Genomic DNA, 133,253 nt, shown 5'->3' on the forward strand with positions numbered 1-133,253 from the left:
CGGCTGTAGCCGTTCTGTAGACGCCCAGTGTCCTACCGCCGTTTGAAACGGCGGTAGGTATTCCCACATTGTTTTAATTATTTTATATGCTCTCAATGCTGTAATTAATTATTTAATTATTTTATAGGCTGTCTGAACTGTAATTATTTTCTTTACGTTTAGAGATATTTCAGAAAATAATAGAGATAGCGGAGGTTAGGGAAATATTTTTTAAAAAATTAATACAAATTTAAACAACGACACGACGTCTCACTGCTCATGACTTCAGCACTTGCACGCTCCACAGCGCTCACAGGTATCGCATCGAGCGTATTATCGCACCAACCTAATCGTCGTACTATCACTGCATCGACCTACTCGTGATTATTGCACTGCCCCGACACATCGCATCGCCCGGAACCCTGCACGGCACCGGCATAATCGTCATAATTTCACTGCACGGACACATACCATCGCCCGAAACACTGCACCGGCATACTCATCATAATGGTACGAAATGGACACATCCAATAATAGTCTGCACAGGCCTACATAACATAGTATGACGGAACAAAGTAATTAACAAGCTACAACTTGTAAACTAGATGCGTCCGCGCTTGCCCCCTCTCCTCCTGCCACGTCGCTCTGCAGCCTGGCCCACCCTAGTGTGGTGCTGCGAGTACGTCAGTGGATCCGGCGGGATGATCTCGCAAGTGGACCGACGACCCTGCTCAGGAATAGGCGTCTGCTCCACCTGACTGTAGTCCTGCGTCGCGAATGGGGCACCCCCCAGCTGTGAAGTGCCGACGACCTCCTGCGTCGGTGCAGAAGAGAATAACGTGTTCACCCACTCCATCTGCGCGATGTCGTCCACCTCCTGAATCTCCTCATCGTCGTCTGTCCCTCCCACCTGCCGGTACTCTGATTCACAAACCTCCATCCATCAATGTTCCATTAAGTATGTACTTGTTATCGCAAATTAACAACTCGTCTTAGATGTACCTAAATCGTGTATTGGACGACGAAGAGACGAAGATCCGGCGCCGTACGGATCTATCGACAGAAACAACGACGAGCCGGGCGTTACATGAATAAGAAGTACAAGTTAATGAATAAAGTTTTACATGATACGGTATTGTAAGTGACACGAGGTTAGAGTACGATTTACCTGCCGAGTACAAATGTGCTGGTCGCGGCACGTACGTGGGCTGAACTGCAGAACCCGAAGGTGTCGCCATCGTGTCAGGTGGCGGTGGCGGTGGAGCTGACTGTGCCGCGGGTGCAGACCGTCGTGACGATGGGCCGGGCACAGGCACCGGCCCCGAACTGCGAGGTGGGAGGAAGGTGTCGTCCTCACGACAGGTCACGGCTCGTCGAACATTTATGTACTCACACTGAACTGTAGGAGCCACCTCTTTGTCGGTCCGTGTGCGTGGTTCGCACGTAAGGGCCGGTACGGCAACGCTAGCTCGTTGCGCTGAACCCCGGCGAACCGAGCCAAAAGGTCGTCGCGCCACGAGAGTCCCACGTCCTCTGCACCCACGGCTCATCCATCACACGGCAAGCCTAGAAGCATCGCCACGTCCTGAAGAGTAGTGGTCATCTCACCGACCGGGAGGTGAAACGTGTGCGTCTCCGGACGCCAACGGTCGAGAAGTGCCGCGAGGAGGGACATGTCGAACTGAAACCGTGGAGCCCTGTCCCTAGGTCGACGTGCAGGGTCGGCCATATCTCCCTTCACAAGTCGCGCAATCGGGAAGAGTTGCATACCATTAGATGCATTGCTATTAGATTGTGCTTAATGTGTATCATGCATGTCATTCCCCTCCCGTAGGGCGAGGTGGAGCTTGCTGAGTACTTTTGTACTCACCCTTGTTGATTTTTCTCCAGAGGATCCTGACTTTATGCCAAAAGACTACGAGTAGATCGTGTCCGCACCCAAGCTGATCGAGTAGAGCCGTGATGGATGAAGAGCTAGTCCTCCATGCCGTCATGCTAGTCGTTATCCTATGGTTGATCTGTGTAGCTCTGTGTTGTCGCTTTATCCCTTGTGTACATGTTGAATAAAGCTATGTATGACTCTGGACTCCACTTGATGTAACATGTATTACACTGGAGACTTTATTCGGTAATTAATATATGGTTTAGCCTTGATCTTTGGGTCGGGGCGCTTCAGCCTGCCGTGGCCCCCGCGCACCTTGACGAGGAGCCGCACGCTCGTGCACCCGTCAAGCTCGACAAGCTCCGTGCCGCGCATGCGGGGGCACGCCAGCTCCTCCAGCGCCGGCGCCCGGATGGTCGCCAGCGAGCCGGCGTGCGCGGTCTCCTCCGTCCAGATGAAGCAGCCCCTGATGTGGAGGACCCGAAGCCTGCCGGGGTCCACGTGGAGCCACCTCAGGTCGAGGAAGAACGCCAGGTCGAGGAAGAACGCCAGCTCGAGGGACTCGAGCGCGCCAGCCTCCAGGCGCAGCTCCGGCAGCCCGGACAGGACCTCCAGGGAGAGCCTCCGCAGCCGTGAGCAGCACGCCGAAGACAGCAGCCCGCCGAGCCGGCCGCCCTGGCCGCGCGCGAACGCGACGTTGGCGAATGACAGCTCGGCCAGCTTGCAGAACGCCGCCGCGGTGGGGAGGGGGAGCTGGAGCATGGCGTGGCCCACACTGAGCATGATGGCCACGGCGCTCGCCCAGCTCGGCAGCTCACCGAGGAGCTGCGGCCCCGCCGGACCAGGGGGCGGCGCCACGACGAGCACCAAGGACCCTGCGACGAGGTGGCGCATGAAGAAGATGCTCTCCCAGTCTAGGTTCCCCGCCTTCATGCCACGCGCCGTGTCCCTCGCGTGGCGACGTGCCGCCGGGGTGCTGGAGGCAGGGGTGGGGTGGGGGTGGGGAGAATTAGGGTTGGGGATGGGGTGGATGGGTTTATATACATCCAGATCTGGGTTGGGCCCAATGGGCCTGTCGTGGCTGGTGGGGGGGAGGGGGCGTGGATCCAATATATCTTCCGAAATTTTTTTTCTTATCCATCTTCCAGTGTTTGAGATTCGTGCAATCATCTACCACCGTTGGATCAACACATTGGAACCCTAATCCCCACACCCTCTCTCACCCCCGTGCGCCCGCCGCCACCCTACGGGGGCTGCGCCGCCGCCGTGCGCCCCTCCCCTGGCACGCCCGCCGCGGCTGCCCCCGCGGCTCTGCCATCGCGGGCGCCGCCTCTGCTTCGCCGGCGTGCGCCGCCATGGCTCCCCGTCGCGCCCGCGGCCCTACGCGGCCGCCACTCCACCGCCGACCACCGCTCCGCGCTCCGCGCGCGAGACTGCCATGGCTCGCTGGTGCCACGCGGAGCCGCTCCACCGTGCTGCAGGGCGCTCCCCCGCCCCGGCGCCCTCCCGCTTCGCGCCGGCGCTCCCCCACCCCGCCCTGCGATCCCCTGTGTCGTACCGCCGCCCCCGCGGCCTGCCGGCGCATCGCCACAGCCTGCGCGTCGCCGCCTCTTCTGCAGCAAGCCGGCCGCCGTGCCCCGCAGCACCGCCGCCCGTGCCGGCCGCCGGCGCCGGAGAAGATGGTCGAGGTTCAACATTTTCAAAACATTGTTCAACATTTTCATAGTACTGGTTCAACATTTGTAAATTATTGGTTCAACATTTTCGAAATGTTGATTCAACATTTTTAAAATGTTAGTTCAACATTTTTCTATAAACTGTTGAATTGACTATTAACTGGGTCTTAATGAGCTTTATAGATGATTTGCTTAACCATCTTCCACAAAATGCATAGGGTCCCCCGGAGGGGGGGGGGGGGGGGGTTGGCTGGTTGAGGAGCTGGTTCGGCCCAGGTAGCAAGTTGGGTTGGCCGGGACTTCCATTTTTATTAAAAGCCCTAGACTCCTGATATATATACTATATATATATTATCTTAAACGAAAGTCTTATATTTTATGAGTGCATTTTTATAATGAATCTATTAGTGGCAATCTCGTGTTATCAGTCTATAGAAAACTTAAGATATTGACAAGTCAATTTTTTAAAGAATATTACCTAAAAGATAAGTCCTGATGAACTTATATTCGTGATCAGAGAAAGCACTATTATGATCAGATGTGAGGTATTTTATTTTTCCGACTATTTTTGTATAACCAGAGTAGAGATGACTGAAAAGAAGATTGATAATGACAGAATGCATCAATTATCGCCAGCTTAAGCTTTTTTTTTTAACTACCACTGTCTGCTTCTTTTAGGATATTGGAGTATGGGTTCCAACTTCCAACGAGCCTTTCTCTCATGCCTTGCCTAGACCACTACGGGAAACTGAATATCTGCCGTGTGCCCAATTGTTTGCCGTGAGCCAAAACTCGGGCACACAGCAAAGGAAACTTTAGCCGTGTGGCTCAAATGAAGCTCACGGCAAACAAAAGGCACAAGGCAAACGACTTTTTTGCCGTGTGCAGAAGAACGAGACACACGGCAAACAATAACCACACGGCAAAAATTTTCAAACTGTAACGGGTTCACGTCTTTGCCGTGTGCTAACGAACAAAACACACGGCAAACATTTAGCACACGGCAAATTTTTTGAAACCGTAACGGGTCGCCAGTTTTGCCGTGTGCCGTGGGCTGGCACACGGCAAATTCAAAATTTTGCCGTGGGTTTTTTCTGTTTGCCGAGTGCTAGAGCCTAAGCACACAACAAAGTATTGGAGAAAAAAATAAATTATCACTCCCAAAATTTTCAAAAATACATATATTTTATATGGGACTTGATATAAACATCTGGTATTTTTTTAAAATCTATTCGCTATATTTTGTCATTTAATTTCATTAAACACATTTCTTAGAATTAAGTCCAATTTGAACTGGAACTGATTTGAAAAATGTAGTAAAATTCATCCAAAAATCAAATTAATGTCGTTGAGTCCATTCCGAGGTCGTATCCATGAAATCAGATGCAATATCGAGAACCCTTTTTCTCGAACCATGCCCGGTAACATGAGGCTGAACCATTTTAAAATTTTATAAATAGCATATGAGGTCTAAAAATTCTAAAAATTTTCAAGATTCAATAATTTCCTGTGATTATGCTATGGTAAAAAATTGAGTAGGTTTCGCAAATGTTAGACGTATGGTTCTTAGTAATAGAAGCATATCCGAAGAAGATCCGTGAACTCGAGAAGAAATCTTTCATATTTTGAGCCAGACTGATGGTCCAATCCATTTTTCAATTCCAAAAATTTTATATATGTAATATCATACTTAGATTCTTGATTGAAAAAATTTGGGATTTTTTCAGATCCATTTATTAATTTTCTTTTTTCAGTTAAATCATATCATGTCAACATACATTGAAATTGAGCTATAACCACATGAAATAATGTTTTTTCTCAAAGAATCATCAAAATCGTAATGTTTATGCACTTTGGGAGACAAAAACATTAAATTTTGTTAAATCAAATTTGTTTAAACACGATATGGATATGGAAACGGAAACGATTTGTTTGATACAATTTGAAATGCATGAAATAATAGTTTTTTTTGTTACAATCATAAAACATGAGTTGTTTACTGTATTTGGCAATGCTTTTTGATTGGTCATTCAATTTAATTTCATAAAACAATTTTTTAAATCGAATTAGTTGGGTGTAATTTAAATTTAACATAAACTTGTTTGCCGTGTGCCTTGGATTGTGGCACACGGCAAACGGTCTCTTTGCCGTGTGCCTTGGATCGGGGCACACGGCAAAGACGTTGTTTGCCGTGTGCCCTGGATCTAGGCACATGGCAAATGGCCGGCCCACACTTAGCCGTAACGGCTCTCGCCCCGGCCCCTTGCACACACACTTTTCTCGACGAGCCGCCTCCTCGCCTTGCCGCCGCCTCGCCTCGTCGTGCCGCCGCCTCGCCGAGCGGCCGCCTAGCCGTGCCGCCTCGCCCAGCCCCCGCATCGCCGTGCCGCCGCCTCGCCGAGCCTCCTCGCCGTGCCGCCTCGCCAAGCCGCCACGCTCACCCTGCCGCCACCTCGCTGAGCCGCCACCACGCCAAGCCGCCTCGCCGTGGTGCCGCGAGCACCGTGTCGCCGCCTCGCCGTGCCGCCTCGCCGAGCCGCCGCCTTGCCGTGCCGCCGCACGCGCCATGCCTCCGCCTAGCCGTGCCGCCAGGCTCGCAGAGCCGCCCGCGCGGCCCGTCCACGGCGCTGGGCTCCTCCCCGCCATTGCGCCGCACACCGTCGCCCTGCCGCCGTGCAACAGCCCCACGCCACGCTCGGGCAGCCTTGAGCCGGCTGCCTGAACAAGCAGCCCCGCCCTGGTGTCTCGGAGCCCGACTGGCCGTCGTAGGTTTGCATTTGTAGGATCTCTAGTGTAGAGCATGATTTTTCTTGCAGGGTTTGGAAACTTAAATTGACACCACTTTATTTGTTTTGATTTTGGCAGGGGAGGTTATTGCACACCGTCGTCAAGGCGTCGGCACCGACACGTGCGACATCGACTCGCCCGCCTTCGAGCCCTAGGTGAGGACGTGCAAACTGCCCCTCATTCCATCTCATGTTCGTATAGGAGTAACCGAGTTAGGCGTCACCCGTTCGAAGGAGATACGGTTGGATATATGAAGATCTTTGCATATGTATGACCGTATCTGTTTCGAATTGTCTACGTTTTTTGGACAGCCTGATAGGGTGCGTAGATGGGGTTAGTTCTCATGGTCTACGCCGATTCGAGACAGAGTCTCAGCATCATCTCCTCGTTGTTCTCCGGATACACAATCTCCTTTTTCGGGGCGTGTATTTGGAGAACAGCAGGGAGGTGCTGTCAAAATTCTGCCTCGGATCGGTGTAGAGCATGAGAACCAACCCTAGCTACGCATCCTCTTGGGTGGGATTAGGACCTATCTTAACCTATTAGAATTGGTAGACATCGTGTAGATGCAAGGATGATCTTTTATATTATATTACTCATTGATATGATAGAGGATGGATGGCTGTGCGTGGATGTATACTGGATGGAAATGTGGGGGTCAGTTGTCCGGGGAGTGGATTGACAAGACCAAGGCTTTCTTGGACGGAGCATTTGCAAAGCTCAAAGGAGGCAATACCACCTGGTGTCCGTGCAACAAATGTGCAAACACGCGTCGACAAACACGCGAAGTCATGACGAATCATCTTTGCAATTATAGATTTACGAGAAATTATACCCGGTGGGCCTACCATGGCGAAGCCAATCGTATGAGAGACGAAGTTGTTAGGCAATGCATCGAAGAACATGACGCTGATGCCGGGGTTGCAGACATGTTAGATGACTTTCTTGAAGCACATTTTGATGAAGGACGTAGGGAGGAGGAGGAGCCAGAGGCAACCGCGAAGGCGTACTATGACATGTTGGCTGCAGCCCAGCAACCGCTTCATGGTCATACCAAGGTTTCACAATTGGATGCCATTGGCCGTCTAATGGCCGTGAAGTCCCAATTTACCTTGAATCGAGACGCCTTTGATGTTATGTTACAAGTTATTGGCAGCATGCTTCCAGAAGGGCACATTCTTCCAAAGAGCATGTATGAGGCACAGAAACTCCTTCGTGCACTGAAGATGCCATATGAACAGATACATGCTTGTCCCAAGGGATGCATCTTATTTAGGAAAGAACACGCTGAAGCAAAGTACTGTCCAAAGTGTGAATCCTCTCGGTTCGTGGAGGTAGACTCTGGTGATGGTCAGAAGAGGCAGCTTGCGGTACCCGTGAAAGTCCTACGGTACCTGCCGCCCATACCAAGAATCCAACGTCTGTTCATGACCGAGGAATCCGCGAAGCAGATGACATGGCACAAAATGGGAACTCGTTACAATCCTGATAAGCTTGTGCATCCATCCGATGCTCAATCATGGACCCATTTCGACGGGATTCATCATCACAAAGCTTTGGAGGCTCGTAATGTACGTGTTGCGCTGGCGACAGATGGCTTCAATCCCTATGGAATGTCGGCTGCCCCTTACACTTGTTGGCCCGTGTTCGTTATCCCACTGAATCTCCCACCTGGCGTTATTTTTCAACGACAGAACATATTCTTGTCGTTGATAATTCCTGGACACCCTGGAAATAATATGAGTGTGTACATGGAGCCTCTAATTGACAATTTGCTCCGTGCTTGGGACGATGGGGTTTGGACATACGATCGAGCTACAAAGACAAACAGGCTGGCAAACTCAGCAGCAGGCGTGGGCGGCCGAGCGGGAGAGGATGCAGCAAGACCTTCGGCAGACATAGGAAGCCTCCCAGCAGAATTAGATGCAGCTGGCCCTGGCTTTTCAGTTCATGCAGACTCTGGGCTCGCAAATGGGTATTTCGCCACCGCAATTCACTCAGACTAATATCCCTGCGCGTGCAGCTACCCCTACTCCTGTGAGCGATTTCACAACCTTCTAATTTCATTTATCGTTATTTGACTAATAGACAATTCTATCATGACTTAGAAACAATGCCTTAGAAACAAAGACTTCAAATTAATGACTTTGAATTTGCAGCCTCAATCGGCGGCATCAAATGATGGGCCAACAGAAATGTCCCCTTCGCCGATGCCTCAGAATGTGTGGCTGTCTCCTCATTGGGTGACTTACATGCAGCAGTTCCAGCACCCGCCGCCGCCGCCGCCGTAGTCGTGGGTTATGGTTGTATGGACATGCACTCTTCTTTTGTATAGACTATCGTTTGAACTTGTGCTTGTATGGACATGTATGAACTACCAGTGCTTGTATGGACATGTATCGACTACATTTGGGCTTGTATGCATTGCGATATTTGCATTTGGACTTCTATGGATTGAATGTGATGCAAATTGTGATATATGAAATGATCGTGACATTTGATGCGATATATATGAATTGTCTGTGATGTTAATTTGATTGGAATCTGAAATATTTATGATTAAACAAAAAAATGAATCTGAAAAATTAATTTTGTCGTGTGCCTCCGTTTTTTGCCGTGTGCCTGTCCACGTGGCACACGGCAAAGATGGCATTGTTTGCCGTGTGCCTAGGACAGGGCACACGGTAAAGGGGCTGTGTTTGCCGTGTGCAAAGCCGTTACGGCACACGGCAAACAGGCTGGTCAACGGGGTTACGCCAGTGTACTTTATTTTGTCGTGGGTCTAATAATGCACACAGCAAAATGTTTGCGTGTGCCCGAGATGTAACACACGGCAAACTAGCTCTTTGCCGGCCGTTGTTTGCCGTGAGATGTTTGCCGTGTGTTACACTCGACAAACACTTTGCCGAGTGCTCTTGGCACACGGCAAATAGGCACAGCCCCGTAGTGGACGTGGACGTGGACGTGGACGTGGACGTGGACGTGGACGGAGACTAGTCGATGGTGGAGGCGCTGCTGGTGCGTGGGTGGGAGGGATGGAGAGGAGGTGGCGGGCAACAAGCCAACTAGCCAAGGAAGGAAAACAAGCTCGCAAGAACCTACAAACCCCAAGCACTTCATTTATCATCAACAAAAAAAAAACTTCAAGCATTCGAGCCCTGACAGCTGGACGGTTAGTTGTCGTTGTGGAGGGCCCTGTAGAGCTGAGCTCCCAGCGCCGGCAGCGTGATGGGCTTGGGGATGACGCCGTTGACCCCCGTGCGCTGGCACGCGTCGCGGACGTCGATGCAGCTCGCCCTCGGCGGCAGCGGCAGGGCGACGAGGATGATCAGCCAGCTGAAGCTGTCGCTGGTGAGCTCCCGGATCGTGAGGGCCACATCAAACCCATCGTCCGTCGTCGCACCGCCGGCGTCGGCGCCAGCAGCGGCAGGCGTGTGGAGGTCAAGTAGCACCACCTGGAGCTGCAGGTATGAGAACTGAAGAGGTGGCTGATCGGCGGCGGCGGCGCCGTCGCTCCCCAGAAGGAGGCTGAGGCAGCGCGCGGCCGACGGCACCGGCAGCACCTGGCAGCCGAGCCGCTCCAGGAGCTTCCGCGTCACCTCCCGGCTGGTGTCGTCGCTGTCCGCGAGCAGGATCCGTAGGCCGTTGAAGTGGTACTGAGGCGGCGCCGTAGCGGACGACGGCGACGGCGAGGTTGCGCCGAACACCCCACCGCCGCGGTAGAAGCCCGCGCCTGATGGGGAGGAGGCGGAGGGCGATGGCAGCCCGTACCCGAGCTGGAAGTGCAGCACGAGGCTCATGGATTCTCCTTGCCGACCTCCGAAATCTGAAGGGGATTCCCGCCACATCTTGCCGTTCATCATCTGACGAGATCAGTCAATCAATCAGTAGCCAAAATTTGTTCACGCGTCGTGTCGTGCGCAGAACAGAGCTCACCTGCACGATCTTGCTGCTCAGCCGCGTCACGGAGCTGGTGCTGATGCTTTTCCTGATTCTGTCATGGGGTCGTGGGCTAGATGAACGCAGCAAGCTGTCCCTCAAGATCCTTGTGATCCCGAACCGGAACTGGACGCATACCATGTTGCAACCGGAGAAGTTGGGGGTGATCCAGTCCCGGTGCCCAGACATGGCCGGATCTTGTTCCCCCGCCACTGTTTCCGCCGAGAAGCAGAGGTCATGGCAGTGGCATTCGCACCGGTCCAGCACGGCGCCAAGCATGTGCAGCAGGAGATGGAACACTCGCCTTGTCAGCCGGACTTCTCACCGGCGGCCGGAATTGTTACTCCGGCGAACTCTCTATCTCTCAAACTCTCAAGAACAGAGAAGAACACAAGTGGATTTTTTGGTGCCGTGCACAACCGTGACAGCTTTTTCTGCATATATATTTCCTATTTATACACATACTACAAACTGTAAAAGGAAACGAGAAAGAAGGAGCGGCGGAGCTAGCCTCACGCCCTCCGGCATGCACGCCATGCACGCCACGACCCTGGAAACATGCGCCATCCCACACGCCAGACCATGCCGCGCACCAAGCGGCTGCACTCGCCACGACACGAACAAGAGGCACGCCGTGGCCACATTACAACGACGCGCTCGGGAGGATATGATCGTCCAAGCCGAGCCCAACACTATGCTACCAGAACTTGAGTTTGAGCGGGAACACAGGGTTAAGATGATTACATTTCACCCCCTAAGCCTGATGTTCCTTGCTGAAGCGATCACGTGCCAACGGCTTCGTCAGGATGTCAGCCAGCTGCTCCTCAGTGCGGACGTGCTCAATGTCCATTGTCCCGTCGCCAATGCACTCTCGAATGAAATGATATTTCACATCTATATGCTTGCTTTGATCGTGAAAAACAGGATTCTTACTGAGAGCGATTGCTGATTGGCTGTCCATTTTTAGCAGGAAGGCGGCACGCTGCTTGCTCTGCAGGTCAGCCAAGAGTTGCGCCAGCCAGATGCCTTGGCACGCCGCCGCCGTCCCTGCAATGTACTCCGCCTCGCAGGAAGAGAGAGCGACGACCTTCTGCTTTTGGGACTGCCAGGTCACCGGGCTTGAGCCGAGGAAAAACAGCACACCAGTGGTGCTCTTCCTGGTATCAGTGTCGCCTCCCATGTCAGCGTCACTGAAACCAAGCAGCTTCAGCTCCGCCCCGGTGCGTCTGAAGTGGCAGCCGTAGTCGATCGTTCCGGCGATGTAGCGCAGGATCCGCTTCACCGCGTTGAGGTGCTCGGAGGTGGGGCGCTCCATGAATCGGCTGACGTAGCCGACGGCGAAGGCGATGTCCGGCCTTGTGTGCACCAGGTACCGGAGGCAGCCGACAAGGCCCCGATACTCAGTTGTGTCCACCGGTGCCACAGTACTTGCCTTCGACAGCTTCAGGCGGGGTTCCATCGGAGTATGGCACGGGTTGCAGGTACCCATGCCCGCACGCTCCAGGATCTTGCGTGCGTACGCCGCCTGGGAGAGCTTGATGCCATCGCCTCCCTGTTGCACCTCAATGCCCAGTTAGAAACAGAGTAAACCGAGGTCACTCATCTTGAACCTGGAGCTCATCTGCTGCTTGAACTTGGCGATCTCGGTTGCGTCGCTCCCGGTGATGATGAGGTCGTCGACGTAGACTCCCATCAGCAGCCGAGCAGCGCCCTCCCCGCGAGCATAGACCGCGTGCTCTGACTCGCTGTGGCTGAACCCGAGTTCCACCAGCGTCTCGTCGAGCTTCATGTTCCACGCGCGCGGCGCCTGACGGAGGCCGTAGAGTGCCTTGTCGAGCCGCAACACCTTTTCTTCATGCCCGGCGACGATGAAGCCGGGAGGCTGGTGAACGTACACCTCCTCGACCAGCTCCCCGTTCAAGAACGCGGACTTCACGTCCATGTGATGCACCTGCCACCCCTCCTAGGCGGCGAGGGCGAGCAGCAGGCGCACTGAGTCGATGCGAGCCACAGGCGCGAAGCCGCGAACACCTTGTCGAAGTCCACGCCTGGCTGCTGGACATAGCCTTTTGCCACGAGGCGCGCCTTGTGCTTGATTACGTTCCCGGCGGCGTTCTTCTTCACCTTGTAAACCCACTTCAGCCCAATCGGTCGGTGGCCGGGCGGAAGGGGCACTAGACGCCAGGTCTGATTGCTCTCGATGGAGTTCATCTCCTCCAACATGGCATGGCGCTAGGATTGATGTTGCTCGGCTTCAGCAAAGGTGGCAGGCTCCTCCTCGATCTGCAAGTGGAGCTTAGCGGCCACCTAGCATGCAGCGTAGCCCGGCAGTGTCGCGGCCCCGAGAATGTTGTCGACGGTGCGGTAGCGTGGCTTGACGTCGTCGTTGTCGGCGTCCCAGTACTCCTTCGCGTTTGGAGGTGGTGAAACGAACTCGGGTTGGGGCAGCGGGGACGCCGGCGGGCTGGAGTCGCTGCAGCAGGTGTCGAGGTCGCGGGCGACGTCGCAGGCGTGCCCGCTGCTGGTGTCGCAGGGGGTTCTGGTGAGTCAGCGACAATGTCGGCGCTGAAGTGCCCGTTCCCCAGCTCCATTGTGTGGTACTTGATGACAAGGTCTGCAGCCGCGCCCATGTCTTCATCCTCCCATGTCCAGGACGCTGGCTCGTTGAAGACCGCGTCCCTGGACACGACGGCGCGCCATGACGTCGGATCGTAGAAGCGCCACGCCTTGGCGCCGGGTTCGTAGCCGATGAAGACTGCTGGTGTACCGCGATCATCGAGCTTCTTCAGATGTGGCTTCGTCGCTTTGATGTACGCGACGCAGCCGAAGGTGAGCAGGTAGTGGATGTCGGGCCTGCGACCATGCCAGGCCTCATACGGGGTCATCCCGTCGACAGCCTTGGTGGGCGCCCGGTTCAGCAGGTATACGGCGGTGGCGACCGCCTCTCCCCAGAAGAATGCAGGCATGTTCCGGCTCTTCAACAGGCTGTGCGCCATCGTGACGATTGTTTGGTTCCTCCGCTCGACGACGCCGTTCTGCTGCGGCGTTTAGGGCGCAGTATGCTGCCGCTCCACACCGCGCTCGGCGCAGTATGTCTCGAACTCGACGGAGGTGAACTCATCCCCATTGTCGGTGCGCAGGACGCGCAGACGCCGACCCGTCTCCACCTCGACACGCGCCTGGAACTTCTTCACCGCGGTGAGGGTGTCGCTTTTGGCGGCGAGAAGTGCCACCCACATGTACCTGCTCTGGTCATCAACCAGGAGGAGGAAGTACTGCTTACCGCCGGGGGTCGCCGGCATAATGGGGCCGCACAGGTCGCCATGGACCAAGTCCAGCAGCCCCTCTGCCCGTCGCTTCACCTGCGTTGGGAACGGGCTCCTCTTCAGCTTGGTGGTGACGCAGTCGGCGCAGAGCTGGTGGACGTGCTCAACGTGGGGCAGCCCGTGCACCATGCCTCGATGCTCGAGCTTGCGAAGGGCGTCGAAGTGGAGGTGGCCGTAGCGCTCGTGCCAGAGCCACGCGCTGTCGCTCGCGCGCGCGGCCAAACAGAGCGGCCGCCCGATCTTGGCCCGCAGCAGGTACAGTCGATTCGCCGAGCGACGGACTCACACGATCAGCCGGTCGTTGTCGTCGCGGATCCTGAGGATGCCGTGCCGCGCGTGGACATCGCAGCCACCTTCGTCGAGCTGTCCGAGGCTGATGATGTTGGTGGTCAGACTCGGGATGTAGTACACCCCCATGAGCGGGATGTGCTCGCCAGTCTTTCCCTCGAACAGCACGGTGCCGGAGCCCTCGATCGCCACCTCCGAGCCATCTCCAAATTTGATGGAGCCGCGGATCGCTGTGTCGACGTCGATGAAGGCGTCGCGGCACCCGGACATGTGGTTGGTCGCCTCGGTATCAAGGTACCAGAGGGTGTCGTCGCGGTTGGAGTCGCCATCGAGTTGCGCAAACACCTTGGCTTCCACAACGCGGAGGGGACGGTGTTCGGACGGCGGTTGATCTGTGGCGGCGGCGAATGGTGGAGAGGACGCGTTGAGGAAGAGAGTTGCTCAAGCCATCAGCAGCGTGGGCTCCCTCTCCTCATCAGCCTGAGCCACATGGGCCTCGGCTTTGGGCTTGCTGCGGCAGTCTTTGGCCCAGTGGCCATACTTGCCGCACCGCTTGCATTGGTCGTGATTGGTGGCCGGCCCAGCGCCCGACTCGCCCTTGCTGGCTTCGCGCGATGAAGAGCGGGGGCCATCGCCCCGGCCGCGTCCACGGCTTCACGCCCGCGTCCGCGGCCGCCGCGCTTCTTGCTGCTGGCGCCACCAGAGCTGGAGCTGCTCCCGCCGCCCTTGCCTTCGAACTCGCGGAGCTTCAACTTGGTGAGCCATTCCTCCTCACAGAGAAGCAGACGCCCTTGGTTGTCAAGGACGGTGCCGGCTTGCGCCGCTGCTCGACGGCACGAAGTCTTCCGGTCACCTCCTCGACGGAGATGGTGCTGATGTCCAACAGCGTCTCGATGGAGATAGCTACCTGAGCAAGGTGCTCAGGAACGACCTGCAACATCTTGCGCACGATCTCTGCATCGGTGATGTTGTCACTGAGGATGCGAAGGTCAGCGGCGAGCCCGGTGATGCGGTTCGCGAAATCCTCCGCGTTCTCCGACTCCTTCCCGGCTCGTACGGCTCTGATGCCAGTTGTCAGCCGGACTTCTCACCGGCGACCGGAATTGTTACTCCGGCGAACTCTCTATCTCTCAAACTCTCAAGAACAGAGAACACAAGTGGATTTTTTGGTGCCGTGCACAACCGTGACAGCTTTTTCTGCATATATATTTCCTATTTATACACATACTACAAACTGTAAAAGGAAACGGGAAAGAAGGAGCGGCGGAGCTAGCCTCACGCCCTCCGGCATGCATGCCATGCGCGCCACGACCCTGGAAACATGCGCCATCCCACACGCCAGGCCATGCCGCGCAGCCAGCGGCTGCACTCGCCACGACGCGAACAAGACGCACGCCGTGGCCACATTACAACGACGCGCTCGGGAGGATATGATCGTCCAAGCCAAGCCCAACACTATGCTACCAGAACTTGAGTTTGAGCGGCAACACAGGGTTAAGATGATTACACGCCTGTCGTCGCCGACCACCCAGCAGTCGCTGGGCAGAGAGCTCGTCTCTGCCCGGTGCGAGAAGCCGATCCCCCTGCAGCGGGCGAGGCACCCGGACACGGCGGCCGCGTCCCTCACCAGCGCGCGGAGGTCGAACGGCCTCCTCGCCAGGCTGACACCGGCAGCAACAGCAGCCGCCGACGCCGTCTCGCCGTGGGGCGTCGTCTGTGTCAGCACCGCCGCCATGACGTCGTCGGTCAGCGTGGACGAGAGGGCGCTGATCCTGGCCATGGCGCCGTGAGCCTCCGCTCGGCGCAGGGTACGGCTTGGTCGTCCTGCTCCTGCGCCTGCATCAGGGAGAGCAGCCCCGCGACGGGGTGCATCGGCCTGAGCACGCCGTCGCGCATCGCGCCCTGCGCGGCGTCCCTGGCCCTGGTGGCCACCGCGGCGTCGTGCCGGGCCTGCGCCAGGACCCTCTGAGCTTGCACCGCGTCAGCTGCCACTCCTCCAGCACCGCCGCGTGCGACAGCGCCACGGCCAACTGGTCCGCCACCACCTCCGCGATCTCCAGCTCCTGCTTGATCCACTCCCGTGCTCCTCCTCCTCTATGCCTTCTAGATCTGTGATTCTTAGGAGTAGGGGGAGGAGCCGCAAGAACCAAGACCATGATAGCGTAGCTCACGGGAGCTCCCTGCTCATGTGATCCTGATGATGAGGCGTCGACAAAGTTGGACACCCTCAGCAACGGCATCCGTACGGCAGCCGCAGCTCCGCTACCTCTACCTGTCGTCGTCCCGAGCGCCGAGCCCTGCCTCAGCACCTTGGCGTCCTTGCTGGCCATGACGGCGGCCACGTCGGGGTCAGAGACACGAATGTCCTGCCTCGTCCGGTCGTCTTCCGGCAGCTGATACACCAGGTGGAGCACGCTGGAGCCATCCGCGGGCATCCAGACGGCGCAGCTACGGAGGCCGAGGGCCTCGGAGAGGTGGAGCACGGCGGTGCGCAGGACGGCGTGCGCGTCGTGCGGGAGCGCGCCGCCGCCGCGGCGGACGTGCTGCGTGATGGCGCGGACGACGCGCGCGGCGGTCTCCTGGCGGCGACGTCGCGGTCGAGCTGGCGGGCCTTGTCCCGGAGGAGCGCCTCGCGGATCTTGAGGCGGAGCAGGTGCGGGATGAAGGCCGGGAGGGAGACGGCGGCGACGGAGGCGGCCAGGGCTGCGAGCGCCTTGGCGGCGGTGAACGCGAGGAGGCGGCGCGAGTCCGGGCGCGCGTAGGTGAGGACAGCGGCGAGGTGGACGACGCCGCAGAGGACGGTGAAGGCGCCGAACTGGAGGAGCACCCAGCGGAGCGGCGCGAGGTCGGCGCAGGTGGCGAAGTGCAGCAGCTCGAGCGGGATGGACAGGTAGGAGGCGCCGATGAGGAAGTCGCTCACCTTCTGCCACTGCAGCAGCGCCGTCCTCGCGCCCGTCGCAGCCGCCGCCGCACCGCGCCGCCATTGGCCTCTCTCCGATCGAACTAGCTGCTGCTGCTGCTGCTGAAAACTTAGAAACGCACAGATTAATCGCATCGCAGGTGGCATCAGCTCTTTTTCACTACTGATTATGTGGAACAAGAAAGAAAGATGGATGGAATCAGTGTGGTAACATTTAGCCATTCAAGGTAAAATGTGCTGAAAATCAAGATAAAAGAGATGCGAACATTGCTCAGAACTCATTCATTTCGAACTAACTTGAGGATTGGATACATGCATGTCAAACATTGCGCATGCATCTCTACTCTCTAGTAAACGGAACAATATCATCTCGCGATTCATGCATGCATACGAATCGAACAGCAAGAGGGATTGCCTGAGCAGCTAGTCTGATCAACCATCAGATAACTCACCGTCACCAGTGGATATGTAGCAGATCAAGAGGGCTTGCTTGGCTTCTGTTCGAGTCTATCACTCAAGCGTAGGGGGGAGGGGAAGAAGAAGAGATGCAGAGGAGCCGCATGCTGCAAGGAGAAGGAAGAGAGGCGAGGACCAACAAGTAGAGTAATGGAGGAGGGGAAGGGCGAGACAAGTGTAGGCAGGCAGCCTAGGGATCGAGCCGAACAACCGGTCCCTGGCTGGCGGCCTGCCGCAGTGTCGCTGCACGGCGTGCAGAGCTGGCCATCCGATTAGCTTGGGCGCAGGCCATGGCTCATGGCTGTAGCGCGCTCGGGATTCCACGAGGATTCAGACTGAGAGAATAGTTCAGGCACGGCCATACCCGCATGCATGCCGGCCCGGCGGTGCGCCGCCCTTGGTAGCCAACGGACGACGACGGCGCCCGTCTCCCCGGAGGAAGAGACAAGGAGGCCGCAAAGGGAAAGGGGCTGAAGCGGTTTGCCCGCTCCCAGGACGCTGCAGAGCGCAGCGCGACGCGACGCGACACGGAGCGGTCTGGGGTCGGGGCCAGGTTCCGGCGTCTCCACTCCATGCGGCCGCCGCGGTGGCGCTGTCGGCCAGCCGTGGGCACGCCGCCGCGACACGTCGTCGGTGGTGCATGCGTGGGCTGCTATCTAGGAGCTCTTTATAAAAGAAGAAGAAAAGGGTCTTTTTGGCCCGACTGCGCTTGGGTAAGAGGCCGCCTTTACCTGGCCCATATTCGCACGTTAACGGCCTAGGACCCACGGCCCAGGCACGCGTAACCTCAAAAAAAAAAAAGGAGGAGGATGGGTCTCTCTACTTTTTTTTTCACGCAACGGGACAAATTTGTGGGACACGCATCATGACGTCGAAAAATCTGTTCCTTGCTCGAAAAAAAAACTACTCCTTAAGTCTCAAAATATAAGTATTTTTTAATTTTGTCAAAATTAAATGGACACAGCTAATTTACGGTCGACAGTAAAATAGACTAGCCGTACGGCCGTCCCCACAATAGATATATGCATGCATGTGAGAGACAATGAGAGAAGAAAAAAATATATGCATACACATAATTTCGAAGATAAAAATATCATAATTTCAAAATCGGGCATCGAAATCAAAATCCGATTGCACAGTTGTGTTTGTTTTAATAAAAACTTCAAAACAAGATCTCACACCACTATATTTTAATAATATATTCTTTTTTGAGATAAAATACTTTTTCATATATTCTAATTTGTTTATGATGTTTGCAAAAATTGCTTATGGATTTACATAATATTGCTTCGCATGCTTGAGTTCAGTTAAGTGGGTATTGGTGTTATAATGTTGTAAAGATAAATTGTTTGGTGTTATTAGTGGATAAAAGTAAACAACTTTGTTAGGTAGGTGAATGTTGATTGCGATCAATACTAGGCAATTTTAGCAAATTGGTTTAGCATTTTAACTAATTTATTTTGGCATTTTTTCATTGTACATAAAGCAATTTATGTGTCTTCAAAAATATTGTCGAAACATATTCAAGTGGGGTCTTGTTTTGAAGGTCTCATCGAAAAGGATATAGCTGTGCGATCGAAATTTGAATTTGATGTATAGTTTAGGAACTATAATTTTTTTAAGTTTCAAAATCGTTTGCACGTGCCACTGTCCCTGAATTGGAGTGTCAATTTAGGCTGCCGTGGAGTAGAATAAATGTACGACCGGCTTTAATAAAGTAGTTACTAAGTTAAATTTATTCAACTTTAACATCAGGAAGGAAAAACAGAGCAACCAAAATCTCTCTGTCCCATAACCGTGAGCGCTGGTTTTCTTCCATGGTCATCACCTCTCTCAGTCCCGTCGCTATCGTTTACTACTCGTTTGACTGGGCGTGGTGATTAGTCATGCTTGTGGCATTGATTACAAAATCTTAGACTCCTCCAGTCCTGTCACAACCAGCCGTCCCTCGTTAATCAGCGTAAACGACACGGTTAGAAGTCCACGCCTGACCGGTCGGTCACTGATAAGTTGGAAATTTCTTAATCGGTGCGTGCAGTGAGAAAACACACAGAGCCACAAAACTCGCTGTAGGTTCAGGTGTTTCCTGTGCCCTTTTTCATGGCGTTGCTTGTTTGTTTTACCCTCTGCTGGCTCTCATATGCTTGAAGAGCCAGAGGAAGAAGGCTGCCAAGATCCAAAAGAGTGAGAATCATACTGTTTTGATAGTTTGAGTGTTAGTCAGGTTGCAAGTGCCAAAGAAGATTGAGAGGGGGGGATTTGATTTACCAATAGCTTGCCTGAAGATCCAAAGGTGCCCTGCCTCTCTATTTTCCTGCTTTCCAGAAAAGTTTGGGAAATCTGATCAAAAGAGAACTACGAAGTCTCCGTTGGTCCGGCGACTGATGAAGCCCCTTGGAGACACGGCACCAAGAACTTTCCTCCCTGTGTCCAGTGCCGTGTTTTTTTTCCTGTGTCTCAGATCACAGGTCACAGCGTTCTCCCAGCTCCAGCGCACCACTGCACCAGCAAGTGCGGGCCCCACACGTCATACACTGCCCCTCGGGGCCCACCGAATGCGTCGCTGGTCAAACCTGCGGGCTCCTTGATCTGGACGGACACCTGCCATTGCCATGGGGTATTTCCGTTCCACGTTCTAAAAGCCCCTGCAACACAACTACACAAGCTTGGCCGCCCTCCTCGTCGTTCGCCGCGGCAACATGGACACGGCCGCGCCTGGCCGCGGCGCCTCCCCGCACCTCCTCCTCCTCCTCACCCTCGCCTCCCTCCTCCTCCTCCTCCTCGCTCCGCGGGCCGCAGCGCAGCCGTGGCCGGCCTGCGGGAGCACCGGCAGATACACGGCCAACAGCTCGTACCAGTCCAACCTCGCGAGCCTCGCCACGGCGCTCCCCGCGAACGCGTCCCGGCCGGGGGCCCTCTTCGCGACGGGGAGCGCCGGCGCCGTCCCGGACATCGCCTACGCGCTCGCGCTCTGCCGCGGGGACACCAACGCCACGGACTGCGGGTCGTGCGTCGCCACCGCGTTCCAGGACGCGCAGCAGCTCTGCCCCTACGACATGGACGCCGCCGTGTTCTACGACCCCTGCTACCTTCGCTTCTCCAACCAGAACCTCCTCGCCTCCACCACCAACAACGGCAATCCCATCATCCTCATGAATACGCAGAACGTGACCTCGCCCTTTCGGGCGTTCGACGCCGCCGTCACCGCGCTCCTCAACGCCACCGGGGACTACGCGGCGGCGAACTCGTCCCGGCGGTTCGCCACGGGGGAAGAAGGCTTCGACGCAAGCTACCCCACCATCTACGGGCTCACGCAGTGCACGCCGGACATGTCTCCGGCGGACTGCCGGACCTGCCTTGGCGGCATAATTTCGGCCATGCCTCGGTACCTCAGCGGGAGGCTGGGCGGGAGGATTATCGGGCTTCGCTGCAATTTCAGGTACGAGGTAGATTCTTTCTTCTCCGGGGGCCCGTCGCTGCGGCTACCAGCGCCGTCCACGCCGGCGCCGGCGCCAGCTCCTACGCCAGTTAACGTGACACCGACGGCGGCCACACCAGGTGAGACGCCAGACACAAATCTACCTTTTTGGTTTGGTTTTAGTTCTAGATTTTATCGTTGAAATCAGATTCTAGAACAGGGATGTATCTCAAGAACACCGAGAAAACACGGGCACGCCCAGACAACCCAAATCCTCTCCAATTATTTGTGGACTGTAATTTGTCAACAGATTTCGGTACAGGACATGTAACCGCGTACGCCGGTTTATTCGATGATCTCGACCCATCTGCAGTCCCGTCGCTATCATTTACAGTATGCTGAAGGGTTCCTAGTTTTCAGTTCTACAGAAACATATGCATCTTGGTGACCAAGGGATGAAATTTCTTTTTTTCCTTTTTTTCTTTTGTAAAATTACGAAATAGGAAGCCTCCACAACCGCAACCTTGTTCTGCAGAAAAGTATAAAATAAAACAATAACCTTGAATACCTGTGGACATAATTAGGCAGTAGGCACTACGTGCTCAAAGTGGTGCTTTAAACTCTCTATAATGGCCCACTCGATCATCTGCTAATTAGAAAAGGGTCAGCAAAAGATGGAACTGTGTCATAAAGTTATCTTTGTCTTTTATCTGTTGGATCTTATCCCAGATAACATATTGCAAAGTGCCACAATGCTATTCTGCTGTAGTTGATTTCCTTAGTGCTAGAACTAGAACCCCAAAGTTTCCTACAAGTGCTCCCGTCTATGTATCTTTTGAAAAGAAGGTCGATTGTAGTAAAATATGTTTTGTACTAAGTGGTTCAGAATTCAGACTGTGGTTGAATCGTCAGTAAGATTTGAAGCATGCTGTTTGCTGAAGTTCGAGGCACTTGTTTATTACAGGAAGAAGCAAAAACAAAACGGGAATTGCAGTAGCAATCGCATTGCCAATAGTTGCTGCAGTGCTAGGTATCAGTACGGTTTGTCTTTGTTTCCTATGGAAGAGAAGACCATCAAGAGAGCAGACACCATGCTGTAAGTTTTGTCTTCACAATTTAGAATTAGATAAAAATATATGTGAACAATTGCACTACTTGGCTTATAAAAAAATAAACAAGCAGTAGTACTATATATTTGAATATTTTAGGTTTTATAATGAATTAAAAGGCGGTTATTTGTGATAGATACTAGTCGACATTTATCATTGTGTTGTCACTATATTCTGACAGATTCAACTAATGCTGAGGACATTGAAAGCATCGATTCACTTTTTCTTGATATATCAACTTTACGTTCCGCGACTGATAACTTTGCTGAGAGCAATAGGCTTGGTGAAGGAGGTTTTGGTGCTGTCTATAAGGTGGGACATATACGAGTTCAATTCATAAAGCGTTTTCAGTTTCGTCAACTGAAGGTTCACACTCATGCAGGGTGTCCTTCCTGATGGCCAAGAAATTGCAGTGAAGAGGCTCTCACAGAGTTCAGGCCAAGGAATACAAGAGCTGAAAAATGAGCTTGTTCTGGTTGCCAAACTGCAACACAAGAATCTTGTTAGGCTTGTTGGTGTTTGCTTGCAAGAACATGAGAAACTGCTTGTGTATGAATACATGCCCAATAGAAGCATCGACACCATTCTTTTCGGTACTACTACTTTGTAATAATCTGTTTTCAGTAGCATAACCAACTAAAAAAATAACGTTGCTGACATGACATTTCTTGTTCAACCTCCAGATCCTGAGAAAAGCAATGAGCTAGATTGGGGAAAGAGAGTCAAGATAATAGATGGAATTGCTCGAGGATTACAGTATCTCCATGAAGATTCTCAGTTGAAGATTATTCATCGGGATCTCAAAGCAAGCAATGTCCTTCTTGACTCTGACTATACTCCTAAGATTTCAGATTTTGGCTTGGCTAGATTATTTGGAGGGGATCGATCACGGGAGATCACAAGTCGAGTTGTCGGAACATAGTAAGCCTCCCCACCCCACACCTCTCTCTAAACTTGCTTGAAAAGAAGAGAACTTTGGCCCTATTTAGCACCATTTATTCTTTAACACTATTTAGCACCATTTATTCTTTAGCTTTGGAACTTTGGCCCCCTTGGTAGATATTCCTAGCTCTGTCTTTGACTAGAAAAAAGTTCTCTTCATGTTGCAGTGGATATATGTCACCCGAGTATGCCATGCGTGGCCACTACTCTATAAAGTCAGATGTGTTTAGTTTTGGCGTCTTGATTCTAGAAATCTTAACCGGAAGAAGAAGCAGCGGCTCCATTAACATCGAGCAATCTGTTGATCTCTTAAGTCTTGTAAGCCATTCTACTATCCCCAAACTCTATACACAAGTAATTTGCTTCAAAAACGCTAATGGAATTAACATTTGACACAGGTTTGGGAGCACTGGACCATGGGAACAATTGTGGAGATTATGGATCCATCTCTGAGTGGCAAAGCTCCTGCAGAACAGATGCTGAAGTGTGTCCACATCGGGCTACTATGTGTTCAGGATAACCCGGTTGACAGACCGATGATGTCGACAGTAAACGTCATGCTCAGCAGCGGCAGTGTCTCTCTCCAGACTCCATTGAAGCCAGTATTTTTCATTCCCAAGAGCGGTTACTACTCAACTATTCATTCAGAATCATATCCGACAGCTTCCCAGACCACCGGTAATGGTAAATCAGGGGCGATGTCACCGAATGAAGTGTCAATCACAGAACTGGAACCAAGATAATTCCTCAAGCAATTCTTATGTTGCCAGGGAAATTGGATTGTTGTTTTGGCAGTAAACTTGGTGGGCTACAGGGCAAGGCTCTGGCGTTTTACTGAATTTTGAGTTAAATAGGTGCAATGGCCTCATCCTATTGTATATCTTGTTTTGTAGAACTCTCTTCAACAAGGAAATCTGAATCAATAAGAACACCTTGATGTATAAAAAGCCATCAAATCATGTACCTACCAAGCTATATGCATAAGTTAGGTTCCTTGTGATGGAATTTGCCCATCAGATTCGAGACTTTGACTCAACCCGACTGTTGCATTTTCACCTAAATATGATTTTAGTGGTAAGTGGTGTGCAAGTTGATTGTGAAGCATCTCAAGATCCATCAGTGTAGTCAACCAGAGGTGTTTATAGGAGTAACATGTCCGTGATGGTTGGTGCACGTGTGTGTATGTGAGCTTATATCGATCAATAATTACCCAAAAAAATTATTGATAAATACAGGGATAAGTTATGGTGCTACCAAATGACTGCATGGAAAATGTACCAGTAGAATTGCATGAAAAAAATTCAACCAAAATATAAATGGGATAGTTCATGCAATTTTATATGTGCCTGTAAAATTTGAGTTTGAACAAAAAAATTATTTTACAAGGGGAATAAAAAATAACATGTGAATAATAGCAGGTTGTGGATAAAAGTGAACAGTCCAACCCACAATTCACATGTTATTTTTTTTTTGTTTCTAGCAAATTTCATTTGAACTCAAATTTTGCATATCAGCAGATGGTAACATGTTTTAGTTGAAATCTTTTTTGTTTGCGTTTTAAGGGTGTCACCGCACATGGCACCTTAATGGCGTGGGAGCAGCTGAACTTATCCATGTCAACATAGATAAAAATTTAGAGCTCTAACTCCCATTTCATGAATTGTGTGCGCTAAAAAATCGTGAATTATGACATTTTTTCCATGTATATTGTGATCTGATAAGGAAGGAAAATTGTTGAAACTAGAAACTGTGGCACAGCAAGGTATTCCCAACAATGTTACCAGTTATGAAGAACTTCTATTTCTAAAGTACCTGGATGATTAAAAAGGCAGCATTGATGACTAACTGAATGGGTAATTTTGTTAGCATTGCACAGTAAAGCATGAAAAGTATATCTATGAATCACACCTTTGGTGATCAGAGTGAACAAATTAAAGTATAGTACTGAGTATTAGTAAAAGTTTTTGACACACTGTGCTGGAACTGTAGTGATCCAAGTTAGTGATTGAGGTCAACTATGTATGCAAATGGCAAATATAGACCATATTTATCCATGGAATGACTATGCAGTTGCATTCTTGGACCAACTTCAGCATGCTTATAGTTATAGCCACCCTCTGATTCATCTTGGAAACATAACTTAGTATAATCAGTGCATTTGTTATTATCACTAATCAGGAAGAAATAATGACTCGAATATGTTTCATGTGCCGCACAAAGTTTTTCTTTGCTACCTATTTTTTTTTTGTTTCCACCGGCTTAAAAGCAAATGCATTCCAAGGAGAGAGCACCTATTAAGCAAGGGAGGTGAAAACCATATCAATCGCTTCTCCTTTTTACTTTTTAGTCTCCCTCTTAGGCATACGAGGGCACCTTGTTAGCAGAGACAAGCGAGATGGACGTGATGCAGAAGCAGAAGTCAACCTTGAACAAACGAATTAGCAGGTGATCACCAGCGACCTTATTGGCCATGATCTTGAGGAAGGGAGCAGAACGCCCAACAGCTTTGCTTGAACCTGGTGGCAATCAAGTTGGGTTTTGATATAGCACACAATCAGTCTCGTTTGCACTTGTTGCTATACCTGCTACACTTTACACTGCAAGGGACATGGGGGAGGAGAATCAGTAGCGTCATCTCTCATAGGCAAATCATCGAGCACATCGTGTGCATCTCCCATGATTCAACCTGTCATTTCCGGGCTTGCTGTCTTGGATGCACCAGCTCCACTGCATTGGTGACTTCTCCACTCTTTCTTTGCCTCGTCCCCCCGCCGCCATCTCCTTGCCCGTCGCCTTATGAGGCTGCAAGGGCGGTAACATTGGCAGGGCGGCCGCGGCCGCCATGCGTAACTGTCTTGTGCCCGCTTCTCCGATGATCACCGCCGCCGGGGATCCCTCAAATCCTATCCACATCCACCTGATTGGCCGACAGCGCGAGGGCTTGCTTCCTTTCTTGCTGCTCCTCATATCCTTATAGTTACGTTGATGCAGCAGCACCTCGGCGGGAGACGGCGGGGCGAGGATTACTATTTGGGCTGCAGTGCAAGGCACGAACACAGACTAAACTAGGAGAATGGGTATCAGGGTATGATCATGGGATCATGGACGTAATGACTGAATACAGATCGAAAGGGAACTAACCAGTTTTATCCTCTTAAATAAGTATGGTAGCTCTTTTTATTAGCCCCCAGACTGCATTGGGAAGTACATTGGCTAGGCAAATACAATAACGATGCGCCACAAAAGTTCTAACATGTATTCATATATATGCATAGTTACAGCTTGCAAAATATCTGCCCAAGTTATGTAGGGTTTGTTGATCACCATATGAATATACAATATATGTAGTACTAGCATGTCTCTATCTCAGTACCAAATTAACCTTAGGCAATGCTAGTTAACATTTTGCAACAGTTCCTTGGGACGACCTATCTTGCCTCAAGTTCAGTAATTGTAACTTCGTTCGCTGACACTTCCGACCTGCTTGTGCACTGCGAAGTTCCACTCTTTTGGAAGCAAAATGCTGGCCTGGATGGAGCTTGGCGTGGCACAGTGCTGCTGTTAAGCATGGTATTCACAGTTGACATCATGGGCCTATCCGCGGGGTTGTGTTGAACACATAGAAGCCCTATATGGATGCACTTCAACATCTGGTCCACACTAGGATGGTCGCTCAAGGATGAATCCATTATCTCCAGAACTGTTCCCATGGTCCAGTGTCCCCACACCTGCATTAGACAGCAGATTCAGAATCTCGCACCAAAATCATCGCTGCAACTTGCAAGGAACTGCAACATGGAGTTTGTCATCATGACCTACGCACTCACCAAACTTAGGAGATGATCATGTTGCTCAGAGCCATATGAGCCGCCGTTCCTTCTTCCTGCGACGATCTCTAACATCAAAACACCAAAGCTAAACACATCTGATTTGATAGAGTAATGCCCACGCATAGCATACTCAGGTGCCATGTAACCACTGCAAAGATAACATTGTATTATGGAACCAGTACTCTCGTATATAAGGGCAGAGTTACCAGCACTTACTAGGTTCCAACGACACGATTTGTAACATATTGTGATTGGTCACTTCCAAATAGTCTTGCTAAGCCAAAGTCTGATATCTTCGGATTGAAGTCAGAGTCCAGCAGAACGTTGCTCGCTTTTAGGTCCCGATGAACTATCTTCAGTTGAGACTCTTCATGAAGATACTGCAAGCCTTGAGCAATCCCATTGATTATCATGAATCTCTTATCCAAATCTAACTCATTGCTTTTATCAGGATCTGCATGTCAGCCAGAAAAGAGAAGTTTCAAAGATGCACACTAGAATTCACTTGTTTCACTGTTGCTAAATGATGACGAGTTACAATACCAAAAAGAAAGGTGTCGAGACTATTGTTGGGCATGTATTCGTACACAAGTAACTTCTCGGGTTCTTCCAAGCATATGCCAACAAGCCTGACCAAATTCTTGTGTTGAAGCTTGGCAACCAAAACAAGCTCAGTTTTCAACTCCTTCATTCCCTGCCGAGAACTCTGTGAAAGCCTTTTAACTGCAATTTCTCGACCATTAGGGAGGACCCCCTACACAATGAAGACATTTATTAATCACCAAAACGATACAGCGTTAATTTATACTCCTTCAGCTATTGGCCAGTTTCACTCTTGTACATGTACACGTACACAGTAACATGACCTTCACCCAAGTCCAACGTCTGGAATAGAATGGTATTTTAAAATTCCCTGATAATACTTGAGCATTGCAAGCACGTTTATTTCAAAAACCCGTGCTCTTGCACGGGCTAGCAATTTTGAGTGATACAGGTATTAGAAATTCATAAAACAATTAGGTGCCATAACTAATAATCAAAATTGCTTACCTTGCACGTCCTTTCTGGTTTGTTAAATATTCTAACACAATACTCCTATAAACTTTTTGCGAGGACAAGACTCGTATAAATACATCCAGTTGTGATCGACTTTAGTTAGCAATGGCATGAGTGGGCAATTTAGATGGAGTTTAGAGGGTTGCTTTACGTTATTTTCATAATAACAGGGTAGGCAATTTAGATATAGATTTGTATGGTTACTTTAGACTATTCTCATATGATAGAGGTGGATAATTTTTTAAGGAACACCATAGATTTGATGACTATTATTATCAATGATGATTAGAGCCTACCGATTGATTCTCCGATGTTTCTTTGAGAATTTTGAGGATTTATATTTTTTTAGCACGTATGATAAGAACGACATAATAGTAAAGATAAATATATTCAGCACCTTATAAACTGCACCAAACCCTCCTTCACCGAGTTTCTTGCCTTCATCGAAGTTTTCTGTTGTGGCTCGTAGAGTTGGTAGATCAATCATGAGTGAATCAATACTTCGTATATCCTCTGGATTTACTGAATATATCACAATAAAATAAGCGCACTAAATGATGCCAATGCCATGATACTTTACTTTTCTTCCGTACAAATGTACAATATTAAAAGATGACACTATTTCAGCTTTGTTCTATTGGCGAACTATGGAATCACTTACCAATCAGTAATAATTTTCCTGCTGGTTTCTTCCTCCTCCTCCAGAGACGATAGAAAACTACTACAGTACCCAGCATCATGATGACTATTAGCAGTATAATAGCTAAAACTCTAGCAGTCCGGTTTCCTGTAAATTGAAGATGCCGCTTAATTTCATACATTACTGAAAAGTACAACAAGAATATGAAGGTGCACATGCCATTCGAAGTACATATTTGGCTTTATTCAAGTCGTTTTATCTGAGAGCCTCTTAAATAACACAAGGAGAAAATTCTTAGCAGCTTTGATGTTTACAATGTCACAAGCCCTATATTGTTGCTTTGGTATCAGACATCAACAAGATCCTAGAATAGTTGAGCTTCAACGCATACTAGGAGCAGCCAAGCAACCAAAACGTCTCCATACGTTATTTTCATTAGGTTTAGAACTTCAAGTTATACTGAATAAAGAACTTCAGTATGTAAATTTGTCTTTTGCTATCTTGAAATCTAAATTTCCGTCTAAAAGACAGATAAACAAATGATGAACATCGAGAACAGAGGTAGTACCGACTTCTAATCTCCACACGCAATCGTTCAATGCATAAATGGTTACCCTGGAAGCAGAAAAATATTTTCATGTCTGGGACTGCAAAGAAACATCTTCAACTATAAAGGCACGAAGGGTTTTTCTAGTGACAGGATACTTTTGATCTGGACCATCCACAAACTAATTGAACGTCCCACGTGCTTCTAATGTTTAGTGGTTAACCACATGCTATATTTGTAAACCATGTGCTTGATTTGGAAGACAATTAATATATGCAAGGCGATTAATTAGGCCTCACTTGTGGTTCAATTTTTAAGATTGCACTATTTGCGTGTAATTTTCAAATGTTAGGATTACAGTTTTCATGGGATGCATTATTTAGAAAGCTTTATGAGATTCTTTTCTATTTCTAAATGGCAATTAAATTCATTTGTCTAAAATCTAATTAAATAATTATGATCTAAAAGGAAATTAATAGTTCTATAACTAAACACATGATGTAAACTTTCCTATTTCTAAATAACGTGTTACCTTATACTAGTAAATTGTAGCAACCTAACGGCTTTTATTCCTTATACATTTTCTATTGTTTGCTTATATGATTTATTACTAGTCAAGTTGTCGGTACCCTGTAGCAGGGATACCCACTCTTACTGCGGTAAGGCAGGACCCGCATAGTTATCCGTAACTGCGCGGAAAGGACGGAGTAGCCAGGCCCCACGGGCCAGGCTCTTCCCTCACCAGGCCAACGGCCCCGGACCCGTTCCCCGCCTGGGGATGGGTCCGGAGACGCCACGTGCCTCTAAGGAAGGGAAGATCCGAGCTGACAGCCGAGGCCTCGGACCCCCATAGGGGTCCGGGACCTCCTGCGCCCGCCCGGACCCCCTTACCGCGTAGGGGTCCGGAGCCGCCACGTGTCCCGGAGGCGCGGGCTCGTGCCACCCACCGCATTTAATGCGGATGGTTGAGTCGTGCTCTGTCGCCGCGGCACGCGGGACAACCTTTGTCAGGTCTCACTGTGCACCGCGTATTACCAAGGTGCACAGTGTAGCCGCCTGTGCCGCACCCGCGCAGAGCCCGTCTGCAGCATTAAATGGATACGACGGCACGGCACTTTTCCATCATGCCGCCTACGTCGCAAGCTACACAGTCCGCTTAAGCTACATGGCAGGCGACGCCACTAGCTGCATCTGGCATCATCCCGACAAGACAGCGCCTGGGCATGATGAGCGAGGGACTCCAGGAACAGGCAAGGGGATCCAGGAGAGAGATCTCCTTTGCCTGTGACGCCATAATGTATGAACAATACGTTATTTTATACTACATCGTTGGGCCCACCTGTCGGGGACCCAACAGCTGTGTACGCGCCTCCCTTGAGATATAAAAGGGAGGCACTCGCTGTGCACGGGGATCCACTCCGGACACAAGCTCTCGCATTCTCTCACTCTCTCTCTCGTGGGAAGGCAATACAACACACAGTGGACGTAGGGTATTACGCTCCGGCGGCCCGAACCACTCTAAATCTTGCTGTGTTCATCGTGTTCTTGAGTGAGATCGAACTAGGACTAGCTAACCCCCGAGTACACACCCTCTGGGCTAGGGCGGGTGCCTTCCGCCACCCGGCTGTGGTTTGCAGCACCACGACATTTGGCGCGCTAGGTAGGGGCAGTTAGCTGGTCGCAGTTCATCTCTTCCTCGTCTCGATGGTTCGCGTGGACGACGTGGAGATGACAGAGGGTGTGGCGTCCTCCACGCCACATGCCCCTCGTGTTCCTGCTCCAGGGGCAACTGTGCCTGTGGAGCAGCCACCGTCGGCGGCGGCGCGCGCTGCTCGCCGGCAAGAGTCAAGGCGTCCATCAAGGGCCCCCTCACAAGCCGCGAGCGGCGGAGCGCTGGCAGCGGCTAGGGAGTTGCTGCGCAACTCCCCGGCAGAGGCAGCCTCGCCAGACGTCTTGAAGCAGTGGCGGGACGACGTTGACCGTCTCCTCCACCTGGCTTAGGCCTCCCCCAGTTCTGCAAGGACTGGGCAACGACCACCGCCCGGCAACGCGGTGGTACCTTACCACCAGCGTCAGGGCGGTGCGTCGGCGTCCGTGCGCTCCCCTACCGTAAGTGGTGCACGAACAGAAGACCTGCGGGCGGAGCTCAACCGCCGGCGCGCGGGAGAGGATGTCCGCATCTCCGTCGAGAGGGCGCGAGAGCACCGTCTCAACATTGAGGGTCGCAACCTCAACGCTGATCTGGACGCGGTGGCACCCAGGCCTCCGGTGAATGCCCGGATACAGTCAGGCGCACCAGTGGCTAGGGTGGGCTGTGCTGCACTTGCGGAGCACCTCCGCGCCGTGGCATGGCCACCCAAGTTCCGCCCCCACCTGCCGGAAAAGTACGACGGTACTACTAACCCGTCGGAATTCCTGCAGGTGTACGTTACCGCCATCACAGCGGCTGGTGGTAACGGCGCCGTCATGGCAAGCTACTTTCATGTAGCCTTGTCTGGGCCAGCCCGGACCTGGCTCATGAACCTCACACCCGGGACGATCCAGTCCTGGGAAGAGCTCTGTGCGAGGTTCACAGCGAACTTCGCCAGTGCATACCAGCAGCATGGTGTGGAGGCACACCTTCACGCCGTGAGGCAAAAACCCGGAGAAACGCTCCGGGCCTTCATCTCGCGCATCACCAAGGTACGGGGGACCATTCCTCGTATCTCAGATGCATCTATTATCACTGCTTTCCGCCAGGGGGTACGTGATGAGAAGATGCTCGAGAAGCTGGCGACGCACGAGGTGGAAAGCGTCACTACGCTTTTCTCCCTGGCAGACAAGTGTGCCAGGGCCGCTGAGGGCCGTGCATGGCACTCAGCCCCCCAAAACGGAGATGCCAAGGCTGGTGGCTCCGGTGCTACCGCTCAGTGCGGTGGCAAGAAGAAGAAGAACAAGAACCGGAGTCGCGGGGAACCGCATTCTGGCGGACCAGTCATTGCAGCAACAGCGCCGGCGGCGGCGCCGGCAGCGGCTGGGGGTCAGAATGCACATGGCAAATGCCCTCGCCCGCAAGGTGGGAGCGGAGGTTCATGCCCAGTGCATCCCACCGCTCCCCACAGCGCCGCTGACTGCCGCGAGATCCAGAAGCTCGCGAAGCGGGTCAGTGGGCGGCGTGAGCAGTCCTCCAAAGACGGTTCACCCCCTCCTCGCCAGCGGGCCGGCAAGGAGAAGGCCTCCGACAGCGGGGCCGCGGCCGGGGAGAAGGAGCTGGGGTACCAATCCCCCGCTCGAGAGCTGAAGGGCGTCTATCACGACGACGACTCCGATTCCGACAACGGCGACCGCCGCAAGAAGCTGTACGTAATGTATGGCGGAAGCTGGGAGCTTGTCTCCCGGCGGGACGTGAAGACCCTTCGCCGGGAGGTCCTTTCGGTGAAGCCGGGGGTCCCGAAGGTGGCACCGCACCAAAGGTGGATGAACACCACCATCTCTTTCGGGCCATCCGACTGCCCGGAGAATATGGCCGGAGCTGGTGTACTACCTCTAGTCACCGCTCCTGTCATATCCAACGTAAGGCTCTATCACGTGCTAATTGACGGTGGGGCTGGCCTCAACGTCATCAGCTATGCAGCGTTCAAACAGCTGCAGATCCCGGAGTCCAAGCTGACTCCCTCTCGCCCATTCTCCGGAGTGGGCCCACACCCGGTGTTCCCTCTGGGGAGCATCACATTGCCGGTTACGTTCGGGACCGAGGAGAACTTCCGCACAGAGAACGTTCTGTTCGATGTTGCGGAGGTGAACCTCCCGTTCAACGCCATCATTGGCCGACCGGCACTCTATCGCTTCATGGCCATTGCTCATTATGGGTATTTGGTCCTGAAGATGCCTTCCCCTGCCGGAGTTCTCACCGTGCAGGGCGACCGCACCGCTGCCGTCGCTGCAGTTGAGAGACTACATGCTCTGGCGGCAGAGACTGCACGTTCCGAGGAGGATCCATCCACCTCGCAACCCAATGCGCCTGCAAAGGCTCCCAAGGTCCGACCGATCCGGACCATGTTCCCGTGAAGACGGTGCAAATTGGAGCGGACTCCACCAGGACCACCCGCATCGCGGGGAACCCGGAGGAGAAATAGGAAGACGCGCTCATCGCTTTCCTCCGGGCAAATGTCGACGTGTTCGCCTGGGAACCGTCACAGATGCCCGGGATCCCCAGGGAAGTGATCGAGCACAATCTAAGGATCTACCCCGACGCCACGCCGGTGCGCCAAAAGCCTCGGAAGCAGTCCGTGGAGTGGCAGAACTTCATCCGCGAGAAAGTCCACAAGCTCCTACACACCGGCTTCATCGAGGAGGTCCACCACCCCGAGTGGTTGGCCAATCCGGTCGTCGTCCCAAAAGCCAACGGGAAGCTTCGGATGTGCATCGACTACACCAGCCTCAACAAGGCATGTCCAAGAGACCCCTATCCTCTTCCGCGTATCGATCAGATCGTGGACTCCACCTCCAGGTGTGACCTTTTGTCTTTCCTAGATGCATACTCTGGTTTCCACCAGATTCAGATGTCTAGAGAGGATAGTAAGCATACTGCCTTTGTAACAGTAGATGAGCTTTATTGCTACATTGTCATGCCGTATGGTCTAAGGAATGCCTTACCCACGTTTGTACGAGCTATGAACAAAACTTTCTGTAATCTAATTAGAGATATTGTTGAGGTTTATGTCGATGACATTGTGGTCAAGACTAAGGTAGGGTCAACACTAGTGGAGGACATGTCCCTCGTCTTCGACCGGCTCCGCACCACGCGCACGAAGAGAGAAAAAAAAAGAGAAAGAGAGAAGTATCTCCTTTACTTCTGTTACAACTAAGCATTTAGGAATTATCCAACTTCCAACTAGACCTTTTAATTCAGCAACGATTGCTAAATTCCCCTGTTGCAGAAAGTGAACGATGTGGATGAATGCAAAATAAAACATCTTTGACCTCAAAACTCACCTCGTCCTCTTGTCGTCGTCGCCGGCGTCGGCGTCGCGTTCACCGGCGCCGGCGCCCCCACGGGTGGCTCCGGCAGCTGGAGTAGCGGGCCGCCTGAGAAGAAGGGGTACTGCTCATACCTGTAGTTGCAGCGCAGACCGAGAATCCTGCCTCCCTGCTTCCCGCTGAAATACTGGGGACCCATCTGAGTCATGCCCGCAAGGCAGGTCCGGCAGTCCGCCGCGGTCATGTCCGGCGTGCACTGCGCCAGGCCGTATATCCTCGGGTTCTGGCTGTCGAAGGTCTGGAACGCCTCGACCGCCGTGCCGAACCTCCTGGACGCGTCGGCGGCCGCGTAGCGGGCGGTGGCGTTGACGAGCACGGCCACGGCGGCGTCGAAGACCCTGAAGGGCGAGGTGACGTTCTGCGTGTTGAGGAGGATGAGGATGGGGTCGCCGGTGTCGAGGACGCTCGTGACGGCGACATACTGAATGCCCGACGTGGTCACGTTTCGGGAGGGCATTAGTACGAACAATACGTTGCCGCCGCTATTGATGGAGTCGAGGAAGTTCTGGTTGGAGTAGCGGAGGAGGCAGGGGTCGTAGAAGACGGTGGCGTCCCTGTTGTAGGCGCAGAGCTGCTGCGCGTCCGAGAATGCCGTCGCGACGCAGGAGGCGCACGCGGAGGCGTTGACGTCGCCGCGGCAGAGCGCGAGCGCGTAGACGACGTCTGGCACGACGCCGAGGCTGGCCTTCGCGAAGAGCGCCTGGGAGGCGTTCTTGGGCAGCGTGGCGGCGAGGCGCTGGATGTTGGCCTGGTAGGTGTCGTTCAGGGTGTAGTTGCCGCTCGCGCCGCAGACCTGGCCGAAGGGGTCCCCGGCGGCGGGCGGCGCGAGGGCGGACGCGAGGAAGAGGGCGGCAGCCGCAGCGAGGTAGGGGGGCAGGCGGGGGTGGACAATCATGGCCGGACCGGCGGCGTGGTGCTGGTCCGGGTCTGCCGCCGGAGGCGTGAAAAAGCGGTGGAGGAAGCCGCCGATGCGGAAAGAGGGAACGGGTGGGGGCAGCGAGGGTTGACTGTTGGTGGGGCCCATTTGACTTGACTGAGTTGACGGCACTGACTCAGTGGGGCCAGGCATCAAGGCTTGCGGGCGCGTGTCACCTCGGGTGACGTGTCACCGAATAGGAGGCTTTCTCGACATTGTCATTTAGCCTGCCCCAACAAGCCCGTTTTCTAACGAATTTCAGTCAAACAAACCACCACTAAGAGCAAGTATAGCGGTGAGTGCGGAGCGGACTGAAGAGAGAAAAGAAGAGAGAATGCCGCGTGAGCATCTCGTTAAACGCCGGTCAGAAGCGGGCGAATTCATTTACTCTGCAGGAGCACTGGGCTCCAATTAGTTAGTTTTGCTCTGATTGCACGGAAAGTAATAAGGATAGGGGTCCCACCTCCACTGCCTCACTCGTTCGAGCTGACCTGGCTCCCCTTCTCGTCCGGCGCGACCATAAGCGTTGTTGTAAGATCCAGCTATCCAAGATCCAACCAGTCCTCCCCCACCCAGCTGGAACAACGGAGTACATGGCTACCGGGGCGGGGGCGAAGCACCGGCACCGCGTCTCCTTCCGCCTCGCGGCCGGCCTCCTCCTCGCCTCCCTCCTCGCGCCACTCGCTGCCGCCCAGCCGCCGTGGTGGGTCTGCGGGAACAGCGGCAGCTACACGAAGAACAGCGCATACCAGTCCAACCTCAGCCAGCTCTCTGCCACCCTCCCGACCAACGCCTCTCGGGACCTCTTCGCCACGGCCGCCGTCGGCGCCGCCCCGGCGACGGTCTACGCCCTTGCGCTCTGCCGTGGCGACTCCAACGCATCCACCTGCGAGTCCTGTGTCTCCATGGCCTTCCCGGAAGCACAGCAGCTGTGCGGCTTCGACGAGGACGTGGCCGTCTTCTACGACGACTGCAGTCTCCGCTTCTCCAAACACAACTTCCTCGTCGTCGATGGCAGCAAAGCCAACCTCACCGTGATCGCCAACCAGCAGACGGTGAGTTCGCCAGTGGAGGTGTTCGACGCCGCCGTCGGCAAACTGCTTAACGCCACCACCAGCTACGCGGCTATGAACTCGTCTCGGCGGTTCGCCACGGGGGTGGAGGAGGGCTTCGGTAGCAGCTACCCCACCATCTACGGGCTGGTGCAGTGCACGCCGGACATGTCGCCGGCGGACTGCCGAAGCTGCCTTGACGACATAATTGCCTTGACGCCGCAGCATCTCGGAGGGAGGCGGGGCGGCAGAATTATTGGGGTGAGGTGCAATTTTAGGTACGAGCTGAATAAATTCTTCACCGGAGAACCCACGCTGCGGCTGCAAACGCCATTAGCGCCGGCGCCGGCGCCAAACGTGATGCCGACGGTGACCACAGGAGGTGAGTTACAACTTGGCAGACACGAATCACTTGATTTACAGTTTTGCATCCCATTCTTATCTCGTGGTTGTTGTTCCGAACAGCCATCCGAACCCCAAAAAAAAATGACCACAAAAGATTGATTTGGTGAATATAAACATTTGGGGAACACAAAATTGGTGAACATATATATTTTGATACAAGGTCACATTGCCGTGTAGGCTAGTTCGCTTTGATCATTCAAGATTATATTATGGCAGCTCTATGTGTTTTTTTTTCCGAATGATTGTGACAGCTCTGTAGTCCCGTAGCTATCGATCACTACTTTTTTTGGCAGATATTGAATAAATAGCTAGTACGCACATGCAGAAGAGTAGTATTTCAAACGGAAGACTCTTTGAGGCCATGGTGGGGTGCTTGTGTTTTCCATTTCAGTAGATATGGTCAAGTAAGACAGACTAGTCAGTGAAGCATTTTATAGAATTCCGCGTTCCAATCGACATAGAAGCCAGTCAACAAAAAAGTACTTTATATTTCAGTAGATATTTCAAATGTGTATCCTCCCTCTATTTTTCTTATAGCGTGTATATATTACATTTGAAAAAAGGGGGGCAAACTTCATAAACATTAATTAACAAATAGTCAAAGCATATGCATGCTTAGTGTATAAAAGTTATATCAATAAGCCGCCCTGAAAAAAGAACTGCAGAAATTGAGATTGTGTCACAAAATCGTCATGGTTTTGTTGAATCTATCCCAAATAGCAGATTATTGCGAAGTGCAATGTTGCTAGTTCCCATCTATATTTATAGGTGCACTAAGCTTCCTAAGTGTTTTGTACTAAAAGTGCTTGAATCTATTTATCTTTGAAATGAACCTTGAGTCCTTGACAGTACGTAGTATAATATATTTTCTGCCAAATGGTTGTTGAAATAACGGCTGAATTGTTAGAAATGCTGCATAAATCATCCTGTCATCTGAAGTCTGTGCCATATATTTACAGGAAGGACGAGAAATAAAATGAAGGTTGCTCTAGCAATTACATTACCTGTAGTTGCTCTACTGCTTGCTATCACTATATTATGTCTCTGCTTTTTGAGGAGAAGACTAGCAAGAGAGGATGCACCATCTTGTAAGTTGCCTTCACAATTTGGAACAATGAACGTTGAACTAGCTGCATGCAAGAGATGGGATGAACCTCAGAACCTGTAGCCTTTTTGAGTTATTAGCAGGGACAAACAGTTATATGGTCTAATTTTCAAATATCTTTATTTATTGTCGCTTTCCACTCAAAAAAATTGACGTCTAAACTAAAAGGAGTTTATAAATTGAAATGACTTTCCAATTTCCATTATATGCCTATTTTTAACATTTGATTAACAGATCCAACTAAACCTGAGGACATTGAAGGCATTGGTTCACTTCTTCTCAATCTATCGACAATACGTGCTGCAACTGATAACTTTGCTGACAGCAACTGGGTTGGCGAAGGAGGTTTTGGAGCAGTTTATAAGGTGCCACACGTATAATATCACTTCATAAAGTGTTTCAGTTCCAAGTTTCAACAACTGAAGGCTTACCCTTATGCAGGGTGTACTTCCTGGTGGTCAAGAAATAGCTGTGAAGAGATTCTCACAGAGTTCAGGGCAAGGAATACAAGAGCTGAAAAATGAGCTTGTTTTGATCGCCAAGCTTCAACACAAGAATCTTGTTAGGCTTGTTGGTGTTTGCTTGCAAGAACATGAGAAACTGCTGGTGTATGAATACATGCCCAATAGAAGCATCGACACCATTCTTTTTGGTATTAGTTTGTAATAATCTGTTTTCAGTACCATAGATACTATGGAAATTTAACATTATAGCCTACTACTGACATGTGGTTCCTTGTTCAACGGCCAGATCCTGAGAAAAGTAAGGAGCTAGATTGGGGAAGGAGATTCAGCATAATAAATGGAATCGCTCGAGGCTTAAACTATCTTCATGAAGATTCCCAGTTGAAGATTATTCATCGAGACCTAAAAGCGAGCAATGTCCTTCTACACTCTGATTATACTCCTAAAATTTCAGACTTTGGCTTGGCTAGGCTATTTGGAGGGGATCAATCGCGGGAGGCTACAAATTCTGTAGTCGGAACTTAGTAAGTGTAGTAAACTAATTAAACCTAGCTTATTAGTACTTGGAGGGATGCATGGGCTATCATCTCGGTTCGAGTTTTTTCCAGCTGAATTTGGATAGTTGAAGAACCCCTCTTTCTTCTTAATTAAAAAGTCATGTAGTTTGTCCTAGATTGGTCGAGTTTTTAGAAAGTACAGTAGTAAGCAAATAAATAACCTAATTGATATGCTAACTACATGGGCTTTCTCTTCGAACTGCAGTGGATATATGGCACCAGAATATGCCATGCGTGGCCACTATTCAATAAAGTCAGATGTCTTCAGCTTTGGCGTCTTGATTTTAGAAATATTAACCGGAAGAAGAAGCAGTGGCTCCTATAGTTTTGATGAATCTGTTGATCTCATAAGTCTTGTAAGTCTTTCTATTGCTCCCAAACTCGTCACAAATATAACTTAGTCCGAAAAATGATCAGATAATTTGCATTTGATGAAGGTATGGGAGCACTGGAACACGGGAACAATTATGGAGATCATGGATTCATCTATAAGAGGCAATGCTCCTGGAGACCATATGCTGAAGTGTATTCATATTGGGTTATTGTGTGTTCAGGATAACCCAGTGGATAGACCAGCGATGTCAAAAGTAAATGTCATGCTCAGCAGCAGCACTGTCTCTCTCCAGGCTCCATTGAAGCCAGAATTTTTCATTCCAAAGAGCGGCACCTACTCAACTCTTTATTCGGAATCGTATCCTAGAGCGTCCAAATCCACCAGTGACTCAGTAAGTCAGAAGTAATGTCATCAAAATGAAGTGTCCGTTACAAAGCTGGAACCGACATGAGTCCTGAAGCTGGCCTGTTTCCATGGCAATTTGATTGTCAACTAGCCTATCAATAATACATGAACAAAATAAAGTTTATAGCTAATAATTATAATTCATCTATTAAATATTCTAACATATACTTTAAAATACATATTTATCATTATTGAGTTGCAATAGATTTTATTTTACATTGCACCTCCAAGTGTGTTTGATATATATTTAATTGAAAATTTTATTTATGAATTGGTATTCTTATCTCTTTCATCATACATACTGGCATATATCGTAGGTAGTATTTTTATATAAACAATAACATAAATAATATAATATAATATAGAAATAATAATTTAGAATTTTATATTGTTGCACTTTAATATTTTGTTACAATTATATGATTTAGATTCGGATTTAGGGGTTACTTTAACTTTTAATAATGATATAATTGGATAATTTATATGCAAATTTATGGTATTTGCATTATGTTTATAATGGTACAAGTGAGTAATTTACACGAAGATTAGGGGTTACTTTAGATTTTTTATAATGATAGAGGTGGGTAATTTAGATACATGTTTAGATGTTATTTTAGTCTATTTTCATAATGACATCGGTGGTAATTTATTAGAAAAGATAATAATTCTAATGACTATTATAATTAGAGTTTCAGACTAATGGTCGGATCTTTCTGATTTTTTTTTGAGAATTTCTAGATTTTCTCTATTTTTTAGAGTATCCACATAGGGTCCTAGATGGTTTTACGTGAAAAGGAGCCTCCAATTACTACTAATAATAAGTTTGTCATTGCTGGAAAAAAAACGTGGCATCGCCCCAGCAATTGTCTTTCTGAGTTTTGCGTCATGTTTTCACTGGCCTATCCGTTATGTATCTTCTGTGTAACTCCTTTTAATTGAGAAATCAGAGCTAATTACGACATGTACTCTCTGTCCTCTAACAATTGTTTTTGATGTTTTAGAATGTGTAAGTACTTACAATTTAGCTACCAATTATTTATTATGCACTGAGAGTCTGAGACATTGAGGGAAATATGAAAAATGATCAAAGTCATGAGAAAAACTGAAAAAATATTGATTACTGATACTGGTGTGTTAGGTCTCTCAAGAATTGGATCAAAGTGTCAGTAGTTGTTTTTTTTTTGATGGAGAGGGGAAAGGATCAGTAGTTGGTAACAGATCTGGTTGTGCTTTTGGTGCAGCTCTCATGTCGGGCCTGGTTGCGGACCAAAAACACGTCATACTGCTCTGTTGCGGGCCTTGCGGCCCGAAACAGAAGAGAGTCGTTCTGACTTCGGAGGAGGACAGGGCGGGCCATGGGCGCAAACACAATAATCCATTAATCCCACGCGTACACGGCCCAGATTTTTTTGTCTTTTCTTTTCCCGAGTACAAATGTCACTTGGAAATTGCTTCCGGTATTTTTTGCATTTGGGAATGACCCCCTAGCAATGGAGTAAAAACACATAAGTCAATTTTTGGAGCCAACAGAATGAGGCCACGTGCCCACGGAGCAGTGATGAAAAGACAAAAATCTATCAATCTTGCTCCGCTAGACCGCAGGGAGGAAATCGGATGAAAACCTTAGGCAATCACTCAGAAATGAGGACGACCAAAATATTTGTACGAATTCTCCTGCCTTCCAAAAAAGAAAATACTACCAGTTTTACTGCCTTTCTAAAGTACGAACTTTTCGTGGATCCAAGGACTCCACAATTCGACAAATCCTGAGACCCTGTGCGAAACTATGAATTGGGCCCCTAGTAGCCTAGTAATAAGTACTATAAAAATATATATATATTGTAACATAGTGCATGTAAACAAGATATTTCAAGAATTATCATACCTATTCACTAGTATTTGGTGCAATGCCCTGGTCAAGTGTCTGATTAAGAGGAGGACAAACTTATGGTTCCTTTCTAATAAATCTTTTCATTGCCCCTTTCTGAGATTGAATTAGTTCATCTATCTTTTGTTTCTTTTGACGCTTTTAATAACCAGATGGATATTTTCTAGAAGACATGGCTAATAATAGAAACAATAAAATTGATAGACGCATTTGGAACTAGTAATTAAAAAGCAACATTGTGTCATAGATGCTGGGCGGAACCTAGTCCAGACGTGCAGACCTGCAGACGCGAGATGTTTGGCCGTCTGGGCACGGGGCGCCAGGCCACGCGATCGCCGATCGCCGAGCGGGACGCGTGGGCGCAGGGCGCTGCGTCGCTCGACGCCTGCAATGTCGCTTGGGTGCAGACGTAGTGACAGGCCTGCGTCGCCACTCATGTCGGTCCCCGATGAGCGGTGACGGCGGGGACGCGGAAAGGACCGCGGCGTGCGGATGGGATCGACGTTTTCTCTTCAGTGGTATATTTGAGCCACCGCGTTCCAGGACGCTCCCCAGGAGCCTCCGCGTCGCCGGCGCTCTTCGCCAAGGGCAGCGTGGGGGCCGTCCCGGACATCGCCTACGCGCTCGCGCTCTGCCGCGGGGACGCCGCCAACGCCACGGCCTGCGGGGCCTGCGTCGCCACCGCGTTCCAGGACGCGCAGCAGCTCTGCGCCTTCGCCAAGGACGCGGCCGTCTACTACGACGCCTGCTACCTCCGCTTCTCCAACAGGAACTTCCTCGGCGACACCGCCAGCAACGGCGGCGAGCTCATCCTCATGAACGAGCAGAACGTGAGCTCGCCGGTCGGGGCGTTCGACGCCGCCGTCCGCGGGCTCCTCAACGCCGCCGGCGGCTACGCGGCGAACTCGTCCCGGCGGTTCGCCACGGGGGAGGGGGCGTTCGATGCCGCCAACCCCACCATCTACGTCCTCGCGCAGTGCACGCCGGACATGTCGCCGGCCGACTACCGGAGCTGCCTTGGGGATGTTTTTGGACTTATACCGCAGTACCTCAGCGGGAGGCAGGGCGGCAGAGTTCTCGGGGTCCGCTGCAATTTCAGGTACGAGGTTTACCCGTTCTTCACCGGCGGCCCGTCGCTGCGGCTGCCAGCACCGTCGTCGCCGCCGCCGCCGGCGCTGCCTCCTGCGCCAGTTAACGTGACGCCGACGGCAACCCCTCCAGGTGATGTGCCAGACACAAATTAATAAGTTTGCAGTTTCTAGTTTGGTTTTAGAGCTATATATATTGTGTCCTTCAAATCAGATTCTAGAACAGGGATGCGCGTCCTAAGAACACAAAAAGGAAACACATGTGCACGGCCAGACAAGCCGAATTCTCTCCAATGATACGTGCCTGCAATTTGTCAACAGATTTTGGTACAGCACACCTCTCTGCAGACCCGTCGCTATCGTTTACTACTAGTACTTGGCTGACTGGAAATAGCGATTACAGTATGCTGAAGAGTTCCTATAGACTATAGTTGATTAGTTCTGAAGAAACACACTTGTGCATCTTGGTGTCCAAGGAATGGGATCTGTATTTTTTTTTAAAAAAAAAGAAAAATTAGGGACAATGAAGCCTCAACAACCGCAGCCTTGTCCTCCACAAAAAGAACAAAGTAAAAAAAAAAACTTGTGTACCACAATCCACAAGGCCCCCCCAACTCTTGTATGAATCATATGTAGGAAAAAGATTGCCTTCTTGCCTTCTCCCATTACATTTCAAGCGTTCTCTGTTCCATTTAGCATGGTGATAAGTCAGAAGGACTAGTCATAAAGTTAAGTTTTCCAAACCTTCTAATGGTCCACTCAATGCTAATTAGGAAGGAGTCAGCAAATGATGAAACTGTGTCGTAAAGTTATCTTTGTTTTTCTTTTTATATCTCTGTTTGATCTTATCCCAAATAAAATATTGCGAAGTGCCACACTGCTACTCTTAGTAGTTGATTTCCTCAATGTATGGGCCTAGCTGCACTAAGGTTCTTAGTGCTTGGACCCCAAAGTTTTCTTCCAGTGCTTGAGTCTATGTATCTTTTGGAAAGAAGCTCCATCGTAGTAAAATATGTTTATGTACTAACTGCTTCAGATTGTGGTTGAATCGTCAGTAACATTTGAAGCATGCTATTTGCTGAAGTTCGTGGCACTTGTTTACAGGAAGGAGCAAAAACAAAACGGGAATTGCAGTAGCAATCGCATTGCCAATAGTTGCTGCAGTGCTAGTTATCAGTACGGTTTGTCTCTGTTTTTTTTTTTTGAGAAAGGTTTGTCTCTGTTTCCTGTGGAGGAGGAGAAGACCATCAAGAGAGCAGACACCATCCTGTAAGTTTTGTCTTCACAATTTTAAAATATATGTGAACCGATACACTACTTGGCTTATAAAAAAAGAAAGAAACAGTAGTACTATATATTTGAATATTTTAGGTTTTATAATGAATTAAAAGGCGGTTATTTGTGATAGATACTAGTCGACGTTTATCATTCTGTTGTCACTATATTCTGACAGATTCAACCAATGCTGAGGACATTGAAAGCTTCGATTCACTTCTTATTGACATATCAACTTTACGCTCTGCGACTGATAACTTTGCTGAGAGCAATAGGCTTGGTGAAGGAGGTTTTGGTGCTGTCTATAAGGTGGGACATATACCAGCTCAATTCATAAAGCATTTTCAGTTTTGGCAACTGAAGGTTCACACTCATGCAGGGTGTCCTTCCCGATGACCAAGAAATAGCAGTGAAGAGGCTCTCACAGAGTTCAGTCCAAGGAATACAAGAGCTGAAAAATGAGCTTGTTCTGGTTGCCAAGCTTCAACACAAGAATCTTGTAAGACTTGTTGGTGTTTGCCTGCAAGAACATGAGAAACTGCTTGTGTATGAATACATGCCCAATAGAAGCATCGGCACCATTCTTTTCGGTACTACTACTTTGTAATAATCATTTTTCAGTAGCATAACCAACTAAAAAAATAACATTGCTGGCATGGCATTTCTTGTTCAACCTCCAGATCCTGAGAAAAGCAAGGAGCTAGATTGGGGAAAGAGAGTCAAGATAATAAATGGAATTGCTCGAGGATTACAGTATCTCCATGAAGATTCTCAGTTGAAGATTATTCATCGGGATCTGAAAGTGAGCAATGTCCTTCTAGACTCTGATTATACTCCTAAGATTTCAGATTTTGGCTTGGCTAGATTATTTGGAGGGGATCGATCACAGGAGATCATAAGTCGAGTTGTCGGAACATAGTAAGTATAGTAAAAAATACCTTGAAGACAATGTAGTGGCAGTGTGGCACATTAACAATAGCTTTTTTTTTCCTTTTCTATTGCAGTGGGTATATGGCACCAGAATATGCCATGCGTGGACACTATTCTATAAAGTCAGATGTCTTCAGCTTCGGTGTCTTGATTTTAGAAATTTTAACCGGAATGAGAAGCAGCGGCTCCTTCAACATCGAACAATCTGTTGATCTCTTAAGTCTTGTAAGCCATTATATTATTCCCAAACTCTCCACACAAGTAATTTGCTTAAAAAATGCTAACGGAATTCCCATTTTGACACAGGTTTGGGAGCATTGGACCACGGGAATAATAGTAGAGATCATGGATCCATCCCTGAGAGGCAAAGCTCCTGCAGAACAGATGCTGAAATGTGTCCATATCGGGCTACTATGTGTTCAGGATAACCCAGTTGATAGACCGATGATGTCGACAGTAACGTCATGCTCAGCAGCGGCACTGCCTCTCTCCAGGCTCCATTGAAGCCAGTATTTTTCATTCCCAAGAGTGGTTACTACTCAACTGTTTATTCAGAATCATATCCTACAGCCTCCCAGTCCACCGGCAACGTTAAATCAGGGGCGATGTCACCGAATGAAGTGTCAATTACAGAACTGGAACCAAGATGAACAATGAGGCAACATGTTGCCAGAATGATTGGATATTAGTGTATGAATGAACTTAACATAGGGTAATGTTGTAGTGTCTGTATTACTAAGTTTTCAGTTGTATGGCTCTACTGGCTCCTCCCATAATAGATCTTCTTTCAATGGGCAAATCTGAGTTGTTGCTAGTTGCTACATATTTATCTGTAGATGGCTGTTTGAATTATCGTTACTGTCTGAGTCAACTTTTTTCTTGTATGTTTTATAGATTGTGTAGTCAAAGTATTTATATTTTGGCTATCATTTACTCTTTACAAATACTGAGATTGAGCTTGTACTATAAATCCTCACAAGATTAGATTTAGAGAGCAGCGTCCACTTTGAATAGAACTGAACACTTGTTTGCTAGTTACACTTGTAACGGTTGGACCATCTTTCGTCTCTTCTCCCTTTCATAAAAAAGGACCATCAGGCAGAACCCCTCGGCAAATGCTTCTTGCAGATCGCCCAATATGACTGTTCATACTTGCAGATATCCCACTCTCTATGTCCTACTCAAGTACATATCAACGGAATAGTTCTCAACTCGTGTGGCTAACTCTAAACCGACGCATCAGTCGACATGGTCGTGTTGATGCCGCTTTTCCTGGCGAAGAACGCTGGCTTGGATGGTGCTTCGAGGGTGACGGTGTCCGTTCCGAGCATCATCACGACCGACGACATCACCGGCCGGGCAGCCGGGTCTCCCTGGACGCACAGCAGCCCAATGTGGATGCACCTCAGCACGTCACCTTCCCGGAAGCTGCCGCTCATGCTCGGGTCTACCAGCTCCGTCGCCGTCCCGGCCTCCCAGTGCTCCCATACCTGCACGGTGGTTTGCAACAATGCAACCCTGAGCTTAGCTTCACCAGAACTTGCAGAGACAATGGTGATCAATAATCATATTGCACTCACGGTGTTCAAGAGGTCCCCGGACTTCTGGGAGTCGTAGCCATCGTTGTTCTTCCTCCCCGTGACGATCTCTAGCACCATGACGCCGAAACTGAACGCGTCTGATTTCACGGAGTAGTTCCCCCGCATCAGGTACTCTGGTGCCATGTACCCACTGAAACCAGAGATCGAACAGAATTCCTGTCACTTAGCTGCCTAGAGGCAAGCTGAACCTGAACTTTTTTTTTTGAAACGAAATGCTGAACCTGATCTGAACACAGTTGACAATGGAATGGGAATTGAGTACTCACTAGGTGCCAACGACACGGTTGGTGACGGCCTGAGTCTGGTCTCGGCCGAAGATCCTCGCGAGGCCGAAGTCCGAGATCTTGGGGTTCATGTTCGCGTCCAGCAGGATGTTGCTGGCCTTAAGGTCACGGTGGACAACTTTGAGCTGGGAGTCTTCGTGGAGGTACTGCAGACCCCGAGCGATGCCGTTTATGATCCTGTACCTCTGGTCCCAATTAAGCTGCTCACGTCTCTCATTCTCAGAGTCTGAAATTATCATAAAGAGAGTAGAGAGTGATCAATGCCGATGATACAAAATTTGCAGAAGAAATGCAGGGGCAATCGCGTTGAGCACGGTCATCAGTACCGAAGAGGATGAGGTCGAGGCTCCGGTTGGGGACGAACTCGTAGACGAGCAGCCGCTCCTGCTGCTCCAGGCAGACGCCGACGAGCCTGACGAGGTTCTTGTGCTTGAGCTTGGCCACCAGGGCGAGCTCGTTCTTCAGCTCCTCCACTCCCTGCGTTGAGCTCCTCGACAGCCGCTTCACAGCTATTTCGTCGCCGTCGGGGAGGACACCCTGATCAAACCAAACCAAACGTACTCTGTTAGTCACTAAGCATTTGTCAGTTGAGGAATTCCACGGAACATGCTTGATTGCTCCTTCAGTACCTTGTACACCGCTCCGAAGCCGCCTTCTCCGAGCTTGTTGCTCTCGTCGAAATCCCCTGTCGCGGCTCGCAGCGTGGAGGCGTCGATCATCATCGAGTCCACCGTTTCCATGTCCTCTGCTTCGCCTGAATACACGGGGTCTGTTCAAGTATGAAGTGGACAGGTCATTTGTTTTCAGATTCCTTGGAAGAGTTTCACGGCTGTGAAAAATTAGATTTTTGCAAGGACGTACATGACTGCTTTGTCCGTGCAACTGGCCGCCGCCACCTCCAGAAACAGAAGCAGAACACAAGGTTCAGGGCTGCTAGAGTCGGCAGAACAACTGCAAGAACCACAGCGAACACTCTGTACTTTCTCCTCCCTGTGAATTAAATTAACGAATGTGTGAGTAAACACGACAATAATTGAGTGCCACAAACATGAGTTTTATCAGAAAACAGTGTGTCAAGAAAGCAGTATGAAGGACAATGAAATTTGGATTGGTCTCATTGTAGTAGACTGGAGCTAGCAATTAAACCATCTCATGTAGCTGGAGTTTAGAACCCTTTTTTTTTAAAAAAAAAAGGACTTTCTCAATACTGTATTTTTCTAAAGTTCTACTGGGGTTTTTGCATATGGTGACAGGAAAAAAATGGGGCACTGCTAGATAACCCCTTTCTATGCTAGTGCGAGGTCTGTCCTTAAGAAAATATGGAGTTTAGTCAGCTTTTTGAAACTTGTGGCCACAAATATTAATATAAGATCAATTCTATACTTATATGAAAGTGATGCACGTGTATTTTCTCTTTTTGGCGTATCATATCATATCCTGGTGCTTCCATTTCCATGGGTATTGGGTGGGCTACCTGAGCTGTCAGTCCAAATCCAATGAACAAAAATCCATGAGAGCAACTGACTTATGCGATGCAGAGACACTCTCCTTCCCATCAAGAGTGGTTGGAGAATGTCAAATTTTCAAGCGGCTAATCATTAATCCTCGGCTCGCGCACCGCACCAATCAAGTTTCCACCCACGACCAAACACGCACAAATAATTTTCAGTCAGAATATGTACGCGGGGCCCACCATCACGGACCATCAGTGCCAGCATGTTCGTCGTGGTGTCAAACAAAAGTAAACAAAAATTGACGCTTTTCCCTCACCTCCTCCGGCCGCCGCCGGCGTTCCGGAGCCCGGTGTCGTCAGGCGCACCGTCGCCGGCCCGTTGAAGAAGGGCGCGGTCTCGTAGCGGTAGGTGCAGTTGATCCCCAGCACCCTGCCTCCGATGTTGCTCTGGAACCCCGGCAGGTCCCTCGCCACGATCCCGGCGAGGCACTTCCGGCACTGCGCCGCCGTGAGCTCCGGCACGCACTGCGCCAGCGCGTACACCTTGGGGAACTCCCGGTCGAAGTCGGCCTCCCCGGTGGCGAACCGCCGCGCGGAGTCGCTGGCGGCGCGCTCGGCGGTGGCGTTGACGAGGGCGGCCAGGAGGCTGACGAACCGGGCGGGGTCCGACGTGACGTTGGCGTTGTTGTTGACGGCGTAGGTGTTGAGCGCCGGGCCGGTGTCGTCGCCGGGGAGCGTGTGGACGTCGGAGTAGTGGAGGATGCAGGGATCGTAGTACATGGTAGCGTCCTTGTCGTAGGTGCAGTCGTTGGGCAGGTCCCGGAACGCCTGGGCGAGGCAGCTCAGGCAGCTGGTGGCGTTAGTGTCGCCGCGGCAGAGCGCCATGGCCCAGACCTGCTCCGGGACGGCGCCCGCGGCAGCGGTGGCGTAGAGGCGCGGGGACGCCGAGGCGTTCCCGGGCAGCGTGGCGGCGAGGAGGTCGAGGTTGGCCTGGAACGTGCTGTTGGGCTTGAAGCTGCTGCTCTCGCCGCACACCGGCCACGGGTAGGCCGAAGCGGAGCGCGGGGCGAGCAGCGCGGCGACGGCGACGGCGATGGCGACGGCGAGCGGGAGGTGGTGGCGAGCCATTGTGCGCTGGCACAGTGTGCGCTGGGGAAGCAAGGTCGGGACTATATAGGGAGCACGAACCACACTGACCGAGCGTTGGCCCCGGACCATTTCACATGCCATTTCTTTGGGGAAATGCTAATGCTTGCTTAACTTCTACTGTTCCGTTACTATATCTGACATGCCGTGTCGTCCTTGCCGAGTTGCTGTTTGAGAAAGTTCACACGTTGTCAAAGTCAACCTTATTTAGACGTCCGGGTGGACGAGTTGCGCGTCTTGACTTTGTGTTTTTTTTAAAAAAAATCAATCAACAGGTGAAATTAACCACCGTGCGGGTACGGCTATACCATTCAGCTGGCATTCACATCAGAGTCGCTCAAGATCCAGGGCGTCTGAGCCGATCTTCTGGTTGGGTCAACCGTTCGCCATCTCTACGTGAGTCTACCTGAAGACCACGGAACCTGTGAGTCTACCTGCGGAAGAAGACATCTGCAGATGCATTACACGAGAGACTAGCTACCGTGTGGGGTAACCATTAGCTGCCGCCGGGCTAGCTGCATGATAAACACGGCACACCTTTTTTTTTTGGAAATGAAGAAATCGTTTCTGGCCTAGTATGCGACAAACAAGGCACATGTTTAAGTAATAAAATATGCGCATATCTGCAAACTGGCATTCAGTTGGTTTAGCAGGTTCAAGTTCTAAACTTTGAACATGATTACATGAACTCGTATTTCCATGAATTCAGACGATACAGTGGTAGACGACGAGCATTAAGTTAAATTCGTTGATATTCTAGATTGTCTGGTTTAAGGTCATGTTTTCTTAGACCTAATCTCGTAGCTTATCACATTTTATCCTGTTCTTTTGCTAATAAGGATCGTCGATATATGTCTTCTTGGGAAAATGGTTTGTGGATTATATATATTTGTAGGGAAAATGTTAATATGTCATCCATTCATTAAACTCCATTACAGTCATGTGTTTTTTGCCTTTTGATTTAGATTTTCAAAAGACTAGGATAACCTTAGATTTTTGTTTTTTTTTCCGGAAGACCGGTCAAAAAGCCTTCAATTGTCTAGGTATGCTTTGCTTAAATTTGAAGGTTAAGGAAGAATAAAAGAAGCATATGGCTATATAATAATCCCCAATCAAGTAGAAAAGGGTACACATATCCAACTGTGACATCCGGCCCAATTTGGATGTGATCTAGTTGTGGCCCATGAGTGCTTCGTGCACATGTTTAGTACCACCTTGCTAGTTGAGCAAGAGTGGAGCCAACTTATAAGACTTTGTCCTCCAGCCATACCACCTTCGGGTTAACCCTTTTACGTGAAACGAGGACGAAAGCGTAAGTGAGGTGCTATGTGTAAGCGGGCTCGCCCCTCGGAAGAGTTGGGCTGTGCGGTGTTGGGGGCGGGGTGTTACAAAAGGTATCAGAGCCGACCCTCGCGGTTGCGCGTACGGATTAGTGTGGGTGAGTTGGACCGACGAGGACGTCGGGTTCTTTGAGGAGGGGGGTCGGGGTGACATCCGGCCCAATTTAGATGTGGTACACATATCCAACTCTGCTGATAATTTGTGTAAAGTTTCATTCATTGCGAACTATATATATGGTGGTATTTCGACCCAATACAAAACCATAGCAATGCAATGTTATACCAAAAGCTTGTAACATCCTGATTAAAACGAACAACTATAGGATATTTTGAAACCTTAATGGGTCTGGCTAGTTAGCGAGCGCGCGCCAGGATCGGGACTAGCGAGTGATTTCGGACAGATATTAACTTTCCCTTTTTTTCAATCGGTGTGCATTCCCTTTCTAGCTTCTTCCCCGCGTTGGCTTAATTTCGATTGGAAAGCTCCCACCGGTCCCACCACACCGCCTCGAGGGGATAGCGCACCACCCATGAAGTTCCCGTTTCCTTTATCTGCTTCGTAACTTCTAAGAATTATATAAACTAGTCAGGTTGGCGCGCTACGCGCGCCTTACCAAAAACGTGGACCTAAAATATTAATAGGAAGATATTATCCGTTACTATGTTCGAAGCAACATCGTATCGATGTATTGGGTTAGATATAAAAATTACAGTAAAGCGGGCATAGTAGTTTTGTGTCTGAGAGCGCGCAAATCTCAAGCATTGTAGTATAGAGGTACAGGTAATTTTTCCTTAGGAATATTTTTTTTGTGTCAGTAGGTATAGTTTAATTACTTTAGTAGGAAAAAAAGTAAGATTAGAAATGAATGAACAGTTTAATTATATTTTGTGGGTTTACGGAGGGAAATCGAAGCCCAAGAAGTAGTACAACTACCACATGTAAATGTAGTATACAAAGTTTAGTTATTATTTTTTTATGTAGGAAGTAGTTAAATATATTTTGTATTGTCAAATAATGGAAGGAAAATATTTTTTAAGATAAAAAGACTAACTTAATAGAATCGTGGGCCCCACGTGGGTCCCGCATGAATAGTACATGGGTCCCACGCGGGTCCCGCCTGAATAGTACGTGGGCCCCACGTGGGTCCCGCCTGAATAGTACGTGGGCCCCATGTAAATAGTTTGTGGGACCCGCGTGAACAGTGTACGGGCCCCACGTGGGGGCCCGCAAACAGTAGCAAGGCCCCTGAGAGCGTGCCAATTCTTGGCACTTTAGTATTTTTTTATGTAGGAAATAGTTAAATATATTTTGTATTGTCAAATAATGGAAGGAAAATATTTTTTAAGATAAAAAACTAACTTAATAGAATCGTGGGCCCCACGTGGGTCCCGCATGAATAGTACATGGGTCCCACGCGGGTCCCGCCTGAATAGTACGTGGGCCCCACGTGGGTCCCGCCTGAATAGTACGTGGGCCCCCATGTGAATAGTTGTGGGACCCGCGTGAACAGTGCACGGGCCCCACGCGGGGGCCCGCAAAACAGTAGCAAGGCCACTGAGAGCGCGCCAATTCTTGGCACTTTAGTATAGGTACTCAATTATGTTGCTTCTGTGGTAAAAGTTAAACTAAAAAAAGTTCATATATTATAATATTATCGTCCAACTTGGTGAGTATGAGCATTGTTAACTGCTTGGAGAAAAAAATATTTATAGAACCATTTCAGCATTTTACATCACTTGACATGTAAAATGTTGTTCTATGAAGTTATATCTCTAAATTAGATACAATCAATAATCTATGCGTATAACTTATGTGAAAGATATGTAAAAAGTTAATCTTGCAATTTAACTTATTGACTAACCAAAATTATGTACATAACTTATTCATGACAAATATAAATACAAAAAATCTTTTAGCCAAACTTATTGACATGATACAAATTTATCTACATAACTTATGCACAAAAACTATATGCAATAATCTCTGCCTAATAACTTATTGATATGCATAAAAAGATTTGCACATAACTTATAATTGGTACACCACATATATAAATTTTGTGTCTAATATATAAGAGGCGAGATCACCATCATGAATTAATAACGCCAGATCGAGCGGGCCCCACGCGAATAAGAAAATGAAAAATAAAACGCAGGCGCGGCCGCGCGGGATAAAAAAGGAAAGGGAACAAGCAGCGCGCCGAGCGGAGCCATGTTGAACCGATCGCTGGAATTGAAACGAGCGAGCGAGTGTTAAATTGGATTCGCGAACCCTAATCCCCTTGAAGGATCACGAAAATATATCTTTCAAATTTAAACTAGTACTTTGATTTGTTCGCCCAAGGACCAAAATCTGTGCCCGTAACCATAGCTTAACTGGGAAATCTGATTGTGATAGCCTAATGACACTGTAGTGAAAATGACCTCTCATGTCATATTTCAATATATTGTTTTGGCGATTGATGACACACACAACACTTGAACTAATATAATTGTTAAGATGATCATTCTCAGGCTCTTCGGTCGGTAGCACCGGAAGAACCGACACATGAGCATCAGTGCATTCGATGGTTGTCGGAAGAACCGACGCCATGGTACTTTGGTGCAGAAGGGAATCGAAGCCAAGTCAGATTATAGGCACCGAATGAACCGATGGTTCAAAAAGGGGCATCGGTGCATTGGACGTACTGTGTTCCAGAGACGATGCAAGTCGCGCAAGAGTCAAGTCTTCAGCACCGGTTGAACCGGTGAAGCATCGGTGCATACCATCGGTGTAATGACGTCAGCAGAAGAGTTGAGTGCTGTGAGTGACCGGATTAACCGACGGCTAAGAATTGGTTGAACCGGTGGTGACTGTGTCAGCTATCAGGAGTTCAACAGCTACTTTGGGTCTTAGAGTGACCGGATGAACCGACGCTACCCCAGCCAGAGGCATCGGTTCATCCGATGATACGCAGATTTTCTGCTGACCGTTGGAGCAACGGCTACAAGACTTGGTGATCTATATATACGCCCCACCCCGGTCATTTGAAGCTTGCTGGAGTTGCTGGACATCCCACACACACCCAAGAACATCTCCAAGCCATACAAGAGCATCAATATCATATCCTTAGCTCTTAGCACACTTTGAGAGTGTTGTGTAAATGTTAGCTCTTAGTGAGTGTGATTGCAAGGCCTTGAGCCTTTGTGCTGTGATTCATTAGCGAACCAAAACAAGAGCTTGGTGCGCCAGCACCTTAGAGCGTGAAGCTCGCCGGCAACGTCATCGACCCTCCGACTTGGTGTGGAGCGGCGACGACATCTTTGTGCGAGGGGCGTGGAGACCCCCATTCTTTGTGGAGAAGCTCCTTAGTGGAACCCGGGGCCAAGGTGACCGTGATTGTGTTCACAGAAGAGACTTGGTGGCCGAGTAGCAATACTCTTAGTGAGTGCTACAACAACGTGGATGTAGGTGTGCTTTTGTGGCTAACCGAACCACGGGATAAATACCCGCGTCAAGAGTTTGTTATCTCCTATCCCACTCATTAAGTTTCCGCATTTCATACTAGCAATTTGTGTGCCTTTACTTTCATATAATAGTTTCTTGATAGGAAAGGCTATATGTTGCTAAACTCTTTTGGGATAGGGGTTTTTACACTAGAATAACCTAGTTGCACATCTAGATAGCATGTTTTAGTTTAAGTTTTTTGCAAACTAGTTGGAGCCATAGGTCTAAGTTTTTATAAGTGCCTAATTCACCCCTTCCCCCTCTTAGACTAGAGCACCCGATCCTTTCAGGCACTGAAGTGTGAACTCATGTGCTTCACCTGTCATTTAGCAGCATTATCAAGAGTTGTTCAATATTATCCTTCCCGCGGAGTTGAACAAATTCTTGTCCTTTGGCATGTTTACTAAACCTGAATATATTTTTGATGGCACGTCACTCCACTAGCCCAGTTGAGTAGATAAACAAGGTGTATCATTTCTGTTCTCAGAAGGAGACTGTTACCTAACCTTCACATGGCCTGCGTGGATGATGTACAATATTAATATACTGTCAAATAAACGGAAAAATAATTAGCCAGTTGGCTTACAATGTCGACAATGAAAGAAAACACGGTCCGAAGCCAAGTCGTCGCTGGCTTAAGCTTATCAGAGTTCAGACTGCAGTGCATGGCAGTGGCGTTCCTAGTGGGTGGCATATCTAAAATTCTAATCCAAGATCATTAGCCATACAATCAAGATCCCATTACCAAATAAAATATACGAATTATACTGTTTTGTATATGAATTATACCAAATTATATAAAAAATTATTACGGCATATCCTTCTCCAAATCCTAGATACGTTGCGTGGGCGCTCGAGCATGGCTGTGGGCTGTGGGCTATGGCGTCATGGCTGTGGTACATGCACCTGCATCTCTACCGAATGAAATCTGCCCCATCAGCTCGAGCAGGAGATTGGGCCACGTCACCATTCTTTCTCCACCGTCGGATCTTTCATCTATGGCCGAAATCAAGCACACAGCCCATAGGAGCAGACTGCGTCTCGATCTTCTCGAGTCTCAAACGGCCACACTCTCGTCCCTTCACGATTCCAGTCAACAGCGCTATCTCACATCGTTCCCTCGTTGTTGCTCATGTCCTCCCCATCTCATCTCCATCAGTGGAGAGGCTACAAGCAACAGGTGGATTCAATTTGATGGCTGAGCAAGATGGCGGCCTCTCGCACCGTCAAGCAGAAGCGCCAGCATATAGTCTCCGTCTTGGGCTCTCGTGCTCATCAGGTCTCTGACAAAGATGGTGCCTAACGTCTATGCCGCTATCGCAGCTGTGATGCTCTAGCAGAGTAACCGTACGTGCAGGACTGCTGGACCACCACGCGCCACTGCCGCAGTCCGCTAGGAGCGCTGGTGCAGTAAGCTCACTGGATGGCAATGTGCTGGCCATCGACGAGCTGATGCACAAGAATCACGGCAGCGCTTGTCTCCTCCACTTCCATCAGCGGTGCCACGGCCGGCGGCCACCAGCAGCACGTTGGGTTCTCGATCAGCGACTCCCCCAATAAATCAAACAAATTCCATTTGATATTGCCATTTACCTGCCAAAGCAAGCAAGCTTTAGACCTCGAACCCAAGGTGAGGTCACCCAAAACAATCCGCTACGCCTGTTTTGCACTAATAAAGAAGCTTCTTGTCCAGACTAAACCTACGTCAAACCGTTTTCCTTAAATAAAACGAAAGTGTTTTTTTTTTCAAAAAATCAGTAAATGGATGGGCGTTGATCCGTCGTGTTCCTCGACCTGTGCCTATCCGGCCGGGAGACCTCAGGCTCTTCAGAAACTATCTTGCTTCCGACTTTCCGAGCTCCGTCGGTGTCCGGCGGCTTGACTCTCTTGTGCCCGCGCGGGTCCCTCCACTGCGGGCTGCTGCTACTGGTGGACGAAGCATCTTCTGCAGTGGCGCGCCTACCTCCATTATTGCCATCCCCCGCTCACTATCACAAAGCCACACTGGAATACCTTGCTTTGCCTGCGCCCGTTCGTGCCCACCCCGGCCGTCGTCCTGCGTTGGTGGCCTCGCTCCCTCGCCGTCTCGCGGTCTTGACCTAGTCCATATCGAACTCAAGCCGCCGGCGCGGGACCCATCGCTACATTGCCGGCTACACAAGTTCTCATCTCACGCACCCTTGGGCTGGTCCACGGTGGACCGTCCACCACTCACCTTGCCGCTCTCTCCCGCCCCTCGCCACTGCAGGTGATCGATCGAGCATGGCGCTGGCCGGCTTCGTCGTCGGCCTCCTTGCGGCCATACTGTCTCTACTCTTCTTCTCCCCTGCAGGTAATCGCATCGCATCGCATCGGCTGCTATCTGTTCTGAACATGATGCAGACTTGCAGATTGAAGGTGCAGTTGTCATATCTAATGCCAATCGTTGCTGCTTCCTTCTTGTGTACATTTGCATTGCAGATGCGGCGGGCGGGGTGGGGGTGAACTACGGCAGGGTGGCGAACGACCTGCCGGACCCGGCGTCGGTGGTGAACCTGCTCAAGCAGAACGGCATCACCATGGTCAGGATCTACGACGCCGACCCCGGGGTGCTCCGGTCGTTCGCCAACACCGGCATCAAGATGATGGTGATGCTGCCCAACGAGAAGCTGGCCGACGCCGCGCGGGACCGGCGGTACGCGCTCGACTGGGTGCGGAGCAACGTGTCGGCGTACTACCCGGCCACCCAGATCCACGCCCTTCAGGTGGGCAACGAGGTGTTCGACTCGAGGCCGGACCTGGCCTGGAGCCTCGTCCCGGCCATGGACAACCTGCAGAGGGCGCTGGCGGACCTCGGCCTGGCCGACGCCGTCAAGGTGTCCACGCCGGTGGGGTTCGCCGCGGTCGCCGTGTCGTGGCCGCCGTCCGACGGCAGGTTCCGGGACGACGTCGCGGAGCCGGTGATGAGGCCCATGCTCGAATTCCTGCAGCGGACCGGTTCCTACCTCACTATCAATCTCTACCCCTACTTCGCCTACGCCGATCAACGGAGCAACGCCATCTCCCGCGACTTCTTCTTGGGGAACCCCAACCCCGGCGAACGCGACCCCAAGACCGGCCTCGTGTACTACAGCCTCCTGGATGCCCAGCTCGACGCCACCTACTTCGCCATGGACAAGCTGGGGTTTACCAGTTTAAGTGCATACAGTGGGGAGACCGGAACGCCGGCCAGCGGTGGACGACACGGACACCACCCCAAACCCGCGGTCGGGAGCTTATTGACGGCCAGGAACGGCGACCCGCCGGCGGCGTCGAAAGAAAACGCGCAGGCGTACAACAACAACGTCATCAACCGCGTGCTCTCCGGCAGGACGGGCACCCCGCACCGGCCGGACGCCGACATGGACGTTTACATCTTCGCCCTCTTCAACGAGAACCAGAAGGGCTCCGGACCGGACGACATCGAGCAGCACTTCGGCCTATTCTACCCGAACCAGACCAAGGTGTACGAGTTCGACTTCCACGGCGGCGCGTTGCCTCCGCCGCCGGCGCCGGCGCCGTCGAGCTGGTGCGTGGCGAACGAGGCCGCCGGGGACGCGCGGCTTCTGGAGGCGCTCAACTATGCCTGCGCCAACGGCGCCGACTGCAGCGCCATCCAGCCCGGCGCGCCGTGCTTCGAGCCCGACACCATGGTCGCGCACGCCTCGTACGCGTTCAACAGCTACTACCAGCGCAACGGCCGGGCCAGCGGGACGTGCGACTTCGCCGGCGCCGCCTACGTCGTCTACAACGAACCAGCTGGTGAGTTCATTCTCGCGGCTAGCTTTCAGGTCTCAAGATCGCGTTCGTGCAGTGCCAATCTCTCATCACCCTGATTGTTTCTACTGCGGCACAGGAACCTGTGACCCGAACACGAGCTGGTGCGTGGCGAACGAGGCCGCCGGCGACGCGCGTCTTCTGGAGGCGCTGAACTATGCCTGCGCCAACGGCGCCGACTGCGGCGCCATCCAGCCGGGCGCGGCGTGCTTCGAGCCCAACACCATGGTTGCCCACGCCTCGTACGCGTTCAACAGCTACTACCAGCGCAATCACCGGGCCAGCGGGACGTGCGACTTCGCCGGCACCGCTTCCGTCGTCTACCATGCGCCAAGTAAGTTTGCACCTCACTCTCGCCGTATTTAGCTCACTCCATCTTCTTGTTTAAGTGGATGGCAATCTCACTGTTGTCTGTTCCACTGTCTTTACTACAGAGTACGGAAACTGCGTGCTACCATCAAAGACTTCGATTGAACAAGCAACAGCAAAGTCGGAAGTCTATGCAGCCATCTGATCCCGTGTTTTCAACAATAGTTTAAAAATGATAGTTTAGAGGGTTATCCACACTATTTTGGCTATAATTTAGACTTTTCCCTTTCAAGGAAATAAAGCAGTCCAGTGTTACCGTCTATTACGGAACAAGATAATAATGTAATAAAGTCCGGCAACAGCAAATCTTTGATTGGATCTGCTAGGCAGATCATTAGAGTTCGTGGGCAAAAATGTTTTTTAACAATAAATCATCAGGTTTTATAGAAAGCATATAATGTTTGGTACGGTTAAAATGATTTAGTTCCCACTTTTTATTTCTAAAAATAACTATATTTCTGGGACAGAGGGAGTATATTTGATAGCACGGATGCTATAAATCTTTTAGAGCTGATCAAAACTGGAAAAAGTTTACTCAAAAAGATTGGTCAAATTTGACTTAGTAGAAGAGAAGTGACATGTAAAAAAAGGAAGTGACTGCAGGTTTTCACTTAAAAAGCACAACGCGGCACTCTCGGTCCCAGCTTACCACCCAAGGGACAAGGGCCCATGCCGATCGAGACTAAGGCTATTCTCGTTGCAGAATTTAGTTGCATGATTTCATAGAGTTGCCATGTTATCTAAATATATATGAGTTTGCAAATGAAACAAGAGTACCTCGGCACTAGCACACGCAAACGCACTGGGCAACTTGTTTAGTCATTGGCACGTCGCCGTCATCGTTCAGGCCCTGTTTGGTTCTTGTACCACGGTAGCACGCACAATTCCCGAAAAAAAAATCTTCAATGTATGGAGTACTAAACGAAGTTTATTTGCAAAACCTTTTCACGACGAATCTAATGACAGTAATTAATTCATGATTGGCTACAGTGATGCTACAGTACCATCCTCTAATCGTGCGGTCAAAGGCCTCATTAGGTTCGTCTCGTGAAGTAGTGCAGGGTTGTGGAGCTAGTTTTATAAATTGACTTTATTTAGTACCCCTAATTATTGGTCAAAATTTTTATGCTACTTGTGCTAGCAACAACCAAACAGGGCCTCAGACTTCAGACATTTTGGTGACTTCGTGTTGTCAATCCATGGGTAAATTCCGGGTTCACAATGAGAAGCTAGCTTTGCATGTTTATTTTGAATATCTTTATTGGTCTATAGACGTTGTACGTATCCACTTGTGATATAGAGGCTGGTTTATCCTTTATTTAAAAATCTTTATCGGTCTATTAGTTCAGCAGACCCTAAGGTTCTATTTAGTTTCCAAAAAAATTCCTACAGTACCTATCACATCAAATTTTTTGACACATGCATGGAGCATTAAATGCAATTAAAAAATAACTAATTACATAGTATAACTATTTCATATGAGATGAATCTTTTAAGCCCAATTAATCTATAATTGGATATTAATTGTTAAATAACAACGAAATATGCTATAGTACTAAAACCCAAACATTTTCACGAACTAAACACAACCTAAGCCGTTTAATGAAAGTGGCAATATATATGTCGCCCTTTCGTTTGGAAAAAACGAGTAAAAGGAACTGAGCATGATTATTATTAGACACTATACCTTCTATTCATCCCAGGTTCCGAATTGTGCTTTTGAAGATCTAGTTCTAAATTACGCGGGCCCACGGTTCACTTTGGTGTAACAAAGCTCATCACCTCGTCTTCTTGCAGATTAGCACGCACATGGCTTCGATTATTGTAGAGAACAGCCTTTTCTTTTTTGGCATGACAAGAAGATTCTAGTGGACAACTCATCGGCACCGAATGTGGGGGCCTTCATATCTCTCTATGGTTACCCTGTTCCTGCTCCCACCGCCTCACCCGCAGCTGATCCAGCGCCAGTTCAAGTGACCTGAAAAATTACAAAAAAAAATAGTTTTCTGTGCACGAGACTGCCCCCTAACCTTAACGTTTGTTATTTTCATGTGGGGCAATAATCGCAATGCGACAATATATGAGCTAAATGATGCTAGCATGATACGAGCAAGCACTCGAATTTTTATTGTTGATCACGCGGGCGGCCTGCATCTGGATAGGCAGGTTCTAGAGTCAAGTCCTCGTTGGCTAGCTTGTTCAGACTGCAGCAGGAAGGTGCCAAATTTATCACATGTCACTCATGCATTGTGCCTGTCTGTCAAGGGCTTATTATCTTGTGTGGAGCAATCCAAGGCCGTGCAAGTCAAAGACTAGATTTAATTTGGTGAGCGAACTAACCTTCCCATGCACCGACAAAGGAATCACATGTTCCAGCAAATACAAAAACAAGCTTATTATCTTTCATAAAAAAAAGAAGAGTAGACTCCTCCAGCCTTTTATGACCGAAGACCTTCCGACAACTAATATTCAACCGACAGCAGAAAGATCATGCAACGAGTAAACTAACCTTCCAATCTAAAAGTCTAATTTTCACCCTCGAACTATCGCAAAAGTCTGATTTTCAACCTTCAACTATGAAACCGGACAACATAGGCCATCCAACTGTCAAAACCGGGCAAATTTGGCGCTTGGGGTGATTTTGAAGGTGGTTTTAAATTTTCTAAAAAAATAAATAAATCTAATTATTTTTAAAAAATTGAACTAATTCACTTTAAATCAGAAAAATATGAAATTAGTACCAAATTTTTTCTAAAAATGTAACCTATCTATTATTGCTCCATTTGAATCTTAGTTATAAAAAATAATAGGCATAACTGTAAGTAGCCAAATATGATGAACATAAAAAAATTAGATCTGAATAGCTCACAAGTCATGTGACAATAGATAGGTTACATTTTTAGAAAACTTTTTATACCCATTTCATAATTTATTGACTTAAAATGAATTATTTATAAATTTTTAAGTGTAAAATTGAATATTTTTAATTCTCACAAAATAGAAAACCACCTTCAAAACCACCCAAGAGCCAAATTTGCCCGGTTTTGACAGTTGGATGACCTATATTGTCCGGTTTCGTAGTTGAAGGTTGAAAATCAGACTTTTGCAATAGTTGGAGGGTGTAAACCGGACTTTTCCCTTATCAAAATACACGATTGAGGTGCGCTGGCATTTCAAATTTATAACACATGAAAATGACAAATAAAGCACTTAAATTTGTTCGTCTGTGTCACTTACTACGTCCCTATACTCTCAAATTGCAGGACCGACTCCCTAAACCTAACTTTGGGTGTCATCTGGGTCCATATATTTTCAAAATGCAGATGGGACCCACTAAACTTGGTTTCGGGTGTCATACATGTACATGTACTCTTCAAATGTAGTGTTATCTCACAAATAAAGCATGATATGATAAAATATTATGCTTTCAAACCTATAATTATTTTTGTTGCCTCATTTTTCTAACTCGTTTGTTACCCCTTCAGTTTCTCCTAATATTTTGTTTGGTATTTCATGGTATTCATAAGTCGCTGCTATTTGGCAAGAGTAGTTAAATGTCATTTAAGTTTGGATTATAAAGGCTAACCATCATGTTTACCATCAAATTAAGATATTCATTCCAAATTAAAATATGTTCAAATTTTTTGGATTCATACTTAATATCCTATACATTCTTAGTTAAATTAGTTTTATTTGACTATAGCTGATGTATATCTATTAAAAAAGATATATCAATTTAATTGAGATGAAAATGCATTTTAAATGTATAGGGACCTAAATGACACTTGTAGCCAAGTTTAGGGAGTAGAATATGCTTTTCAAAAGTTTGTGGACCTAAATTGCACCCGAGGCTAAATTTAGATATTCAAATCTGCAACTTGAGAGTATAGAGAGTACAGAGACCTAAGTGACACAATCAAACAAGTTCAAGTATTGGCATGTATTTTACTCAATAAAGCAAATCACAACCATTTTAATAGAGAGATATATACAAAAAAGGAATGTTTTCATGAGGTCTAACCATATTCTAGATTTCCTCCAATATTGTTCATAGAAATATTTCTTATGTTCTGAAGGGCAAGAACTTCTCCCATAATTTGGAACGCTCTAGATAATACTTTTGATTTTCCTTTTTGAGTCTCGAGGGAGAAAAATTATGTTTGTGGGTTTGACCTTCCATTGCACCGGCTATTTAAATTCCACGCACCCTTGTTGCTCACTATGAGTTGCTCTGTCCGCTCCTCGCCACTGCAGGGGAGAATGGCACTGAATCGCCTCTTCGTCCTCTTCCTCGGCACCGCATTGCCTCTACTCTTCTTCTTCTCCCTTGCAGGTAACCGCGTTTGGCTTCTCACAAGACGGCTGTTTATGAGATGTTTGCAGCAGGTACAATTTCAATGCTAATTGTTGTTTGCTCTGCACATTGTAGATGCCGGCAAGGTGGGGGTGAGCTACGGCAGGCTGGGGAACAACCTGCCGAGCACGGCGTCGGTGGTAAAGCTGCTGAAGCAGAGCGGCATCACCACGGTGAGGCTGTACGACGCCAACCCAAGGGTGCTCAAGGCCCTGGCCAACACCGGCATCACGGTGATGGTGATGCTTCCCAACGACCACCTCGCCGCCGCGGCCGCGGACCCGGCGAGCGCGCGCCGGTGGGTGCTCCGGAACGTGGCGGCGCACTACCCGGCCACGCGGATCCACGGCGTGGCCGTGGGGAACGAGGTGTTCGAGGAGGCGAGCAACCTGACGCGGCAGCTGGTCCCGGCCATGGCCAACGTGCACGCCGCGCTGGTGAGGCTGGGCCTGGACGAGGCCGTGAAGGTGTCCACGCCGCTCGCGTTCACCGCGCTCCAGGAGTCGTGGCCGCCGTCCGCGGGCAGGTTCCGGGACGACATCGCGCGGCCGGTGATGAAGCCCATGCTCGACTTCCTGGAGCGGACGGGGTCCTACCTCACCGTTAACGCCTACCCGTTCTTCGCCTACGTCGAGCAGCCGGACAAGATCTCCCTCGACTACGCCCTGGGCAGCGCCAAGGCCGGCGTGCGCGACCCCGTCACCGGCCTCGTGTACCACAGCCTCCTGGACGCCCAGCTCGACGCCACGTTCTTCGCCATGGAGAAGCTGGGGTCGTCGGGGGCCAGGCAGGGAAACTCTCTTGGGAGAGGGACACCCCCTGCGCGCGCCTACGTTTCGGAGAGCGGGTGGCCTTCCGGCGGGAGGCGCCGACCCGGGAGACGTTTAGACTTGGAGGCTGGGGGTGGAGCGGGAGCCTCGGCGGCGGCGCTCGCCAACGCCAAGGCGTACAACAATTACCTCATCAACCGCGTGCTGTCCTGCGACACGGGCACCCCGTACCGGCCCGACGCCGACATGGACGTCTACATCTTCGCCCTCTTCAACGAGAACGACAAGGGCTGCGGAGAGGACGACATCGAGCAGCACTTCGGCCTGTTCTACCCGAACCAGACCAAGGTGTACGAGTTCGACTTCCGCGGCGCCGCGCCGTCGGCGTCGAGCTGGTGCGTGGCGAACGCGTCGGCCGGGGTGGCGTGGCTGCAGGCGGCGCTGGACTGGGCGTGCGGCCACGGCGCGGACTGCAGCGACATCCAGGCCGGCGCGCCGTGCTTCGAGCCCGACACCGTGGTCGCGCACGCCTCGCATGCGTTCAACAGCTACTACCAGCGCAGCGGCCGGGCCAGCGGGACGTGCGACTTCGCCGGCGCCGCCTACGTCGTCTACCACGCGCCAAGTGAGTCCAGGCCTCGCTCTGTTTTCTCTCGGCGCGACTCCACTGCCCTTATCCTGAATGAATCGTGTTCTTGTTCTCCCACGGGGGATCCGGTGACCTGTAATCTCACCGTTGTTTGCTGCTCTGTTTTGTGCAGAGATTGGGAACTGCGTGCTGCCATCGCAGGTTTGGATTCAAGAAGCAGCAGCGAAGTCTGAAGGATATGCTGCGATCTGATGTTCCGGTTTCCAGAGAAGTTCAGTTTAACCTTTTACCTTGTAAAACTAGAAAGATGCATGTATACCTCGGCACCTGCACGTCAGATGCTTCTGTACTGGATCTTGGTTGATTGAGTTTACCTTCGTTCTCACTCATTTCTCACGTTTCAAAATCTGCCCATATTCTCGTGTTTAACTGTATGGAGTATCAAACAAGTCAACAGTCCGGGGCTTACAAAATGTTTTGGCTTCGTGTTGTAATGATTTTGGGGGCAACTACCACATGGAGACACCAGTCAGAGCCTTACCCATGGTGCCTTGCACATGGAGACACCACTCAGATAAATGGAGATAAATCCCAACAGATTTAGTACCAGCAGTGACAACCACTTATCTGTGCTGCCGTGTGATTGAGAGCAGAACGTTGGAACTGTGCTGCCACGCGCACCGCGCACGGATGGCAGACGGTTGGTCGCAGAAACGCTGGCGCGCACACTTGTTTTCTGGCCCATGATTGTACGTGGACCATATAGAAGCTGACAGCTGCATACTGACGCAGATATGAGGTATGCAAATAAAGATTCTGAGGAAAAGAGCTCATAATTTTAAAATCAAATTTCCAAATAAAATTCGGATTATAAGGACCTTCAAAACTAGATCACACATGACTATATTTTGATAATCTTTTCCTCGGAACAATTTTTTATAAATGTGGAACAATTTATTTTTGAAAGAAGAACAACGATTCCATCTTCAAAATAAAATTGTTCAAGTATAAAAATTATCCAAAAATATTTTTCTATAAATGTGAAAAATTTTACTTTTGAAAAAAAAACTATAGTTCTGTCTTCGCAATAAAATTGCTTCAGTATAAAAATTATCCAACTATATTCAAGTGTGATCATATTTTAAAGATATTATCATAAGAGACATGTTATGTGACTAGGTTTTTATTTTAACTTTTGTGCTAAAAGATATTGGTTTTTGTATGTTGCACTTAAACTTTTCTATCTTTCTTGAGCAATGTGCGGTAGGATCGTTGGTAGTCACACGTGTGATTGCTTACAACCGCGTTACACATCTTAATGTATTTTAATTTAATAATCATCAAATGTCAACCATTAAGATGTGTAGGAGTGTAACGTATCCAGATGGACCCCGTTAACGCGCGACCCCTTCCTTCCTCCAGGCGTGCCTTCTACTCTGCTTATCTCTGTACGAACTGCCACAAGTGACGTATCTTTCATACTTTGCTAGCTCTATCTCCCACCCATGAATTGCATGTTGGTGGAGCTTTTGTTGGTGGAGCTTTTTTTTAACATGCAATTTGCTCATAAAAAATATTTTATCTTCTTCGGATGATCTCTGTTTTGAATACCGATTGCACTGTTGTGTTTTAGGTGATGAGACGAACAAAACAAGATCTCACTTGCATATATTTTGAAGACATTTTGCACTAGTAGCAACTTATATGTAAATTTGAATTTGATATTATTGAAGGAGTTGCTACTATATATATATATATATATATATATATATATATATATATATATATATATATATATATATATATATATATAAGTTGCCACAGATATAAGATAAAGGTTCTCACAAAAAATATTTATAAGTTGTCATAAAAATAAAGTTGTCAGAAAGGCATAATTTGTTATAAGTATAAGTTCTCACAAAATAGAATCTGTCATATGAATTGAATGAGTTGTAACAAAAACAAGATGTCATATACATAAATTAAAAAAGGAGTAAAATATAGTACACAAAAGTTCATATACGAATTGTCATAAAAATAAAAATTGTCACACATTTAAACAGAAGTTGCAAAAAAAATTGGAATCTATTATACATATAAGTTGTCACACATATAAGATATAAATTACTACAAACAAAATATATCATACACTCATACATATAAGTTGACACAAAACAAAATTGTTATGCACATAAGTTATTACTAAAGTAAACTGATATACACATAAGTTGCTACAGAAAGGTCACATAAGTTACTACTAGTTCATAAATATCGTTAAAACATATGCAAGTGGGATCTAGTTTTGTTCGTCTCGACGCATAGAATACAACGGTGTAATCGATTTTCCAAACAAAAGTAATATAAAGAAGATAAAATAGTTCTACGAAGAAGCATTATTCAAGAAAAAAAGCATGCAAGGGTGGTAGAGAGGGAGGGGAGGATGTGATGAAGGTGTGGGGCCACGTGCGCAGCAGGCCATTATGCGCGCTGCATGCGTGAGGAGGGAGGAGGGAAAGGCCGGCAGCCTGTTGGGCTGGAGAGTCGCAAGTTATTGCTGCCGCGCGACCAATCGCCGGTTAGCTTTTTCCTATCCAGATGCTAGTAGGGCTTTTGTTCAACGAGAGGATCCATTCTGGCCCAACACACAACAAGAATCCCAGCCCACATATCACATATGTTGCAAATCATCCTTCCTTAATCCATCCATTATTCTAAATACTTATCGTTGACAAAGAAAGAAAGAATTACTGGGTGCAAAACATGCTTGGACTTGAGGTCCTGAATGTGTGCTGTGTCATGTTCTCGAAAAGGGGGAAAATGGAAAAGGCAACAACAAAGGTACGCCTAAGCTCTCTTGTTTCGGCCTTTCGTGTTCGCTTACGCTCGGCCCAATTATCTAGCTAATGGGTTGGGCCTAACTGGGCCTGGTTTTGGCTATTGAGGTGTTTTCTCGAGATTTTTCCTCCCTACAGAAATTCGATCTTCTAAACAGAAGTTCAGATGTCTTCACGTTGAAACATATCAGGGCTCAGGGGCACAAATTTTTTTTTAGAAACTGTCGAACTTCTGTTTACTTGTTATTACCCTTGCAACTATCAGGAAAGAAAAAAAAAATCGAGCAATTGTCAGGACGGACAGAGGCAATTGGCAGCCTCACGTGACTGATCTTTACACACACACACACAATCCTCCCATGGCTAACCCGTCAGCGACACCGTCGACGGGGCAGCGTTGGCGCTGTTGCTCCTGGCGAAGAACCCCGGCTTGGACGGTGCCTGGAGGGTGACCGTGTCGCTGCCGAGCATCATCACGACGGCCGACATCACCGGCCGGGCCGCCGGGTCTCCCTGGACGCACAGCAGCCCGACGTGGACGCACCTGATCACGTCGCCCGCCGGGAAGCTGCCGCCCATGCTCGGGTCGACCAGCTCCGCCACCGCCCCGGCCTCCCAGTGCTCCCACACCTGCACCATGGTTCGCATTCGTAACCGTAAGCTAAACTTCACCGCAACATTCAGAGACACTTGCAATCACTGATCAGACATTCAGACTGAACATACGGTGGTCAAGAGATCTTCAGACTGCTGGGGTCTGCAGCCGCCGTCGCTATTGTTCTTCCTCCCCGTGACGATCTCCAGCACCATGACGCCGAAGCTGAACGCGTCCGATTTCACGGAGTAGTTCCCGCGCATCAGGTACTCCGGCGCCATGTACCCACTGAAACGAGTAACCAGGACAAATTTCAGTTATTTTTGCCTGAAGAAAAGATGAACCTGAAAGGGTTAACAAAGTAATTTATGTGGTACTGACTAGGTTCCGACAACACGGCTGGTGACGGCCTGCGTCTGATCTCGGCCGAAGATCCTCGCGAGGCCGAAGTCCGAGATCTTGGGGTTCATGTTGGCGTCCAGCAGGACGTTGTTGGCCTTGAGGTCACGGTGGACAACTTTGAGCTGGGAGTCTTCGTGCAGGTACTGCAGTCCCCGAGCGATGCCGTTGATGATCCTGTACCTCTGCTCCCAGTTAAGCTGCTCACGCTTCTCGTTTTCAGAGTCTGAAATGATCATAAAGAGAGTAGTGATCAATGTGACGATACAAAACTTGCAGGAAAAAAATGAAGGGTCATCAATCGCGTTGAGCACGATCATCAGTACCGAAGAGGATGAGGTCGAGGCTCCGGTTGGGGACGAACTCGTAGACGAGCAGCCGTTCTTGCTGCTCCAGGCAGACGCCCACGAGCCTGACGAGGTTCCTGTGCTTCAGCTTGGCCACCAGCGCGAGCTCGTTCTTCAGCTCCTAAGCTCCCTGCGTCGAGCTGTTCGACAGCCGCTTCACTGCTATTTCCTCACCGTCGGGGAGGACACCCTGAACAAGTCGAAACCAAACATTGCACGCTACGATTCAGAAAAAAAAATCAGTTCAGTTCAGAATCATCTGCTACCTTGTACACAGCACCGAAACCGCCTTCGCCGAGCTTGTTGCTCTCATCGAAATCTCCGGTGGCAGTCCGCAGGGTGGAGACGTCGATCATCATGGAGTCCACCATTTCGATGTCCTCTGCTTCAGTGGAATACATGGGATCTGTTCCAAGTATGAATTGGATAAGTAATTTGTTTTCAGATTCTTGGAAGTGCTTAACGCTGTGAAATCAGAGAATTCTGCAGGAACGTACTTTGCTGCTTGGCATGCGCAATTTGTCGGCGCCGGTTCCTGAGACAGAGGAAGGTGACCAGGTTCAGGGCTGCTAGAGTTGGCAGGACAACTGCAAGAACCACCCAGGGCACACGGCGCTTCCGTTCTCCTGGGAAGCAAATCAAGCACACTTGTTGTGAAGAAAGTTTGAAACGGTAAAAGTAAATGAAATGTAGCTCAAAAGAATTTGAAATTTCCAAGCCACTCATTCATTCAATACCCTCGCATGCGTGCTCCGTCACCGTCACGCGCAGCGCACCCAAGTGTTGACTTGTGATGTGTTCGTTAATTATGCCAAACAAATACCAAATGGACGCTTTCTCTCACCTCCTCCGGCTGCCGCCGGCCTGCCGGCCGTCGGCTCCACAGCCGGCGCCGGCGCTCCAGGGCTTGGTGATGCCAGCCGCACCATCGCCGGCCCGTTGTAGAAGGGCCTGGTCTCGAAGCGGTAGGTGCAGTCGACCCCGAGCACCCTGCCTCCGATATTGCTCCCGAATCCCCCCAGGAACGCCGCAACGATCCCGGCGAGGCACTTCCGGCACTGCGCCGCCGTCTGGTCCGGCGTGCACTGCGCCGCGCTGTAAATCTTGGGGAACTCCAGGTCGAAGTCGGCCTCCCCGGTCGCGAACCGCCGCGTCGAGCTCGCGGCGCGCTCGGCGGTGGCGTTGACGAGGGCGGCCAGGAGGGTCTGGAACCGGGCCGGCTCCGACGTGACGTTCGCGTCGTTGAAGGCGCGGTACGTGTTGAGCGCCGGGCCGGTGTCGTCGCCGGGGAGGGTGTGGACGTCGGAATAGTGCGCCGTGCAGGTGTCGTAGTAGATGGTGGCCTCCTTGGAGTAGGGGCACTCGCTGGGCAGGTCCTGGATGGCCTGGGTGAGGCAGCCGAAGCAGCCCGTGGCGTTGATGTCGCCGCGGCAGAGCCCCACGGCCCAGAGCTGCTCCGGGACGGCTCCGACGACGACGGCGGCGAAGAGGTCCGGGGACGAGGAGACGTTCTTGGGAAGGGTGGCGGTGACGAAGTCGAGGTGGGCCTGGTACGTGCTGTTGGCCACGAAATTGCTGGTGTAGCCGCACACTGGCCATGGGTAGCCCGCCGCGCGGGCTAGGAGTTGTGCCACAGCGAGGATGGCCGCCACGGGTAGGAAGTGACGATGAGCCATTGCTCGTGGTGGAAATTGGAAAGAAACATTAAAGTTAGGAGGCAGCTTATGACCTTATGTAGACGAGGGTCGTCCGACGACCCACTGACGAATGCAAAGTTGTAGACAGGAATTCGGGAAAGGTCCATTCTACGCCCCACTAGCATATATGGTTATTTTTTTAGAAAGCATATAGATCCAAATATCCAATGACTACGATGAATAAAGTCTGCATGATTGATGCTGTATATTTCTGATACTTTTTAATTTTATAGGATTTATTTATTTTCCTATCTCATCTCATGAGGATTAATAAAAAATAAGATTCCAGTTAGTACTAGTAAAATGTAATGATTATAGACTATCGATTGATAACCAGATGTTTTTGAAGTTTTGTAAGAAAGATCAAGGGTGCTGATCATATAGTCAAGGGGTTTTACCAAACTTTTGGTTCCAATTTAATAATTGAGTAAAGTACATCGGCGGTCAATAAACTTGTTATGGTGTGTCATCTAGGTCCCTAAACTCTTAAAATACATTTTCAGAACCCTGAACTTGTTTCAAGGTGTCACATAAGATCCTTAACCTCTCAAGTTGCATTTTAAAGTCTATAAACTAGTCCCGTGGTGTCATGCAGGTCTCTAAACTCTCAAGCTGCTATCTTTAATCTAATATAAATGTTGTTTTGCTACTTTAAGATAATGAAAAATTCTTTTGGTGCTTTAAATTTAAGAAAAGTGATATTTTGATTTTTATTGAGAATGGGAATAAATTATCTTAATAAATTTATACAAAGCGCATGCAAAATGCGAATAGTTAGTAGGAAACATTTAGGATTAGCACTGATATCTCCATGTTAAATGAGAAAACTATAATTATCCACCGTTGATATCAAATAATCTAGATTAACCCATGATGTATGATTAATAAGCAGGTAATTCATAATTAAAATGGCCTTAGTGGTAAGATTTCTAAATGAATCGACTGAAAAAATATTTTAATAAATAGTCCATTTTGAATACAATTAATTAAAGATAATTTTTAGGGATATGAAAATTCACCTTGATAGTTTAGGGACCAAAATGATATATTGAGACAAATTTGGGGACCTGAAGATGCATCTTAAGAGTTTAGGGATCCGAACGACACATCCGGACAAGTTTATGATCTAAAAGTGCACTTTGAGAGTTTAGGTACTACATGACACACCTTGAGATAAGTTTGAGGACCACCCATATGTTTTACTCTTAATATCTTGTCAGGCAGGATAGGCTAACACATGATTGTTCAGTCATTTTTTTTTCATGATTTAATACATACTTACATAGAATTCAAAGTAATAAATTTAAATCCCCGTTAAATCTCATTTATCCGAACAAGCTCTGCTGTCATCACTTATCAGCAATGGAAGTGTGAACACATATCAGTGGCTATTGTTGCCAGCATTGAGTCCACTGTATTGGTCATTTGGTAGGTCTCCCCTTGGACTTTGACAAATAAAACCGTGGCCGTTGGTATCTAGAGAACCCAACTGTAGTGGACTGAAGATGTATTTCCTCTGAATACGAGACCAAGACCGTTGCCTAACTTTTTATATGGAATAAACGACTGTACTACTATGCAGCAGTAAGAAAAAAGAGTGATATTTCCGGTGTTACAGCAGCTTTGGAAGTTGGAATTATTATCACTTATTATTGTCGCCTGGTGCAGATTCCCCTTTTTTTTTCTACAAGAGCTGAAAGCTTTTGGAAAGAAGTAGCAAGAAGGTTTGGGTCAAGTCGCCGTTGGCTTGGATTATGCGTATGAGGGTTGTAGGAAAGTGGCAACTCGCAAGTGGGGTCGGGAGGTGCATCATCCGTGCATGTATGAATGCATACTGGGGCACCCTGTAAGCAATGTATCTGCAGAACAGAAACAAATGGTGCTGCTTTGCTGGTCGACTTTTTCCACATCCCGGCCGTGCGTGCGACGTTTGTGCTTCTTATCTTGTGGAATTCCTGATGCCTGGGAATATATTTGGGATCTTTTGACTATGCTTCAGAAAGATTTTACAAGTACAGTTGAGCTCATATTAAAGTTCCCTCACTCTACTTTTGAAGTGGATTTGACAAAGAAAATGTGGGCCCAAGTTAAATTCTATTCTTAGCTCATTCTTGTTGATCTGCTAAACACTAACACACGTTCAGTCTGGTTACATCTGTGTCACGTACCTTGATTATGTGGAGGAAATAGTCGCGCATCATTTTTTTGGATGCTCCACAAGTATCCCATATGGGTTCAAAATGGGCATCTACAACTCAATCTCAAACATAAACACTGAAATGAAAATTCTGAAAACCGTTTCTAGCCCATGCAAAAGCATACAGGTCGATGCGCACAAGTTGCTGAAAACTGTTGTGGACTCCCACGGCTAGCCCTGCACCGATGCCGCCGTCGACATGGTCGTGTTGTTAGTGCCGTTGTTCCTGGCGAAGAACGCCGGCTTGGACGGCGCTTGGAGGGTGATCGTGTCGCTGCCAAGCATCATCACCACTGACGACATGACCGGCCGCGCCGCCGGGTCTCCCTGGACGCACAGCAGCCCTACGTGGATGCACCTCAGCACGTCGCCCACCGGGAAGCTGCCGCTCATGCCCCGGTCCACCAGCTCCGTCGCCGTCAGTGCTCCCATACCTGCACGGTGGTTTGCAACAATGCAACCCTGAGCTTAGCTTCACCAGAACTTGCATAGACAATGGTGATCAGACTGCACTGCACTTACGGTGGTCAAGAGGTCTCCAGACTGCTGGGGTCTATCGCCGTCGTTACTGTTCTTCCTCCCCGTGACGATCTCCAGCACCATGACCCCGAAGCTGAACGCGTCCGACTTCACGGAGTAGTTCCCGCGCATCAGGTACTCCGGCGCCATGTACCCACTGAAACGAGGAACCAGGCAAAATTTCAGTCATTTTTGCCTGAAGAAAAGCTGAACCTGAACGGGTTAACAAATCAATTTATTTGGTATAGATACTGACTAGGTTCCGACGACACGGCTGGTGACGGCCTGGGTCTGGTCTCGGCCGAAGATCCTGGCGAGGCCGAAGTCCGAGATCTTGGGGTTCATGTTCGCGTCCAGCAGGATGTTGCTGGCTTTGAGGTCACGGTGGACAACTTTGAGCTGAGAGTCCTCGTGCAGATACTGCAGGCCCCGAGCGATGCCGTTGATGATCCTGTACCTCTGCTCCCAGTCCAGCTGCTCACGCTTCTCACTCTCAGTGTCTGAAATGGTAATGAAGGAAGCAGGGAGTGATCACGGATCAGTGATGTGATGATGAGGTAAAAGTTGCAAACGGCGTGCGTTGGGAGCAGTTCGATCGTTACCGAAGAGGGTGAGGTCGAGGCTCCGGTTGGGGACGAACTCGTAGACTAGCAGCCGTTCCTGCTGCTCCAGGCAGACGCCGACGAGCCTGACGAGGTTCTTGTGCTTGAGCTTGGCCACCAGCGCGAGCTCGTTCTTCAGCTCCTCCACTCCCTGCGTCGAGCTCCTGGACAGCCGCTTCACCGCTATTTGCTCGCCGTCGGGGAGGACACCCTGAACAAACCAAACCAAACGTACTCTGTTAGTCTCTGAGCATCTGTCAGTTGAGGAATTCCACGGAACATGCTTGATTGCTCCTTGAGTACCTTGTACACCGCTCCGAAGCCGCCTTCTCCGAGCTTGTTGCTCTCGTCGAAATTTCCTGTCGCGGCTCGCAGGGTGGAGACGTCGATCATCATCGAGTCCACCGTTTCCATGTCCTCTGCTTCGGCTGAATACACGGGGTCTGCTCAAGTAGAATTGGATTCGGATTGTTTTCAGGTTTCCAATAAAACGACTCAAGGTGTCAAAATTTCGGAGTTTTGAGGTACGGTCCATACATGGCTGCTTCTTCGCTTCTTCAATTGGTCGCCGCCGCCTCCAGAAACAGAGGCAGGCGATAAGATTCAAGGCTGCAAGACTTGGTAACCCAACTGCAAGAACAACGACTGCCACAGTGGAGTACTTTCGGGGCTTGCTAAAACGCGCGCGTGCGCTAGGAGAGTTTTCAACAAACGATTTCAGACATCATAGTTTTTTCTTTTTTGGAAACAACAGGTCCGCGCGCTGCTTGTACCGTGCATGCGTGCATGCGTAGCAGAACTATTGAAGGCATGTCCGCATGTGCCCCCCACCCCTCGAGACCCTCGAGAGTCTGCAGAAGCCCAGGCCCCAAGTGGTAGGCCCCTGCCTCCCCATTCACCTTCGGAATTTCCTTTAAACCCACTGTTATATATAAGTGTACATACATAAATTATAAAACAGATTTATATTACAGAGATCTTTTTTCTTTTCAGATTCTTTCTTTTTTTACCTTTTTTCTATCATGTGTCTAAGTTCTCTTGATAAATTCTTATAGAAGTTGTAGAAAAAAGTATATCGAGAATTGTACTCAAAAGTTATATGATGAACTTGTGCGTTAAAATATTTGTGCAATAAATCTTTCTGATAAAGTTAACACCATAGAAGTTGTGCAAAAAAGTTGTCCTCCACAAGTTATTTAAAAAACTATGTACCAAAATTTTATGTATTGTAAAAGTTGTGCTAAAAAGTTATTTTTTGAGAAGTTTAAGAAAGAATTATACGTAAAAGTTATGTGTACTGTAAAAGTTATGATGAGATTTTATGTCTCCGAACATGTGTGTTATAAGTTATACACAAAGTTATATTTACAAGTTATAACTTTCCAAAGAAAAAAACTAATTGATTTTATACGGACAGGGATCGCTTTCCTTTTTAGGAAACAAATTATTCCGCACAACTTTCCAATTTTGGAACATTATAACCTATATATATAATTTGCAAGTATAATTTTTTTTTGCACATCTTCACTGAAGCCAGATTCGTATTATAACTTTTTATGCTGTACATAACTTTTACGTATAATTTTTTCTTAACAATTTGAAATTAATACTTTTTTAACACAGCTTTCACAGTGCATACAAAATTTAATGTGTAGTTTTCTAAAATAACTTATAGAGGATAACTTTTCAGCACAAATTGTACGAAGATGTTATCTGGAAGATTTCTCACACAATTTTTGTACGCACAAATTTACCATGCAACTTCTAAGCACTAGTCTTGGTATAATTTTTTAGTACGATTTTCATATAAAAGTTGTCAAGAAAACTTCAGACATATAGAAGGTAAAAAGAAAAAACTAGAAAAGAAAAAAATAACAACACTTATGGAACGTAAAAGGAAAAACAAAAAAATGAAAAGAAAAAAATAAATACCTGTAATGTCAATCATATGGAGGTGGGTGAAAAAAAATAACGACTCACGTGGGTGGGTGGAGTCTCACGTCACACGTTACGTAGAGATCGGACTGCGGAGAGCACGGACAGCTCATCGCGCGCCACGAAGGGTCCTGACGCGCGATCGCCATAATGGAATCGCGAGTACTTTCTCCGTCCTGCGTGAGAAAACATCACTTCAAATACGTATCCCGGCAATTAATATAGCGAAAATATCACAAATTGAATATAGAAGACACAACACAAGGGGCAAATTTTCCATTGAAAACAAGGAATTCAATTTTCAGAAAAAAATTACTACGGATATTCAAAAAAAAAGACTTTAGATTGGCCACACTAGTCTATTAACTTGTGCTCATGCACGGGCTAGTTAGAGATATCTAATAATTATCTATTTCACGCTCTCTTTAACCAATTAAATATTCTAATCCAGTACTGCAAAGATATATATTTATCATTATATAATTGTAATAAATGTAAAAGGTTTAGTTACTAACAATTTTCTCACTTTGCATCACACTTTCATATATGTTTGATATGTGTTTAATTGAGCACTTTGTGTTGAGCTATGTGAACAACATAAAAATTGGTATTCTTATCTCTTCTCTTGTACATGATATATGGTGACAAACACCTTATGATTAGTATATATATTTATATAAATAATAACATAAATAATGTATTAATAATGATAGGAATAGTAATTTATAATTTTATATTGATGCACTTTAAGATTTTATTATAATAACATAATTTTGTTTCAGATTTGGAGTTGATTTTAACTTTTATTATTTTATCATTGGATAATATATATGAAAATTTAGGGATTGTTTGATATTATTTTATAATGGCATAAGTGGGTAATTTACATGAAGATTAGGGGATTATTTTAGATTATTTTTTATAATGGCAGAGGTGGGTAATTTAGATACATATTTAGGGGTTACTTTAGTCCATTTTTATAATAGCAAAGGTGGATAATTTATTAAAAAATATAACAGATCCAATGATTATTATGATTAGAGTTGCCGAATTGATGGCCGGATATTTCTGATTTTTGTGAGAATTTGTAGAATTTCTCTATTTTTTTTAGACTGTCCACCTAGGATAGATCCTAGGTGGCTTCACTTAGAGACTTCAAAAGGAGCCTCCAATTAGTAATAGTAAGATGGAAGTGCTGAGATGTTGGTTGTGTTTCAAACAAAGACGGGACATAAGCTTTTACTCACCTAATCTGGCGTCCGGCGGCGTCCCAACCGGTGGCTGCACAGCCGGCCCCGGCGCCGGCGCCGGCGCTGGCGTCGGAGCTCCTGAGATCGGTGATGCCATCCGCACCATTGCCGGTCCATGGAAGAAGGGCACCGTCTCGTACCGGTAGTTGCAGTTGATTGCGAGCACCCTACCTCCGATGTAGCTCTGGAACGCCCCCAGGTTCGCCGCCACGATGCTGGCGAGGCACCTCTGGCACTGCGCCGGCGTCCTGTCCGGCCTGCACTGCGCCAGGGTGTACACCTTGGGGAACTCATGGTTGAAGTCGGCCTCCCCAGTCGCGAACAGCCGCGTCGAGTTGTTCGCGGCGTAGGCGACGGTGGCGTTGATGAGGGCGGCTCGGAGGCTCACGAACCGGGCCGGGTCCGACATGACGTTGGCGTTGGTGTTGACGGTGTACGTCCCAGTCGTCATGCCGGCGTCGCCGCCGGGGAGGACGCGTACGCCGGAGTAGTGGAGGATGCAGGGGTCGTAGTAGATGGTGCCGTCCTTGTCGTAGGAGCAGTCGTTGGGCAGGTCCTTGAAAGCCTGGGTCAGGCAGCTGAAGCAGCCCGTGGCGTTGATGTCGCCGCGGCAGAGCCCCATGGCCCAGAGCTGCTGCGGGATGGTGCCGACGACGGCGGTGGCGAAGAGGATCGGGGACGTGGAGGCGTTCTTGGGCAGGGTGGCGGCAACGGAGTCGAGATGAGCCTGATACGTGCTGTTAGCCTCGAAGCTGTTGGTCCCGCCGCACACCGGCCAGGGGTAACCTGCGGCGGGGACAACGAGCAGGGCGGCGGCGGCGAGGATGGCCGCCATGGGCAGGAGGTGGTGAGCCATTGCGTTCGGTATACTCCGGTAGAAGGAGAGTTTTTTTTTTTTGGTGGAATAGAAGGAGAAAGTTAAGAGACAAAGCTATGTAGACGAGGGTAAATTAGTCAACGCTGGACATTGCCACGCCGATCCCCGCTGACCACAGCAAATGGCAATGCAAGTTGCTTGCTCCCTGCTTTCGTATATAAATATTTACACTTTCATGTTATAGTCTATAAATAAACTAAATTGTATATATATCTCCATCTTATATTTATGGATGGATTCTTGTATACTATTATAGAAAATATATTGTTCAGCGAAATTAAAGTTTGGATTTGGCATTTTCAATAAATTGGCCCACTTAAAACATTACACAATAGCATATGATTTCTACTTTAAGCACTAAATGATGGTGGCTCATGATTACTCTAGGAGCACATAGAATCTAGTGGTCTTTATTACTTTGTAATGATCCAAGGCCGCTTTACGGTAATTGGTTTTTTGCATGGCACAACAATATATTCCTTTCATGATATGCATGGTGCAGTGTTTCACTATATAAGTTCCTCTTATAAATTAGATTATAGTGCACATCTTACTATTACTAATTGCAGATTTCTTTGAAGCCTCCACGTGAAACTATCTAAAATTATAGGTGGACACTCTTAAAATAATAGAGAAATCATAAAAATTCTCTCATTGTCCTTTTCCTTCCTCCTTCCGCTTTCCTCTCGTCCCCTTCACTTTCCTCCCTTCTTTTCTCTGACTGGGGGTTCGCAAGGGAGCAGGGTTGGGTGGCGTCTCCGGCCAAGGAGTGGGGGTGCTCCGCGTGCTTTGGTCCTTGCGGGGAACGGAGGCTGCTGCAGAGAGCAAGCGACGGCGGCCCTCCATGTAGCTCCAGCGAGCTCCAGGCGACGGACTCCTGCGGGGGAGTCCAGCGAGATCCAGACGGCTCCAAGTTCTGGCGAGCCCGTCCACATCGGCTCGGTGGCGGTCCGCGCTCCATTTTTCTTTTTTTCTTTTCCTTTTTGTTTCCCTTTTTTCTTGTTTCAAGCAAACAAATATGTACTTTTTTGTAGCCATAATTTTTCTGTCAAATTTTTCACAGATATTTGTTTGCACAATTTTTTTTTCAGTCACTCAAGTATAATTCTAAAAAGTTTGTATTATAAAAACTTTTTCACGGGTTGTAGTTTTTTCAAATAGTTTGGAAATATTTTTTTCTTAACATATCGAAAAAATTTCTTCACATTTTCTATCGAAAAAGTTTTCTGTAAAATTTTCTTTCGAGGGTTTTTTCTGCACAAACTTTTTCAATGCCTCAAGCATAATTTTGCAATATTAATTTTTTAGTATAAATTCTGTTTTTACTAATTTTCCCATCCTTTGATACTGAATCCATCTATTAGCGCTAGTAGCTGGCTTCCGAAAATAGAATGTGTGGGAACCGCAGATTAGTCAAAAGTGAAAAGGTGGGATTGTCGGAAATCGACCGTACCAATGGGAAAAAAAAACGAGCGACCGTAAATTAGAAAGTCCCTGAATACATCGCGGTTCTACCATACACTCGTGATCTGCTGTAGTGTTTGACCCGTGACGACGACAAATTCCATCCAGCTTCTGCCGTGGAAATCATGCACGCGTTTTCGATCACGGAAAGGTCATTGACCAGACTTCTTCGGTCAGTGTTGGCCGCAACCAGCGACTGGATTGCAGTCTGGGATCGATGAACTGAGGCAGCTCATTGGCCCGAATTACTGTACCTGGTGGCTGTACGTCCGTGCCATCCGGCCGCACGAATTTGAGCCAGTCCAAATCAGTCCAGCTAGCTATGGATGGACTGATGGAGCAGCAGCTTCGGCCTTTTAATTTCGAGTCAACCACGGGTGAGAAACGAACTCGAAACTCGAAAATGATGGATCGGACACATTCAAGTCAAGATAGGTGAACCAAATTGTTGTGGAAAAAAAAAAGTAGCATCGCTGTTTTCCATGGTCCCATACATAGCGCGACAAAGGCAACTGGCCTAAGTATTGCCGTATTGCGTCGCAAGGACTAACCATTGACTCGAGCGGCGGCGGGATCACCACTTGTTCCATAGTATGTCACATACTCCATAATCCAATCTATCCGTCGTTCTAGATTCGCATTAGCAATACTACTGTAATTTCGATTATAATTTTAAATGATAATATATTTAGATGTAAACATACTTAAATGATAGATTGATTTTATTTATAAATTAGTGATTGGATATGTTGTGGTTCGGGCCTTCGGGTGGTAAAGGGTCTTAAATTTTAACTTAGATGATTTAAAAGTTATGTCTTAAAAGAGCCAGACTCTAATTTTATATGACTTTGAGCTAAAATATATAAGGACCAATGCAAGTTGGATTGTGAAGAGACCACTAGTTTGTATACTAGACCCATAAGTCTTGTGTGGATACTTATCCCTACAACAGATCTTCAAGGCCCCATAACGGATGCATCCCAAAGAGGAGCTAACAATTAGAGGCTACTACTAGCCTATCAACCTGTGCTCCCGCACGAGCTAATTAGAATTAATATAAAAATATAAGATTTATAGCTAATAATTATAAGTATCTATCTCATGCCCTCTTTCATATATCAAATATTCTAAAACATACTCTAAATATAATACATATTTATCATTATTTAGTTGCAATGAATTTCATTTTGGTTCATATATATTTAATTGATTTGTTTTGTGAATTGATATTCTTATCTTTTCCATCGCACATGAATGCATAACACATATCGTGGGTAGTATTTTTATATAAACAATTGAGGCATCCAAACTAACGCTAGGATGATGTTCTATACATGATCTAGTTCTTGTAGGGATTTGAATTTCTAATCTCCTGATTTTTCTAACATGCCATGTTGTCATCGTTCGGTACTCATCAGCAATCGAAGTGTGAACCTATATCCTTCAACTATTGACGTTTGCTAAGTCTTCCTATGGACTCTGACAAATTAAAAGTTAAAACAATGGTCCTTGGCATATACTGAAGCCAACTCTAGTGGATTTATCTAGACTTTTCTCTGAATGAGACTATTGCCCAATCCACAATATCTTCGAAGCTATTGTCATTATCGATCAGCACTTGGTGCTGCTTCTCTTTATTTTCCACAAGAGTTGAAAAGTTTTGGAAAGAAGTAGAGCAAGAAACAAAATTGCTTGAGTCAAGTCGTCGTTGGCTTCTCGACATGGGGAGGGGAGGACCGCATGCAGCAGGAAATTGGCTTCGCAAGTGGGGGAGTGTGCAGTGGCACGTATGAATGCATACGGGCACTACTTGTTGCAACTTGCAAGCAATGCGTGCATCTGTAGGAAGTTTGGCACGATTTTGTAGAACAATGAAGGACTGGTGGTGCTTGTTGGTCTCACAATTTTAGTTTGTTCGTGCGTCCGTCCGTCCGTCGTGCTTCTTAATTATCTTGTGGAAATAATGTGCCATAATAGACCGATCGAGCTGATTGGCGACAAAGTTTGCCACGGAAAATGATATTTCCAGTATAGATTACCTCATTCATTAGCGAACAGACATCTAGCTGAATTTGTTAGGCCAGTCTCACTGGAGTGTCATCGACACAGTTATCTAGATTGAAATTTTAAGAACGGTGCCAGCGGAGTGTCATCCTTTCACATTTCATAACACTCTTCTTTTCTCTCTCCTCATAATATTGAAATATGTTAGTAAATTTAATGCCATGACATTTTTATGATACTCCCTATGAGACTGGCCTTAAGTGGCTCTAGTAGCGCTCCTCGGCATGTGGGCGGGGGTGGGGGTTACCTGCGGGAACAGGGCCGCGGCGAGTGGGGGTACCGGCGGAGCGATTAGTCGATGGCTCGACGCGCCGCTGCTTGGAACGAAAGGAGCCGAGCCGATGCGGAAAGGCAAGCGAGCCAGCGATTGGAGCTGCTGAGCAGTTGCCGTCCGATGGGTTGGAAGGGCACGTGGCATCCATCAGGCAGGGGGCGCCCCAGCGCTGCGATGGACCCGTCGCCCACTCCATTTTTTTCCGGCCACAGTTGGTTTTCTCAGCCACACTAAAGAAAGAGTTGTTTCACCGGTGAAGCTGAAACGGAAACCATTTTAGGAGGACCATCCTTCCATAACTTTTCCTTGAAGCCTAGGACCAGCGGCGGATCCAGCAGGGGAGCTAGGGGGGCTCCAGCCCCCCTAAGCTCCCCTAATTACACATAAAATACTATAGCAAAAGCATCAAATCACCATTAAATTTTCACACAAATCAACATCTCCATTATTTCAGCCCCCTCTTGCCTCTCATCCTGCATCCGCCACTGCCTAAGACGACCTAGCTAGCTCACCAGATCCTATAGGGGGATGTGGAGGGGAATCAACCAAGCGAAGGGGTTGAGCGGCGTATATCCATGGAGGATGAGGCGAACCATTTTGTTTGGTAGAGCGCATCACCTAGCAGGTCGCGGTTGACTTGGATATCCCTGTCTGTCAGACACGTACGGGCAGATCAATTTGTTCACTCTCCAGCGGAGCTGGGCGCCGGGGCCCTGGATGCGCTAGCGATCGGCAGTTGTCCATGCACGCAGAGTGCCTGATCACCTCGACCTTGAGCTCGATGCCGCTGCCGGCTATAAATTCGCACGAACCCTGTCGCTCATCCCGCACTCAACCTTCATCGTCTTCCTCTGTCCGCCCCCCGGTGCCACCGCAGGAGGGCAGCATGGCTCTCACCCGCCTCGTCGGCGCCGCATTGCCTCTGCTCTTCTTCTTCTTCTCACGTGCAGGTGATAACCGTGCAGCGTCGCACAGAAACACTTCGGTTTTAGGAATGATCGTCGGTGCGGTTTCAGATTGTGTCAATGCTAACCAGTTGGTATGTTGTGCATCGCAGAGGCGGGTGCGCTGGGCGTCAGCTACGGGCGGGTGGCGAACGACCTGCCGGACCCGGCGTCGGTGGTGAACCTGCTCAAGCAGAACGGCATCACCATGGTCAGGATCTACGACGCCAACCCCAATGTGCTGACGTCCCTGGCCAACACCGGCATCAAGGTGATGGTGATGGTGCCCAACGAGAACGTGGCCGACGTGGCCTCGGCCCCGTCCAACGCGCTCCAGTGGGTGCGGGACAACGTGGCGGCGTACCGCCCTGCCACGCAGATCCACGCCGTGGCCGTGGGCAACGAGGTGTTCGACTCCAGGCCCGACCTCAACTCGGCCCTCGTCCCGGCCATGACCAACGTGCAGGCGGCGCTGGCGCAGCTGGGCATGGCCGACGCCGTGAAGGTGACCACGCCGGTCGCCTTCGACGCGCTGGCGGAGTCCTGGCCGCCGTCGGCGGGCAGGTTCAAGGACAGCATCGCGCAGCCGGTGATGAAGCCCATGCTCGACCTCCTCCAGAGCACGGGCTCCTACCTCTCCGTCAACTACTACCCGTACCTGACGTACATGGCTCAGCCAGACGCCTTCACCCTCGACTACGTCCTGGCCAACTCCAACCCCGGCGTGGTCGACCCGGACACCAAGCTCACGTACTACAACCTCCTCGACGCCCAGCGCGACGCCACCTACTACGCCATGGACAAGCTGGGGTTCGCCAGCCTGGCCGTCGGCCACACTGAGCACGGGGCGCCGTCGAGCGGAGGGCTCAAGCGCGGCGGCGGCGGCCGGAGGAGGAGGCTCCTGCAGGCCGGGAACGGGGGCGCGGTGGCCACGGTGGCCAACGCGCAGGCGTACATCAACAACCTCATGAACCGCGTGCTGGCCGGCAACCGGGGCACCCCGCACCGCCCGGACGCCGACATGGACGTGTACATCTTCGCCCTCTTCAACGAGAACCAGAAGGGCGCCGGGGCCGACGACGTCGAGCAGCACTTCGGCCTCTTCTACCCCAACATGCAGAAGGTGTACGAGTTCGACTTCCGCCGCCCCACCGGCGGCGGCGGCGGCGGGGGGGCCGTGCCGCCGCCGGCGACGCCCAGCTGGTGCGTGGCCAAAGCGGGCGTCGGGGACGCGCGGCTGCAGGCGGCGCTGGACTACGCGTGCGGCCACGGCGCCGACTGCAGCGCCATCCAGCCCGGCGGCTCGTGCTTCCTGCCCGACACCAAGGCCGCGCACGCCTCGTACGCGTTCAACAGCTACTACCAGAGCATGAACCGCGCCGCCGGGGCGTGCGATTTCAGCGGTGCTGCCTCCATCGTCTACCAGCAACCCGGTGAGTAGTGAGGTGTGCTTGTTCCATTGTTCCATGAGGTGTGCTAGTAGAGAGAGCTTGGATAGGCAACCCCGGCCCCTTGCTTGTCCCCATCTCACGAGGTGTGCCTTGTTCGCCGAGATATATGTGTTGGGAATAGTCCCACATGGTGAGTTGTGGGTGGGCAGGCATGGTTTATAAGGTTGAGGGTGCAACCCCCTAATGGGCTAGCTTTTTGGGGGGAGTGTCGGCCCAACAGACCTAAGACCCGCTGCTATGCGTTCGGGCGCGTATGTCGCGGTCCGACGGCCTGGGGTGTGTGTGGCGGGCACGCTGTGCGTCGGCGGCCCGGTTCCAACATTTGGTATCAGAGCTCAGGTCGGCCCAGTGCATTCCGCTGCACCATAATCACCATGTGTGAGGGGGAGATTGTTGGGAATAGTCCCACATGGTGAGTTGTGGGTGGGCAGGCATGGTTTATAAGGTTGAGGGTGCAACCCCCTAATGGGCTAGCTTTTTGGGGGGAGTGTCGGCCCAACAGACCTAAGACCCGCTGCTATGCGTTCGGGCGCGTATGTCGCGGTCCGACGGCCTGGGGTGTGTGGCGGGCACGCTGTGCGTCGGCGGCCCGGTTCCAACAATATGTAGCCATGTGCGCCGCGACGGCGAGCTCGGCGAGCTGGTGCGTGGCGAAACCGGGTGCCAGCGACGCGCAGCTGAAGGCGGCGCTGGACTACGCGTGCGGCAACGGCGCCGACTGCAGCGCCATCCAGCCCGGCGGGTCGTGCTTCCAGCCGGACACCAAGGCCGCTCACGCGACGTACGCGTTCAACGACTACTACCAGCGCAAGGGCCGGGCGGCCGTGGCGTGCGACTTCTCCGGCGCCGCCACCGTCGTCGACCAGCAACCCAGTGAGTAGCGAAAGCGTTCTTCGTCATCCATGGCGCCTAGAGTAGACTAGATAGAGCTTGGACAGGAAACCCGGCCTTGTCCCCCATCTCAAGCGCGGAGACATGTGTAGGCATGTGCGCCGCGACGGCGAGCTGGTGCGTGGCGAACGCGGGCGTCGGCGACGCGCGGCTGCAGACGGCGCTGGACTACGCGTGCGGACACGGCGCCGACTGCAGCGCGATCCAGCCCGGCGGCCCGTGCTTCCAGCCGGACACCAAGGCTTCGCACGCCTCCTACGCGTTCAACAGCTACTACCAGAGCAAGGGCCGGGCGGCCGTGGCCTGCGACTTCTCTGGTGCCGGCTCCGTCGTCTACCAGCAACCCAGTGAGTTCACCACACGCGCTGCTTCCGGCAACCCACTCCTGTGTCCTGTCGACGCCGCTCGCACGCTCTCTCTCCTCTCTGAATAATCTAACATGTTTCTGATCCATTGTTTCCTGCAGAGGTCGGGAACTGTGTGCTCCCGTCGAACGGCTGATCGATCAACGCTGCGGAAATTAAACACCGCTGGAACAGCGAGGTCCGAACTGAAGGCCATGATGCTACCTAGATATATACATTCGTATCATTCTGTAAGGTGAACTAGAGAATAAAAAACAAGGACCTGCAAATAATACAGTACTACAAAAACTGTGCGTCCAACAGCAGTAGGACATGTCATTGCTGAACTTGACAGAAAATAATACAGTACCACGGCATTCAGTTACTTTGTTATCCCCTGGCCTGGATCCTACTTTGCTTCTGAATAGTGACGACACACAAGTACACAACAAGCCAAAGAACTGGCCATCGCCGCAAAGACGCGGACCTGTGAACTGCTTAAGGCTATGTTTAGTTTGTGGAAAAGATTGGGTTTTGGTAATAGCACATTTCGTTATTATTTGATAATTAATGTCAAATTATAGACTAATTAAGCTTAAAAGAGTCATCTCGTATGAAACAATTAAACTATGTAATTAGTTATTTTTTAACTGTATTTAATGTTTCATGCATGTGTTCAAAAATTTAATTTGACAGATACTTTAGGAATTTTTTTGGGAACTAAACAAGACCTAAATACTTTTAGACTAGCCACAGTGGTGGCTTCCGTCGATGCTTGAACCAGGAGATTGGATTCAAGCATCCAGACACCACTATGGTACCCATGCTAGAATTTAAAATGGAAAGCATGGGTGCATGTGGGTGACCTGAGGCTAGGTAAATAAACTAATATATTTTAGTCCGATGGCCGTTGGCCTGCAAATGACTGTTGCTGGCTTCTTTCCTCCGCACATGACCGTTGTTGTGTAGGATATACACATGTTCTATATATACAATGCATCCGTTTAAGCAGGCAACAGATATGGATCCAAATACACGTTTTCTCAACTCAGGCATGAGTTCAGACCCACCAGATCCAAACGCACAACACTACCAAAATTTCCATCTACCACAATACTCTTTGAACTATCCACCCCCAAATCCACACCAAAAGACTACCATGGAGGTCTTTACCAAGGCAACATGGGGCAGTTACCTGCAAGGGATGCCTGATTGCCTGGTGGTTTCGCGTCCAATGGTCCAGCTTCTCCAGTAGGACCTATGGCCTTCTTTGGGGCAAGTGGAGGCAGCAGCTCATGAGGTGATGAGAGCAGCCCAATTGCTTCAGCTTCTCAGGCAGGAGGCGCTCCAATGCATCCAGCTCCTGTTGTTCAGATAATTCTCCCAAGCAGAGGTAGTTGTTGCCCCTGTTCATCATGGATAAAATCTCAAAGGCTGTGTTTAGTTTCAAAATTTCTCTCTCCAAACTTCACTATTTATCTATCACATCAAATCTCTTGCTTCATGCATGAAGCATTAAATATAGGTAAATAAAAAAATTAATTGTATAGTTTTGATGTACACGACGAGACAAATCTTTTGAGCCTAGTTAGGTCATGGTAGAACAACAATTACCACAAACAAACGAAAAGTGTTACAATATGCTACAGTGTCTGATATAACCCTTTTTACCACTATTTTACGGATCTAAACACAGCCAAAGTGGCTATTTATTCAGTTCTACACGATGTGCAGGCCGTGCACGCCCATGTGGTGTGGTTTGCATGTGTGAGTGTTTGTGTGTTTCTAAAAGAAAAAAATATTACTATTAATAATTAAATATTCCTTTAGATCTCCACATTAATCATCATAAGACGAGCTAGAAAAAGATCATAAAAACTCCTAACAAATATTAAAGAAAACATCCTATCATATTTTTTTGCGAAATATAGATGCACGCTCACCAACGCATACACACTCACCTCTATAAATACACGCACGCAACCCTACCTCTATGATCACCTCCGAGAGACTGAACTGGCAGATCCTTGAGCTTGACGAAGCCACCATTGACGTCTCCCTAATGACGGGCATGTCGCCTACCACTGAAAGAATATCGCCAATTAAATCCTGGAATAAATCCAGAAAAATACAAGCAGCAGTGCCAAGTCGAGAACTACAAATCATATCACACAATAGTCGCTCAGTATATTCTGCTTTACAATAATAGCCCTGCCAATATGAAAAAAGTGCAAAGTAACCATTTAAATATATATTTAAATTACCCACATCTACCACTATATATAAAAAGCAAACTAAAGTGATTGTATCATTCTAATTTTATCCACTTTTAAAATTCACTAAATTTTGTATCTTTTTGAACTTACAAACAAATTCCAAGCACTTGTCTTTATTTAACTGGATTAAGAAATTGCTAAAACCATTTTCAAACTTAAACCTTCATAAAAACTACATACGTATGTTGCATTTGTTTGTTCTTATCCCAAGACACGCTTAAACTCAGCACGTATTTATTTAAGAGGAGGAGAATTACAATAACACAGTTTCTAGAGAACTTTCAAAATGCGATGTTACAAACCACCACCAAAGTGGTGATGATCAATCTAGAATACACGATCGAGCACCGCAAGCATAGGCGGTTAAGCACAACCAGCACAAAATATCCCAAGAGAGAAGAGGAGAAAGCGACTACCATATCACCCCAATTCCACAAAGTGACCAAGAGAGCTACAACGCCAGCACCATCTTATCTTACTATTACTAATCGAAGGCTCATTTTAAAGCCTCAAGTTAATCCACCTAGATGGATACTCTAATAAATAGACAACTCTAATCAATCATAGAATGTAGCACCCTACCTTCGCTCTCTATGAAATTTGCAGTGACGCCACCAACTCACTAGCCTCGTAGTAAACATTGGATCTCATCCTGCTTTGCAACGCCGGAGGGATATTCACAAATGTAGCAGGAATGCTTTTGCTAAATTGTTACAAAAATAGTGATAATCCTTGCATATCTCGCTGTTGTAGAACATGGCGAACACATCAAACTTTAATTTGTGATCAATCCTTGATAAAATTAAGCTGAATGGAACAAAATTTGTGGATGTTGTGCCCAGAAGTGGTTGACTTATATTTTTTTTCCTGGTAAAGTCTATGAAAAAACATTTTTGCTTGGAAATTCAGGCACTCTTCGCAACGTAATCAAAAAGTGGTTGAGTTTAGCTGCATTCTATGTGCTCAGTATTCACAAATTTGGTCCTATCTAGGATAGGGTTCAGTAAGTGTAACCTCATTCACTGAGATGTCCTGTTCCAATATGAAACTAGACCGGTCATATACATAGCTTCTTTGACCATCTGACCGTGAGGCTGAAGGTGATTCTCTCCCAAAGAAGAATGCAGGCTGAGCAGGCGGCTGAAGCTCCATGCTATCCCTAGTTAACATGAACACCACGGCTGATATGTCAGGCCTGTCGTCCGGCTCCGTCTGAACACACAGCAGACCGATGTGGATGCATCGCAGCGCCTGGCTTCGAGCAAACTCGTCCAGCGACGGGTGAAGCATTTGCGACACTGTCTGTTTTGTCCAGTGATCCCAGACCTGTTAGATGATCAGCATCAGTTTACAGTTAGTCAGTAGAAACTAGGAAGAAGTTGCAGACGACACGATTGTATGAATGTTTTAGTATTTCGATGCGGTAAAAAGACATGCAAAATGAAGCAAACTCGGCACTTCTCTTACATCAGTAAGGAGATTCACAGTACTGTGGTCGTCAGAGCTGCAATTGCTTCTCCTGGTTACAATCTCAAGGACCAACACGCCAAAGCTGAAGATGTCGATCTTCGGCGACACGCTACCCCTCCATGCATACTCTGGCGCCATATAGCCACTGCAATAAAGGATGTGAGGGTGAGGCAGTTCAGTTAGCTTGGCCTGGAAAATCGCTCAGTCGCGCATTCTGCAAGCATGCAATACGAAGTCCATATCAAATGCACGAGCTTAGCTTACAATGTCCCAACAACCCTGGTTGTCCGAGTATGGGTGTGGCCTTCTCCTAGAAGCCTTGCCAACCCAAAATCTGCAATTTTTGGCTCCATGTTGTCGTCAAGAAGAATGTTACTTGACTTTAGATCCCGGTGGATGATCCTCATGCTTGAGTCCTCATGCAGATACAATATCCCCTTTGCAATTCCATGGATGATGTTGTACTGTTGCTCCCAGTTAAGTGAATTTCCCTTGCTATCATCTATTACGACCAAACAATCAGCTTATACTAGCTGTTATTGATAGGTAAATACCAAGAAAACAATATAGAAATACTCACTTGCAAGACAGTTGGGGAAAAAAAATCTAAACCATCACTGCAGTAATACTGTGTAATTCAATCTGTCGGAAATCGGTCTAATTATTTGTAATACTTTCAGTTTTTTTCGATCTGTAGTAGCCATGATACTGCAGTTTGTGACTACACATTTTTTTTTCGTACACTTTGCATCAATAAGAAAATATGTTTCTTCTCAGCACACTGATCTATTACTAGCTCAACAACATTCATGCTTATAGAGCATAAGATTCCCTAGGATTCATGAATAGCATCAGAGAAGTGTAACTGTAACATTTCATTTACCATGACCTCTGAACAGAAAATTCTGAATATGCAGTTGAAGAGGTGCATGAAGAGGGAAATACCAAATAGAATGTTGTCAAGGCTCCCGTTCTTGATGTATTCATAAACTAGCAGTGTATCATTCTGATGCGAGCAAAACCCCTGTAGCCCAACAAGATTCTTGTGCTGAAGCTCTGCCAGTACCCGCACCTCATTTTGAAGCTGATCCAATCCAGGACCAGCTCTTCCTAAAAGTTTCTTGACTGCTATCTCTTGCCCGTCAGGGAGTATCCCCTGAAACAGATTATCTTTCAGAGAAGGCACGGTGTACTAATTTTTCCCCCAGTGTTCTTGTTATCACCTACCTTGTACACAGTACCAAAACCACCAGCTCCAAGCTTATTCTTCTCTGAGAAGTGTTCCGTTGCCGCTTGCAATGTTGGCAAATCAAAGATTGTGCATTGAGCTCTCCCTATCTTCTTCGGTGCTGGTGTCATATGGCAGGAATTTATGTAAGGGAATGGAAAAGTCAAGTTCATAAAAAGGCCACATTGCTACTCACAGTGTTCGTCGTTCTCTGTTGCCTTAATCCTTCGCCTGTACCGAAGGAAGAAAAATACTAAGAGAATCAAAATCAACGCAACGAAACAGGCGATGCCTGCAGAGATTCCAGCTACACTCCTTTTCCTCCCTGCATACACCAAACATTGAACCTGCAACATTGTGAGGCAGTCAAAGTAGTACTCCTTTTCGCTGAAATTCAGGTGAAGATTTTGATCTGATCAGGACTATGTGGTTTGATGAATTCAGGTGACGACTGTTTGATTAGAGGAAAACAAAATCGAATTAAGTGCCCTACTCCTACGTGCTTCAGACCTGAAGAAGGGGGCGTGAGCGTGGCCGATGGTGGTGGTTCCGGCGGCGCGGCAAGCTGCAGCATCGCCCGGCCGTCGTAGATAGGGGAGACGCTGTATCTCAGGGAGCACCACACCACGAAAGCGCTGTTGGAGGGGGGCCGCCCGCTGAGGAACCGCGCGCTCACCACTACGTTCTGGAGGTTCCTGAGGCAGCCCTGGCACTGCGCCGGCGTCAGATCTGGCGCGCACTGCGCGAGCCCGTAGAGCTTGGGGTCGAAGTCCATCTCCGCCGTGGCGAAGTACTTCCTCGTCGCGTTGGCCGCCGCCGCCGCGCGGTTGACCAGAGCCGTGAGGGTCCCCGTGACGGCGGCGCTGAACCAGGCATCCGAAGCGTTGACGCTCCTCGCTGTGTCCGTCATGATCGCCGGACTTGTCACAAGTTGCGAAATTTGTCAGGCGCGCCTCTCAAACCGGAAGCAAATTGATGTTGAAAATTGGAATCTCAAATCGAATCGCGCTCATACACCAGTTCCGAGATGAGCCACTGGTCCCCTCTGAGGAAGTCCAGGAACTGCCTGCCGGCGAAGCGGAGGACGCAGGCGTCCCGGTACACGGTGACGCCCTTGCCCAGCGGGCAGGTCTGCTGCGCGTCCCGGAACGCCGCGGCGACGCAGGCGGCGCAGGTGGAGGCGTTGGCGTCGCCGCGGCAGAGCGCCAGGCCGTTGGCCTGGTCGGGCGCCGCGCCGGCGGAGGCGGTCGCGAAGCCCGCCGGCGAGGCGGAGGCGTTGGCGCGGAGGGCCGCGGCGAGGAGGTTCAGGTTCGCCTGGAACGTGCTGTTGAGCGCGTAGGCTGAGCTGGCGTCGCAGTCCGGAGGCGGGGTCTCCTCGGCGACGGCCGGCGACAGCAGCAAGGCGAGGGCGACGGCGACGGCGACGGCGGCATAGCGGCCGGCGAGCATCGGCGGCGGCGGTAGAGGAGGGGCGTCTTCCTTCCGCATCGCCACGGCCCACGGGTCACGGCCGCAAAGTTGCTACCATGGCGCCCGCCCCGGCCGCGGCAACGGTGGCGGCGGGTTGGCGCGTCAACGCGGCAGAAATGGGGCGTCTTGCTTTCGTTTTTTTTTTTTTGATAAACGGTACCTGTATTAAACCAAACAGCATACGAGTACAAGACCATGGCCATACAAGCACCATCTAGAACCGTACATAGGGGACAGCTGTCCACATACATTTGCACAAAAGATCCTAAACAAAAATGAAATTACAACAAGGCCCTGTGGATCTTCTGCACTTTTTGGAAGCACCGCTCGCCGCCGACGTCTTCCTCCGCCATGACAGAAACCATCGCCAGAGCAGGACGTCAGGGACCCCAAAACCAACAGGAACTCCATAGCACGAAGGCGTTGACATGAGCCGCAACAGGAAACCACAGAGAAAGCGTATCAGCCGGGGACGCACCCCGAGCTCCTGTGGTCGTGGAACCGCCCTCGTCGCCGACGAACAGCAAGAACCGAGAAGCAGTCCACCCACCCTACAACTGCCACCAGAACAGCCATCCCACTGCAGACCATCACCGACACACAAACCTTACCAGGTTGAAGCGCCGGAGAGCAGACTCCTACACAGGAGCCATCCAGAACCGGAAGCAGCCTCATACTAGTGAAGCAACCCCACGATTCCATCGACTCCTCCCTCACGGACCCCTCAACGGCGCCGGAGTGAGCGCTGTCAAGACGGAGACGGGAACGGAGGGACTTATTCCATGGTGGTGCCGCTGCCACCGTCTCAACGCCACCACCTGGACACCAACACCTAGATAAACTAGGACCTGTACACTCCGACCAGCAAGGATTCCACGGCCATCCCCACCTCGTAGCGCCGAAACGGACGCCGGAGATGAGGAAGACCGCAGATCCCGCCGGCGGAGACCCAGAGAACGAGTGGGGCGTCGCCTTGCTTTCGTTCCTCGCGGACGCCACGGGCGTACCAGCCGCCGCATGTTAGTTGGAGAAAACGCGCCATTTTGGCATTATTTTACTCATGGTATTATGGAAAGTGACAACCATAGTCAACGAGTCAAAATGCTCGCCTCCCTGGTAAGAGTGCGTTACAATATAAAAAAACTCCACTTGAATCATGTGGTGTGGTTCCTTTTTACGAAATAACGGAATGAAGTGGAATGAGAGTGATTGAATTCTGAAGTGACTTATTTAGGATTGAATCATCCTCCGTCCCCAGAGCCATCCGGTTTTCGAATTAACTGATCAGACCATAAGAAGTCTACGCTCGTAACAATATAACAATATGTGGTTTTTTGGGTCTTTTCTGGATCGTTGTACTCCTTGACGTATTATCAGAAATGAAATGTCTTTGCTTGTTCAAAAACTAGAGAGGCATCGTTCCTGAAGATGAGAGCACGTTTCATCTTTCGGGACGAGGGTTACGAGTTTCTTTTCTCAATTATCATATTCGCTATGCTGGTGCTGGAGGCTGCTGCTGGAGTGGTGTGAGAGAAAAATCCTGCTGGCTGGCTGGTGGCTGGAGACTGCTGCTGGAGTGATGTGAGAGGAAAACACTGTTGGCTGGTGCTAGAGCAGAACAGCAGAACAGGGTGAATATGTAACAACCAACACCAATAACAGGCTATGTGGGTGCAGCCCTCTACCAAAAAATTGAGAACACCTACACTGTTCTACATTTTGTCGTCAAAGTTGTAGGATATTCGCATACAACTGAATCTAGAAGATGTTTGGTTTCTAATTTTGATTCAAATTTTTTGATTAGTTTTCACTTTCAGTGACGTCTGAAATATGGATATCGATGTGAAAAGTGTCAATTCATTTTCTTATGCAAGCCATATCCATTCGTGGCTACAATGTCTCTTGGTTCACTTCATCACTTTTTTTTAGACTAGTGGACATGCACGTACCTCAGGTACGTGTTTTAAAGAACAATTATATTTAAAAATATTTAGGTTGCATCGAGATTACTAAATATTTAATTAAAATATATCATAGCAATCCAATATAAAAAATTTGACCTTTCGCATGACAGAGAAAAAATCACATAATTGAAAGAAGACAAATTATAATATTTCTTAGAGATGCAAACAAAGAATTTGACCATCACAGGACGAAATATTTTTTCATTTATTCTATAATATTTTTGTAACAACACTTAGTAATGGAAGCTTACACTTTATTAAAAACATAAAATAGAAGTCATTATCAATAAAAAAAAAAAGAGAACGTCATTCAAGTGCTAGCCCTGCTTCCACCACCAAGTACCCAGACACAGCTCTACGCGGGCATGGCGCTACAGGCTAGTGGCAACCTTCTTTGTTGCGACTCCCCGCCATCGACGGCTGCACCAGCACCACCTCCCTCATACCGCCCTGGCCATCCATCCAACCAGTCAATGAATGCAACAACTCAAGAGAATGAAGGCAATATAAAATCACAGGTTAGGATGAGAGTAGTATACAATCACAGGTTAGGATGAGAATAGTATAAAATCACAGATTAGGATGAGAATTGTATAAAATCACATGTTAGGATAAGGTTCATCATCAGATTACTATATAGAGTTTCAGTAAAATATATCCATGAACAGGTACAATAGCCTGAGATAGCGAGAATTGGATGACTGAAAACAGATTATATACTTAGTTTAGTTCTCACACAAACACCTATATTTTTTTTGTCTAGAAAAGAATTGGTATCCGCATCTTTGGTGTTCTTACTTATACAATCAAATAGTATTTTTTAATAAAATTGCAATCTGGCCCCTAGCTACTGATCATGCCAATTTAACTTGTGACTAATAAATATGGTGCCAAGTATATTTCAACCATACATCCTATGTTTTTAAAGCGGTAAGGCGAGGCGAGGCGATCCACCACCGCCTTATCGCCTAGGCGACGCCTAGGCGGGCTAAGGCGAGACCTTAAGCAAGGCGAGCCGCCACCGCCTTGTCGCCTAGGCGACGCCTTGAAAACAGAGCATACATCTAGCTTCTTTTGCTCAAAAACTTGCAACAAACGTCATGTCTTTAGATTGTAGAAGGTAATGGATTTTTGAAGCCTGTATCAAGCATCTTTTATTCATATTATCCCAACTTCATGAAAAAGAATTCTAAATGCCAAAAATATCAACACATGAGAAATTCAGCGAGTCAATAGTCAGACATGTGTGAAACCTGAAGTCAGGCTGACCTATAGGTTCTGCACTTCTCCCCTGCTTTAGATGAGACACAGAGATCGCCAAAACAATGAGCTTGATACAGCACGAGCTTGGCTGGAAAGTAGTGAAATAAACAGCTCTCAAATAGAATGCTTTAACATGCACCAAACATACATCGAAATTCAGTCTTACCAGACATATACACTATATTGGTGTTGCCAATCCTTTGGTTCAAGGGAAGTGCAAGATGATGGATATATCAAATGGTCGATCAGGATAACAACACAGACAATTTTAGGTATATTGACATTGATGAAAGATTTTTATAAGCTTCAAAGCATATAAAACATTACTTGATCAGGAGCTCTTTTAATTGGCATCGCAATGAGATCATCCCTAAGCTTGATGTCATTGCCCTAACCAAATTTCCTCAATATAGTCCATGCAGTTTCCATATGACCTTTTTCAATAAATAGGGCATGCAGAAAAAGGAACTCAATCAAGGTAAGTGTGTTGTCATTTACACCTTCAGGCATTTTCTCCTGAACTCTCTTTATGCCTGAAATTTCAGTAGGTTGGAGAGGAGCACTGAAACATCGGACCTGTAAAGCAGCAACATCACCATACATAAAAAAACACAAATAATCAAATAAGAAATAACCATGTGGCCTGCTGCTGAACAGAGTAGCCTTCATGAATAAAGACCTGGAATTCATTGAGCTCCACATCACTGAGAGCACCATCCTTGTCATTATCACATAAAATGAATATCCCGCTTTAACGCTCTCACACGGCGAGGCTTCAGTGATTGGGCCTCTTGATCAAAGAGAGGAGCAGTTGGGTGAAGCACTGCGTTCTGGGCGTAGTAGAAGACCTCAGGCACCTTAATGAAAAACAACATAACCTGATTCTAATCAGTACTGCATGATGGGCGCCATAACCTGCTCAAGACTAACCTGCTGCTCGTCCCTTAGGTCCAGTTTGCACCCCCACCACAATCACTGGAGTCTTCAACTGCATCATACAAATTAAAGAATCTAAATTAAACAATATAAATCACAATGTGCAACCCAAGAAATAGTCAATCGCACGGGATCTAAATTCTAAACCTACACCACGAACCACTGCCCTAATGTGCAGGGTGGCATTACCTGGAGTCGACGCCGCTCGGGAAGCCAGAACGAACTGAGCCATTCCAGCATGGCGGTTCGGTCGCAGGCATACATGAGCACTACCGCAGCTGCCTGGCACTCCGCGATCAACTTCAGCTTCTGCTCCGGCCTGCAACCACAAGGATACGCAGAAAAACAACAAATTCACCATCAGTGCAAAACGTGAATCCCATTATTCCGCGAAGATCTGATGAATCCGAGATGTGAGGGATGGGAGCACCTGGAAAGTTCCACACCGTATAGTGCTAATATGCCCCGTTTATTGTTGATAGCTTGCACATTTAGTGGCAATTAGTACTAAATATTAGCCTGCACATGACAATCGTCTTGCAAAGATCATTCTACTGAGATCGATCTGCTAGAGGATACCTAGATAGATCAACTTTTGTGCTGTACAAAAACCCATCTTCATGATTATCCTTCCATTGCACAGACATGAGCAAGAGTGAATCTAAAACACATCAATTAAAGAAAGGGAGATAAGGATTGGTGAAGAACCTGCGACGACCAACTATCAAGGTCTGACTGCGATTCGCCGAGGCGGACGTCCTGCGCAGCGCCCATGCCGATGTGGCGTCAGGAGGAGGAACGGCGCCAGCGTCGCGTGATGGGGAGTGGAGGATCTCCATCTTCAGCGAGCGGCGGGGCATGGAGGAACGGCGACAGCGACAGAGCGGATCGGTGAAGGATCCTTGACGGCGATGGCGAGGGGGCGAGGGCGACCAGCGATGGCTCGAGCCCACCGACGTGGCGACGGATCGTGGAGGCGACCTCAAAATCGAGGAAGGCGGCGTGCTGTTCTCAAGGGCGTGCGGATGGAGAGGAGGGGAGGGCGAGGGGAAGGACGCACCGCGAGGTTGGAGGCGTCGCGAGGGAGGCGGCGGCGTCGGGGGGAGGCGCGTCGCGCGGGGTGGGGGGGGGGGGGGTGGCGCCGCGACTTTGGGGCGGCGTCGCGGGGTGCGGCGCCGTCGAAGGCCCTGGCGGCGTGGTAGGGTGCGGGGGCGCGCGACGTCGGGGGCGGCGGCGGCGGCGGCGTCGGGGACGGTGCCTCCCCTCGCAGGGCGTCGTCGAAGGGGGCGTCGTCGCGGCGTCAGGGGAGCGTGGCAGGGGAGGCGGCGCTACAGGCGCGCGGGCGGGGGAAGCGGCGTGGGTAACGCGGGGGAGCGGGCGGGTATACGTCGTTTTGGTGAAAAAAACAGGGGATTTGGGCACAAACAATTTTTTTGATGATGTTTTTGTTTCCCACCAAATTCTGTCAAACACCTGGTCCTTCCATGCAGGTTTTTAAGAGGAAATTTGTGAAAAAGATGGCTGGGCTAATGTAGGTGAGAAAGCAACTCAATTCTTTCATCCTTGCGGTTTTTTCTTTTTTATATTTAAAAAAAATAAAATTTAAAAAATATATGTCTGTTTTGGAAAATTTCAAAAATATACCCCGGTCGCCCTCCTATAGGGCGACAGGCCCAAAATGTAATTTTTTTTCTCCAAATTTGCAACGAAGTCCCTGGAGAAAAAAAAGTGGGCCTGTGCCCCCCCCCCCCCCCCGCGGGCGACAGGGGGGCCTGTCGCCCCCCCCCCCCCTCGGGCGACCGGGGTATGCCCCCTATATAAGCTCCAACCCTCCCCTTCCCTCCTCATTTGAGTCCGAAAATTACACCAAAAATCCAGAAAAAAAGAGAGGGGTGAGGAGAAGGAAAGCGGCGAAGCCCTGCCGGATTCAGCACTTGTGATCTGCAGGTTAGTACATTTAGTTTATATATTTTTATATTTAAGTAATACGTATTTAAGTAGGAGTAATTTAAGTAGGGGTGAGTAATTTAATTTAATTAGTGGTATAATAGAATCATTTAAGTAGGAGTTTAATGATACTTTAGTTTGTAGTTACGTAGTAGTAAATTAGTTTAGAAAATTAGTACTACGCATTTATTATTACAATTGCAGTACTATTAGAGACGTGTTTATAAATTAATTATGATTTAGAATAGAATTTGGCATATGCAGTATAGAATTTGAGTGTCATCACGTAGTTATGAATAATTATACGTTGTAGTTGAATTTCATACTTAGTTTTTACGTATTATTGAATAAGGTAGTGAAGTAAAGAGTATAACTCGATAAGTATTATGTGATATACAGATATGTCGAGCAAGATGCAGTTTCAAGTATTTTATGGTGAATACAATGTTATGTATGGGCCAAATTGAGTAGATCTTTCTGCCTTTAAGTGCACATCTAGCGGCATAGATAAACCTCTGGAAAGGAGTTTTGGTTCCATATGTAAGTGGCTGCAGCGTGGGTTCCGTGTTGATCCGTTGACACATGTGATCACTGTCCAGTCTCTTGTTAATTGGGAGGTAGAAAGTGAATTATGGGAATTGATGATGATACACAGCACTGATGACTGGCAGAAGTACATGCAAGCAGCTCTAGAGCGTGGGTGGCCTCTGGCCATTCTTGTTCAAATCCGGAAGAAGACACAAAATGAAATACAACATTGTGCAGATCAAGGAACTCCGAGTATTCGAAGAGAGACCAATTATGTTGAGCAAGATGAGTCAGAAGAGACAGAGAACCAAAACATGGGACCACAGGGCCTTGCTGATGAGGGAGAGAGGATACATAGCATTGTGGACGAGATGGAGGCAGAAGACCAAACCGCAATAGAGATGGAAGAATATGAGGGCTCATCTGATGACGAGCAGTACTCATTGCCAAAAGAGTGGAAGGAGCATGGTTTTGGCAGTCATGTCGCAGAAGATGTACGAAATCAGGAGTGGGAGTACAAAGGGAATGGCGGCTAGGGCTGGTTTTTTTTCTGAATTTTTAGGCTCAAATCACAAAGGGAATGACGGCATACGGCGGCGGAGGGGCCCTGTCGCCCCCGTAACGGGCGACAGGCCCCTGTCGCCCCCGTAACGGGCGACAGGCCCCTGTCGCCCGTGGGGGGGGGGGGCGACAGGTCCCCTTTTTTTTCTCCAGGGACTTCGTTGCAAATTTGGAGAGAAAAAAAATTACACTTTGGGCCTGTCGCCCTGTGGGAGGGCGACCGGGGTATATTTTTGAAATTTTTCAAAACGGACATATATTTTTGAAATTTTATTTTTTTAAAAAATATAAAAAAGAAAAAACCGCTTCATCCTTTATACTACACAAGTTCACTTAATGGGCTCCAAATTATGTCCGGAATAGTGCGGCTGTGTTACTGGGCTAAGTGCACCCGAGCGAGGGTTTGGGCCATCCGCTGGGCTGGCGAGGCGTGCTATTTTGTTGACCGCCCGTGGGCTGCCGGCTTCGGCCTGTTGGAACTTCCGACATGATCAGTCTTGCGATATTGCCATTTATGCAGGGTTAGCCTACAATTATAAGAGCCCCGTGGAAGTGAATATTTTAGATTTTAACAACATTTGTTCTTTTAGTGGTAGGTAAAATTTTCATCAACAACAGGATGCCTACAGTAACTTTGCCAATCTTAAGAATTTGCTGGTTTAGTCTCCGAAAATACTCATAGAGATATGTTTGTGTACATGCGTTTGTAAGGATGAATGTGCAATTGTGCATACATGTCTTCTGACCAATTGCTAATCCGGACTGCGTGTCTTTTGATGTGGAGCAGACCGGTTATACTTAAATAGTGATAGAGCCACGGAGGCACATTGTGACGGACACACGCTTACATCGTTCAGAGAAATTGTAACCGTAAACATAAAACGACATATATTATTGTTGATTTGTTGTGCTCCTGAAACTTGAGAATAACCGTTGACAAAAGTACCGTAAAGAGTTAATTGTACCGGGGATCCTTAAATTTATTCAGAGTTCTCATTCCGATTACGGTACTCTTAAAATGCACATAATAGTCTTTAAACTTGTCACACACTCTCATATTTGCTGCTTTGCTTGTGGCCACCGAATTTTTATAGATGCATTATTGCTAGCACAGAAAACAAATTTACATGTGCCATGTTTATTTTCCAGTTCCGCAGTAGAACAAGAAGGTGGAACTGGACCCTTCTTCACAGTGGCTTTATGCCTTTATCCCCACATCCCGTATACTGGGATGGTAGCATGTATGATTCAGACTTCACTGTTGCTGTTCAGTTCAGGCCCTAGACGGGAGCACGCAGTTTCCGATCTCTGCATAACATTGGACAGAACAAGGTCAACAGTCTCTTAAACTTCACCCTGTGCATTTTAAACTTGATAGATAGATTCTCAAGTTTAACTCGTCTATTAAACATTTTAAATTGTGAGCGGGCGCGCGTAAACACGATTCCTAAACGTGGATCAGTTGTGCTTTGTTTCTTTGAAATAAAGCGGGGGACTTTTTTAAAAAAAAAAGAGTAATAAATCTAACTGGTCGGATCTATGGACTAGGATACTATAGACGATCGATGACGAGGGCGAACTCACTTGGCGCCTGGTAGACGACGGAGGCGGCGCCGGCGAAGTCGCAGGTCCCGGCGGCGCGGCCCTTGCGCTGGTAGTAGCTGTTGAAGGCGTACGAGGCGTGGGCGGCCTTGGTGTCCGGCTGGAAGCACGTCGCGCCGGGCTGGATGGCGCTGCAGTCGGCGCCGTTCCCGCACGCCCAGTCCAGCGCCGCCTGCAGCCGCGCATCGCCGACCGCCGTGTTCGCCACGCACCAGCTCGCCGCCGTCGCGCTGCAGGTGCCTATACATACCCCCAGGCCAGCAAAAAAAAAAACAACGGTAAACGCACGCGCCGCCAACGCCAAGTGATGTCAGATCACTGATAACAAAAATAAGCTCATGATCACCTGATGGCGCCTGGTTGACGACGTAAGCCGCACCGGCGAAGTCACACGCCCCGCTGGCCCGGCCGCTGCGCTGGTAGTAGCTGTTGAACGCGTACGAGGCATGCGCGAGCTTGGTGTTGGGCTCGAAGCACGCCGCCCCGGGCTGGATGGCGCCGCAGTCCGCGCCGTGCCCGCACGCGTAGTCCAGCGCCGCCTGCAGCCGCGCGTCGCCGACCGCCGCGTTCGCCACGCACCAGCTCGCCGCCGCTGCGCCGGGGAACTGGAAGTCGTACACCTTCTGCATGTTGGGGTAGAACAGGCCGTAGTGCGCCTCGATGTCGTCCGGCCCGTCGCCCTTCTTGTTCTCGTTGAAGAGGGCGAAGATGTAGACGTCCATGTCCGCGTCCGGGCGGTGCGGCGTCCCCGTCCTGCCGGACGCCACGCGGTCCATGAGGTTGTTGATGTACGCCTGGGCGTTGGCTACCGAGGGAGCCGCGCCTCCGCCGTCGTCCCCGTCCTCCAGGCGCCTCCCACCGTGGCCGGGTCTGAGTCCGCCGCCCGACGCGCACCCGTGCTCCGTGTGGCGCACTCTCAGCTGGGGGAACCCCAGCTTCTCCATGGCGAAGTAGGTGGCGTCGAGCTGGGCGTCTAGGAGGCTGTGGTACTCGAGGCCGGTGGCGTCGTCGCGATAGCCGGGGGCTTTGGAGTTGCCCAGGGCGAAGTCGCGGTTCATGTCAGGCTGGCGCATGTACGTCAGGCACGGGAACAGATTGACGGAGAGGTAGGAGCCCGTCCGCTGCAGGAAGTCGAGCATTGGCTTCATCACCCGCTCCGCGATCTCGCCCTTGAACCTGCCCTTCGACGGCGGCCACGACACCTCGAGCGCGTCGAGCGCGATCGGCGTGGACACCTTGATGGCGCCGTCCAGGCCTTGCTGCGCCAGCGCCGACTGCACGTTGGTCATGGCCCGGACGAGGTCCGAGTTGAGGTCGGGCCTCGCGTCGAACACCTCGTTCCCCACGGCGACGCCGTCGATCAGCGTGGCTGGGTAGTACGCCTTGACGTTGCTCCGCACCCACCAGGGCGCGTAGGACGGGTCCCTGGCCGCCTGGGCCAGGTTATCGTTGGGCAGCATCACCATGACCCTGATGCCGGTGTTGGCCAGCGACTTGAGCACGCCGGGGTCGGCGTCGTAGATCCTGACCTTGGTGATGCCGTTCCGCCTGAGCAGGTCCACCACCGACGCCTGGTCCGGCGGCAGGTCGCTCGCCACCCTCCCGTAGCTCACGCCAACCTCACCGCCCGCCTCTGCTACATTACACACATGCATACATATACATCAAGTACTCCCAACCCAACAAAAATATTTTTAGTTGCCGCCGAGCCGATAAGCCACTGCACACCGGCGGCGTGCGTTGAGCAGCGATATCTACCTGCACAGGAGAAAAGGAGCAGCGGCAGTGCGGCGGCGCCGGCGAGGACGACGGCGAGGAAGCGAGCGAGCACCATGCTCTCGATCCCCTCCCTACGATGATGGTGTAGTGTAGCAGACCACGAGGCAGATGGTCGAGAGGGAGGCTGTGATGTGAAGTAGGGGGTGCGTTGCGCGGGACGGCATTTATAGCCAGTTCGATTCGAGGAGCTGCATGCATGCATGGTGCACTAGTGGCGGATCCCACGGCGGCGCTCCTGATTGAGGCGCGCCGCGCGCCCAACTCACCAGGACACCACCACTCGGACACTCCGCGCTGTGGTGGCCTCTGATGGCGCACCCGCAGCTGCCGGCCCGTGTCACTTGACACTTGCAGTGCAGCTTAAAATACACGAGGACTGTACAATGCGATCAGGTTGGGCGGGAAAGGACAAGCCGTTGTGATCGTATCACCACTTGCGCATGAGCGTTCGCCACAGACACGACTGACCTAGTAAGCCTCACGAAATCAAGTGATCAGCATTCAAACATTGGACCTATCTAGGATGCAGTTCAGCGAGTGCCGCACTACCATCTGTTGTGTTGTGACCCAATTGTCAGCTTATATTAGGTGTTGTTGAAATTTTAGTATGTTAACAGTTCCAGCCTATATATGCATCATGCGGTGCGCGCCTAAGTACTTGATTAGCCTTATGTGTTGCCACTGCAATACATGTCCACTAGCTTATCAGATAAAGTTCAGCAATATTCAAAATCGCCACTGCACTATATGAAATGATTAACTAAATTTGTAGGAAGAGCTACAGTTCTAGGTGCTCGTTGTAGTATATGATACTGCAGAGTACTGTCATGGGTTACGTCTTACAAGTTTTCTCAATCTCCCTTATCAAAAGCATGATATTTGGATCAATGCAGAAGCTAATATATAGCCTCACTTCTCATCCTGAGAATGCTTCAATAGGCTTGTTCTTGCTTGAGCACATCCTATATATGGAAATAGCCATTGAATATCTCTTTTAGAAGAGCTTTAGTTGGAGATAAAATGGCTGCCCGGAATAACCTTGTAACTAAAGTATCCGCTTACCAGCTTTCAGATGGGAGGGATATTTTTACCTGGGACTTGCATAAACATGACAATTTTACTGTACAGTCTATGTATCAATACCTTATAAATCGGGATACAACCTTCGTTAACAATTTTTTATGAAAATTGAAGATTCCTTTAAAAATAAATGTTTTCTTTTAGTACCTTCAACGAGGTGTTATTTTAACTAAGGACAACTTAGCTAAGAGAAATTGATCTGGGAGTAAAAAAATATTGCTTCTGTGATCGTAATGAAACAATTCAACATCTTTTCTTTGATTGTCAACATGCTAAGACCATTCAGAGAGTTGTTCATGTAGCTGCTGGGTTAATCCCAACAAAATCAATAGTGTATATGCTTAGAAATTGGTTAACAGGCATAAGTGTGAAAGAAATAAGTTTGATATTTGTTGGAGCTGCAGCTCTTATGTGGGCGATATGGTGTACATGTAATGATTTAATTTTCTAGAAAAAAAAATGTTTACCTCATTTATCAGGTTGTCTTCAGAGGAGCATAATGGCTGCATTTTAGATCTCTGCTACCTCGTGAGGATAAAAAAAAGACTATTTGTTTGGCGAGCAAGGCATTGAAGGTCATCAGTTGGATATCTTGGCCAAGAATGGATAGAGAAGCAATAATAGACTTTTCTTTTAATTCCTTAAAGTCCTTTGTACACTATTTTCTCTATTTTGTCAGCTCATGTACCGAGAATTTTGTATAAATTTGGTTGTGTGTAGTTGCAGAGGCCGGAAATGTTTCCTTTTTCTAAAGATTTTTTTTAAAACATATGCTATTGGTGATCATGTACACGATGTCCTAACGATTTATGCTTGAGACTTGAGGAACTTATCCCTTGGTGCTTAATTATGTATACACGCTAAATGTGGTTCACTTGAAATCTTTGGATATATAGTTACCACTAGGGAAGAAGGTTTCGATCTTTTTGTTCGACCCATGCATAACTCACTTTATTCAAATATAAATATATATTTCCACATTACAAGTTTTTCATTTTGTCAAATTTAGAGACCAAAAACCAGATGATTTACACAAAAACGTCCGGATCATCAGTCGGTCAAGTTCATTTTTCAGACATCCACTTCACGGACTTGCCAAAGTCGTTATCGTTATCGATGAATCTTGAGAATCAACATTGATAGATAGTATGCAGTTATAATTAAGAACTTGCGGATTATATTGTTGCCGCTTTGCTTGCGGCCACTGAATTTGCTGATAGTTTATTGATGCATTATTGCTAGCACAGAAAACAAATTTACATGTGCCATGTTTATCTTCTAGTTCCATAGTAGAACAAGGTGGTGGCTTTATGCCTTTATCCTCACATCCCGTATACTGGGATGGTAGCGTATGATTCAGACTTCACTGTTGTTGTTCATCAGTTCAGGCCCTGGACGGGAGCACGCAGTTTCCGATCTCTGCATGAAACATTGACAGAACAAGGTCATCATGCTCTTAAACTTAGCCTTGTGCATTAAATCAATGACCAATCAAGCAAGTAACTCTAACTGGGTCTGGGTGGATCTATGGACAATCTAATCTAGGATCCTATAGGATCGATGAGGGCGAACTCACTTGGCGCCTGGTAGACGACGGAGGCGGCGCCGGCGAAGTCGCAGGTCCCGGCGGCGCGGCCCTTGCGCTGGTAGTAGCTGTTGAAGGCGTACGAGGCGTGGGCGGCCTTGGTGTCCGGCTGGAAGCACGTCGCGCCGGACTGGATGGCGCTGCAGTCGGCGCCGTTCCCGCACGCCCAGTCCAGCGCCGCCTGCAGCCGCGCGTCGCCGACCGCCGCGTTCGCCACGCACCAGCTCGCCGCCGTCGCGCTGCAGGTGTCTACGGAGGTGAAGAATAGAGAACAAATAGAAAAAGTGAGGTCATGGATAGCTGGATGCTGAGAAGAAACAGAGAAATTAAGGAGAGAGATTTCAAGATGTTTAATTTGAACCAAAGGGCCGTGCTATGGAAACATTTTCAAACTCCATGTAATTTTCCAGTTCACGAGCTCATCACTGAATGAAAAGCGTATCTGCACATTTTCATGAAACCGGAAAACTCACTAGCTGGTTCCTGGTAGACGACGGAGGCAGCACCGGAGAAGTCGCAGGTCCCGCTGGCCCGGCCTTTGCGCTCGTAGTAGTCGTTGAACGCGTAGGAGGCATGCGCGAGCTTGGTGTTGGGCTCGTAGCACGCCGCGCCGGGCTGGATGGCGCTGCAGTCCGCGCCGTGGCCGCACGCCCAGTCCAGCGCCGCCTGCAGCCGCGAGTCCCCAGCCGCCGCGTTCGCCGCGCACCAGCTCGCCTTCGCGCCGCCTGACGATCCTCCTCCTCCTCCTCCGCCGCCGCCGCCGCTGGCGTGGTGGAAGTCGAAATCGTACACCTTGTGCATGTTGGGGTAGAACAGGCCGAAGTGCTGCTCGATGTCGTCGGCCCCGGCGCCCTTCTGGTTCTCGTTGAAGAGGGCGAAGATGTACACGTCCATGTCGGCGCCAGGCCGGTGCGGGGTGCTCGTCCTGCCGGACAGCACGCGGTTGATGACGTTGTTGACGTACGCGTGGGCGTTGGCCACCGTGGCAACATCGTCGCCGTCCCCGGCTGCCATCAAGTGCCTCCGGCCCCGGCCTCCGTGTCTTCTTCCTCCCGACGATGGATGCCCGGTCTCCCCAACAGATGCTCTCAGACTGGGGAACCCCATGTCCTCCATCGCGTAGTACGTGGCGTCGAGCTGGGCATCCAGGAGGCTGTAGTACACGAGGCCGGTGTCGTCGTCGCGCACGCCATTATTTTCGCGCGCGCTGGGGCTTGTGTTCCCCAGGGCGTAGTCGAGGGAGATCTGGTCCGGATGGTCGGCGTACGCCAAAAACGGGTAGATGTTGACGGTGAGGTAGGAGCCCGTCCGCTGCAGGAATTGGAGCATGGGCTTCATCACCGGCTGCGCGATGTCGTCCCGGAACCTGCCCGAGGAGGGCGGGAACGAGTCCGTGACCGCCGAGAACGCGACCGGCGTGGTCACCTTCACGACGTCAGCCAGGCCCAGCTGCGCCAGCGCCGCCTGGACGTTGGCCATGGCCGGGACGAGGTCCGAGTTGAGGTCCGGCCTCGAGTCGAACACCTCGTTGCCCACGGCCACGGCGTGGATCTGCGTGGCGGGGCGGTACGCCGTGACGCTAGCCCGCGCCCACCGGAGCGCGTAGGCCGGGTCCGCGGCCGCGGCGGCCACCTCCTCGTTGGGCAGCATCACCATCACCCTGATGCCGGTGTTGGCCAGCGACGCCAGCACCTTGGGGTTGGCGTCGTAGATCCTGACCATGGTGATGCCGTTCTGCTTGAGCAGCTGCACCACCGACGCCGGGTCCGGCAGGTCGTTGGCCACCCGCCCGTAGTTGACGCCCACCTCGCCCGCCCCCGCGACGTTCGTGGCAAGTGTGGCAGCGAGGACGGTGACAAGAAGGAAGCGAGCGAGCGCCGCCATGGCCGCCTGCGGTGGCTAGCTAGGGGCACTGCCGCACTGGCACTGGCTGCAGGGCGGTGGTCGAGGGCAGAGCAGAGCAGGACGAGGCGAGTGTGTGTATGTACGACGAACCGAGGGATCGGGGCGTGGGGATTTATAGCCCGGTCGAGGCGCTGCATGCACGGTGCATGGTGGGCCCCGCGCGAGGCGGCGGCGGCGGTGCTAGTGATGGTCAGCGGGACCTGAGCCGGACCCCGCACGGGGGCGATGGAAACTGCACGATCGGCGCACCATGGCACTTGGCGTTTTTCCACGAGACCACGAGCAAGTGCGAGTCATGTAGAATCCACCATTGACGAGGAGATGAAGGCGTGCTAGAAGCACGTGTTCTAGCTTGCACACACTGCATGTATCACTGATGTGCATGGTGGCTCTCCCGGCCTGCACGGGACGGGAGGAGGAAGAAGGGCGCCGGTGCCGCCTGACCGGACCTACCACCTGGGACAGGGACAGCTCAAATCAGCCATTAGATAGAATGGTGAGTGTGGGTGATGGCCTCGCCGCATCGCGGATTGGCTGAATTGAACCCCGCCCAACCCACCACTTCGCCCTGGGTGCCCTGCACTTCCCTGATACTAGTAGCAGTTTAAAAAACAAGAGAACTGTACAAGGCGATCAGATCGGGCCTGGAAAATCCAAGTGTTGCTGATCGTATCACCACATGCGCGATGAGCATTTGCCAGATGCTTGACCAGGCTAGATGTGATGAAATGAAACCAAGGCCAAGGGCTAAATGAGTACCAGCTGTATCTTAGATTCATAGAGGTAGCTTCTTAGGCAACTAATCTTTAGTTATCTTCTGTTCTTCTCAGTGTCCCCTACATCCCGCAGGCAATGCAAACTCCTTCGCTATGTAATGTTTTTGGCTCATCAGGCTTTCACCATCTTTTTAATATATAACAGGCAGCTCACCTGTCGGTTTGTTTCAAAAAAAAAAACTCCTTTGCTATGGAAATACACGCGGGTAAACTGATCTATCTCCACGAAGAGATACGCGGCCACACAGGTGGAATATGCTACATGGTCTTCATTACAACAGAATGATAGATTTATACTTGTTGTCTACATTTATCTCATTACCATCCTAGATTTAAAAACTGTCCCTGAATCCCTCATCTTATTACACTGTGCCGGTGTCACACCCGGTTTTAAGGACAAAACCGAATGCATAGCTATATGTATGCCAGGATCAAGTTTCATACATATAGAGACATCATAAGTAAATAATCAGTAACAGTCACGTAAAAGAGAACTAAAACAAATAAAAGACTATCAGAGTTATACAGTTTATCCTGGAAACGGAGGCTTCAAACTTCACAGGCAATCGACTGGGGGTTGAGTACGCCTAGAACTCAGCAACATCTTCAAAAGACTTCACCACAACTTTCTCCTTCTGAGCAGCAGTAAGCAAGGGTGAGTACACTTATGGTTGGTACTCAGCAAGGCCACAAGAAATAACCAGAAAATAATTTATATTCATCTTTAAGTTAAATTAATCATGTGAGGGTCTAAGCCGCTCTTGACCGTGAGCACGGCTGATATATCAGTTTTACACTCTGCAGAGGTTGTACACTTTCACCACAATTCACGTAAAAGTTCCAAAGAACTTTGAACCCAACCACGCAATGTGCTAGCTAAGCACAATACCACACTTCCGAGGTGTGATTGCATAGGGACGCTACGAGGTCTTTACAAAGATTCCCTAACATATGACAATCCGCTAAGGTTTCAAGTCAAAGTGGTCATAACACTGTCCTAATGAGGTGGTACCTTGCCAAATGACCATTAAACAATACCAATTGCCCCAAGATGACCGAGCTATACCCCATCGATGCATCCCCTCTTGCCCTCTCGGTAAGATTGTCACAAGGTAGTCTCTAATTAATCAGCCAAGACCAGAGCCATATAGTATTGTGGTTGTACGGTTTTCTTGGGTGGTTCTCCATGTTCCAAATAAATCATCATAATACTCTTGTAAATAAGCATAGATAGAACGATGGTTAGGGTCACTTGCCTTTTTCCAACGAAAAAAGTACTCTTACTGCTTTTCAGCTTTTGCTCACTTGGAACTCTTGATCTTCAATCTTCGAACAACGATCCTTCTACTCGGAACAATCATCGGGCAAACATACAAAGCAAACAAGAAGATACATCTAAGAACAATACACCAGAATAAAAGAAAGGCTTTAAAAGAGCATACTAAAGGATAGAGCTCGCTACTACGGTTACGAGAGCGCAAGAAATGCGGAAAACGGAACTAAAACGGCGATTCTATAGACTAAACGGTGCTTCAGGGATCTAGTTGCGATTAACTAAAGGGTTAAGGACTAACAGAAAAGATTTGTAAGACACAACAAAATGTGCTCACAGAGAATAACAAAGTGATAAAGCTATTGCACAGGTCACAAGGATCACGTGAGCGCAAGAATCGATGAAAACGGAGTTGAAACAAAGAAGTTATAGCTAAAACAAGGTTCCAAGGACTTATTTGTAAGAGAACAGAGCTTCTAGGGGCTAGATCTGAAGAAATCAAGGACTAAAACAAGAATAAACCTAAACTACAGGGGTTAGCATGCAAAAACTCTATCTCCTAGATGGCGGGTTCTATTTCAGAAAAGTCCAGGGGTCTAAACATAAAACCAAGGGCTATTTTGTAATTATTTTTGAACTGGAGGGGACCACGAGTTGATTTTCTAGAAACTGGGGGGCTTCTTTGCAAAACTGACCATGGTTGACCGTCTTGGGTTAGATCTGATTTGATCCATCGGATCACGATCCGACGGCGGATAGGCAGGCGGGCGGCTCAGCTCGTCTCGCACGGCTTGCAGCTGGCGGCTCGGGTCGGCTCAGGCGGTGCGGGCGGCGCTGGGAGTCGCCGGCGGCGAACGGAGCGGTAGCGTGGGCGCCGGCGGCGAGCAGACCGCGGCAGGGGCTTGCCGGCGTTTCGCGATAACGCGATTCCGGCTCGATTCAACGCGGGTTTTGCACGGGGAGGTAGCGCGCGATGCCAGGAACGCGATTGCGGCCTCTACACGGCGGTGAGGCGGCTCTGTGGCGAGCGGCGGCGGAGCAGAGCCGGCGGGCGCGGGCGCGCGCAGGAGCGAGAAGGGGAGGAAAAAAAAGGTCGGAGAGCTCCCTTGCTACCTTGCGAAACTTCTGGGGCGGTGAATTTGTCGAGGAGAAGGCACGGGGTCGACGGCGAAATGGCGACGACTCGCGAAAAGGAAGACACCACGCCGAAGAGGACGACGAGCTGAGCACTAGGGTGGTGTCGGATTTCACCGGAGATGCACGGATGCGGAGGATGGTGGGATTCTAGGGAAAAAATTATTTTAGGGATTTCCTAACAAGGAGCCTCCCTATGGGTAGTCTATATTTTTGTGTGGAGTTGCCATGAGAGATTGATTTAATATATAGGGAGAAAAGTCTCACCATCCCACATCAACTAGCAATGTGGTACTAAACCTCCCTCCCATGCTAATGGGCTCTACGTGCCTTTAGCCCATTAGGGAACACATGAATGGGCCCTTGAGGTCCATTAGAGATTTATGTACTTTTGATAGATTTAGCCCATTTAAAATTCGGAATTAATTATTTCGAAATTAAAATAATTCTAGAAAAATCTAGAATTCATATTTAAAGTCAGAAAAATATTCCAAATGGCCCGAAAATTCTAGGAAAAATCCTAGAAATATATTAGGACCTAACGAACTCAAATAAAATATTTGGAGCTCATGAGAAGATTTGGAAGAGCCTCTAAAAAGTAGAGTTTGCTCTAGGGAAAATGGGAAAAGAATCCAGAAAAATCCGGAAAATTCCCGGGAAGAACTTTTGATGATAGAACACGTTTTGAAAGGTTTTCACACTCAACAACACTATGCATGTGACATGAATGCATCACCAGAAGAACAACATCATTTAATTTGAAAAACAACCAATATTTATTTTCTTTTACACTAAATTCTCTTTGAAGAAAAATAAATGTTGAGAAAATTTTAAAATTGTGAGAAAATTGTTGTTTTATTTTTAATTTTAATCACATCCTGAAATTCAAAAATTTCAGGGTGTGACAGCCGGCCTGCCGGGAATGACTCGAAACAAATATTTTTCATACTTTCCTAAAGCTTGCAACAGCACCAGTTAAAAAGAAGCTGTCGTTTTGAGAATTCAGTAAAAAAACAAAAATTACACTTCATTGTGAACTAATTGCACCAGTTTCTCTGAACTACTATGCAACAAGGAACAATTATGCAACAAGATGTCGCTACCCACAACGGCTGTTCCTTAGGCCATGGTGTGGCGCTACCTGGCGGAAAGATTGAAATAATACCGGAAGCAGTGCCGAAAGTGTAAGAGTAGCCTGAGCTTGGATCCAAGAAAAATGTTGGTCTTGCAGCAGGAGGCAGAGAATTGGTAGTGTCGCTGTTTAGCATCACCATGACATCCGACATTGTAGGTCGGTCCATGGGATTCTACTGAAGGCACAACAAACCAATGTTAACACATTTTAGCACTTCAGCCTCTGAGTAGTTCCTTCCCAGGGAATCATCTATCATGTCTACAATTGTTCCCTCAGACCAGTGCCTCCATACCTAGTATCGTTCATGTGTTCATAATCAACAACAGTATAACCTCGCAATATGCAAGTATTGTTACAGGCAAGATAGTGTGTTTATTGCCTAGTACTCACGATGCTTATAATGTCTTCGTTTTGCTCATGTAAGTAATGCCCCGTGTTTCTCTGTCCCGTTATGATCTCTATAACAAGGATGCCGAAGCTGAACACATCCAGTTTCGTGGAGTACTGTCCACGCATAACGTACTCAGGAGACATGTAGCCACTGCAATGACAAGAATTAGCACCATGGTCAGTTTTGACAGCACTGTGTGCCTGAATGGGAGGCTAAACCGAATGGTTAACAAATTGACAATGATTGGATACAATGTCCCAACGATGCGGTTCGTGATATCTCGTGTCTGGTCTTGCCCAAAAAGCCTGGCTAGGCCGAAATCACCAATTTTAGGGTTCATGTCGGCATCCAACAAAATATTGCTTGCTTTCATGTCACGGTGGACAATTTTCTTCTGAGAGTCTTCATGAAGATACTGCAATCCTCAAGCAACTCCTTCTATTATGTTGAATCTTTTCCTCCAATCTAGCCGTCCTTTTTCCTCAGGGTCTAACAGAATCAGAATCTTATGGCTTATGATGAAAATGCAGAGCTGTTAATAAAGATAGTGTATAGATTCTTGGAAGATTTCTAATACCAAAAAGCAAAGTGTCGAGGCTTTTGTTGGGCATGTACTCATAGACGAGCAATCTCTCCCCGTCTTCTAAGCAAAAACCCTCCAGCCGGACGAGATTCTTGTGATGAAGCTTGGCCACAAGAACTAGCTCATTTCTTAGTTCTTCTAGCCCCTGACTCGAACCCTCTGACAGCCTCTTCACGGCGACTTCTTGTCCGGAAAGATCTCCCTGCATTAAGTACTATCTCGTTTCTTAGTTATTGTCATCCTTGATTTTAATACAATGAATAGAGTGTACAGAGCTAAAAATGTTTTAAAGCTTCACATATAATTCACAATATTAGCTTTTTTATAAAAAAACAAACTTGAGCACAAAATTCATTCTTGCTATATATGTTTATTTCATATTTTGTTCATCCTTGTTGGTTTAAATCAACTAACTAGTGTATATTGTACAACAATAACATGAATTTGTTTTACATAAAAGCTTGTTACATACTTGCAAAAGAGCTATTTTTTTAAAAAAGGTGCCACCATACCTTATAAACTGCACCAAATCCCCCTTGGCCTAGTTTATTGCTCTCATCAAAGTTATTTGTTGCTACTTGCAGTGATGACAGGGATAACAATGTTGACTTGATGCTTTCAAAGTCCTCAACTGTATGGGCTGGTAATTTCCATCGGTTGAAATATTGATAGTGCTAAATTTACTCAAAATATTATAATGGTAAAGAACGAAAAGTTTATAGCTTCATGCCAAACTGTTCAGAAGAGTGGACAACTTACTTCTTTGGGGAAGCTTTGTTCCTCGGGATCTTCTCTTCTTACGCACATTCAAGATATAGAGGGTTATGGCAGCTACTACATTGACAAACACTATTGGCAATATAATTCCAAGAAGCTTGGCAGTAGAATTATTTTTACCTGCGATTTTGACAAAGAAAAAGTCAGTTCAAGATATCCGGGCATTAAATGTGTCAGTTTCTTTTTTTTTGCCATATCTTAGCTCATGATTGTGACGGTGTTGCTCAGTGAACAAAATGAAGTTATTGTTAACTCAGAAACTCATGGATGATGAAGTGGTGTGCACTAGGCACTCAGTAGTGAAATTTGACTAACTTATATAGTTGCATGGCCACTCATCTTATCTTAATATTACTAATTGAGATCCCTTTTATCATCATGAGAAGTGCTAGAAAAAATAAACCTTAAAATTTCTCAAGTTTCTCATAAAAATAAAAAAATTCAACCATCCTTCTACTAAAAAGACAGCAAGACATCGTCCACAGCTGCGCGCAGGGCGCCCCCTCCCACCCATAGTCACAGAAATCGGAGTTGAAGGTATTGTTCTCGATCCGAAAACATCATCATGTCCCGAAATCGCGGCGTCATTTTAAAAACTTCTAAGGCCTCTTGTTCCTCCCAAGTCTGTTCTTTACAAAGCTCTTTTAGCACCAATTGTTGATGGTCAACTAACCGCCATGATGCTCGGTGAGTTCACTTCAAGGAAAAAGTACATCATTTCTGATTATACTTAATATTCTTCTCTATTTGGAATTGCTGACGTCCTGAGAAGCTAGAGCGGCAGCAGTTTCATGCCAATGGTTGATGGGCACATGTTCAGTTATCTGTCACTCTGCCTGATGGAAAATCTTGGTCAAGTGGGGTATCGATTCGTTCCAACTTATCAACACATGTTTGACTTTTTCTTTGCTAATACTCTGATTGAATCATGTTTTTGATCTTGTTGATTACAATCGCCAGGAGTTCGTTGAGAAATGCACGTATCTGGAAGAGAGCAAGTGCCTTGGTATTTGTATCAACATGTGCACACTGCCAACTCAGGTTTGCTTATGCCTTGCATATGGAATTCTAGATTTCTATCCCTCCAGATATTCCTTGACCGCTTGTGTCCAAGTGGAATTTTCTATCCAAAGTATAGGCACAATGATATGCAATCTAAATATGCTTTTTGTATGGCTATTGTCAGTTTCACGGAATTATCTTCAAAACGCCTTTTTTCCCCGAAAGAATGTTCCTGATTGAAGTGCCCTTTTTATTTTCAGACTTTATGCATTGTGGATCAAAGTGATTTATGATCCATTCAGTGAGGTGCTATTGTTTTTTTAATTAATCTACTAGACATGTATTAATATTTAATAGATTAGGAAGAATATTGTACGAGCGAATCTGCCTGTAGAGAGGCTCGCTCCTCGCTGTTTTGCAATTCTATGCAGGCTAGCGGCAACAATATGTCAATATAGACTTCCACACACTAATCATTTGGTAGGCTGGTGCACAGATTTCATTCAGCTCCTAAAAGGCTAAAATATTTCTATTGTTTTAGTATAATATACGTAGCCTTGTTGAAATATATGGGTTTAATGCAGTTAATCAAATATTGTAGGTTAATGTTGCTATTAGGTCAATTTGTTATCAGAAGTTTCTACTGATTAATCAAGCTTGACGATTTCTTGTGTGGACATAGAGTTATATGAAAATTTGAAAAAAACGGTGCCAAGATCATTATGGAAGAGATGATAAATGTGAGCTCAGCTTTATAGTTTAATTGCTATAGCTTCGAAACAGATTTTTTTTCATTTGGTGTGGTCACTAAGATATCTTTGTCATACCTATACGTTTCATGGAGTGTTGCCTCTCATATCTTTCAGGCTTCAACGCAATGGACCTGGAGGAGGCTAAGACTTGCTGAGTTTTTATTGATCAGATCACCTTTACATTGCTTCAACATTTATTTAAAGCTGCGAACAATAGGTAAAACCTTATCCATCTTTGGACCTCGCTGATGTATGTCACCAAGCTTACACTTCAGTGCTTCTGAAGTGAAGCATTTGTTTTTTTTCTAGCCTTCGCAGTTCATTTTAGAATATTATATGATAGTTATTTTCTGTTTCACATGTTATCTGAAATTAACAGGAGACATGCTGGAATGGCATAATCTTGGCCTGGTACTTAGAGAACCTTGTGATCTCATCTTCAGGTATATTTTGTACAGAAAAAAATTGGGTGTACCTTCTTCTCGATTTGGTCTGATGGATGATCATGCTGCCAAGGCATTCCGTCCCTTCTCCATTAAATATGCCAAGGTGAGTCATCTAGCATTGCTCCTTTTAAATGATGAAGCATGCTGTTGGAGACTAACATAACACTAGAAATTAATTTTTATTGGTTGAGTTCAGCATTTGTCACATTGCTAAACACTTTCAAGCTAATGGAGTACACTATGTAACTTTGGATTAGTTGAGGTACTCGTGGTATTCTCCAAAATTGTGATATCGGTTCTGTTTCTTTTCCCGTAAGTTCTCAAGTGAATTTACTTACTATAAGAAACAGTGCTTAATAAATAATTCAAACCGTGTTTGAATTTTTGTAATGTATGTTCACATAATATAATCTTAAAATGTGGACATTATACGTACATGATAAAATGAAAAATTTATTCTCTTTATGTTAGACTAGGTTTTCTGATACTCTACTTGGCAATGAAGTCCTAATTTACCTTATTGTAGTGAATAAAGATTACACAACATGCCACTTTTGATTTATTATTTTCATGCTCGCACTTGCGAGAGAACATATATACTTGAAGATTGATGCTTATGGAGGTAATTTGTATGCTTCAGTTGCTATATTTTCATACGATAAAGATTGATGCTTATGGTGGGAATTTGTTTCACCCTTAACAATGCACAGGTATAGGAATACAGGATGACTGAGGCCGGGCACTGAAGGAAAATTTTGTGATCGACATTTTTGCATTTGCTAGAAATGCATATTGGAAAATACTTCCTTAATGTTTTTTTTTGAAATATCTTAGCCATATCGCATGGAAAAATATTTGAAAGTGGATGATGTGGTATTGGATATCCTGATATAGTTGAATTTACTAAATTTAAAAAAACTATTATTTATATGATTGCCTGTAGACAGTAAAGACTAAAATATCATATGTTTCTGATGCTATATTATTATGAAACTACTTTTTATCACCTGTAGCAACGCATGGGTATGAACCTAGTCATAAAAAAATCCAAGCATCCTATCAGATCTACTTTGTTTTCAAAAAAAAATTTACTTAGCACTTCTATTACAAAGATAATCTAAAGTAACCCTTTAAATCTCCATCTAAATTATACATCCTATCGTTATGACAATAATCTAAAGTGACCCCTATTCTTCAACTAAACTACCACCTATATGTGCCAATATAAAAATCAATTTAAGATACCCTCTAATTTTTTTTGCTAAATTAACTATCTCCGCCAAATTCAAAAATAAACTGAAGTAGCTCTTGTCCGCTTCAAAAATACCTACCTCTATCATTATTTAATTAACCAAGTTGACTTGTAAGCCGTAAGGCTAAGCATTCACTCGCCCGTCCCAAATTACAATTGTTTTTCAGATATATAGTTTGTGCTATATACATATAGATATCTAGATGTATTGCAATTTGCAAAATATATGTATTTAGAAAATTTGGGACGAAGAGTAGTACTGACCTCCTACAGTGGCCGGCACAACATCTGTAGACGGCGCCGGAACGGCGGCGTCACCGTTCATCTGCAACTTCACCATCGGAGCGCCGGTGTAGAACCTGTCCCCGAGCTCGGACCTCAGGTTGCAGCGCGAACCGGCGAGCCTCGCGGCCACCTCGTTGTGCAAGAACCCATTCCCGTTCCACCACAGCATCACCAGATCTTGGAGGCAACGCAGGCACTGCGCCGGCGACAGGTCCCCCGAACACTGCACCATGGACCAGAGCGGGTCAAGCCCCACCAGCTGCCCCGTGGCGAAGTACCTCCTCGGCGACGACGGGACCGAGTTCTCCACCGCGTACCGGGCGGTGGCGTTGAGAAGCCTCGCGACCGCGCCGACGTAGGCGGCGACGTCGACGCCGCTGGGGATGCTGGTGCTGCTGATGAGGGCCACCATGCCGGTGTTGTTGGACGAGGCGAGGAAGTCGGCGCCGGCGACGCGGACGTAGCACTGGTTGTAGACGAGCGCGGCGTCGCCGGTGCGGTTGCAGACCCGCTGCACATCCTCGCCGGCGCGGGTGCCGCAGTCGAAGCAGTCGGATGCGCTGACGTCGCCGCGGCAGAGCACGAGGCCGTAGACGGCGTCCGCGCCGGCTCCCGCGGAGCCCGACGCGAAGAGCGCGGGCGAGTTGGAGGCGTTGGCGCGGAGGACGGAGACGAGCCGCAGGAGGTTGTCCGCGTAGGTGCTGCCCGCGGAGTAGTTGCCGCTCTGGCTGTCGCAGGTCGGCCACGGCTGCGCGGCCGCGAGGGGCGCCATCGCCGCGACGGCGGCGAGCAGCGCTAGGACAGGGACGCGGGCGGCGAGCGGAGGAGCCATGGGTGGAACGGCGAACTGGCTGGCGTGGCTGGTGAGAGACGTGAGGTATCGAAAATCGTCAGAGCTGTGTTCCTTCTCTGAGTCGACCTTAAAAGTGACACATTTCCAAGCATTGCATACTCTGGAGCGGTATAATAACCACTGCAGGAGATGATCTGCTAGGAAGCCAAATACTTGAATGGACTAGATGGAGACATGAGAGAGAATACTATGTTCCGGCAACTGTAGCCGTCTTGGTCTGAGTATGATCTCCCAGCAGCCTTGCTAAACCAAGCAGTGGTCTGGTCAGTCGTCGTCTCTAAACCGGGGGCGGGCCATCGTCTGACCGTACCGGACATTCCCCCACATTCCGACGGTCAAGTCCGGCGTCTCGTCAGCGTAACTAAAGGCACACGAACCGCTCGCAGCCTCGCACGTAGTACTACGAACACAATGGCTCGAGCTCATTTCCCCTTGCGCCTGGTCCTCAGCGGCGCCCTGTGCAGGAACACCTCGTCGGCCCCGGATCTCTTCGCCGCGGCCGTCGTCAGCGCCATTCCAGACCTGATCTCGGTGCATCCAAATTTTTATCCACAGGCACGCGAAGTCGAAATATTGCATTGTTTTTCGAAAATTTTCGAGTTCATGTGTCCTTGATTGAAATCCACAAAATCCATGGTGAAGTCTTGATCTTTTGAGGAGATATTTTGGGCAAAGACTCACCAAGTAGTTATGAAGCTATGGACAAAATTTCATGAATTTTTGGGTGTCGACTTTGTTTCACAGGCTGTTTTTCTATGCAGTTCTGCCAAATTAGTACAAAACAAGTTGAACCGGGTCATGTAGGTTGATACGACTTGTGCTCTCAGTTTTCACTTAGGCTGAACCGAGTTACATAGGCTGAGCCGACTTTGTACACCGGCCGAGCTGCTCTGGACTAGCTGAGCCGCGTTGAGCTCTCGGTTTATTCTTAGGCTGAGCCGTTTTACTCCGGTTGAGCCAGTTACCCTTTTATCCTTGCTTCAGCACTTCATAATTTTTTTTTCGGGGGGGGGGGGGGGGGGGGGGGTTCAGGGGGGATCCCCACCTGAATTTCATTCATAGGTCTTTGGAAGGCAAAACAGTACATGATCTTCAGCAAGAAATACAGTTGGACATGACACAACAAAGAAAGGGAGAAATACGGACATGCAATTCAGAGGGCAAGACTAGACACAGGTTAGGAAGACAACTACCGATCACCAATTTGAGCTTCCACCGAAACAACATACTTGCTAAATAATGCCTTGGCCATTGCGCATCCACACCACCTCTCGTAGCTACGCCGCTCCATTGTCACCCTCCATCTGAGGATCAGGCCAACGGAATGGGGACTAAAGATGATGGAAGGCGCGCAAGCCAAAGGTTGCCGGTCACTTCATAAATTTGCGTTCTCGCTTTGATTCCTAAGTCCAGTAGCTCTCCAATGGTTATGTGTTCTTGGTCTTGCTAGTAGAAAGAGATTTTGAGGTTGTTTTTAGGATATAAACCACGATTCTCATCAATAATTTTTGAGACTCCTATTCACCCCTCTCCAGTCGCCATTTCATTCAACCACCACAAGTAAAGAGAGAGTTTCTTTTTGAGAATACAGCAAAGGAATCTGATGGTAGGGACAAATTACAACTCGTGGTGAATTAGTTCCACCAGTTTCTCAATGGGAAACAAACAGGAAACAATGTGTTTGTCGCTATCCACAAATCGGTGCGCCGTGTGCCTTAGCCCTTAGGCCTAGACTGCCCTACCTGGCAGAAGGATATGATGAAACAGTGCCGGAATTGTAAGAGTAACTTGAACTCGGATCCAAGAAAAATGTCGGTCTTGCAGCAGGAGGCAAAGAACTGGTAGCATCGTCATCAAGCATCAACACGACATCTGACATTGCAGGTCGGTCCATGGGATTCTGCTGCAGGCACAACAAGCCGATGTTAACACATCACGTACTCAGGAGACATGTATGTAGCCACTGCAATGACAAGAATTAGCATCGTGGTCAGTTCGAGGGCATTATGTGCCTGATGAATAGCAGGCTAAACCGAATGGTTAACTGATTGATAATGATTGATTACAATGTCCCGACGATGCGGTTTGTGACATCTCGTGTCTGGTCTTGCCCGAAGAGCCTGGCTAGGTCGAAGTCACCGATTTTAGATTTCATGTCTGCATCCAACAAAACATTGCTCGCTTTCATGTCGCGGTGGACAATTTTCTTCCGAGAGTCTTCATGAAGATACTGCAATCCTCGAGCAACTCCTTCGATTATGTTGAATCTTTTCCTCCTATCCAGCCGTCTTTTTTCCTCAGGGTCTAACAGAATCAGAATTTTAAGGCTTATGATGAAAATGCAGAGCTGTTAATAAAGATAGTGTATAGATTCTTGGAAGATTTCTAATACCAAAAAGCAAAGTGTCGAGGCTTTTGTTGGGCATGTACTCGTAGACGAGCAATTTCTCCCCCTCTTCTAAGCAAAAACCCTCCAGCTGGACGAGGTTCTTGTGATGAAGCTTGGCCACAAGAACTAGCTCATTTCTTAGTTCTTCTAGCCCCTGACTTGAACCCTTTGACAGTCTCTTCACGGCCACTTCTTGTCCGGAAAGATCTCCCTACATTAAGTACTAGCTCATTTCTTAGTTATTATCATCCTTGACTTTAAAACAATGAATAGAGTATACAGAGCAGAACATGTTTTAAAGCTTCACATATAATTTACAATAAAATTGAGTACTAGCTTTAAAAAAATGAACTTGATCACAAAATTCATTCTTGGTATGTATGTTTACTTCATATTTTGTTCATCCTTGTTGGTTTAAATCAACTAAGTAGTGTACATTTGTAACGTCCCGCCTCCCCGAGGCCGGACCCGCTTACATCTGGCAGCTTAACTTGGACACAGACTATCCCACAGACCAACACATGTCTTTTATGCACACTTTGTCCTCACTCGTGCGCACTCGGGAAGTATTTCCTGGTCGGTCACCCATCCCGAAATTACTCCGAGCCAAGCATGCTACTTTGGAGTTCTTCCGAGATCGGCTTCCGAAAAAAGTTGCAACTTGTTGGTATGAGTATCCTATTAATCCTATTAAGCCCTGGGCTGGGGTGTCAAATACTCACCCCCTTAAGAGACCGACGTCCCCGTTGGTCAATCATAAGCCAGGAACGTCCTCTCTTGGCCACTTCCCGTACGTCCAGTGCCAGCAGCCCATGTGCTACGTCCGTGCGTCCAGTGCCAACGGTCCCTGTGCCACGTCCGTGCGTTTAGTGCCAACGGCGCATCTCAGATGCCCGCGCACTGACCCGCCACGCACCCGTGCACATGCCGGTGGCATCTACGCCCCCACGCGTCTGTGCTCATACCCCCGCACTTACGCCCGCATGTGCCCATGAAACCGCGAGAGTCGGCTCTAATACCATTCTGTAACATCCCGCCTCCCCGAGGCTGGGCCCGCTTACATCTGGCAGCTTAACTAGGACATAGACTGTGACAATCCAAGTTTTCTGGTCTAGAAACACTTAGTTAAAATGTAGCTTTTGTGTTTAAAACATGATTGCCATAGCAAGGGTATTTTTATAATTTTGGAAAAGTGCAGAGTTCTTTTTACAAAATAGTTTTTCATAAGGCAAAATTTCAAATTTTGTGAGGGGTTAAAGTGCATATTTTGTTTTTCACTTTTACAATCAAAAAAGGATATATTTATGCCTTGGGCTACCCTTGCAATTTTGAAACTTGGGTTGTGTTCTTTTGCATTTAAAAGAAATTGCGGATTTAAAAATATTTTCAAATCCTTTGACCTAGTGAGTTTTTGCCCAACAGGAAAGTTATAGATCTTAAAAAATTACACAACTTTCATGTGGAACACTTTTTCATCTGAGCCCAAGATCAATGGGAAATTTTGTTTTTCAATTAGGTCCCTAAGATTTTGGAAAATTATGAAACCACCCTTGTTTTCACCTTCTTCTTCCTTGGTCTGTTGAAACAGAGGCGCCGCTCCCGCCGCCGGTTCTCGCCGCTATTTTGGTCGCCGCCGGTTTCCCTACCTGTCTGGTGTCCCGTGCCGCCTCCACGCATCGAGCACAAGCCTCCACCGCCAACTGAACCGCCTCTGCTGGCCTCCCGCATGCGTGCCACGCCGCCGCACCCCGCCACATCACCGATCGCCCCACTTGAGAAGATACACTGCCGCCGTCTCCTGCCCACAACCTCGGCGAGCCTATCTTCTCTTTCCCTCACTCATCCTCCCCTTCCTTTGGCTATAAATAGCCCCGACCGGCCTTAATCTCGGCATCCCACACCACCGCCCTTCCTCATTTGTGCCGCCGCTCGTCGGCCGCACGAGGAGCTGCCACCTCGCCCTCCCTTTCGCCAATTTGAGCACCCCACGACCTTCTTCACCTTCCCTGGAATCCTCCCAACCCAGCTGCCCCTTCACTCCTTCACCAGGAACGCCACCCAGCATCGCCTCCCTTGCCAGCGGGCCGCTGCTCCACCGCGCCGCCTCATCCGCCCGTCCCAAGCCCAACCCGAGCTACCTACAGGTGCGCCATGGTCTACTCGTGCCCCCTGGCCCCTTGGCCCATGCCACCGGCCCGTCCCTCGCCAGAATTAGACCGGTCAGAACCTCCCGTGCCGCCGGCATTGGCCCTAGGGAATTGATTGCTTTGATCCAAATCTTCTTATGGTCTTTTCTGCAAAATTCCAGAACCCCTTTCTTGTTTTTCTTGTGAACTTTAAAAAATCCTAGAAAAATGAAGAAAAATCAAAAAATGCCAAATTAATTTTGTTGTGTTCCTCTTAAATAGATCTATGACTTTGGCTACTAAAGTTTGTTTGAAACCTTATATTGTGTTCCCTAGTTTAATTGTAAGGAAATGAGTGATTCATTTATATCTTTTTAACCATAGCCTTGCTACACTTGCTTTTTAGAACCTAGCATCCTTTTGCCATGTATAGTCTTTTGAAAAATTTGTGGTCCTAATGCCTGACTTTTGCTTGTTATTTCATGTACTTTGTTTAATTCTAGCTTATGCACTTATTATTTAGTAAAGCATGTTTTTGTTAATTTCTTAGGGTCATATTTTTACCATGGGCACTACTGATCACAAGTAGTTTATGATAATTTTTGGGAGAGTTTAAGAACTGTTTAGTTTGAGTTTTGAATTATGTATTCGAGTTTTAAAGTTAATTCATACATGCTAGTTCCTATCCATGTAAAATTACGAAAATATTCTTGAGAGCTACTACTGAGTACTATGTCATGTCCATGAAGTTTCAATCTCTAGTTATGTCTGGGACTTGACATATAAATAGATCTTGTTGTACTAGTGCTGTTTTTGTTAGAATAAACTCCATGTTTGAGCTTGATTTATATACATGGTCTTTCCTTTTGAACTTTGAGTTGATGTTTGATTTAGAACCTCATCCATTTTTGTTTAGTGTAGCTAGTTTTGTTATTTTATGATGTCTTTTATATTCACTTTCACTCTATAAATGATTGCCCAGTAAAGTAACACTTCTAAGCTTGGTCTTAAATGTTTACTTTATTGGATAATAACTTTTTAGTGAAGGAAAGCTATACTTAAGCACTTCACTAATTCCAACTACTGCATTGCATATAGAAACAATATCGCTAGTAGATGGAATGTACGAACTTATCCAGAAACCAGACGGGGATAATTTCTGAAGCTCAGGCCAATGTTGAGAAATTAACTGAAGTCCCGAACTCCTATTCAGAAGAGTTAAAGCCTTCTAACTCTATAGACACCACTGAAGGCAAGCCCCGGTGGATAATTCTATTATTTTAAATTATGCAACTTATTATTATTTACTTGTGCATTTAAGTTATTAGAGTTGAATGAAAATCTTAGATGCATAATCCTAGGTACCTATTGGTTGAATACTAGAAACTAAGTCCGACTAGATGCTATGCTAATAGGACCGGTAAAAGTCGAGTGATTTCCTGTCACTCGCGAGCTTTATAGGAGGTGACTATTTAAATTCATGCAATCATTAATTATAAGGACCATGGACGGGATTTGGTTACGAGATTCATGGTTATATCCCGCTTGTGTAGATAAATTTGCTAAGGTCGCAGTGTGTGGTAGTGTTGATTAAGCGTTTGAAAGTACTAGTCACATACCGTGAATTATGGGTAAGCGGTAAGCCTAGTAACTTCTCGGCCCGGCAAATAGACATACCTCCCACTCTCTCTTAGGGATAGGATGAATAGAATAGATGATATGGAAATTGTAGCGCTACACCACGGCTATGAGGGATGAGGTTGGTGCCCTATAGTCGGGGAGAGTGGCCCTGATCCATGAACCGGAATGAGAAGCAAACGGTTGCTTGGGAGTGACTCTACAGTACTCCAAACGTGTGTGTTAGGTCTACCTTGCAAGGATTGAAATTTCGGTTCGAACTGTTCCGCCGCTCACGAATATTGAGACTGCTTAATCTCTTTGCCACATAGAGTAAGAAGTGGAACAATAATGATACTTAATTTGGTTGGATGAAATTAATTCCTCTACCATGTTTGTATAGATAGGTGCTTACCTAGAATTGTAAATAAAACTAGAATCTGAAGGCTAAAACTTGAAATTAAGGACTTACTCTTTGTTGCTTTTCAGCAAAAGAAACCCTAGAGCCTTCGCAAGCCTTGCATGTCTAGTTAAAGGGATATATTATATACACTTAGTCGGATCAGCCTTACTGAGTATTAGTATACTCAGTCTTGCTTGTGACTTTATTTTCAGGTAAAATTTTGGATGCTTGGTGAAATTGACATCATGTACGGGCTTTATCATGATGTCATATATCGTCGCTAGATGTCGTTTTCTTTCCCGCTGTTTATAAACTCTGAAGAACTTATCTGCTTTTAAATTTCTTAGGTACCCTATTTGAATTCTCAAAACTCAGTTTGTAATAACATTTACTATTGAAGTTTGTGTTGTAAAGGTTATGGCTATTGTAATCTCTGGATTCACTCTCGTGTGAGGTATGTTGTTTCGATCGGAAATACAGTGGTTTTATCGGGATTTTTTCCGACGGACTGTCATATTACTCCGTTTGAAGTGCGTATTTATTGTTTCATCTATAATGGTAAGGGTTAGCGCACTTGAGTCGGATTAATTTGGCGGTTCTGCCACACAGACTATCCTCACAAACCAACACATGTCTTTTCTGCACACTTTGTCCTCACTCGTGCGCACCCGGGAAGTATTTCTCGGTCGGTCACCCATCCCGAAATTACTCTGAGCCAAGCACGCTTAACTTCGGAGTTCTTTCGAGACCGGTTTCCGGAAAAAAAAATTGCAACTTGTTGATATGAGTATCCTATTAATCCTATTAACCTCTGGGCCGGGGTGTCACAATAGTGTACAACAATAACTGAATTTGGTTTACATAAAAGCTCGCTACATACTTGCAGAAGAGCTATTTGTATTGCAAAGGGTGCTGTAAGGATCACCGGGGTGTCCGACCCTAGAGGGGGAGGGGGTGAATAGGGTCGCTAATCGCTTTTCTATCCTAGGGCTCAATCTAATTGCTTAAGATAAACCTAACACGTCCTACACATGCTAGTTATGACTAAGGTTTATCTATGCTACCCTCTACTTACCCCAAAAGACTTGCCACCTATAGCCAATCCTAATCAAACTAACTAGGAAAGTAAAGGTAAGCAAGAAAGAGTAAATGCGGAAACGTAATGCGGTAAGTAAAGCGGTAAGGGAGAGGATATGCAAACTCCCGTGAAGACACCAAGACACACGATTTAACGTGGTTCGGTTAGGACACCAAAGTCCCTCCCTACGTCCACGGCCACTTGCTCACAAAGAACAAGTGTGATACCGAGTCTCTTCGCTTGATCACCGTCTTGCCACGCCTCCAAGGCTCCCGACAAGCAAAGGCTAAGTGACACCAAGTCACAAAGACGAGGTCACCGCCACCGTCTATCTCGAAGCGTCACCACGGCACCGTCTTCACTATCTTGGAGCTTTAACACCAAGTAGGGGCCTCCTTCCCCGCACAAAGTGTCGTTGCCACTCCACACCAAGTCGGAGGGTCACACGACGAGTACAAGTGTTTGCTTGCCGCAGCAAGACTTCTCTCAAGGGAGCTCTCGCAAGAACTAATCCCTAATCAAGCACTAAGCACTCTAACAAGTGTGCTTAAGCCTATATGATGTACAATGAAGCTCTATGGTGGTTGGAGATGATCTTTAGCTCTTGTATACTTCCTTGAACTCCAGCACTCTCAAATGGTGCGGCCTTGGGGGTATATATAGGCAGCACAAGCAAATATAGCCGTTGGAGAAAAGCTGCCAGAAATGTGCTTAACACCGGTTAATCCGATGCTCCCCAAATTGCCATCGTCGGTTTAACCGGTGATACTAAACTGCCCACTGAAAACTAGCCGTTACGTGTATGGGCAATCAACCAACGCAATCGACCGGTGTATGTAATATTAGCGTCGGTTTAACCGGTGAGTGCAACTGTCCTCTGATCCTTGAAAAACAAACTCTCTGGACAACTGCACCGACGCCATTAACCGGTGCATCATCGGTTCATCCGATGTATGCATTTTTCTTGGTCTGCTTCTGCCATTGCACCGACGTATTCAAACTTCCTATCGTCGGTTCATCCGGTGCCAAACCCTAGCCCGCAGGCCATCTCTGTCATTGCACCGATGAGTACATTTTGCCTTACGTCGGTTTAACCGGTGATACTAAAACTCCCAGACGTGCTCAAGTCAATGCACCGACGTGTGTAATTTGCTTAGCGGAACCCCCGTTGGGGCGGCCCTTCGGGCCTAGCTTCGCCTCTCTTCTCTTTGTCATCACTTGAACCTAAAAGCCTGAGTATATCATCTAAGCAAACACATTAGTTCAAGTGTTGCGTGTGTCATCAATCGCCAAAACATTATATTGAAATATGGCATGAGAGGCCATTTTCACTACAGGTGCCATCATACCTTATAAACTGAACCAAACCCCCCTTCACCAAGTTTGTTGCTTTCATCAAAGTTATTTGTTGCTACTTGCAGTGACGACAGGGATAACAATGTTGACTTGATGCTTTCAAAGTCCGCGTCTGTATGGGCTGGTAGTAATTTCCATCCGTTGAAATATTAATGGTAAAGAACGAAAAGTTTATAGCTTCATGCCAAACTGTTCAGAAGAGTGGACAACTTACTTCTGTGGGAAAGCTTTGTTCCTCGGGATCTTTTCTTACGCACATTCAAGATATAGAGGGTTATGGTAGCTACTACAGCGACAAACACTATTGGCAATATAATTCCAAGAAGCTTGGCAGCTGAATTATTTTTACCTAGGATTTTGACAAAGAAAAAATCAGTTCAAGATATCCGGGCACTAAATGTGTCAGTTTTTTTTTTTGCCATATCTTAGCTCATGATTGTGATGGTGTTGCTCAGTGAACAAAATGAAGTTATTGTTAACTCAGAAACTCATGGATGATGAAGTGGTGTAAAGTAGGCACTCAGTAGTGAAATTATATTATTATAATAAAATTTTAAAGCGCATCAATATAAAATTCTAAATTATTATTTTTATCATTATTTTAATATATTATTTATGTTATTATTTATATAAAAAAACTAACCATAATGTGTGTCACCATATATTCATGTATAAGAGAAGAGATAAGAATACCAATTTTCATGTTGTTCACATAGCTCAAACAAAGTGTTCAATTAAATACATATCAAACATATATGGAGGTATGATGCAAAGTGAAAAAATTGTTAGTAACTAAACCTATCATATTTATTACAATTACATAATGATAAATATATATATCTTTATAGTGATGGATTATAGTATTTAATTGGTTAAAGAGAGCATGAGATAGATAATTATTATATATATCTCTAACTAGATCGTGTGGGAGCATGAGTTGATAGACTAGTATTACTAATTGAGACTCCTTTAATCTTCATGAGAAGTGCTAGAAAAAATAAACCCTAGAATTTCTCAAGTTTATCATAATAATAAAAAATTCCAACCATCCTTTCAGGAGACTGTAATCATAAAAAAAATCCAATCATCCTATCAGATCTACTTTGTTTTCCGAAAAAAATTGCTTACAACTTCTATTACAAAAATAGTCTAAAGTAACTCTTTAAATCTCCATCTAAATTATCCATCCTATCGTTATGACAATAATAAAGTGACCCGTATTCTTCAACTAAACTACCACCTATATGTGCCAATATCAAAATCAATGTAAGATACCTTCTAATTTTTTTGCTAAATTAAGTACATCCGCCAAATTTAAAAATAAACTTAAGTAGCTCTTGTCCGCGTCAAAAATACCTACCACTATCATTATTTAATTAACCAAGTTGACTTGTAAGGCGTAAGGCTATAAACCAACCTCTCCGTGGAAACTATGCAAACTTCAATTTGAGCCACCGGATCAACATCCGAGGGGCATGGGTTTCCACGGAGAGTTTGGTTTTGAAAGGATAGAGGCCCAAGAAGGGGGGGTTGAATTGAGACTTTTTCAAATTTCTAGAGAGTCCTTAGCCTAGACTAGTATTGCCCAATCTATAAATTTGAAACCTAATGACTAGAGCACACTAGCAAAGGGTCCTTAGGTAGGAGAACATACTAACATGATCATCTTTCCTAGGAAGAACCACACTTAGCAAGAACAAGTTCTAGTCAAGAGATCAAACTATCATGCCATTGTCCTTTGCTTCACCAAGGAGCAAGTGATCACTAAGAATGCTCCTTCTCCATCTCCGGAATGGCGAATTTCATACCGTGTACAAGCTTCTTGTCTTGTGGCTCCCACAAACTCCAAGAGCTCACCAAGAATCTCCCGATCACCGAGACCGGCTAGGTGCCGTCAAACACCAAGAGTAACAAGCTCCTAAGCCTTTACTTGACCTACACTCAGTTGGCCCTAGCTCAAGCACACTTGCTACACTTGCTAAGGTTGAATTCTTTAAGGTTGAAGCACAATCAATGTACTAGATCTTCACTCTTTTGCTCAAAGCACTCTCTCTTCTTCTCAAGGGTGGCCTCAGGTATTCAATGCGTCAAAGGCAATTCAAATGAGCCAGGGGGTGCCCTTATATAGAATGGAGAGAGTCACATAGCCGTTGGAAGTCCACTGCAGAAAAATCGTGACCATCGGAAGAACCGACGTGTGAGAAATTGAAGGCATCGGTTCAACCGGTCTCTCTGTGTCCAAATAGTAGCCATTAGGGGGTTCTGACACAGTATCCAGGCTTGCATCATTGCACCGGTGCATGATCCGTAGGGGCATCGGTTCAACCGGTGCTGAAGAGGTTCACTAATCAACTCAAATAAGCTTTCTGGAACATACTACATCCAATGCACCGATGGTTGATTCTTAAGCGTCAGTTCAACCGGTGCTGAAGACAAGTTGAGGTCCACCAAAACATGCTCTCTGAAGCAAAGTACATCTAATGCACCGGTGCTTTGCTTGGGACCATCAGTTCAACCGGTGCTATAGAGATTGTTGACTTGATTTCCCCTTGTATCCAGAGAAGATAGACCGACAGGGGCGTCGGAACTTCCGCCAAGCGTCGGATGTACCGATGCTAAGGCATCGGTTAAACCGGTGCTGTAGTTTTTCTTGATTTTCAGCTGAATTGACTTGGAGTTGAATGTAACTTTGATTGTTTCTTCTTCCAAGTGTTGTGTCGACTTATTTTGACTATCTTGGGCTGTTTTTAAGCGAGTGTGCAAGATTTCTAAGGCCAACTCAATTTTGGTCAAGCTACTAACTCATGAACTCCTCTTAATAGTACGGTCAAGAACTAAAAACTATAAACCCTAGCTAAATCAAGTGTCATTCATCTCCTTGTGACACTTGAGACTAGAAAGGTCCTTAATCTTTGGAATTGAGTCCTTGGCACGCATGATTATTTTGAATTGAGGGGTCCCCTTTCATATTTCATATGAGACTAATCTAATCATTGATTTTTCCTTCAAAATACATGTTAGTCGCATACGGTTGTCATTAATCACCAAAACTTACCATTAGCATCTATCGGCCTAGATGCGCTTCAATCTCCCCTTTTTGGTGATTGATGACAACACAAAGTAGAGATACACAAGATATGAAAATGAAAGCGATAAACAAGCATGCAATACTAGAAATAAAGCACATGTAGGGACATGTCAACACAGAGCATACACAATATCCAAAAAACATGTCCATACACAAAATCCATGAAGATCCAATCACGCCACAAACCACCAAGCTCCCCCTATCTCTACTCCCCCTATCTATCTCCTCCTTTGGCAACAAAGCACTAAAAAGGAAGGCGATCTAGTCCTGAGCTGGAGAAGACGGGGTCTTCATGCTCGGTCCGGTGGAGAACTGAGTGGCGGAGTCGTCGTCCGTCCAGTCTTCATCAGCCGAAGAGGACTTCTGCTCGACCGGAGTCGTCGGAGCAGCAGAAGTAGCTGGAGTAGAGGTAGCAACTGGCTCGGTGACGACTGTGGAGTCCGTCGGAGGAGCAGACGTGACGGAAGTCATGTCTGGCTGAGTAGGGCGAACAGCGGACGGACGGAACACCTCAGGCTGTGAGGGTGACTCGAACGTGAGGGACTGAGCTGAGGGGTGCTGTAGCTGATGCAGAACCTGCTGCTGCCTAAGGAACTCTGCACGCTGGTCTGCAGTCCAGACACTAGGCTGTGGAGTAGGCGCCAGAGCAGGAGTAGGGCTAGCAAACACCCCGGTCTGAAGAAGAGGTGACATCGGGAAGGACGCCAAGGGTGTCTGCACAAAACCGCCAACAGGTGGAGCAGGAGCAGTGGGGTCGAACTGGAGCTGCTGGGGTGTAGAGAGCAGAGGCTCAGGCAGTCCAGTGTGACGGTACAGCTGACCGAAGCATCCCGAGAAGAATGTTAACATCTGTTGCTAAATCTGGGACTGCTGCTGAAGCTGTAACCTCATGGCCTCCTCCTGCTGCCGGACTCCCTCAAATACAAGTGTCTGGGCCTCCTGCTGGCGAGCCTACTCGGCTTGCATGCTCAGCTGAGCTGCAGCAAATCTGTCCTGCTGGTCAGAGAGGCTCTGAAGAATAGTAGCGAGTGAATCAGGCTGAGTGACTTGAGCAGCGGTAACTCGAGGAGTAGGGGTGCGGGCTGCACCAGAGGATCCTGCCTCATCATCATGAGCACCTCGAGGGACGGTAACAGTGGGTATGTAGTCCTCATCATCCTCCGAATCCTCTGAATCAGTGACCAGGTAGTGCGGGAGCTGGGCCTCTGCAACGGCGATTGAAGCATCCTCAGCTGCCGTGGGATCATCTGCAACTCTGCCCTCAGCCAAGGCACGCTCATCCAAAACCTGCTGTGCTCTGCGCTGGCCTCTCGGGCTGCGGTGGCCGTCTCGAGGAGTAGTAGGTGAGTAAACTGTGAAGTGCGTCCTCGACTGCGCCAGCTCATCCATATGAGCATTCTGACTGAACTAGGCAAGAATCCAGCAGATCCAGTGAGCGAAGGGGTGGCGACGGTGAACTGTCATCCCATCCATGATCACGTCCTCTAGCTCGCAGATGAAGAAGTCGACAAGGTCAAAGTCTCGACCTGTCATGATGTACAGTAATAGCCACTGCTGCAGAGTTGTGATCCCCTCATTGTAGCCTATCCTGAATAGCAGACTCTTCCTCAGAGCAAGATGGATAGTGTGTGCCACGGGAGTCAGCCTGTCCGGAGTCTTAGGAGTGCCAGGCAGAAATTGCTGCTGGAAAAGCACACTGACCTCCTCGTCAGACGGAAAGTGGGTCTCGTGAGGGCGACGAGGGGGCACCGTGTTGCCATAGGCCTGCTAGTGCAAGTAGTGGGGCTCCTCGGCAATCCGAACTCCAAGCAGGGTAGCCAATCTGGCGCGAGTCAAACGATAGTGCCTCTCTTGGAACATGAAATCAATAAATTGTCGGTTCTCCTCAACAAATTGGGTAGCGTAGAAGACGCGAACCCACTCTCTGATGTATCGGGACTTCTCACTGAGTAGTACTGGCAGCCCATCGTAGTGTTCAAAGAGGGGGAGTACTGGAACTCCACCGGCTGCCACACGCAAAGCAACCCAGTGAAGCATCTTGTGCTCACTGATCTTGATGTTCATCTGGCAATAAGTGTGGTAAAAGGACTCCTGGAGCAGAGTGTGAAAGCGACGGTCAACTCCAATATCCCTCTGCTCAGGAAACCACGTCTCAGGGGTGACATATCTCAACCTCTTGACCCTAGGTCCTGGAATACCCCTGAGATCCAATAACTCAACCTCGGGCAGCTCCTCACCACTGTCCTAACCTCCTGCCTCGGTGCCACTGCTGGTGTGCTGCTGCTGTGCACGGTCTGCTCCCCTCTGAGTACTACCACCTCGAGTCCGGGGTCCAGAGCGGGACTGAGGTGTGGTCTGGGTGACCTCAGGCTGACGAGTACGCCCTGAGCGGCGTAACAACTGTTGTGGCTCCCCCTGAGCCTGAGGATCCCTGATCCTGAGCGAACCCTGCCTGTCTACTGCATCTGCAATTGCCTCTGCTCTCTCTCGCTCTCGGTCCTCACGAGTGCGCTTCTTCCTCTGCTGTACCACCTGCTTGCCCTTACCCTTCTTATCTCCAGCCATCTGTTATAGAGAAACGATGGAAGATACTAGAATTAAGACAGGCAATTATGCATATACAAGATATCCACTAAAGGTAAGATAGTCCTTAAGCAAAGCATAGAGTGATATGAGCCTATTGCATGAACATCTAGTGGATAGCAGCCACAACGACACACTAAATCTGTGATTAGATGAGTTTAAAAGCAAGTGTGTTTGTGCAACGTGCCAAGTAAGGGTCATAAAGTGTGCATGTGTGTAAAGGATGTGAATGATGAAGGTGCATCACAAGTCAAGGAATGTGAAGGCCATACCCTTGCAGACTAGAGAAGAAACACGAAGAAATCGACGAAATTGCCTTGGAGGCAATTCACCGAACACCTGGCGTGCACACGAACCAAAGAGTGGAGGAGTGGAGCAGAGTTCGGGTTCTTGCGTGTGGAGGTCAGGAGGGTGTGTGGGCGCACGCGGAGAAGATTCTTCAGCGGTGGTGGTGACCGGCGGCGCAGGCAATGGTGATAGGCGGCGCTGGGCGTGGATGGCGGCGGCACGCGGGCTGCAGAGCTGCGCGGGCGCGTGGGCGTGGTGCTGCGGCGGTGGTGCGGAGTGCTAGCAGCAGAGCAGTGCGCTAGCGGCAGCGGAGGCGCGTGCGAGCGACGGCGCGGCGGCGTACGGGCGGGAGTGGCAGCGGCGATGCGGGCGGAGGCGTGGAGAGCGGCGGTGGCTATTCGATTTGGAGAGAGGAAGATGGTGTGACGCTAACGTGTGGAGCCCGCGAGAAATATAAGAGAAATGGTGTGTGCGGGCCCGCAAACCCTAGGCATCGGAAAGACCGATGGTGCAGAGATTTAAGCATCGGTGTAAGCGTTGGTTTAAGTTTGACCAGATCTGAGAGAGTTTGAACACGGTCAACTGAGGGGCATCGGAAGATCCGCAGGCGAGGCATCGGAGTATCCGGTGGTCGTCGGTGTATTGGCCGGAGAGTTGTCCAGAGACGCTGTTGGGCCAAGATTCCCACACAGTAGCACCGGAAGAACCATTGCGAGGTCATCGGTTCATCCGTCAACCATCGGATGCACCGGTGGCCGTCAGTGTAAGCGCCGGTGTTCAGTCCAGAGAAGATGCAGAAACTGAGCCACGAAGACTTAAGCACCGGTTGAACCGATGCAGGAGAAAACAGGGCGTTGGTTTAACCGGTGGTTAAGAGAATTTTCTGCTGAACTACAAACTCTACTTCTGATCCAAATTTTCAAAACCAAAGCCATAAACACTCAATTTGGACCATTTTCGAGAGACAACCTCACCCCTCAAACACTCATACTTAGTGCTCGCAAGTTTTTACATAAACATAGGCAAATTAAGATCCAAGCGAGGTTTAAAACACAAAAAACCAAATGTATGAGCCACTTTGCCTATGAACTTCGAGATTGAAACTTTAAGTTCGATAGGACGTGGCTCAATAGGCATGAAAGCGCAACATTAATCTTATCACCCTTGTAGAGTTGATATATCATATTTAGCATGAATATCTTTCTCGAGGTGTGATTTGCTCCCTTGTGATGCTACTAACGTGATGCAATGCCAATGCAAAGCGAGAAATTAAACATGGATGCATTCTATATGACAAGTCACATGCATTGCAAGAATTTAAATTTATCTTGTCAAGTTTGAACCCTTGGCAAGCTTCTTCATGATGAACCATTCTTCATGCCATGAGCGAAACCAAGACCACCGGATCATGCAAGACCCATGTTCATCACTATCTTGACAAGGTTAGACAAGCCCCTAGCATTTGTACATATGAAATGCATCTATATGACAAGGCAATTACATAACGTTAGAAGCATATAGAACGTTAAGCTCACTTCGCAACCTACAAAAGGTGCTCTCATCTAGAGGTTTTGTGAAGATATCCGCCAATTGATCTTCGGATCGAACACCACAAAGTAGTATATCATTCCTTGCCACATGATCTCTTAGAAAGTGATGGCGAATATCTATGTGCTTAGTGCGAGAGTGTTGAACCGGGTTATTTGCAATTTTAACGGCACTCTCGTTATCACAAAGGAGCGGGACCCTATCTAATACTACACCATAGTCCAAGAGGCTTTGCTTTATGTAGAGGATTTGAGCACAACAAGCCCCAGCGGCAATGTATTCCGCCTCCGCGGTTGACAAAGCCACGGAATTTTGTTTCTTTGACGACCAAGAGACTAAGGAATGCCCTAGCAAGTGGCACCCACCCGATGTACTCTTGCGATCCACACGACATCCGGCAAAGTCCGAATCCGAGTATC

General features: G+C 48.2%; 12 protein-coding genes, 1 long non-coding RNA gene and 5 pseudogenes across 17 annotated transcripts; 5 read left to right on the forward strand and 13 right to left on the reverse strand.

Moving 5' to 3' along the window:
- Positions 1 to 9,311: 9,311 nt before the first annotated feature.
- LOC120696187 (ethylene receptor 4-like) lies at positions 9,312 to 10,265 on the reverse strand. The gene has a single exon (XM_039979322.1). It carries the CDS (start codon positions 10,185 to 10,187, stop codon positions 9,498 to 9,500), a length of 690 nt encoding a protein of 229 aa, XP_039835256.1. The 5' UTR covers positions 10,188 to 10,265; the 3' UTR covers positions 9,312 to 9,497.
- A 4,686-nt stretch (positions 10,266 to 14,951) lies between these two features.
- On the reverse strand, positions 14,952 to 15,679 carry LOC120695527 (ethylene receptor 4-like). Its single transcript, XM_039978750.1, has 2 exons — positions 15,385 to 15,679; positions 14,952 to 15,074 (listed from the first exon to the last, which is right to left on the reverse strand). The coding sequence occupies exons 1-2, from the start codon at positions 15,655 to 15,657 to the stop codon at positions 14,952 to 14,954; spliced, it is 396 nt and encodes a 131-aa protein (XP_039834684.1). The 5' UTR covers positions 15,658 to 15,679.
- A 15-nt stretch (positions 15,680 to 15,694) lies between these two features.
- LOC120695528 lies at positions 15,695 to 16,861 on the reverse strand (annotated as a pseudogene).
- Positions 16,862 to 19,900: 3,039 nt separating this feature from the next.
- LOC120690369 lies at positions 19,901 to 45,032 on the forward strand (annotated as a pseudogene).
- Positions 25,867 to 34,798, reverse strand: LOC120690341 (cysteine-rich receptor-like protein kinase 6). 2 transcript variants are annotated; one of them, XM_039972972.1, is made up of 7 exons: positions 33,770 to 34,798; positions 28,270 to 28,395; positions 28,006 to 28,061; positions 27,096 to 27,306; positions 26,769 to 27,006; positions 26,550 to 26,700; positions 25,867 to 26,450 (listed from the first exon to the last, which is right to left on the reverse strand). In XM_039972972.1, exons 1-7 carry the CDS (start codon positions 34,707 to 34,709, stop codon positions 26,151 to 26,153), a joined length of 2,022 nt encoding a protein of 673 aa, XP_039828906.1. In that variant the 5' UTR covers positions 34,710 to 34,798; the 3' UTR covers positions 25,867 to 26,150. The 2 variants fall into 2 exon arrangements, with proteins under 2 accessions (XP_039828906.1, XP_039828902.1); XM_039972968.1 differs by having other exon boundaries at positions 28,006 to 28,130.
- LOC120690388 (cysteine-rich receptor-like protein kinase 6) lies at positions 35,256 to 39,275 on the forward strand. Its single transcript, XM_039973029.1, has 7 exons — positions 35,256 to 36,164; positions 37,147 to 37,275; positions 37,527 to 37,657; positions 37,734 to 37,944; positions 38,043 to 38,280; positions 38,519 to 38,669; positions 38,751 to 39,275. The coding sequence occupies exons 1-7, from the start codon at positions 35,324 to 35,326 to the stop codon at positions 39,051 to 39,053; spliced, it is 2,004 nt and encodes a 667-aa protein (XP_039828963.1). The 5' UTR covers positions 35,256 to 35,323; the 3' UTR covers positions 39,054 to 39,275.
- A 162-nt stretch (positions 45,033 to 45,194) lies between the features above and the next one.
- On the reverse strand, positions 45,195 to 48,716 carry LOC120690406 (cysteine-rich receptor-like protein kinase 6). The gene is made up of 7 exons (XM_039973047.1): positions 47,889 to 48,716; positions 46,980 to 47,108; positions 46,748 to 46,887; positions 46,445 to 46,655; positions 46,101 to 46,344; positions 45,814 to 45,964; positions 45,195 to 45,723 (listed from the first exon to the last, which is right to left on the reverse strand). The coding sequence occupies exons 1-7, from the start codon at positions 48,697 to 48,699 to the stop codon at positions 45,460 to 45,462; spliced, it is 1,950 nt and encodes a 649-aa protein (XP_039828981.1). The 5' UTR covers positions 48,700 to 48,716; the 3' UTR covers positions 45,195 to 45,459.
- A 6,789-nt stretch (positions 48,717 to 55,505) lies between these two features.
- LOC120690415 (glucan endo-1,3-beta-glucosidase 13-like) lies at positions 55,506 to 58,047 on the forward strand. The gene is made up of 4 exons (XM_039973057.1): positions 55,506 to 55,876; positions 56,005 to 57,324; positions 57,419 to 57,673; positions 57,774 to 58,047. Exons 1-4 carry the CDS (start codon positions 55,807 to 55,809, stop codon positions 57,851 to 57,853), a joined length of 1,725 nt encoding a protein of 574 aa, XP_039828991.1. The 5' UTR covers positions 55,506 to 55,806; the 3' UTR covers positions 57,854 to 58,047.
- A 3,796-nt stretch (positions 58,048 to 61,843) lies between these two features.
- On the forward strand, positions 61,844 to 63,810 carry LOC120690426 (glucan endo-1,3-beta-glucosidase-like). Its single transcript, XM_039973067.1, has 3 exons — positions 61,844 to 62,041; positions 62,138 to 63,457; positions 63,594 to 63,810. The coding sequence occupies exons 1-3, from the start codon at positions 61,930 to 61,932 to the stop codon at positions 63,671 to 63,673; spliced, it is 1,512 nt and encodes a 503-aa protein (XP_039829001.1). The 5' UTR covers positions 61,844 to 61,929; the 3' UTR covers positions 63,674 to 63,810.
- A 2,639-nt stretch (positions 63,811 to 66,449) lies between these two features.
- LOC120690395 lies at positions 66,450 to 69,297 on the reverse strand (annotated as a pseudogene).
- Positions 69,298 to 71,370: 2,073 nt separating this feature from the next.
- Positions 71,371 to 76,755, reverse strand: LOC120690379 (annotated as a pseudogene).
- Positions 76,756 to 81,081: 4,326 nt separating this feature from the next.
- LOC120690351 (glucan endo-1,3-beta-glucosidase 13-like) lies at positions 81,082 to 84,498 on the forward strand. Of its 3 annotated transcripts, XM_039972984.1 has the most exons (5): positions 81,098 to 81,425; positions 81,533 to 82,852; positions 83,480 to 83,743; positions 83,854 to 84,108; positions 84,228 to 84,498. In XM_039972984.1, the coding sequence occupies exons 1-5, from the start codon at positions 81,218 to 81,220 to the stop codon at positions 84,260 to 84,262; spliced, it is 2,082 nt and encodes a 693-aa protein (XP_039828918.1). In that variant the 5' UTR covers positions 81,098 to 81,217; the 3' UTR covers positions 84,263 to 84,498. The 3 variants fall into 3 exon arrangements, with proteins under 3 accessions (XP_039828924.1, XP_039828918.1, XP_039828929.1); XM_039972990.1 differs by lacking the exon at positions 83,854 to 84,108 and having other exon boundaries at positions 81,082 to 81,425; XM_039972995.1 differs by lacking the exon at positions 83,480 to 83,743 and having other exon boundaries at positions 81,103 to 81,425.
- Positions 84,499 to 85,044: 546 nt separating this feature from the next.
- On the reverse strand, positions 85,045 to 91,126 carry LOC120690435 (putative receptor-like protein kinase At4g00960). 2 transcript variants are annotated; one of them, XM_039973080.1, is made up of 10 exons: positions 90,095 to 91,126; positions 89,590 to 89,999; positions 89,276 to 89,404; positions 89,079 to 89,200; positions 88,797 to 89,007; positions 88,116 to 88,353; positions 87,849 to 87,996; positions 86,964 to 87,707; positions 86,095 to 86,189; positions 85,045 to 85,511 (listed from the first exon to the last, which is right to left on the reverse strand). In XM_039973080.1, exons 1-8 carry the CDS (start codon positions 90,565 to 90,567, stop codon positions 87,366 to 87,368), a joined length of 2,073 nt encoding a protein of 690 aa, XP_039829014.1. In that variant the 5' UTR covers positions 90,568 to 91,126; the 3' UTR covers positions 85,045 to 85,511; positions 86,095 to 86,189; positions 86,964 to 87,365. The 2 variants fall into 2 exon arrangements, with proteins under 2 accessions (XP_039829014.1, XP_039829022.1); XM_039973088.1 differs by having other exon boundaries at positions 86,067 to 86,189.
- A 1,557-nt stretch (positions 91,127 to 92,683) lies between these two features.
- On the reverse strand, positions 92,684 to 95,825 carry LOC120690450 (annotated as a pseudogene).
- A 2,986-nt stretch (positions 95,826 to 98,811) lies between these two features.
- LOC120690456 (glucan endo-1,3-beta-D-glucosidase-like) lies at positions 98,812 to 101,246 on the reverse strand. Its single transcript, XM_039973109.1, has 4 exons — positions 101,109 to 101,246; positions 99,697 to 100,986; positions 99,333 to 99,590; positions 98,812 to 99,056 (listed from the first exon to the last, which is right to left on the reverse strand). Exons 1-4 carry the CDS (start codon positions 101,182 to 101,184, stop codon positions 99,022 to 99,024), a joined length of 1,659 nt encoding a protein of 552 aa, XP_039829043.1. The 5' UTR covers positions 101,185 to 101,246; the 3' UTR covers positions 98,812 to 99,021.
- A 2,099-nt stretch (positions 101,247 to 103,345) lies between these two features.
- Positions 103,346 to 105,769, reverse strand: LOC120690464 (glucan endo-1,3-beta-glucosidase 13-like). Its single transcript, XM_039973118.1, has 3 exons — positions 104,268 to 105,769; positions 103,786 to 104,043; positions 103,346 to 103,628 (listed from the first exon to the last, which is right to left on the reverse strand). Exons 1-3 carry the CDS (start codon positions 105,676 to 105,678, stop codon positions 103,594 to 103,596), a joined length of 1,704 nt encoding a protein of 567 aa, XP_039829052.1. The 5' UTR covers positions 105,679 to 105,769; the 3' UTR covers positions 103,346 to 103,593.
- Positions 105,770 to 109,857: 4,088 nt separating this feature from the next.
- On the reverse strand, positions 109,858 to 111,890 carry LOC120690471. The gene is made up of 3 exons (XR_005681754.1): positions 111,751 to 111,890; positions 111,504 to 111,631; positions 109,858 to 111,193 (listed from the first exon to the last, which is right to left on the reverse strand). It is a non-coding gene; the product is annotated as an uncharacterized LOC120690471 (long non-coding RNA).
- Positions 111,891 to 115,155: 3,265 nt separating this feature from the next.
- LOC120695529 (cysteine-rich receptor-like protein kinase 10) lies at positions 115,156 to 116,418 on the reverse strand. The gene is made up of 2 exons (XM_039978751.1): positions 115,485 to 116,418; positions 115,156 to 115,178 (listed from the first exon to the last, which is right to left on the reverse strand). Exons 1-2 carry the CDS (start codon positions 116,335 to 116,337, stop codon positions 115,156 to 115,158), a joined length of 876 nt encoding a protein of 291 aa, XP_039834685.1. The 5' UTR covers positions 116,338 to 116,418.
- Positions 116,419 to 133,253: the final 16,835 nt, after the last annotated feature.

Source organism: Panicum virgatum, chromosome 2K (genome assembly GCF_016808335.1).
Source record: "Panicum virgatum strain AP13 chromosome 2K, P.virgatum_v5, whole genome shotgun sequence".
Taxonomy (NCBI): domain Eukaryota; kingdom Viridiplantae; phylum Streptophyta; class Magnoliopsida; order Poales; family Poaceae; genus Panicum; species Panicum virgatum.

Excerpts from the sequence above, each read along its gene's own strand:
- LOC120690341 (XM_039972968.1), bottom strand. The coding sequence starts at position 34,709 with ATGATTGTCCACCCCCGCCTGCCCCCCTACCTCGCTGCGGCTGCCGCC. Across the intron at positions 26,701-26,768 it reads AATCGTGTCGTTGGAACCTA|TGGTTACATGGCACCTGAGT; the intron begins GTAAGTGCTGGT and ends TTATCTTTGCAG. Across the intron at positions 26,451-26,549 it reads ATGATCATCTCCTAAGTTTG|GTGTGGGGACACTGGACCAT; the intron begins GTGAGTGCGTAG and ends TGTCTAATGCAG.
- LOC120690351 (XM_039972984.1), top strand. The coding sequence starts at position 81,218 with ATGCACGCAGAGTGCCTGATCACCTCGACCTTGAGCTCGATGCCGCTG. Across the intron at positions 81,426-81,532 it reads CTTCTTCTTCTCACGTGCAG|AGGCGGGTGCGCTGGGCGTC; the intron begins GTGATAACCGTG and ends TGTGCATCGCAG. Across the intron at positions 83,744-83,853 it reads CGTCGTCGACCAGCAACCCA|GCATGTGCGCCGCGACGGCG; the intron begins GTGAGTAGCGAA and ends AGACATGTGTAG.
- LOC120690435 (XM_039973080.1), bottom strand. The coding sequence starts at position 90,567 with ATGCGGAAGGAAGACGCCCCTCCTCTACCGCCGCCGCCGATGCTCGCC. Across the intron at positions 87,997-88,115 it reads ACCAGGGTTGTTGGGACATT|TGGCTATATGGCGCCAGAGT; the intron begins GTAAGCTAAGCT and ends CCTTTATTGCAG. Across the intron at positions 87,708-87,848 it reads CTGTGAATCTCCTTACTGAT|GTCTGGGATCACTGGACAAA; the intron begins GTAAGAGAAGTG and ends ATCATCTAACAG.
- LOC120690415 (XM_039973057.1), top strand. The coding sequence starts at position 55,807 with ATGGCGCTGGCCGGCTTCGTCGTCGGCCTCCTTGCGGCCATACTGTCT. Across the intron at positions 55,877-56,004 it reads ACTCTTCTTCTCCCCTGCAG|ATGCGGCGGGCGGGGTGGGG; the intron begins GTAATCGCATCG and ends TTTGCATTGCAG. Across the intron at positions 57,674-57,773 it reads CGTCGTCTACCATGCGCCAA|AGTACGGAAACTGCGTGCTA; the intron begins GTAAGTTTGCAC and ends TCTTTACTACAG.
- LOC120695527 (XM_039978750.1), bottom strand. The coding sequence starts at position 15,657 with ATGGCCAGGATCAGCGCCCTCTCGTCCACGCTGACCGACGACGTCATG. Across the intron at positions 15,075-15,384 it reads TGGTCGGCGACGACAGGCGT|AAAAAGCTGTCACGGTTGTG; the intron begins GTAATCATCTTA and ends ATATATATGCAG.
- LOC120696187 (XM_039979322.1), bottom strand. The coding sequence starts at position 10,187 with ATGATGAACGGCAAGATGTGGCGGGAATCCCCTTCAGATTTCGGAGGT.
- LOC120690464 (XM_039973118.1), bottom strand. The coding sequence starts at position 105,678 with ATGGCGGCGCTCGCTCGCTTCCTTCTTGTCACCGTCCTCGCTGCCACA. Across the intron at positions 104,044-104,267 it reads CGTCTACCAGGAACCAGCTA|ACACCTGCAGCGCGACGGCG; the intron begins GTGAGTTTTCCG and ends TCACCTCCGTAG. Across the intron at positions 103,629-103,785 it reads CGTCGTCTACCAGGCGCCAA|AGATCGGAAACTGCGTGCTC; the intron begins GTGAGTTCGCCC and ends TGTTTCATGCAG.
- LOC120690426 (XM_039973067.1), top strand. The coding sequence starts at position 61,930 with ATGAGTTGCTCTGTCCGCTCCTCGCCACTGCAGGGGAGAATGGCACTG. Across the intron at positions 62,042-62,137 it reads CTTCTTCTTCTCCCTTGCAG|ATGCCGGCAAGGTGGGGGTG; the intron begins GTAACCGCGTTT and ends TGCACATTGTAG. Across the intron at positions 63,458-63,593 it reads CGTCGTCTACCACGCGCCAA|AGATTGGGAACTGCGTGCTG; the intron begins GTGAGTCCAGGC and ends TGTTTTGTGCAG.
- LOC120690456 (XM_039973109.1), bottom strand. The coding sequence starts at position 101,184 with ATGGTGCTCGCTCGCTTCCTCGCCGTCGTCCTCGCCGGCGCCGCCGCA. Across the intron at positions 100,987-101,108 it reads GCTCCTTTTCTCCTGTGCAG|CAGAGGCGGGCGGTGAGGTT; the intron begins GTAGATATCGCT and ends TGTGTAATGTAG. Across the intron at positions 99,591-99,696 it reads CGTCAACCAGGCGCCATCAG|GCACCTGCAGCGCGACGGCG; the intron begins GTGATCATGAGC and ends GGGTATGTATAG.
- LOC120695529 (XM_039978751.1), bottom strand. The coding sequence starts at position 116,337 with ATGGCTCCTCCGCTCGCCGCCCGCGTCCCTGTCCTAGCGCTGCTCGCC. Across the intron at positions 115,179-115,484 it reads TGTGCCGGCCACTGTAGGAG|GTGGTAGTTTAGTTGAAGAA; the intron begins GTCAGTACTACT and ends TGGCACATATAG.
- LOC120690388 (XM_039973029.1), top strand. The coding sequence starts at position 35,324 with ATGGCTACCGGGGCGGGGGCGAAGCACCGGCACCGCGTCTCCTTCCGC. Across the intron at positions 37,276-37,526 it reads AAGAGAGGATGCACCATCTT|ATCCAACTAAACCTGAGGAC; the intron begins GTAAGTTGCCTT and ends TTTGATTAACAG. Across the intron at positions 38,670-38,750 it reads CTGTTGATCTCATAAGTCTT|GTATGGGAGCACTGGAACAC; the intron begins GTAAGTCTTTCT and ends CATTTGATGAAG.
- LOC120690406 (XM_039973047.1), bottom strand. The coding sequence starts at position 48,699 with ATGGCTCGCCACCACCTCCCGCTCGCCGTCGCCATCGCCGTCGCCGTC. Across the intron at positions 46,888-46,979 it reads TGCACGGACAAAGCAGTCAT|ACCCCGTGTATTCAGGCGAA; the intron begins GTACGTCCTTGC and ends ATACTTGAACAG. Across the intron at positions 45,965-46,100 it reads AACCGTGTCGTTGGCACCTA|TGGGTACATGGCACCAGAGT; the intron begins GTGAGTACTCAA and ends CTCTGGTTTCAG.